At 42.2% G+C, this 144,179-nt stretch overlaps 2 protein-coding genes and 1 long non-coding RNA gene across 13 annotated transcripts; 1 reads left to right on the top strand and 2 right to left on the bottom strand.

Moving 5' to 3' along the window:
• Window positions 1–415: 415 nt before the first annotated feature.
• LOC148687337 (uncharacterized) lies at window positions 416–9,208 on the top strand. Of its 2 annotated transcripts, XR_015947719.1 has the most exons (3): window positions 416–502; window positions 5,910–6,014; window positions 8,811–9,208. It is a non-coding gene; the product is annotated as an uncharacterized LOC148687337 (long non-coding RNA). The 2 variants fall into 2 exon arrangements; XR_015947718.1 differs by lacking the exon at window positions 416–502 and having other exon boundaries at window positions 5,890–6,014.
• On the bottom strand, window positions 2,810–38,291 carry MND1 (meiotic nuclear divisions 1). Of its 2 annotated transcripts, XM_035113364.3 has the most exons (8): window positions 38,162–38,291; window positions 33,878–33,943; window positions 30,592–30,649; window positions 27,446–27,594; window positions 14,423–14,497; window positions 13,492–13,606; window positions 4,541–4,585; window positions 2,810–3,043 (listed from the first exon to the last, which is right to left on the bottom strand). In XM_035113364.3, the coding sequence occupies exons 1-8, from the start codon at window positions 38,162–38,164 to the stop codon at window positions 2,937–2,939; spliced, it is 618 nt and encodes a 205-aa protein (XP_034969255.1). In that variant the 5' UTR covers window positions 38,165–38,291; the 3' UTR covers window positions 2,810–2,936. The 2 variants fall into 2 exon arrangements, with proteins under 2 accessions (XP_034969255.1, XP_088516368.1); XM_088660242.1 differs by lacking the exons at window positions 27,446–27,594; window positions 30,592–30,649; window positions 33,878–33,943; window positions 38,162–38,291 and adding an exon at window positions 15,670–16,553.
• A 1,844-nt stretch (window positions 38,292–40,135) lies between these two features.
• On the bottom strand, window positions 40,136–115,613 carry TRIM2 (tripartite motif containing 2). Of its 9 annotated transcripts, XM_088660240.1 has the most exons (13): window positions 115,457–115,597; window positions 113,132–113,297; window positions 65,789–65,970; window positions 63,409–63,646; window positions 59,268–59,419; window positions 58,576–58,756; window positions 56,950–57,673; window positions 55,543–55,646; window positions 54,624–54,791; window positions 53,313–53,481; window positions 51,709–51,779; window positions 46,053–46,193; window positions 40,136–44,601 (listed from the first exon to the last, which is right to left on the bottom strand). In XM_088660240.1, exons 3-13 carry the CDS (start codon window positions 65,920–65,922, stop codon window positions 44,449–44,451), a joined length of 2,235 nt encoding a protein of 744 aa, XP_088516366.1. In that variant the 5' UTR covers window positions 65,923–65,970; window positions 113,132–113,297; window positions 115,457–115,597; the 3' UTR covers window positions 40,136–44,448. The 9 variants fall into 9 exon arrangements, with proteins under 9 accessions (XP_088516366.1, XP_088516365.1, XP_034968001.1 ...); XM_088660239.1 differs by lacking the exon at window positions 113,132–113,297 and having other exon boundaries at window positions 115,457–115,613; XM_035112110.3 differs by lacking the exons at window positions 113,132–113,297; window positions 115,457–115,597 and adding an exon at window positions 99,490–99,806.
• Window positions 115,614–144,179: the final 28,566 nt, after the last annotated feature.

Consider the following 144,179-nt stretch of genomic DNA (forward strand, 5'->3'; position numbering starts at 1 on the left):
AGACAGTGCATAACTGAAAGAAAGATAACTATGAAAAGAGTTAAATAAACCACTTGTATATAAAAAAAACCCTGAACAATTAACAGGACTTTGAAAACACAAGAAATCAAGTTATAGCTTTAGAAGTTGTCCAAGGGACTTGAGTAAGACATGTAGACTTTCATATTTAGGGCTGCTTTCACTTTTCTCTTTTCATTTTTTTTTTAATATAGTGAAATTTTAGCAGGAGGACTTATTATGGAGATACTCTAGTCCCCTCCCCCCCCCACATCTGTAGTTGCAAGAGTCAAACAGGAAAATGCCTATGAGTAAGATAAAAACTGAAGATACTGCAACCAAGCCACAACAGAGGAAATATATATTCTCTTTACCAGCCTTTCTACAGTTCTGTTGCACAGAATTTTATAGTACCTTTAGCTGCCTGGCTCCAACTGGAGGATTATGGTCTGTGTCTGTATCAAGCTTAAAAACTGTATTGTTCTACAGATTATTTCCGTAAGCGGTAAGGCTGCAGTATAGTTATGGTTTTGGTTAGATATGATTAATGTAATTAAAGACACATCTAGCTTTGACCTTTTGAGCATTTTGCTGGGTTTTGTAATTTTATGTTTTCAAGCAAGATATGAAATTGATAACAAGTTTCCTTGTAACTGCCAGGGTAGGGTTAGCATCTGCATCAAAATCAGGTGACTAGTTAAGATTTTTGGAAAAGCACAAAACATATTGTTAACATAAAGTTGTGGGAAAGAAGACAAAAAACAAATAGCTTCGGGGGGTGGCGGCTTTGTTTTTGTGGTCAGAACGCATATTTTGAATTACTGCATTATTAAGGTTTCAGTGGAGTTAATATTATACTATGTTTTGTTTACGCTTTGGATGTCTTTCATCTCCTTGCTCTTAAGGAAGCACATATATTACAGTACTAGTATTTATCATTTCACAAAGCACACTGCAAATCAAGAATCTGAATTGTTTATTTTTCACAATAACAGAGCCAGATAAGTTACAGTTGGGTGATTAAAGCTGAAAGACATTTGACTGGTCCAAGGCCACAGCAGATGGTCAATGGGAGAGGTGAGACTTGTTGAGGGTTTTCAGGATTAGATGCCATTTTCTCAATAACAGCTAAAATGTTGCATTTCAAGACATGCAAAGATGGGTGTATCAAGTGTGGTGTAGTGGTTAAGAGCAGTAGACTCGTAATCGCGTCTCCGCTCCTCCACATGCAGCTGCTGGGTGACCTTGGGCTAGTGACACTTCTCTGAAGTCTCTAAGCCCCACTCACCTCACAGAGTGTTGTTGTGGAGGAGGAAGGGAAAGGAGAATGTTAGCTGTTTTGAGACTCCTTCGGGTAGTGAGCGGGATATCAAATCTAAACTCTTCTTCTTAAGAACAAAGACTGTATTTATTTATTTTAACGAGAAAGATCCCTGATGGCTGATTGCCTTGTGGTGGCAGACTTCCCCCATTCATTCAGTCCTCTCTATATTTTGCCCTGTTGTTGTTGCCATCACAAAGTCCACTGGGTTCATATACTAGGGCTGCAAAGAGGGGATAATATTGGGAAATGTGCGTACACATCAACACTCTGTCCACATGCGGATGCCTGGGAGCTGTGTATGCACATGTCTAACCAGAACCTCTTTCCACAGATCTAGCATGTGAAACCCAGCCAGCTAAGTAGCATCAATGGAAGAAATGCAGGGGGGCTGACCCAGATGAGGTGCAGGTAAAGGCAGCTGCCAGGTAACCAGTGCAGGTGGTGCTGTTTGCCGTGGGATTGTGAATGAATGAATGAATGAATGAGAAGCAGGAACTTGAGGAAGATGCCACAGCTGTGTAGCAACTGTTTATTTCAAGTCTTGTAGAAAGGCCATCAACGAGTAACACAATATTACAATGACTGAAACTGCAGTCATGGTGGGTGAGAGGATAATTTCCAGCACTTGTGTTATTTCGCACTATTGTCAGTGAATTGTGATTGCTACATTTTACTAATTGACTGCCTCTTCTGCTTATCCCAGGAAAATATTGTTACTGGCCACCCCAAACTCTGCCAAGTGGTCTTAGCACTCAATCAGGGTTTGGGTTTCCTTTGGAGAAAATGAGGCACAGCAGTGTCTGCAGTGTCTTTAGGAAGTATGGTTTATTCGCACATACTGTATATATACCTGAAGTGTATGAAGAGTGAGTTCACAGCATTCACATCTAAAGGGGCTTGTCCTTCTCAGTTGTGCAGCCTTGGATTCAGAGGCATCCCAAGTGCCATCCCCATGTCTCTCTGTAAGAGCCAGCCAGCATGGCTCATGCCCTTCAGCCCCCATGGAGTTCTCCCCACTTCCTCCTTCTTTTCCCCAGCAGCACTGGGTTTTCAAAATTGCTCAGTGATCCTAGACCATAGCTTAGGAAAACTGACTAAACCATCAAGAGATTAACTGCATTGCCTGTTCTTTGTGCATATCTAGTGCACTGCATGAAATGAATATAGCTGTTCATTCATATCTTCCCCCAAAACTTTTAATTACAGATGTAATTTATTTCACCGCCTTATTTATTTCCAGGATAAAACATGGTTTCCAGTTTCTCTCTCTCACCCACGTTTTTGGCCTAGGCCACAACACTTTCTGACATAATGCAGCCAGCAAAATGGACATTATAGCATCTACCTTAATAATAGACTTCATTATAATTGGCTCTCATTTTGCATTGCAGGAGGTTGGACTAGTTGACATTTGGGGTCCCTTCCAAGTCTGCAATTCTATGATTCTATGAGATAAAATTACTGGGTCACAGAGTGAAAGCAAATATATATTTTCAATGTATTTTCAGATTTTATTAACCAAAATACTAATGATGGTAAAAGAAAAAGAAACTTCAGAATGAAAACAAAATCTCTTGAACAATTTTAAATTACTTGCCATTCTTACTAAACCTTTCTAATTGATGTAGTCAAAGTCTTCAGGAATGCCAAATGTTTTGTCAATTTTGCTCTCTTCAAATGCAAACTTCCGTTTGGCCCAAGATTTTGCTGCAAAGATATTATCTGTGGACAGAATAGGGGTGGGGGCAAAAACATTAAATAAAATGGTTTTTGTTTTCAAGAAATAAAGTTTTTAGAATGGAGAGTTCATTCCATAATTTCAATCATCAGGGATTTCTGTTTTATTTTTTAAAAGAAGGCCCACTGCCAGTTTGAAACAGCAGGGCCACTCTACACATTACCATTCCATGCCAAGGTCTTCCTCAAAGTGATTTTTCTGCTTTTCTGTTGCAACACCTAACACTGGTTACCATGAACTTGTCTGTATGTTACCCATAGAGATTCTTCACCAGTCTCAAACCTCCAACATGACATCTGATGGGAGGAAACTCTCCACAACAGGAGTTGTCAAGTGGTAACTTGTATCAGATCTTGCAACAGAACTGGGAAAATTATAAGGAAGGTGATCAGGGCACATTAGTAGTCAACACATATCCAGTTCTTAAAACAGCATTGCTTGCAAACACTCAAAGAGCAGCTCAACAAAAAACAAACAAAAAAAGGAGATTTGTTATTTTTATCCTGCCCTTCAGCATTGCTGCTCTGAAGGTGGTTTAAAAAGGTCTATGAAAATAAACAAAGAGTTGATGCCTGCCTAAGCTTTCCTGGCAAGGACATTCCAGAAAGTGGAATGGCCATTCTCCAAGAGCCACCTGCCTAACTTCTGATGGTGGGGGCAGCTGGAGAAGGGCTTTGGAAGATAATCATAAAAAGATAACTTTAAGGCAATCCATCATATTTAGTTATATTTTGCACCTTCTGTGATGCATGTTCAATAGATCAATTTAGTGAGTGGAATTTGCATGTTTTATTTTCTACTGGACTTTATCAGGGTAAAGAAGTGATGCAGCTGAATCCTAGACAAACATCAATTGCTTTAGACTTGATAACAAGCTGTCATGAGAAGCAGTTGTGAAGTGCAAAAATTCCATTTATATGGTACCGTTGATCCCCATAAACGTGGATATCTGGTGAAAATGAATAGGAAGAGCTTGCTGTAATCTAAGATTTGCTGTGGAATCAAATTTAAAAGGCACAATTGTGTCCTCCAGGCTCACCTGCATCAGTCTTTTACCGGCTGAAAGTCAAGCACTTTGCTAGTTTGCAGAGAAAGAAAGCCCCCCGTTATAGGCTGTGCAGAAATGAAATGCAAGGAACAAATTCTCCTACTGTGCACGTTATCTGCAGACTGGGTTTGCTTAACATATACAGTGGTTTGAAATGAACAAAAATGATGATGATATGTGGCTATGACTCCAGTTGTTAAGAACACATGAGATAAATTTATAATAATGCATTCATGAGGAGTAGCATTCATGTGCAGTATTTTCCTGAGCAATGGCAAACACAACCAGTAAAATAATATTTTATTAATTGTATAGCAACTCTGGTAAGAGCTAACAAATTGCAAGTTTTATGAATGATTGCTTCTTCTCTTGAGTTTATTTTTCCTCAAGAAAGGGACAGGGATGTTGCTAAGGAATGCAAATGCAGACACACCAGTCCATCTGTTGGCTGCTTCCTTAGCTACTTTATTTGCTTGACCTGGAAAAAAAGGAAACAACAGGAAATCAATACAAGCAATTCCTAGTCATGTAATGCTTTAAAGGGGTTAAAATGGCATTTTAAAGTAGTTTTGTGAACAATTCTTATTTTGCAACAGCTTGAAAATGTTTTACTTTTGAACTTATTATTCCACCAAACCCTTCAAATAAGATTAACACAATTATATCAAACCGAATCAGCATGCTAAATATGTGGTTTCTACAAGTACGCTAAAAAATGCCACATAGCAACTTTGGAACTGCAATCTGCTATCACGCACCAGAAATGGCTCCGCACACAGGTTGGGGAAAATTGGGCTCAATAAGATTGGGATCTAACTGTTCACATCCTCTTGCAATTCTGTTGACCACATCCCCACCTGCTTGCTCAATTTGCTTTTAGGACCACATATTTGTGGCCCTCAACACATCCTATTCCAGAATCTTGGCACCTGACTTTTGTGGTGCATCACTAGAAATGTCTGCATCATCTCTCTTGATACAGCCAAAGAAAATTATACGGTTTTAAAAAGGAAATAATCCATGTGGTTTCTCTCTCTCTCTCTCTCTCTCTCTCTCTCTCTCTCTCTCTCTCTCTCTCTCTCACACACACACACACACACACACACACACACCACACATTCACACAAAAAGAAAACATGGACAAATTAGAGATTCTTTCACCTCCTGGTGAAATTTCTCTTTCTTTCTTTTTAAGTGATTGGAGTGACCTTGCTCATGGGCCACTTCACATGTTCTTTTAAATCATCTTCCTTACTCATGAGGGCAATTTCTTCAAGTGACCATCATTATATGGGAACCAGTCGCTATCAACATCAAGCACTGCAACTTTCATAACTGAAGAACCTGCCTCCTAGACTGAGGTTTGTAAGTCTCATGCTGACACACTAGCCTACTTGTACAAACAGACAACTTGTGGAAGTAAGGCAAGCACTCCAAGGAATGTACAAGACAGTAGTTTAAATATGTACCCAAATAATCCTTTTAAAATAGTCTTAAGATCAGTCCACAAACACTGTGAAGCGGGATGGTGGTGGGGAACTGTATACAAAGCAAACAACTCTCTCTCAGATCTTTCAGCTTTTCCCCTTTGGAGTGTATACAGACGCAGACTCAGATTCCCATACTGAAAGCCTGAAAGAGCTGTCATGCTTCTCACACCCACACACACCCCTCTGTCTTGCCAGTGCTTGCCTCTATTATTTATTGGCACTGGTCAATGCACAGCCAACAGCTTGTCTCTAGGGACGCTGAGAAATTAAAGCAACATAAAATATTTCATTGTTATGATGTTTGCACTGTAGGCAAGACTTACTCAACTTGCAAAATGAGCTGCCGTCAAACACACGAGGAAGGCTAATAATGTACATTTTCTGAGTCTAAGTACTGTTCTCAGCCCGGTTCACAAGGTACGTGCATTTTTTATTTCTTAAAAAAACACAATGGAAATGGAAATGGAAATGGGCCTCTGCCCTTTTGTGTTTTCTGTGACATAGAAATAGGAAGTTTAGATTATCTTTCTACAATTTTTTAATTTTAATTTTTTAATAAATAAATAAGTAAATAAATAAAATAAGCCCAATATAAAGAGCATAAGAAAATACTGTTTTAGCAGGTTGAAAGCAACATAAGGTTGCACTCATCAAACTTTTTGTTTCAAAACATTGGTTTTGTTCCCAAACATTTTCTTTTGAATCAGCTCCCCCCCACACACTTGTTTTAAGTTTTCAGAGAGGGCATAAAATAAGCATACTTTCAAATGATGCTGCAAAACATTAAAAAGTCTCCCAGTAAGCCTTTATTTTCAATGTGATTATTAGATAACAAGGTGGTACAGTGTAGGTCCACAACTGAATTCGACAAAGAGTATAATTATGCACTGCAACTGTCTTTAGGGACATGCGGCATCTACAAAGACAATACTTTACCCCAAGTATTTCACACGGAGGTTTTTGGTGCACGCCAAACTGTGCTTTAATAGGAAAAAATATTGAATGATTTCATGACTCTCTGGTCTAAATAAGGTTCTAAGAGCCACTGGAGTTTTAACTATGTTTACCTAGTTGCCATCTTACAAGTGTGGAGACATGGAAAGTATCAAACCTTTTCACATACTGCTGCCAAAACAGTGACATCTCTTTGTAGTCTTCACTCCCTATATTTTACACAAGCTCTCTCCCCTCCTTACACACCATTGTCTTATATGCATCACTTTTCTCCCTATGCCTGGAAGAACATTTTTCATTCCCAACAGCCGCTTTTCATTGGGCTTAAGCTCCATCCTGGTCTTGTCTGTAAACCAGATGTGGCTAAGCCTTGGTCCTCCAAATGTTGCTAGACTAGAACTCCTATCACCCTCCTACTCAGGGGTGCCCAAACTTTTTTCAAAGAGGGCCAGATTTGATGAAGTGAGGGCCGACCAAAGTTGTTGAGCTTTCTTTTTACAATTTTACCCAGAGGTTGTTGAGCTTTTTGTAGGACCACAGGTCATATACTGCCATGGAAGCCGGATTAAATTGACCAGCAAGCTGGATTAGGCCCCCAAAACAGACTTTGGACATGCTTAAACTAACTAAAGGGACCCCTGACCATTAGGTCCAGTCGTGACCGACTCTGGGGTTGCGCGCTCATCTCGCATTATTGGCCGAGGGAGCCGGCGTATAGCTTCCAGGTCATGTGGCCAGCATGACAAAGCCACTTCTGGCGAACCAGAGCAGCACACGGAAACACCGTTTACCTTCCCACTGTAGCAGTTCCTATTTATCTACTTGCATTTTGACGTGCTTTCGAACTGCTAGGTTGGCAGGAGCTGGGACCGAGCAATGGGAGCTCACCCCGTCACAGGGATTCGAACCGCCGACCTTCTGATCAGCAAGCCCTAGGCTCAGTGGTTTAACCCACAGCGCCACCTGGAAATTCTGGGATTGGACTGGGATAATTGCTGTGAGCAAAGCAGTAAGCAATTTGCAATATCTAAGAATTTGGAGTAAGATAATGTTTCAAACGATTTGTAGAGTTGATGTAAAAGATCAGAAGAAAATATTGGGGAAAGTTCAATAATCAACAGTTATAAACAATGATAGAACTCTTAATCCTCAGTAACCTTATTACCCCGCGTTGAGGATTTGGCAGCCTGGGTTTTTGCATCGTCCTACTAAAACCAAGCATCATTTGAATTTTCAGCAAAAGTATCTGCAAACAATACTGGCCCTTTCATCTTTTAAGGCAACTTGACAAGATGTAAAATGAAACCTTTTAGAAAACAGGAACCTCAAGTTCTTGACCCTGAAAAAAGCATCAAGTATGTTCAGATAGAAAGAGTATCTAAATTTACAAAACAAGAAGTGGCTAGAGCCAGTGTAAGCTATCAGGTTTCAAATATCTACCAGCAAGCAGGATTTCTGGATTTCTTTTGGCCAGCAATGGTCCAATCTCCTAGGAGACTTTCAAATTAGTTACTGTTAAAATAGCACATATTAACTCACATTTTTACTCTGATATTCCTGAGCAATTACTTCAGCGACACTCGCAAAGGCTGGAATGACTGTATTCCAGCACCATTTGAAATCAGAGTAGAAGCTCTAAAATTGTAGCTGTACAGTTCTCCTACTGAATCATGCTTTGCACTTAAATAGCGAGATGATTACAGTAAAAAGCAAAGAATGTTCTGCAAATCATGAGAAACATAACCTACTCTACAGGCCATCACTAACTACTGAAACAGATAAATTACTACAGCAATTCTAGAGCAGAACATTTTTCACTTTCAGTTACTTATACATTTACTCAATATATGCCCACTTGACTGCTTCAATCTGAGGAACTGGCATTGTTACAAGTGCCACATAATACTTGTTCCACACTTGGAATATTTTCTCTTTTTTTAGCTTGGCAGCACCTACACTTTGGAAAACTTTGCCTATTGACATCAGACAGGCACCCTGGCTGCACAATTTTTGGTTTCTACTAAAAAAAAATATATTGTGCAGACAAACCTATCCAGACAAGTAGAAGTTAGCATGTGTTTTAATTGTTTTTAGCTTAAGAGCTAGTATTCAATTATATTCTGATTCTTTAAGGATACATTTGTCTTTTATTGACAATTTCAGGGTGTGCCTTTTTTTGTAAACTACTTTGATGTTCTATTTACAGTAATACATTTTGTTAAATAAAAAATAAAGATGTAAAATGTGTTTCCTTGACAGCGTTCTTCAGATCCACTGAAATTACTGAACCTAAGTTAGTCATATACATCAACTTTAACAGGTCCAACTTGGAGTAGAGCTAGCACAGGCTACCACTCCCAAATAAGGGAGAGCTCTTTCAAGACTCCACAGACGCTTGAGACATACTCTGCTTAAGAAGGAATCAACTTTCTATGCCAATCCGCAGTGAGGCCTGTTTGCACACATTCGGATAGTTACAACAGTACAGGATTTTGTAATCTGGGGTCTTAAGTGCCTGCAGTTTATTTCTGTTATATATTAGGCTACATACATCTTATATTACTCAAATGTGATGTTAACTCTATCCTTTTGGTAGCTGGGTGAAGCACAAAGTCTCTTAAATATCAAAGCTATGTTAAAATAAAGAAATGACTAAATTCTGCATCAGGGTCAAATTCTGTTACAGGAAAAAGAAATAGGCAGACCATGCCAATATATGCAAATATGTTTTGCATCATTCTACAATGGCATGAAAACAACAAACTGAAAAGACCTACTCTGACTACTAACACGTCACTAAACATGCACATAACTTTATCTTTACACAGGAAATAGGTAAAGGTAAAGGGACCTCTGACCGTTAGTTCCAGTCGCGGTCAACTCTGGGGTTGTGGCGCTCATCTTGCTTTACTGGCCGAGGGAGCTGGCGTACAGCTTCTGGGTCATGTGGCTAGCATGACTAAGCCGCTTCTGGCGAACCAGAGCAGTGCATGGAAAGGCCATTTACCTTCCCGCCGGAAGCTATTTATCTACTTGCACTTTGGCGTGCTTTCGAACTGCTAGGTTGGCAGGAGCAGGGACTGAGCAACGGGAGCTCACCCCATCACAGGGATTTAAACCGCCGACCTTCCGATCAGCAAGCCCTAGGCTCTGTGGTTTAGACCACAATGCCACCTGCGAAATAGGAACCTTTAAAAATAAAAAACCACTATTTTTGGATGCTAAATTCTTTGACAATGACAAGTGCAGTCATAAATCATGCAATGGCTAGATCAGGGATGTGGAACGTGTGGCCCTCCAGATGTTGTTGGACTACAACCCCCATCATTCCTGACAAGACCAGGAAAGACCTTTCTTCCTGCCCTCCTCCATTTTAGGGATGACCAAGAGGCAAAGCCAACTTATGCTCTCTGTCCAGTTGTTCTGCTCTCCATACAACAGAAAAATCTGAGAGGCGGCTACGTGAAGACGACTGGGAACTGCAGTGGTGGGGGAAGAGGCTCAAACTGCAAACAGCAGATTTTCAGCCCATCTTCTAGTGCTGACTGTGGAGCTGAGTTATGAGCAAAAAGCTCTTTTAATTCAAGAGAGAGAAAGAAACCCCAAATAGGTCAATGGTGTGTGGGCAGTACAACTAAGCCTAGCGTATGGTTGTAGACAATGTATTTGTGTGGAGTTGACAGAAGTCTTTTGTTACATAGTCCTGACAAACCCTATCAGACACTTTCGGGAGAGACAGTACTTCTGTACTGATGAGATTTGACAGTCTGACCTTTCCATAAGGGACATGGGAAGCCTGCATTGATGGGACTTGACAGATTTCTTTAATTTTTTTTAATAAAAAAAAAACAGTTCACAAAGATCTAATGCTTTAACAATGCAGCCCCACAAAGGCACAGCTAGCAGAGTAGTCTTTAATATGCCCTGTTCTTAAGTGTAAAGGCAGATGCGACATTGTTTTATACACTTCCTTAGCTTTACAGAAGGACTCTACATATGTTGGGTCAAAGGCAATGCATAATTAATGTGCACAATGACATTTGTTCAAGGATTTAACTAAGACACAGTCGCAACAGAGATCCTCCAAAATCTGCATTGCACAAAAAACTTTATCGCACTGCAGAAGCGGAAGCAGCCCTCACACAAAAGGGCAGCCCAATTTACTCACAAGCTGGATCAATGCAGGAGGTACATTTTAAATGGTCAACTCATGGGCTTTGTGTCTGTCCAGAAGATCACACCATGGATATTTTGTCTGTATCATACCATGCTGGCAGGAAGGATGTGTGTATCAGCATTCCCTCCATTTATGATGTTCATTTTCGAACCTCGATACTTATGTAGCCAAAACAGCAGCACCAACATGCAACAGGGTGGCATCAACATCCTCATGAGAATCGAGAGGTTTGCAGAAGTAATAATAATAATAATGTATTTTAAAAAACAGCTTTAATTTTTTTGAAAAAGCTAAGAGTGTGAAAGTGTACACGAGTAATCTCCAGCGTGGGGGCAGAAAGAGAATGCAGATAACTATCCCTCTTCAAATGATGAGGCTTTCCTGCTCCGAGCAACCGTACTACTTTGAAGATGCAGATTCTATCACCTGACAGCCAACCTGATCTTTATTTTCAAGGTCTTCCAAGTGTTCCTATTCAGGAACACCAGCTGCCTTTTTTCTGATAAGGGAGAATTTTGTAGCCCCTCACGCTGCAACAAGTTGTTCCTGGGCCCCACTTGTTTATCCAAATACAGAAGCATCTGTGTATAACCATTACCACCTTCCTGCTATGAGGAAATTTAAACCTCCAGACCAGGGTTTCCCAAACTGTGGGCCACAAGCTTCATTCAGGTGGTCCACAGCATGCCTGTGGATGTTGAAGATGGGAGACAGCATATGCATTGCCCTGAATATTCATATTGATTTCTAATTGTATTTCTATTGCTTCTTTTAGTTTTTTATATTGTATTACATTTCAATTCTGTGGAATTACAATTGCTACAGCAGGCAGAAAAATTGTTATATGGTTCGCTAAGACCCTCAGCAATTTTCATGTGGTCCACGGGGGGGGGGGAATGTTTGGGCCACTAATCTAAACAAGCAAAGGCAAAATAGGGATGGGCAGAAGTAAAGAAAGACAACAGTTGTGCAAAACAAAAACAAACAAACAAACAAACCTCTAACAAGATACAGTGATGCCTCACAAGACAAAATTAATTCGTTCTGCGAGTCGCTTCGTCTTGCGACAATTTCGTCTTACAAAGTGCCTTGGCAAAAAAAAAAAACCGCAAAAAAATCGTCTTGCGAAGCACGGCCATAGAAAACTTCGTCTTGCAAGTCACCAAAAACATCGCAAAACGCTTTCGTCTTGCGAGTTTTTCGTTGTGCGAGGCATTCGTCTTGCAAGGTACCACTGTATGGCAATTAGGGAATGTGCCAAAGAGAAAATTCTTCTCTGAGATAGATGAATCTTGTGCTTTCCTATTCAGTAACTATTATTTGTCTCCTCTCCTTCACCCAAAGAACCGAAAGCAATATTTTTATCTGTACCACTAGCCTGTAAGACAGGTTAGGCTGAAAGAAAAGTGACTTGCCTAGGACTACCCAACAAGTTTAAGATATGAAATATCTTGGTTTTTAATCCAAATCTACTCTTCTACTAACTGTACCATAGTGGTTCACACACATATTCAAGCAAAACGTTCAAAATATATGTACACACTCACAGAGTCTGAACTGGTTGTGACTGACTAAACAGGAAAGGATCAATTAAGTAGGTCTACCAGCAGATACTTTGGCTACACAACAGAACTTTTCTGTTTTCTCTTTCCCCCCAATCATAACTCTTATATCTGTTCAAGGGGTTCCTCCCAACCCTAAGGAGCAGATTTATTTATTTTTAAGTGACAACCCAGCAGAAATATATTATATAAGGTTATAAAATTATTCAAGGAATTAAGTGGCAAGAGAGAACTTTGTCACTCTCATTCATGATACTAACATTTGTGGACATCCAATAAAATTGATCAGCAACAGTCTCAGGAGAAAAAAAAGCAAAGTACTTCTTCACACAGCCCATAAGCAGTTCATGGCACTCACTGCCACAGGACGTGATGATGACCACTAGCTTAGATAGCTTTCAAGGGGATTAAACAAAACGTATGGAATCTGCCAACAGTTGTTAGGACAACATGCTGTGTGCCACTGAACATCAGCTGCTGGGGAGCAACAGTAGGTCTTCAAATCCTGATTGTGAGCTTCTTAGAAGAATCTGGCTGGTCAATGTGGGAAACAAGATGCTGAACCAAATGAACTTTTGGTTTGATCCAGCAGAACATAATCTCATTTTCATTTCTATAGCACTTTCCCTTCCCTTCCCATGCCACAGTCCACTCATACTATGTCTACAATATTTCTCACCCAGCTACGTGTAAGTTACTTATCTAGATTACTCGTGGTGAGCCATTTTTAATGGCCTGCCAACCTCTTTAAATAAGGCACCTCTTCTTACCCTTTGAAAATCACCACTTCTCACCCTGGTGTGGTGCCATTGTTAGAAGGTCTTAGAGGTACTTAGAAAACAGGAAGTAGTGCTGATAGGCAGCCAACAATATCACACTTATTTCCTAAACAAGCCCTCTGCTCTGCTGCGTGTGCATGTGCATCTGACTGACTGCCTGGTGAACATGTGTGCACATGTGCAAGTGAGCACGTGCTGGCAGTCGTGATCACCACTGGAGGGGTGGCCAACCCGCAATGCAGAACTTGGGCTAAGAAAGGTTACCCACCCCTTATCTAGACATTAGTTTCCCCTGCCATTGACAAGCTAACTGAGTTATTAAAAAGTTTTGCTAATGACTGAGGTTTCAGTCGACACACCTGATATGTTCCAAAATTTCAGTAACTATACAGTGTGGTAAAATAACTCTAGACACAACTTACGGATTTCTTCAACAATATCCGGATCACATTCTTTGTATTTATCTATTTCTGCCTTTAGTTGGTCTCTCTTCTGACGAAGGGCAGTAAGTTCCTTTATGAGTGCAGCACGTTCTGCCTGTGTTAAAAAATTAACCAGTATTCTTAAAAGGTGTCAATTACAAGGAAAGTGTTTCGTGCTACCCTCTTTTCTCTCTAAAGATGCAAGCACCAGATCTAGAGCTATGACACTGATTCAACGAAACAGACTTTATACTGATGCATATTTGGGCTAAGTGGCATTGCCTGTAAAAAGTTTGAGCAGTTTTCAGTACAGTAGGGTTGTATTTTATGTGTGATTAACTTGTGTGATTTCAACCTTGCATGGCTTAAATCCCTGAAATCCCAAAGGTGGAAAGCTTAAAAGCTCCTTTTGAGCTGGGTTTTCCCAGCACAGAAAGAGACTTCCAGATGGTCACACAGGGGTGGTTCAGGTATACTGTACATGATTTTGCATATATGTGCCAACCCCAACCTAACCCCACCCTAACCAACGCAAGGCATGATTGTACTGTATTATACTGCTGCATTTGCCAGCAACATTGAAATAGCATCTAAGAACATCATAGTTGTGAAAATGTTCTGGTGCAGAAGTAGGCATGTCCCACCCTGAATGTTTAACATTTATTTGGAAGTGCAGCAAGCCCTAAGAAAAGCATTTTTTTAAAAGAACAAGATCAATATAAGACCTTTTTTTTCTTTATTCCTATGCTTCTGCCCCCAATATAATACACAAATATCAGAGCTACTGCAAAGGTGCTTTTCAAGAGGGGTTTTGCCTACGCCACCTGCTGCCACAAATGCACCCCAATTTAAAGAATGGCTTCCACCTTTAACATCCCAAAGTTTTCAGATTATGATTTATTGTGGATATTTCAGATTCAGTAAAACTTACAGTGTCTTGGCGCCCCATTTTTGATTTCTCAATGGCTTCTTGTAAGCTTTTTTTCTTTTGGCTATATTCTGAGAACTGAAGGAAGAGAAGAAACAGAACTCAAAACAATTTATTTTTAGTAAAAACCTCTTCCATCTTTATATTTGACTGTACAGTTACAATTTTTCAGCTTAAGAAATAACAGAGTAAGTCTGCTACAGGCCTATCCTTCAGTGATAAATCAGGATTCTGACCAAGACGTGACTATTTCATAAACTCTCTTTAATCTTGAAGCATTTTAAATAGCAAAATAGGGTACAGGGAACATGACCAACTTCTTTTTACACCCTCCTAAGGGAAAAGGCAGGGGTATTAAATGGGCTAATTTGATCCACACCTAGTGTCAAGAAACAAGACTAGATAATCCCAAATTCCAAACACCCATCCTAGAGCTTGAGGAGCACTTCATTTCTTATAGATCAGTTTCCGTATTTTGGCCTAGTTTTCACAAACAGCAGACGAGGAAGGAAATCTAATTCTGGACTGTAGCACTTCAGACCGCAAGTGCCTCTCCCCGATGTGAAATTTGCACATATATCCATTTATGGATATGACGTATCTGCTACACTGAAGCAACTCATTTGTTCTGGATGAAACAAATACCTACATACCAAAGGGGTACAACAACTGAATAACCAAGCTGAATACAACCCACCAGCCATGTACTGGGGCCAGTGAGCTTTTAAACTTCTTGCTATTGTATCTTCAAAATTGCATCAAGGTGGTTTATGAAACCACTGAAAGGTCGCCATAAACAGCTGGTGGGTGTCAAGCTGTGCAGGCCTTCCAGATACCATGCAACAAAGACAGACAGGGTTTAATGAAATGAACAGCAACTATATTTATTATGAATTCAAGTAAAGTTCATGTGAATATACTTACTCTTTCCAACATTAAAAAAAAGACTAGAGGGGATTCCTTCCAATGCACGTTCATGGTTTATTAGCAGCTAGTCAAAAAAGCACCATTGGCTAAGCAGTAACCTTACATGCTCCTAAGTTGCCCAGCAATTCAATTATCAACAAAATATAGTGCTTATAATACTTATAATGCAGAGGCTATTGTGTTTCTAAGGTCTCCAGAAATCCTGCTTACATAGCACTTTTTCAGATTCATTCTTCCAGCACAAGACTAAGAACAGTTCACAACACATTATTCAAATGACATTGCTAAGGTTCTCTTTTGTTGACTCACTGACAAGTACTTACAGCTCCCACTCTATCCACATCGCCTTTTATGGTGAAGCTTTTTAAAAAAGGTGTCCTTCCACTGCAAAGATTTGCAGACCTCATCTCCTGTTTTTTTCCAGTCAAATGCAGAAACTCAGATCCCCACGTTCCAGATTCCAAAACTTTAAAGCAGACTAACATGAAATCTTCCCTTAAACTTGTTTTACAACTCTGTTTAGTAGTACAGTGATACCTTGGTTGTCGAACTTAATCCGTTCGACTCCTGGAACGGTTCGAAAACCAAGGCACGGCTTCCAATTGGCCTCAGAAGCCACGGAAACCGCATCAGAAGTTCGGCTTCCAAAAAACGTTCGCAAGCCAGAACACTTACTTCCAGGTTGGTGGCGTTCAGGTGCCGATTTGTTCAGGAGCCAAGCCGTTTGGCAACCAAGGTACCACTGTAGTAGAAAAGTTTCTACAAACCTCACTGCAGTGCTAAGAACACATATTAGAAGAAAAAAGTTGTGATGAAATCAATGACCCTTTCTCCCAGATAGCCATGTTTACGACCATGGTGTTGCTCACACAAATGCAAGCCCTAATCAGAAAATATGCACTGGCTAGAATTCAAACCAATGTCCTTTAAATGCAGCCACTGAAAAGTATTCCCTGCTATAATGACCTTTTAAAGCTGTAACACACTTAATATTTTATAGCCAGGAAAACAATGTAAATATGGCATAAGGACATAATTAAACACACACAAACTGCAATGCTAAAGTAATCACAGCTGAGTTCTGACCAGTGCTTTTTTCTCCAGGGGGTACTCAAGGGTACACAGTCCCAGCACTCCCCCCTAAAAGAAAATCTCTGGTTAAAAGTGTGGTATAAAACATGCAACACGTGGGCGACACACAATAATCTCCAAATTAATTATGCATTATTCATCATACATTATTTATCAAAACTTCTGAGAAAAATACAAAACTTTATGGGAAAGCCCCAGAGACTTACAAACTACCAAATCTGAAAGGAACTGTTGATATCTGATTCCAATGAATTTTTCAAATGTTTGACTCAGTCTAAATGTCTAATTCAAATAGGTTTTATAATATTTAACTCAGTCTTTTGATTTCCTTTGGACTGAGTTAAATATTATAAAACATATTTGAATTGGACATTTAGACTGAGTCAAACATTTGAAAAAATCATTGGAATCAGATATCAACAGTCCCTTTCAGATTTGGTAGTTTGTAAGTCTCTGGGGCTTAATTTGGAGATTATTGTGTGTCGCCCACATATTGCATGTTTTATACCACTATTTGTACTAGCAGCAGAGGTACATTTTTCCTGGTTAAAAGTGTGGCATTTATTGTAACAACTTCATGGTGAGTACTAGCACCTTTTTTCTAGAAGAAAAGGACTGGTTCTAACCACCATACAAATCCTATGTTCTTAACAATTTATAACGGTTTGCACACCTGCTATCTAGAAAGACATGCATACATCATAGAAATAAAATTTAAAAACTGACTGTTATGCCATGAATCTAGCCACATCCTCAGGAACGGGGAAATGTTAGTAGCCTGGTTTACACATTAAGTCTAAACCACAGATAAAGCAAACTGGTTTAAAGTGAACATCACAGGGAAACAAGCCAGAATCCGGTTTATCATGATGTCCAAACGTACTCCTAGTTTGTTTCTATCCAAATAAACCATGAACGTCGCCAAGGTTTGTTCTTGGCTTAATGTTTGTGGATTGTTTGGGGGAAACAAACCACAAGCCCAGGTTCCAATGTCACAACAAGCCAGACTCTGGCTTGCGTCCTGGAATTCCAGCAGCAGCAAGAAAGGACACATGCAACAAGTCTTGGTGCAACCCAAATAGCATCTAAAAGTTTCATTTTCATGTCCGCTGCTACTTTCTCTTTCCAGCAGACTCCATGACTTCAGTGTCAGTCAAAATCCCTCAACCATTTGCTTCTGTTTATGCCGCTGTGGGTTAAACCACTGAGCCCAGGGCTTGCCGATCAGAAGGTCGGTGGTTTGAATTCCTGCGATGGGGTGAGCTCCCGTTGCTCGGTCCCAGCTCCTGCCAACCTAGCAGTTCGAAAGCACGTCAAAGTGCAAGTAGATAAATAGGTACTGCTCTGGCAGGAAGGTAAATGGCATTTCCGTGCGCTGCTCTGGCCACATGACCCGGAAGCTGTATGCCGGCTCCCTCAGCCAGTAAAGCAAGATGAGCGCTGCAACCCCAGAGTCGTCCACGACTGGACCTAATGGTCAGGGGTCCCTTCACCTTTACCTATGTTCTATCTGGCCAGCTAATGCATTCTGGAGAACTCAAAAGCTTGCACACTATTTGTGACATTTCAGTTGCCCTAAAAATGGTAATGCATCACTATGTATTCCAAAAAAAGAACCTGGCTTCAGTATTTAAATGCTAGTTGGTAAATGTAATTTGGTTTACAAGGAACTGTGTGGATCTATTGGGAAGAATTCAGTGCATTCATTTCATCAGCACAAGAACTATGGGCTGCAGAACAGAACCTTCCCCCCTGTCTCCCCCCCCCCACCAAATCTGTTCTGTTTTGGGGGTTCTCAAGCCTCTGGAGCAGATTATGGGAGGCTGCACACGGAGAGAGGAAAATAAAGGAAGTTCCTGTTGCACAAACAGAAATCCTTGTGGCAATGGAGCAAGTACACTGGATACCACCCATAGTTCTGCAAGCAACTCTTAGACACCAGCTGCCCTCTAATTGTAGCAAGCAGATAATAACATCCAGATTAATACCCTGGATTTGATTAACGGTTCTATCATAACTGCAGTAAGACTTTTGATTAACTATATATTTAATATACAGATCATTTTATCAGTGCAGTGTATCTCTTCTTATTCAATTAATTCTGTTCATGGCAATATATATGCAATTGCAAAAAGTGTGTTTGTGTGTGTGTATTTTGCTTTGCCAGTTAGAAAACCTTACAGCTAGCAAAGAGAAACTAATTAATTCGGGCAAAGTATTTCTTTTTATAGTAAGACAAAATTGGAACGGGAACATTTTTGTATATTGAAAAGGCAGAGCAAAGCCTCAGTGCCTCATAAATGAGCTCTCTGGCTTGGCCTGAGGGACAGATGGTTGGCTGTGGAATTCTACATACACCAATTCAGTTTTAAAAGAGGCAGCGGAGAATAAAAAGGAGAGCTTTAACTGCATTTACCCAAAAACTGCAACCATGTGTGATTTTGCATGTCCATAATCCTACCACCTGCTTTTCTCTCCTGCCCCCCAACTTTATATATGCACACGAACACATGCTTTACATGGCACCAAATCCCATTTAGCATTTTGATGAGCTATTTTCTGTTCGCTAGAGTTCCATAGTCACCAGTCCATCTCCTTAGAAGTAAATCCAACTCAAGCTGTTACAGACTTACAACTGAAGACATTTTTGTTTCAACAACCTTTTTTCAGCTGGATCGGGGGGGGGGGGAATGTCGTTTTAAAACCTATTTCAGTTGTTTTTATTGAAAATCACCTTGAAATCTATATACGTAATGTGATTCATAAAATCATCACCATTACCTTGAGGATGGCAGGCTAGTTCTTGAAACTATGCATTAGAGCAGAGGTCTAAGTAACAAGAGGTCTTAATTTTAGCAGCAAAGTAAACAGTTGTAGAACCTCAGTTAATAGATATTATGCTAGAATTTTGTCAGGGGAAGTCACCCTTCTCTAGGATTCTCAGTCTCTCTAAAGTAGGTACCCAATCTACCAAGCAACCCGGAATGCACAGACATGGGCGTACCCATGATCAAAACTAGGGGGGGCAAGGGGAGGGGCCAAGGCACGGAAGGGGAGGGGCCACAAAGTGGGCGGGAACGGCGAACTCGCGCTCCGCCGGGCTGTGCCCCTCCCTAGAAGCAGGGCTGGTGGGCGGAGGCTGAGCCCAGCCCAGCGGAGCGCGAGTTCAGCGTTCCCGCCCGCCGCGCCGCGCTCTCTGGTTCCCCGCCGTGCTTGGCCTTGCCAGAGGGCGCGACAGGGAGCTGGAGGGAGGGCGCAGCGCGGCGGGCGGGAACGGCGAACTTGCGCTCCGCCAGGCTGTGCTCCGCCTCTGCCCACCAGCCCTGCTTCTAGAGTAGGGCAGCTGCCCTAACTTGCCCCGTGGTGGGTACGCCCTTGTGCACAGACTGTGAATGAATTAAGCAATGTCTTCTAGCTCATACTGACAGCTGCAAACATGATGGAATTCTGCAATCCTAACTCAAATTGCCTATTACAACTATTACAGACCAACTAAACAGAAAGGTTTCCTATACTCTTGGGTTTGCTACTTTCAAACGCAAATGTTAGCTGCCATGCTGTCAACTAGCTTGAGCTTGTGTCCCCATGCCCTCCTGTGCATCGTCTTCTCTGTTTCTTTAACTGTTTGGCTGCAGTGTTCCTGATCTCATCCCCGTTTATGGTTCATTTCCCCACTGGTATATCTGCTTCTACTGAAAACGTACTTGCTACCCTGCACCCCAAACCTACAGCTAATCAGTTCACCCAAGGCTGTTCATGCGCTGGCTAGCCTCGGCACAGTCCGCTGTTAACTCCAAATGCCCAGGGGCAGCCCTCCTTTTCCACTTACAAACCTTTTTTTTTTCCTGGCAAAGCTCCTGTGCTTTGAGAACTACAATGCAGGCAGAAATCCCACAATTAAACCTGTTCCCAGCATGGAGAAGCTATGACTGGATAAACTTGACCTGCAAAATGTATGCCTGCGATACGAGTGTTTTTAACACAGAAACAGTGCGAAATCAACGACTGACAATACATTTTGGCATCTGAGGTGAACCACAAAATGACCTTAGAATTCAACCCCAACGTATAATTCTAAGACCCAAACAGGGCATGGTCAGGTCTGTAGGGTTTTCTTTTTAAAAAAATAATAATTAAAAATTTAAAAAACTACTCTAATTTGGCTGTTGGCCATCTATCTACACTGATTACAGTTTGTCATCATTCAAAAGTAGCATAATCCTGGATTTTGTCTGGTCTTGGGTGGAATCTCATCTGCCACAGGCTCAGGAAAGATGATTTGAGCTTAGTCACTTTCAGTCTCAGTTTCCTGTAAATGAAAGTGTAATGTTTCTGAATACTCTTGAGAAGAGAGGCAAGATAAATGTTTGAAAAACACCTTTGTAACTAAAGTTCCATGTACTGTAAATCAATTAATATGGGTGCATAGGGTGCTATATTTCTGGAGTAAGGCTCACTGATTACCAGAAACATACAAATCAGGTGTTTTTGTTATTACCTTCCACATCACAGATGGCTTGGTATAGGACATAATGGTCCAAAAATTGTGATTCTCCAGGAATATAGGGGGCCATTTCACTAAATCAGAATGCACCCTGGTTTAGTCATATTGTTAAAAAATTCCAAGGAGGAGAGAGAGTCTTGTTTTCCTGGTTGGGTGCAGATGAGTCATACACCACTGCTGGTCCAAAATGTGCTGGGTGTGGTTCAGCAATTCCTCAAAGGCTAAAAAAACTGTAGGGTTTTATAACAGCAGTTGCTGAATGGGTGTATTTGAATACCGACAGAACTTTCTTTTGAGGGGAGTCAATCTTCCCAGTCTATGTATAAAGCATGAATCTGGTTGCATGTGGATAAAAACACATTTCAGCATATGTATCTTCTAAACCAAAGGCAACACAGAAATTTGTTGGTATGCCAAGCAGAATATTAAGGCCCAATTCAAATGTAGGAAAACCTTTTTGCATATTGTGCAGTCCTTTTTGGACTGCCACTTCTGATTGAAAACTGCAAGATCACATGTTTGAAAACATCCTTACGAAAATGATTCCGTTTGTTGAAAGCTTGCACATCAGGGCAAAATGAGGTAAGGGAATCTCTGACCAGAAACTTGGGAGTTTAAATATTTCAGCCCCACACCCCCAAACTCCTTGGAGCCAGTTTGAAACCTTCTCTGTAGTTTAGGCCCAGTTTGGTTTGCCAAGTCTGCAGCTCTCCCAGCTATTTAGCCCACTAAATAGCATTTCCATATTTTCCTACATCCCAAGGCCCTGTGCACAGCAGCAGCATCTCATGTGCCTGAACCTCTGCAAAATGTACCTCCAATGGCTCCTGGGTGTTTACTAGTGTTGTCAGGAATTCTGGTGCTTGAGATTTTGCACCAGTGTTATAGGACAGCATAGAGACAATGCTGCAAGACTCTTCCAAGCTCCTGTTTGGACTACTGCATTGCATTGCAGGTGGGACTACCTTTGAAGGCTGTTGACAAACTTCAATTATTTCAAAATAGAGCTGGAAAGTAAGAATATTTGTCAACTTCACTACTTCCACTCCACTTCCAGGCCCAATTTAACAAACTAGCTTTGACCTTTAATGCTTTGGGGAAGGGCCATAGGTCAGTGATAAAACATCGGCTTTCCATGCAAAGGTTCCTGGTTTATTCACCTGCAACTTCAAGTAGGGCTGGGAATGTCTTCTGGATGAAATTGCAACATCAATACAAGCAATATTGATCTAGAGCAGGCATGTCCAACCGGTCGATTGTGATTTATCGGTTGATCGTGGGGCAACCCTGGTTGATTGTGTGATCCAAATCAATTGCCCCCCCCCCAAAAGGTCAACAACTTTGTCTCCCTCCAAAAAAGCTCTACTACTTTGGGTCCTCCTCCCCCGAAAAACCTCAATAACTTTGGTCAATCCAATGGGTAGATCACTGCCAGTTTTTTTATAGTAGGAGTAGATCACAATCTCTTGGGAATTTGACATGCCTGATCTAGAGAGACTAATAGGTCTGATTCCGTATAAAGCAGCTGCCCATGTGACTAAGGTACCTGAAAGATCACCTGTCTCCACCTAATCTTCTGTTTAGCAAAGTTTTTAATGTTTGATGTTTTAGTGTATTTTTAATATTCTGTTGGGGGCCACCCAGAGTGGCTGGGGAAATGCAACCAGATGGGTGGGAAATAAATAAATAAATAAATAAATTATTATATTATTATTATTACTGATGTCCTTTTCCAGGTGCCACCAATGGATGACAATTGGTATAAGACCCTTTTTAGTGGTGGTACTTTGAGTTTATTTTGCTGTCATTTCAGCACCAGGTAATTTTATTCTAGCTCAGGTTCCTATTTCCTGATTTTTAAAAAAATAAATTGTTTTACCAGAGCCCATTCCAAATTAACCTGGGAGAAGGAGGGTAATTTAAGCATGCCTAATTATAGAAACTGGTTATCAACTGACATTTATTCTGATATCAATTTACTATGACAGCACACTTCAATAAAGACACAACCAGCATACTAGGTTCCTTGTTATGTCAACATGCATTGCTTTAAACCAGGCATCCCCAAACTGCGGCCCTTCAGATGTTTTGGCCTACAACTCCCATGATCCCTAGCTAACAGGACCAGTGGTCAGGGATGATGGGAATTGTAGTCCAAAACATCTGGAGGGCCGAGGTTTGGGGATGCCTGCTTTAAACTCTCACTCCAGCTGTCCCTACTCCTAAGAAGAGTTCCTTTTTCTGTCCTTTAAGCAGTGCCCTATGAGTAGAGACTAGATTGCTTTCTGTGTTCTGTACAGCATGTTGTTTATGGAAAGAAGTGGCAAATAATAAAAGCTGCAACAACGGAATCTTTGGGGACACCTGTGCCGTAAATCCAATAAGCATCAAATAGAAAATAACACAATCACTGACATCTCATTAGAATATTTTATGATCCTGTAACCCATACTCAAATGAGGCACACAATTAAGTTACTTTTCTGAAGAATTACATTGTGAGCCTGCAGGCAACACCAGTTGTAAAATTCTTTTTGTATAAGGCTTTGTTACAGCCCGCATATAAATATTATGACAATAACCTCCTACACACTAGTAACTAATAGGTATACCTTAAACCTTATGTAACCAGATAAAACCATGCTTAAGAAATGTTATAACAGTCCTGTCTTCTTGAACTCTGCAGGATAACGGAGGTAGGTGGGGGTGGCCAACTGTTCTAACACATCTCCACTATTCACAATGAACAAATCCTATATGCATGACTCTAATACAGGTTTTGCAGGAGCTTAAGGAAACCTTTAATCAAGAGAAACAGCAATATTAAAACAACAATGACACATTGGGTGGAACATTTACTCTTGAAGCTATAGCTGATCAGGCTGATCAACAACCTCCTGAAACTAATAGCTGAGTACCTAGTCCTGTTCTGTTAAATTAAATTAAATATTTTGAAGCATATACAAAGTAATGAATAAATGGATTTGCCACGTATTTAAAAAGCACCTGTCGCATTTATATTCTCCAACATTAAAGAATGTTTAGCCTTGACACCCCACGGTTGGTACCCTATCCCAGGCATAGGCAAACTCGGCCCTCCAGATGTTTTGGGACTACAACTCCCATCATCCCTAGCTAACAGGACCAGTGGTCAGGGATGATGGGAGTTGTAGTCCCAAAACATCTGGAGGGCCGAGTCTGCCTATGCCTGCCCTATCCCCACACATCTGAAAGCATGCAAGATCGTTAAGGGAACAGAAGAAGAGCCTTGCTGGATTAAACCAATGGCACCATCTAGTCCAGTATCCAGTTCTCACAGTGGCCAATCGTCTACAGCAGTGGTTCCCAACAGGTGGTCCGGGGACCCCCAGGGGTCCGCGAGCTATGCCAGAGGGGTCCGCAAGATGCTATTAGAATAAAAAAATATATTAAATATATTTCGTAAGATAACAGATTTTTTGTTTTGGCCGCTTCCTGCATGAGCAGAGTCTAGCGCAAAACTAGAATTAGATATAGGCAGTAGTTCTGCTGTATGCTGTTAGGTGGCGCTTTACAAACACTACTGTTTTGCAAAGAGGCAGCGTGCGCATTCTACTAACGCTCACCTCCCCAAGAGGCTTTGCGGCGTCGGCTTCATTTGTGCGCTACTGCGCAGGTACCCTGTCTTCTCCATTCCCCTCCCTCCTCCCTGGCGCGCGCTGCCTCTTTGCAAAACAGTAGTGTTTGTAAACAAAGCGTTGTTTTTCGCGGAAGCTACAGTTCGCGTAGTTAAAAATGGACCGTTGGTTAAAAAGTGGTTCGTTAAAACGACAAAGGCCTACAGATGAAGAGGAAGAACTGTAAAAAACGTATAAATATAAAATATAAAAAGACTCTTAATTTGGCTCTCACTTTTTAATTTTAGGATTAGGAACTAATGGGGGTCCTTGTCACAATAGCGGCTCGATGAGGGGTCCTCGAGAAAATTTTGTTGGGAACCCCTGGTCTACAGGAAGCCACAAACATGACACCAACACCATAGTACCCTCCTCATTTTTCTTCCCCGGTTCCTGGTATTCAGTCATACGGCTTCCAAAACTGGATGCAGTACACAGCGATCATGGCTTGCCTTATCTTCTCTGAACTTGTCCGATACATTTTTAAAGCCATCCAAGTTGGTGGCCATCGGTACATCAGACGGGATTGGATGCCATACGTTAACTTTGCACTGTCTGAAGAAGTGCTTTCTTTTGCCTGTCCCGAATCTTTCATTTGTCTGCCCTGTATATATTTCAACATTCGTGGAATTTTTTTTCTTTTGTTACAGTGGCTACACACTACATTGACATTTTCATTGAGCAGCCGCCATGATCCCAACATCTCTTTCTTGGTGCAGTCATGATCAGGGTAGGTTTTATGGGATGTAAAGCTCAAAGATTTGCAGCAAAAAACACCCTACAGCAAACATGGCAACACCTTCATCAAATTCAATCAGTTGAATTTAAATCTGCCACTTTTTAACAATTAGCCAACTAAAGCTTACCATTTAATCAAACAACCACCACCAAACTTTTCGTATCCAATAATCCTGTAAAAGAAGACTGGAGAGTGGAATAATTGTAGGCTACAGGATGGTGGTCTCTTCCTTCACTCACAGAGAACAAGAAGAAAGACCCTCCCCCAAGCATATTTTCCTCCAAATTCAGAGCACTAAACAGATCCTCGCCTTCCTGTGACCTTTCCTCATTTTGCCACAGACAGTACAATGAACAGCTGTTAACATATAGCAAAGAAAAAAATCAGATTCCCCCCCCCCCATTTCTGAAGTTACAAGAGATTTCTAAGTTGTTAGGAAGTAGTTTGAGCAAGCACTTAAAATGCCCCATTCTACAGGGCATTCATTCACTGAAAAATTAACTGCATGCATTCATTTCATATGAATCTTAGAATTTCATTTCCTTAAAGGAACCAATACATCCCTGTATATTTTTCACTAGATTCCTGTGGTAGTGGTGCGTTGTAATTACCAAAGTAATTTGGCTTAGGCTATCAGTGCTTGATTGGATGGCACACTATCCACGACAGGGGAAAATACGAGTCTGAGATCATTTCCCAGAGAGAGGAATATTTCAATTTAATAATTATTTTATTAAAGAATCAACTAATTCTGTAGAAGGGTCAGCATAGATGGAACACATTGTTGTTCCTTCACAGTAGTAAAGAAATCAAGAACAGACCATGGGGTTGTGTATTTCCTCCACCCTTCCCTAGGGCACAAACTCTGTTTCTTGAAAGGAGACCATACATTGGATTATTCCTCCACCCCATGCCCTGCTGCCCTGAACTATGTCTGCATCTAAGTTAATCATAGTTAAGGCTATGAATGCTGAGGTCATAATCTAGAATTTAAACATCTTGGATGCAAAACGATTATTATGCGCAGTAAATATTTTAAGTGCTATCTATTAAGCATACAGCTCGAAACAGATGCCTAGGGCCAAAGCACTAGGTTACATGCAGAGACATTCTGAAAGTCTTTGTGGCCTAAAGAACAGATTATAAATACAGTGGTGCCTCGCTAGACGAATTTAATTCGTTCCGACGGTCAATTCATCCAATGAAAAATTTGTCTTGTGAGGCACCGTTTCCCATAGGAACGCATTAAAAATTAATTAATGCGTTCCTATGGGCTCCGGGGGACTGGCGGCAGTGGCGGCGCTTGCTCGCTTGGCTCCCTGGAAGGCAGACAGACAGGCGGCAACAGCCCCGCAGCTCTCCTTGCTGTCGGTGGCAGGGGGAGAGGAATGAAGGAAGAGAAAGGGTTGCTTCCCCAAGCCAAGGGGAAGGCAGGCGGCAAAAAGCCCACGGCTGTGCGGGGGCTTTCACACTGCCTCACTTTGGCTCCGTCCCCTGGAAAGCGAAAAGCCCCCGCACCGCTGCACTTCGGCTCTGGGGGACGGAGGCAGTGCGGGGGCTGCTTTCCCCCAGCCGCCTGGCACACAGCTGCTTGCCTTTGCAGCCCCCGCACCGCTGCACTTCGGCTCTGAACCCCGGAGCCGAAGTGCAGCGGTGCGGGGGTGTTTTGCCGCCTGCCTTCCCCAAGCCAAGGGGAAGGCAGGCGGCAAAAAGCCCTGGCAATTTTTAGCTGCACGCTGGACTTTGCAGTCGGAGGTTTGTTTTTCTATGGCCACGCTTCACAAGACGAAGCAGCGGCCATAGAAAACCTCGTCGTCTTGCGAGGCAACCTCCGATCGCAAAATCCATTAGTCTAGCGAAAAATTCGTCTTACAGGGCATTCGTTAAGCAAGGCACCACTGTAGTTGTGATGAATAAATATTTGAGAAAAAAGGCCAGTGGCTTCAAATTATGTAACAGGCCAGGTTTACAACCACCACCATGTTGGTTTATTAACTTATGCGAGAATAGAAGAGGGGGGGAGGAATGTTACTTGAGAGTATGCTGGCCTTCTGGCATCCCTCCATCCATGTGTGGTGGATGGCAAGTAGGTTATAAACCTTGAATTACCTGATTCTGCAGTTCCTCCAGTTTACGCTTTCTTGCATGAAGAGCTTTACTTGGAAAAGCCCAAAAATAATTTGAAGTCCCAATCCTGTCCGTGTCCACCATACTATCATCGACTAAGCTCTGTAAGACCTCCTTCACCGACATAGCAGCTGTCAAGGACACAAACACTGCATTAGAATGTCCATTACTGGACATTGAGAATTCTGGCTAATTCTGAAATCATACAAAAAAATACTACAAGTATGGTACTTAGGCAAATTCTGCCAGTCACTGCAGAACAGTATGGATTAAATTAGGCTTGCTGAGCATGAGCAAGTACAGGCCCTACTCTTGAGCTTCCCATGGGCTGGGAACTGTGAGAACAGGATGCTGGGCTGACCCAGGAAGTTCATATTGCACTTCTAAGAGAATCTCTGCCACACGGCATGAAAGTTGTCATGTGATGGGAAGATGTGACATACTCCTCAGAGGATTGACACAAGACTCTACTCTAGTGGAATAATTGAGGGTGGTTCTGTAGGGTATGCTACTGTAAGTACCAAGAGGCCGCTTCTTTTTTTAAAATAAAAATAAATTTTTATTCAAGATTTCTTAGTCTACAAAAATATGTGCATTGTCCCTTTTTTCAAGTTGTGTTTTCTATAGATCACTAACATTTGTTGCGAGACATTGGTATTGCATGCAGTATTTAGGATGGGAAGGAAAGAGGTGGAAAGAGGGGGGTGGAGCATAGGGTGGGGTGGGGTGGCAATGCTTCTATTTTTCTACTTAGTGTATGTGTGGGGTTCTGTGTCAGCGTCACATGTGTGTGTTCTCTTTCTATTCACCTGTTATATTTGCTTGGTGGTAAGAAAGATTGGGGTGTGCTTGGTTGTGTGCTTGGTTGTCTTCGGTTGGCCGTAGTGAGATTTGTTTATGTGTGTGAGTGTATGGGTTTTTGGGTCAGGCTAGACCAGGGGTCCTCAAACTAAGGCCCGGGGGCCAGATGCGGCCCAATCTCCTTCTAAATCCGGCCCGCGGGTGGTCCGGGAATCAGCATGTTTTTACATGAGTAGAATGTGTCCTCTTATTTAAAATGCATCTCTGGGTTATTTGTGGGGCATAGGAATGTCTTCATATATATTTTTTCAAAATATAGTCCGGCCCCCCACAAGGTCTGAGGGACAGTGGACCGGACCCCTGCTAAAAAGGTTTGCTGACCCCTGGGCTAGACATATTGATTTGTATGCTGTCAGCAGATTATTGTTGTTGTCTTGTTGGGCTATGTATGTGATAAACGGGAACCCAACCAGGGTGAAGGTGTCTTCTTCTATTTGTCCCCATGTCAGTTTCAGTTTATTGGTTAATTTTTCTTCTACTAAGGCTGTTTCCTATACTATTTGATACCATTGGTCCATGTTTACTCCTGGCAGGTCTCTCGAGTCTGGCTATGATGCTTCTGGCTGCTGAGAGTAGATGGGTTATGAGCTCTTTATAATGTGAGTGGGGATTATTATCTTGGAAGATGTCAAGAGGCCACGTCTGTAAGGGTTTCCAAGGGACTTATTGAATTTATGCAACAGTCATCGTTGCGAGGTCATGATATTATTATTATTATTATTATTATTATTATTATTATTATTATTATTTATTAAATTAAACTGGAAGGGGTATTGTTTTTATATCCTACCTGTTCCAAGATAATTCTGAATAGTAGCATGATGCAAGTTTTATTTATTTGGGTATCTAGCCCTTGCCATCTTAAATCTCACAGCTCATTACAATTTCTAAAATAAGCTAGTCAAAAGGAAATGCACACAAAGTCTTGGGCACAGGAAACTTAGCTCTAGTCTCAAAAATCAGCCCAAATAAAAGTTATTTAGTGTAGCGAATCAAGTTGTACCCAGGGTAGCCCACTAAAATGAATGATTCTACGTTAGTAATTTCTAATAATGTCAATTGGATACAACTCATCATATCTAGAGCAGGTATAGGGAATCCCTGGCTCTTGAAATGTTGTTGGCATACAATTCCCATCATCTCTGACTACTGGCCATGCAACCCCTGATTTAGATGTTGTTCGGAGTACAGAAAATTTGTAAACAAATTTAAGACTTGTTTAAGCATTGCTGAAATTGCCTCTCTATGCCCCCCTGCTGCCCAAATCTGGCACACAGATGACATAACCACAGCTGACATATTGCAGAGGGACACAGGGAATAGAACTGGTCTCTTTGGCAGGTATGTCAGAAACAATTACAGTATATGCAACATACTTTGAATTCCTAAAATGGGCTACAGAACCCCCCAAAATTAAGCATTCACCTTTTATAAAAAAAAAACCATAATCACTTGTCTGGCCAAAGAAGAAAACAACTCTCTTCCCCCACAGCCCATTTTTAGCATTTCAATTATATATTAATTATGGAGCAAGAGGCTTCATTTTGATGGAATGAGCATTGTCAGCAGAGCGCCTAATAAGAAGTGTTATATGTGTGTAGAAATTCCACACCAACAACAAGGTCAGTATGTTTTGCTTCTCCCTTGTCCCTCCCTTATCAGCCTACAGCAACTATGGGGAATATCCAGCTTGCAGGCCTAATTCAGTCCACTGGGTCTCTCCATTTGGTCCATCAGGCTGCTCTAGCCAAGCCACACCCACATCAGGTGTGAGGCATGCAAATAAGTGGTTGGGCCAAATGGAGTCTGCAAGCACCACAGACTAGCCGATTGGCAACTCCTGCAAATACCTGTGCATAGCTTTCTGCAAGCACCGACCGACAACCAGGCAAGTGTCAAGGCTTGCGTAACTCCATATATGGTGCTGTGCAAATCCCAATAACCAGCTGATTGACACCAAGACAAAAATGGGTTCCCTGGTGTGATTGTGACAACAGGTGATTGATATGTGGGCACCCCCATCTACCTGCCAAACTTGGCCCATGGGGCAGGGGGTGGAAGGGAGAAGTAAGGATCTGCCTGGTGGTCAGATCCAGTTCCCTACCCCTCACCTACACCATGAAGAGCACAGCACTCATATAGTTCCTTACAATACTGCTATTTAGATCACGTTCTTAACATTTATGCATGAACAGGATGTGATACCCTTGCAAAACTGTTTGCTGTTATGAGTAAAAAGTTGGTGGGAAGTAAGTCTAGGTACTCACTGATTCCTTTCTCTTTTGGAGCAATTTTCTCAATGTCTTTTAGTTGGAATACATCTTTCTGTCACAAATAAAATAAAAATAACATACACATCATCCATAATCACACAGTGACTCTGAAATTCCTTCAATTAATCTAAGGGCTTGTGGTTTTAAGAGTAACATTTATGACTCAGTGGAGCTCTTTGCAGCTTACATAAGTTACTGCACCACATTACTGCTTTCACATATGGGAACTGGTTATCCTTCTGATTAATTTCCTACCTGTGCCTTTCTGGGAGCAACAGAAGCTCCTACGGTAGGAATTATCTAAGGTCATATTCTGTACCGTACCATACATTGAAAGCACTCTCATACCATTTTAGCAGTTATAGCTTTCCCCCAAAGAATCTTGAGAACTGTAGTTTGTCAAGGGTTATTGGAAATGTAGTTCTTTGAGGGTAAATTAAAGTTACCAGGCCTCCTAGAAGAAGACATGACTGTTAAAGCGGTATTAATGTACAGTAGTTTAAATGTATGGTGTGGATGTGATCTAAAACCACCTTACTTATTTGTGATCAAGACAAGTGCTAAACTCCCATCTACACTTGCTACTGGGCAAATTGGAAACAGTAAATTTTATACATACCGTGTTTCCCCTTTTTTAATACGTAGTCAGAAAGTAAGCCATGGCAGCGTTTTTTAGCATTAGTGAAACATAAGACACCCCCCGAAAATAAGGCATACCTCCATGCCGTGTAGAACGAGACCGTCGAGCGCCCCAGCCAGCCAGCGGGACCCAGCCAGCCAGAGGGGCCTGGAACCGGCTGCTGCTGCAGCAGGGAGCGCCTGGAGCGCCCGCGCCAGCAGCCTGGCCTCTCTTTTTTTTTTTGCCTGCCCGAGGCAGCCTGCCGCCCCGCCACCAGAACCGGCGGCTGCAGAGCAGAGCGATCCGCAGTGCCGGGCAGAGCGCAGTGGCTTGGCCTCTTTTTTTTTCTTTTTTGCCTGCCGCCCTGCCACCGAAACCGGCAGCTGCAGAGCGGAGCGCTCCGCAGCGCCGAGCGCTCGGAACGCCCTGCAGCGCCAGGCGGAGCACAGCGGCCTGGCCTCTTTAATTTTTTTTTTGCCGGCCGCCCCGCCACCGGAACCGGCGGCTGCAGAGCGGAGCGCTCCACAGCGCCGAGCGCTCAGAACGCCCTGCAGCGCCAGGCGGCCTGGCCTCTTTAATTTTTTTTTTGCCGGCCGCCCCGCCACCGGAACCGGCGGCTGCAGAGCGGAGCGCTCCGCAGCGCCGAGCGCTCAGAACGCCCTGCTGCGCCAGGCGGCCTGGCCTCTTTAATTTTTTTTTTGCCGGCCGCCCCGCCACCGGAACCGGCGGCTGCAGAGCGGAGTGCTCCGCAGCGCCGAGCGCTCAGAACGCCCTGCAGCGCCAGGCGGAGCGCAGCGGCCTGGCCTCTTTAATTTTTTTTTTTTGCCGGCCGCCCCGCCACCGGAACCGGCGGCTGCAGAGCGGAGCGCTCCGCAGCGCCGAGCGCTCGAAACGCCCTGCAGCGCCGGGCAGAGCGCAGCGGTCTGGCCTCTTTTTTTTCCTTTTTTGCCTGCCGCCCCGCCACCGGAAACGGCAGCTGCACAGCAGAGCGCTCCGCAGCACCAATCGCTCGGAGCACCCTGCAGCGCTGGAGGGAGCGGAGCGGCCTGGCCTCTTCTTCTTCCTTTTTTTTGCCTGCCACCTCGCCACCGGAACCGGCAGCTGCAGAGCGGAGCGCCCAGCAGCACCAGGCGGAGCACTGAGCCAGCAGCCTGCTGCCTTGGTGCTTGGAACCGGCTGCTGCAGCAGCACCGCACAGAGCGCCCAGCAGCACCCCGAGCCAGCTGCCTGGCCCCTCCGAGGAGGCCTTAAGGTACAAGACATCCCCTGAAAATAAGACACCGTGGGTTTTTTTGAGTAAAAAAAAGAATAAGACGGTGTCTTAAAAAGGGGGAAACACGGTACACACACACACACACACACACACACACACACACACACATAAAAGTCTCAAGCATGAAGACATCTCTGCATTTTGGATTTTTTGTTTTTACTTCTCTACAGGCTTGTAAACTATTCTTCCAATTACCTAAGCCCAGGGTTTCTGCAAATTTAACAAAATCTCATGGGTCCTATGATGGGTTACATTCAATCAAAATATATAGCACAGTACTTAAATTTAAAGGATGAGAATGTGAGTCAAACAACATCAGGGGAGTCACAGCCTTCCCTTTCTTGCAGTAAAGTGTAGAAACCACACTGAAACTGCAGCTGACCTATAGAAGCTACCTCTGCTCTCTCTCTTATGATTACATGCATTACAAGTGCTTCACCTCTGTCTGTCCTGTTTCCTCCCATAGGAGAACAGGGATTTATAATTTATACAACCTGTTCCAAGTATACTCTTAGCCCACTCACACCAATATTCCTAGCTACAGAAGTGGGAGAACACTGTTTTTTTTAACCCCTGTTCTTCATGTGGTACTAGCCAATGCTAGGTTCTGCCAACCTAGCAGTTCAAAGCATGCCAGTGCAAGTAGACAAATAGGTACTGCTGCAGCAGGAAGGTAAATGGCATTTCCGTGCCCTCTGGCTTCCGTTGTGGTGCTCTGTTATGCCAGAAGTGGTTTAATCATGCTGGCCACATTACCCAGACAGCTGTCTGTGGACAAACGCCGACTCCCTTGGTCTAAAAAGTAAGATTAGCGCCACACCCCATAGTTGCCTTTGACTGGACTTAAACGTCTAGGGGTCCTTTAGGTTTATGCAATTCAGAGCGCCATACACACTGATTTCTGAAAACATCTTGGAACATCTTACTTTAAAGAAAGAATGGAAAAGCTGCATCCCTTCAAAATGTTGCTGTACTCCAATTCCCACCAGCGTGTCAGCATGGCCAATGGCTGGGGATGATGGGAGCTGTAGTCCAAGAATGTGTGGGGTTTTAAACATCCCTGCTTGAATTAATGCAGTCCTGGTTGTCAACCACACAGGTAGCCAACTTCAATAGGTGCTCACCATACCAGAAGGAGAATGCAAGTCAAAGGCTCTTATGCTGGTTTTGGTACAGCCAGATCTCTGTGCAAGCTGAGAGTACACCCCATTGTAGTACACATCCTTTCTGACATTATGGGGGCTTCTGGCACAAGCATTCCGTTCGCAGCAATCAATTCTGGGCCAGTGCCACACACATTTGGCAACTGCATGTTTCAATTCTGGGTCAATACATGCTCACTGTGAAAACAGTCATAATGTTACCTACAACAACAAAGTATTACTTACTGTTTCAAAAAATATTTCCATCATCCGTGTTCTCTTCTCTTCAACACTCAGCCCCCTTTTCTTTGACTGAATAGGGAGAAAAAAATGTTATGTTGCTGTTTATTTACTCTGTTTATATAGCTTTGGCTCAAAGGCCCCCAAAGCAGTGAACAGAATATAAATACAAAAGAAAGATAAATAAAGAACAACAATCGAACTGCTCAGTACACACATTAACTTCCTATGCCTCCCATATGGACTGAAAGTAGTGTTTTAGTAGACCTCTTTGGGTTATAGTAGTTATAAGCCTGCTATGCAAGAACCTTCCATCTTGGCTTGAATCCAAATGAGTGAATTGGATAAATCTCTGCTGGAAGGATTAAGAAGCTCATAAATGGTGCGGCATTAAAAGATGGGAAAGAAGGGTGGCATGATACGTTATGAGGTCATGGTGTTACACCTAGTGTGGGTCTGACAACCTAAGTGCATTAAGACTTTAATTGGTATTAGATTATATTGATTTTGGCCTATGTAGTCTATGAACTATTAAGACAAGAACTATTAAGACAAGACAAGCATGATGACCCACATTCAGAATATTGGCAGGCAGCACATTTAGGATGAGTAACAACATTTAAAACAATGACTAACACTACTTGCAATATAAGCTTCTTCTTTTTAAGTAAACTACCATAGAAGTAATTGTTTGCTTACTCCAAGCCTCTCTTCCCTTGCCTCTCTCATCTATGCCATGCCAAGAGATGGCATACAATAGGAAAATCTGAGACTTCCCAGAATACTGTAATCAATACATTTTGATTACTTGATACTTTTGTATCTACACATGTCTCCTTAGAAGTCACACTTCCTTCAGTTGGATATATTCCAAATTAAGCATGCACAGGGTTGCTACCGTGTTTCTCCTAAAATAAGACACCGTCTTATACATGTATTTATTTTTCCTCAAAAAAAAAACCACTATGGCTTATTTTCAGGGAATGTCTTATATTCCCTGAATGCCTAAAAATCCTGCTACAGCTTATTTTATGACTACGTCTTAAAATAGGGGAAAGAGGGTATGCATGGCTCATTTCCAATAATGGGATGCATATTTTTAAGGAAGCAGCAACAGCAGTAACAGCCATTCACACAGCAAGAGGGCTGTCCCCGTCCCCGTCCCCCAAGCAGCAGCAGCAACATCCTCAGTAATATATAAATGTCTGTCACAGTGGCCTTGTAAATGAGACCACAATATACTTGCCTGCAAACAAAAGAAACCATAGCCCTGAAAGAGCTTGTATAGTCTGTTTCCATACTGGCTGCAGAGTAGGTGGAATCTCTTCTCTGTGACCAGCATGGAAACACAAAATAATGGCCTAGGCTTTTTTAAAATTTTATTTTAAGGGAGGGGGGAAGCTTTTTCTTAAACAGGCTTGGAGAAAACACATAGCTGAGTTTACTTAATTCACAGAAACCAAGTGGACTGGAGGAGAAGCTATGAAGAGAGATCTACCCCTCTTCCACCAGCCAATTCACTCACCTGCACAAAATTCCTAGTTGCCTGTGGCTACCAGGCAAATTATTATTAAAGGGCTGGGACACATTATTATTAAAGGGCTGGGACACATGCTCTGTTATATGTGTATATCCGGGGAGCATAACAAAAAAAATAAAATGCACTTGGGAGACATATTACATAAAAAAGGCTCAAGCCACAGTGTGGAAAAAAATCATTTCAATCTCTTGGGGAAGCAAGTTAGGTAAACATGCCAGGACGTGGGTTTTCAACCCAAAGCAGTGACAAGATGCCATATTAAGTTTCTGTCCTGCAGAGAGTTCTATTATACTTGCCTTGAAATGCTGACATCTACATGCTTTTTAACCCAGCGTGGTTCTACTTGTGGTTCTCAGAATGTGTGAGAAGCAACAGGTGTTATATGTGTTAAAAACTCAGCAGCATGAGAACTTCAGCAGAGCTGCCAGCAGCAGGACTGAAGAGAGATTGTGGTAACTGACCTGTTCAAGTCAAACAGAGGTTTTTAACCCCTCATTTCATTTACTGAGCGGTGCTAGTCTGCATGTTATTTCCTGCAGGTTCATGGCACTGCAATGTGGATAAGCAGCTGCATCTCTACTAGTTAAGTGCATGAAAGCCTACTACTTGCAAACCAGAATAAGAAATAAAGTTTATCATATAGGACGCTGATATTGTAAGTCAGCTTCCCACATGTTCCTGTGTGTCTTCCTTTTCATTGAAACTTACTTGTTGAGTATGTGACTTACAATCAAAGGCTATGGGGAAATGAACAACTGGTCATTCAAACTTATGCTATAGTCCATGCACAAAGACCAGGAGCTTGCTGCCTTTCACTAGTATGCAAGCAGATTGGGGGGGGGGTTAAATATTTAGCCCACTCCCAATCTCAAAAACTTAACGTGAATTATATTATCTTTAAATCACCCTGAATAACTCATCATCCAGGACACTTAAGAAGTAAAGATATACAAGTGTTCTTCATTTCACACCTTATGGGTTCCCATCTTTCCTTCTGGTACTGTTCCCCTGCACTCAACAACTGCACAACTGATAAAATTTAGACACTCTTCATCCTTTTCTATCACTGAACCTCTATGGGCTACAAACTGTTCTGCTTCTGAACTTTCATGCAGCTGTTAAAGCTGACATATAGAAAGGAAAATTGGTAGCCCAAGCATGGCATCATGATCAAAAGACAAGCATCTTAGCCATGCTAGGTTCATTAGAACTAACATAATTCATTATACTATGTTTTACCCCCACTGTCAGAGGCATTATGCCTCCGTATACAGGTGATGGGAACTGCAGGTGGGCAGAGTGCTGTTGCGCTCATGTTCAGTGCGCAGGCTTCCCACAAGCATCTGGCAGGCCAGTGTGAGAACAGGATGTTGGACTACATGGGCCATTGGCCTGATCTGGCAGTCATAAGAATGCAACTGTAGTGTAGCAAAATATAGGTCATGTATATGTAAGAGAGAGATAAGAGAAGAATGGTGTTACAGTTAGAGTATTGGACTTAAACTGTAGAATATACAGGTAGGTAGCCGTGTTGGTCTGAGTCGAAACAAAATAAAAAAATTCCTCCAGTAGCACCTTAATGACCAACTAAGTTTTTATTTTGGTATGAGCTTTCGTGTGCATGCACACTTCATACAACTTCAAATCTCAATGTGGCCTCCCAGAAACAACTGGCTGTCCACTGAGGAAAATAATGCTGCAATGTTAAATAACAGCTGGAGGGACCCAGGCTCAGAGACCTGAACAGCAATGAAGCTCACTGTGTGACCTTGAGCTGGGAATGAGTGCTATAACCAGGATGAGAAGGGACAAACTAGGTTAGGGTTTGAGTCATTTGTACTTCTCCTATGAAGTTCTACAAACTATAGTGGGACATAGTGCGGGTGGTTTAGTACAGTGATTCCCAAACTTCCCCACAGACCAGTTGAAAAACGTTGAGGGTCTTGGCAGACTACTTCATAATATTTCTGTCTGTTGCAACAACTGCAATGTGTTATGCTAGATGCTGTTCAGTTTTTAGTTTTTTTATACTTTATTCCATAGAACTCAAATTGCAACACACTAATATACAATAAATAAAAGAACCTGTGAAAATACCATTAGAAATCCATATAAACATTTCACGCCTTGGATGAGCAGTCTTCCAGCCACAAAGCCACATTCGGGTCCCTCCGAATGAAACTCACTGACTTCTGGTGGTCCCCAGACCCCTCTTTGGGGAACCCCCTTCTCTGGTATAAACCACTATGAATGCCTCAGTGGCACACTGCTGAATACAGCTACAGAAAGGACACCTGTTTTGCCCGTTTATTTAGCTAATGTTTGCTTATCTCCCATCAAAATCAATGCCTGTCTTCAGAGAGACGTCACCCCACCCTCATTCTGACCGCGGGCACGATGACGCAATTCACTGTCACTTTCGGCCCTAGCCTACCTCGCAGGGTTGTTGAGAGGACAACATGGAAGGTAGTTCGGGGGGCTGCCTCGGAAGAAGGGCGGGATATATATGGGAGAGAAGTCTATTAATGTGGAGGGCCTTTTTTTCTGAGGCAGCTGGGCTCTCATATAAAGAAAGGGAGCAGGAGAGCTACTTTAAAGGGTCGCCCCCTCCTTGCTGTGCCAACCCCGCGAGCAGCGCATTCCACCCGCTCCACGGCAACCTGAACCCGCCCTCAGCCCCTGCACCCCCGCCGCACAGGGAACCGGCAAGAGTGCGGAGAGCCCAAGAGGCGGCGGCGGCGATAGCTTACCATGTCTCTTCCTTCCCTCCCCGGATGGCGGGAATTTGAGTTTGAGGGGGAAGAGACGCCGACGCTGCTCCGCCCCCTCCCTCCCTGGTACGCTACCGCCACCTGGCGCCTTTAAGGTGGTACTGCAGCCCCGCCGAGCCGACCCTGCCCTTTGTAACTCCATAGAGCTAGGAGGGAGAAGAGTGGGAGAGGCGCCCGCCAGAGAGCACACTTCCGGGAACGTTTTCACCGGCTTCCCTTAATCCCCCGCCCTCCCAAAATGGACGTCGCTGAGGCCAAGCTCTTGGCATCTCAGTTGCTGGGTTGGGACTGCAGATACGTTTGCTTGCTTGTTTTCCGTGGAGGGTTTGGGGTTCCCCCCCATTGTTGATTTGCTCTTTATTTGTTACTACGTTTTTATGGCCGCCTTTGGAGCACAGTATCCATAGCTGCCAAGTTATCCCTTTTTTTAAGGGATTTTCCCTTATGCTGAATAGGCTTCCTCGCGAGAAAAGGGAAAACTTGGCAGCTATGACAGTATCTTCCAAGTCGCACAGTGAGTTAGGTAGCTGTCTAAATAAAGTTATCAATAATCCCACAATATAGACGTCTGAAACAAGGAACAAAATTGGAAAGAGGATATCTCTCTCTCTCTCGTTCATTTGTCATTGAACAAACGCGCAGCAAGATAAAACAGTAGTGCGTTTTCAGTCTGGAAAAGGACCACGCTCCAGCTGGCTTCCGGGTCTCTAATCTAACCTTTCCCTCCCCAAAGTCTATGTTCCGCAGCACTTTTTCGCACGGAGTTTCTCCCTGCTCCTTACTGTACATCTGACAAGAGCGAGAAAACCTATCTGCAGTATTCTGCTATGCCTCCAATGCAATCCCGCATAAGTAGTATGTCTACCTGCAAAGATTATGAAACACAGTTAATTCACACGAGAACCTCTTAAAGGATGTGGTGCTTCTTTTATTTAAAGACATTTGTATACCACTTCACTGTAAATAAAACCTCGAAACAGCAATCTTAAAAGCGCAAATGCAGTCAGTCCCTCGCTACCACAAATCATGCAGGTTTTTCTTTCTGCATTTGGAGAAATCGAAGCCTCTCCACCTCTATCGTTCTGCCCGGACACTGAGGTCCAGTACCGAGGGCCTTCTGGCGGTTCTCTCACTGCAAGAAGCCAAGTTGCAGGGAACCAGGCAGAGGGCCTTCTTGGTAGTGGCGCCCGCTCTGTGGAACGCCCTCCCATCAGATGTCAAAGAGAAAAACTACCACCAGACTTTTAGAAGACATCTGAAGGCAGCCCTGTTTAGGGAGGCTTTTAATGTTTAATAGATCACTGTGTTTTATTTTTCTGTTGGAAGCCGCCCAGAGTGGCTGGGGAAACCCAGCCAGATGGGCGGGGTATAAATAATAAATTATTATTATTATTATTATTATTATTATTATTATTATTATTATTATTAATTTTTGTCAGAATTAGCAATAGTGCTATGTACACAGCATAAAAGTCTGTTTCCACTACTGTACATTAGTAAACCAACAAAGTAATCCTTAAAAGTCTCAAGTGCTACTTTACTCCCTTATAAAGAAAACTGAGCTACTTACTTTAATTCCTATGTATATAAACCTCCAGTAGGTGCACTGGTAGCAGAATTTCTCAGCCAGTTCACAGCTCCTATTTCAGATTTCATGCTGAACATGTGGATATCAGAGGGCCTGAAGGCTGGGTCTTAGCACACCCTCTATGAGGCCTTGGGTGTATGTGTGGAGACAACCTAATGTTCATTAGAAAGCTTTTCCCTCTGCTTCTTTGTACAGTATATGTGTTATAAAATTTTATTCTTCAGTATATATTCTTCTTCTACCCTATTAACAAGAAGTGCTCAACAAAACATGTCATATATATATATATATATATATATATATATATATATATATATATATATATCAATACAACATTGTATAAAAGAAAGAAAGAAAGAAACACACATTATTCATTTATTTTTATTTCTGGGGTTTGTGCATGATAAAGGATACACATTTGACTGAATTTTCCTATTGTTCCAACACAAGGTATTTTCTTTTCAGCTTTCTCTGTAAGATAAAGCATAAAAATACCATGGCATACACAAAGCTAAACCTACACACAAACACTCTTCAATGAACACCTTTCATCCTCAGCCTTAACTAGGCATAGTTTATATTTCTTCTCAACAAGAGAGGGTGCATGGCTGTGGTGGGAAAGAAAGAAAAACTGACTTAAGATACTTCAACATCGTTTTCAGAGAGTGCAAGACTTTATAGCATTCTTTAAACAAAACATATGAAACTGGCTTACAAAGCTGGAATGTACAAAAAGAGTCGTTCACTCCAAGGACTGGAAAGGTACAACCTATTAAACAATTCCGTTTCTAGCGCAGGGAGATTACAATACACGATGCACATTATGGAACATTCCCATGTCATAAAGCAAGAAAGCAAACCACCAGGGTTAAGGCTGTGTTGCTCACAAACATCCACTTAAGCGTGGTACATTCATCGGAAACTACCACCATTTTGGAATCATCCTATGCTAAATACAAACATCTTCCATACATTCTCCAAACACAGACCTTGAAAATCATTGCTCACAGTTCATCTTCAACAGCATTTTCAATGGACATTAACATTTTGTTTCTTACTGTCATCCATTTAAAAAAAATTAAAAAAATTCATTTCCTCACACAACAAGCATAACTTAATGGGCACTTGTTTTCATTATGGCAACACTAGATCCTTAGTCATCAAAGAAAAAAAAATCAGCTGTAAAGTTGAAAGCCCTGTAATGTTTATGAAGGACAACAACAATAGACAACATTTTTCTTACTACTTTGCTGAAACTTTAAATCAGTGTAAAAACTTTACTAGTATTTATCAGTTTTCCTTTTTTTTTTTACAGTTTAAAAAAATCATTCAATGTACAGTTTGCGAGTTTATTGAAAAATGAACTGACATGTGTAGGCTTATTTTTAGCAAGTGTTTACCTTCATAAACACATGCACTTGCTCTGCTCGTGGTGCATTTACTACTTATTAATCTACCTTTGGGCACCACTTGACAGAAGATGGACACTGAAAACATAAACCAGAATAAAACAAACAAACAAACAGAAAAACCACCATGGGGCAACCTTTTACTACCAATCCATTTTAGGTCTGTAGTGCAGATGTGTCCTAGGCTGTGGGTTTGGCAGTGTAAGTGGGGGGGTGGGTCGAATATGCATGCCTTAGATCAGGGATTGGGAACATGTGGCCCTCCATATGTTGCAATACAGATCCCATCATCACTGGCCCATGGGGTGGATTGAAGTTAAGAGTCCAACAATATCAGCAGAGCCACAGGCCTTTGCAAACTCTGTAATTCTGGCAAATGTTTGCCCGGCCCCCCAAAAATGACTTTAAAAAAAAGAAGTTACATTTATACAATGGTTATTTTTTCATTTCCTCGATCAGCTAACCAGGTAAAGGGCAACAATTGCGAACAACTGGAAATTGGTGAGCAAGAAACATTTTTGATTATTGCTAGCTAATTTTCAAGCGCTCATTTTGCCCCTCGCTCAGCTAGCTGATGTTGCTAAGCGTTCAAAATATCATCTGGCAAAAATATGAAATTCAACAATGCTCCAGACTAGCACCAGTTTGTAAATAGTGTGCATCACCAACAGATTATAAATCTTAACAATTCATCAAGGAAGAACCAGGATCTTTAAAATAAAATTAAAAAGTTAGATATTGAGGGAAAGGCCACATTACCCTTAACACGTGTTAGCTATGTTGTAAAGGAAATAAGCAATAATTAAAATCTGAGTTGATAGTACATACAACGTTACTAGGGTATTATTTACTAGGATTAAGAAACAATTACTTTAGGAAAGCATTTGAAGGACAATGTCCGCATGCATGAAATGGTCTCCAAGTGTGAATTTATAACAATTTAAGTTTGGATGCTTCCCTAATACAATTCACTGGGAAGGGCTCCTACAAAAATTCCATTGAGATGCGAGCACAGATCTTCACTAGAAGTGAGACGGTAGCATGATGGACAGTTGTGCTCCTAATCCAGTTTAAGAAATTGCCGAACTAAGAACAGTAACATTCAAGTGAATATTTCCTTTTGTCACAAGAACATGTTTATAAAAGCATAAGCATCTAAAATTTTAAGCCAGATTGGTTTGAAAACATGTCGTGAACTACGTCTATAGTAATAACATACTTAACAGTTTGTGAGTTCCTTTATATTAAAAGTTCAATAACAATTATGAGATAGCTTAAGGTTTTTTTGTTTTATTTTTGCTTGCATGGCTTAATGAATACATATAAAATCGTAAATAGGATATCCCTTTTCACAAAGAATTTAAATAGATTTCAAGATGGTTCAGTGTCCGAGAATAACACCATGCAGTGTCTGTCTATTGCCTTTGCAGACACTCAAAAATATTAATCCAGGAACCATAAATTTAGATTCTTAACATTACTCATTTAAGATGTTTATTTTATAACAGTGAGAAGGAGTAAAAGCCTTTAAACAGTGCTTATCTATTCCTTAGTTTAAAACAACCAACTTTTTAGCTACTGTATTGTGGGCAAAGTAGGTAATAATCTTTGTTTTTGCAAGTCTTCTCATTGTACTGTACTCATTATTTAAATGTTTTAAGGCTCTACCCACCCCAAAAGTTCAGGCTGGCTGATATTAAGATTCCACCCTGACAGGTCAAACTAAAGATCAAGAAGAAAAATGCAAAATTTGGGATTCACGAACCACACCATCAGGAATCTTCTTTTGTAAGGCCGGAGGCAATTCGTGACCCCACACTGCTATCAAATGTATTTTTCTTCTCACTTGATGGAACAACGTAGGCAAAAGTGTATTTGATGGAAATAACTTAAGCAAAAGGAGGAAACACATTGCAAGCACTGAGGTGAATCTGATAATTATAAGTTGCAAGACTTGTATGTGGGAAGGGGAAGAGAGGGAAATAGACCCTTTCAGAACATTCTGTCATACCCAGGGTTATGCGCATTCCTGTTTGTTATCACCCTACATTTATGCTCCTTGTTCTTTTGTTCCCCACACTACAGGCGCATATGATGGAGGAAGTCATGAACAGTTTTTGAAATCCCTCTGTAAAACACTCTCGCACTCATAAGGATATTCCAAGACTTGTTCAATTAATTCTGATGCTCAGTCTTTCTGGAATTCAAACAAATGCACATCTGCTTTGGTAACCCTTGGTTTTACCCAAAATGAAACAAACAAACAAAAAAAACTGTCAACCACCAAACTTCCTTTGGTTGCACAAGGCAGGCCCTCAGATGTGGTACATGTGTGGCTTATTATCCTATGTGAAAATGGGCAATTGGAACAAAGCAGATCACTTTCATAAACCATAGCAAGAACATGTCTGAAACACGGGTGTCAGGTGCGAAGCTAAGCGAGGTTGACATAATGGCAATTAACTTCCTAATGTATCAGTACAGCGCTAATAGGAAACTGATTTTATGAAGTGCCAGAAATAAGCTATCCCTATTGGAATATATTTCCATAGCTTTTTAGAAGTTTCAGGTTTCCGGAAAAATCCCTACAACACACACTGAGCAGTAGGAAAATTGATAAACATGTACATCAATCCCACATGGGGCAAGAAGTTTGCATTGATTTTTGTAGTGCTAGAAGTTAAGCTGTGTTAGGTCTGACAGGAAGGGCTAACCATATCTCTTTACTAAAAGAAACTACTCATTACAGTTACTAAGACTGAAGAATGTTACAAGTGTAATACTTACTAGGGCTATGCGATCTAGAAGACTCCCAGACTTCCTGCTGGGTTAAATAATGCTCTACAGTAACAATTTTCAAATTTTGGAAGCTTTAAACAAGTGCTCCCATTCACATGTTAAATAAACGCTTTAGATCATGTTGCTTTTAAAATTCTTTCCCCTCCTTCAGAACCCCCCCCCCCAATCAATTACATGAACGCCTGATCTACAAGCCGCAGTTCACATGTCTAGTATCCCATTGTCTCTTAATTCGGTGGGGAGGGAAGAGGGTCTTTTTTATTAATCCTTATAATCAGTTCAGTGCGTAACGTATGAGGTGCAAGTCCTATGTAAACAAGGTAGGTTTGGAAATTAAAACAAAAACAAAAACTGGAGACTCCTTCAGTATTAAAATTGAAATATTTAAGAAGTAGACATCCTACACACAAAAAAGATCTACGTTGGCCCTCAGAGGCTAGTAACTTCTTGAGCATGAGCCGCCGCAGCTGTTACTGTAAGTACCGATAGACTTTGAAGCAGTGATTGCCAGAGTCTGCAACTACAACATGGCCATCTGAAGTAAGGGCCAAACCTTGGGGACCATAAAGTGGATCGGCGGATGTGTTAATATAGGATAAAAAGGATCCACTCCCATCAAAAACCTGTGAAAAAGTCAAAGAGAGCATGTGTCAGCCAAAGACTGTGAACTGTGGACACCTAGAAGCTAATATGCATAAATGCAGGCAGCCGCACAGATTCACATGAAGTAAATAGAATTATCTAAGGTGGCAAAGTCACCAGCTACGAACCTATCTGCTGAAAGCCTGCCACGGTCACACCCAGACTAGACTGACATAATTTAATGTGCAAGAGGCTGTATTGAAAGATAGTTCACAGGCACTCAGAGTGGCTGGGGAAACCCAGCCAGATGGATGGGAAATACTACTACTACTACTACTACTACTACTAATAATAATAATAATAATAATAATAATAATACGAATGCAGCTGCAAGGATGCTTGCTGGGACCTAGGCTCAGAGCATAGAAACACCAATACTTTCTAATCATTTTCAGGCTCAATTTAAAGCACTAGCATTGCTCTTCATAGCCCCAAACATTTTGGGAACAGGTTACCTGAACGGCTGTCAGCACCCATAGAAAACTCTCAGACCTGCCTTTAAGAGCCACCAGACTGGTGGGCATCAGAGACAGAGCCTGGAGCCTGGGCGCTCCGTTTAGGCTCCGTTTTGAAGTCGCAGGGGTGTGTGATCCCCTCTACATTGGTGCTAGGTAGAGGGGGATCTCCCCCCCCCGTGACTTCTAAACGGAGTGTCCAGGCTCAGGCGCCAATTGCGGGGCCGGCACACCTGCAGCTTTTTCTTCTTTTTTTCTAGAGGCTGCCATGCAGAGGCGAGGAGCGAAGGTGCGGCCCCGAGTGACACACCCTCCAGGGCAATAACCAGGGCGGACCACCGCCCCCCGCTTGCTCCGCCCCTGGTTTAGAGGCTTGGGGTTCTTAGAAATAAGAACCTGGACTCAGGTTATGCTTGTTAAGACTTAGAGGTTTATTTTAGAATTCTTTCCTAACATACAGGCTGGCATTCCCCTTATGTTTTCTGTTTTATTTTTCCATGTAGTAAATCACTCTTTAATTCAGATCTTGTGTGTGAATCCTTTTATTGGGTACAAGGGGAAATAAAGGGTAATATAATCATGCATTTGGACAATGCATTGGGGTTTGCCCCTCAAACAAAAGGTTTCCATTCCTCTCAGAAGGATGTGTTTAGATCCTAACATGGGCACACCTTTAATCCTGACATAGGCTTCTTACCTGCTGAAGAGACACAAGTTCCCCTTCCCTTAACTACACAGCTACTCCATTACTCATTGATATTTTCTCTCCCAAGCACAATAAGGCACAATGCTTATCTCAGAGTAAGACCAAGTTGGAAAGTCAATGGGACTCTTATTTCATTTTTAAATATGCAAGAGACTGTGTTGTAGTTGAACATTTTGGAGATGGGATGCTTGGACCCGAAGATGAGGAAACATCCCCATCCAAACAACATACATCATACTGAACCAACTGACTTAAAAAATCACTTGTTCACCTGTATTCGACTGTTCCCCCAGTCTGCTACAATAATATTTCCATTAGAATCTACAGCTACTCCTGTTGGAGCGTTGAACTGTCCATTCCCTTCTCCATTAGATCCAAATTTCAACATGAATTCACCTTCCTGGTTAAATACCTGAATAAATAAATAAATAAAAATCAAGACACAAATTATATAGTACTTGATGGTGAAGGTTAAGAGCCTAAAGCCAAAACTGAATAGTTATCATCCTCAGACGTATAAATCAAAACTTAATGGAAGACAAAAATTTCCTTTCTGAGGCAAGAGGAAGAAACTATGTCATAGACAAAAGTATAGTTAAACCAACCCAAAATGACAGTACTGTCTGCAGAAGAAAATTATAGCAATCTGTGCAAGAAGGTACCAGCAAGTTGATGTTTTTTAAAGCCTAAAATATTAAAGCCATCCTAAGTTGCTGACACACAATGGCTTAGCTGAACAAACAAGGGTCTTAAGTCTACTGTTGCTGTGCTAATGGGAGCTAAGCCATGGTGGCTTCGTGTTAAGTGTGAACCCAGACTCATTGCTTATCTCTCCCAAACAAAGCACGTGTGGTAAGCCAAAAACAAACCCTGGTTACAGTTCATGATTTGCTTGCAAGAAGAAATTATTCTCACACAAAAATAATAACCATTTCTTGTTCTTCTGCAACAGTATCCTATTGCAAACACATTTAGGATTGCACTGCACATCTCTGGACCAGGTCACATGTAGCAGTAAGCCATTGTTTGGTATTGCAGACACAAGCTGGAATAAGCCATAGTGACTCAAGCTCATGCATTCTCCCCTCCCCTCCTTTTGTGTGGCTGGGAGAGTGGGTTTCCATCAGAACTGACTTTCACTTTCTCCTAATCTTATCATTGCAAGCAAACCAAAGATGGTGATTCATCGAGGGTGAGGAGCACCCAGGTTAATTTAAGAAGCCAGCTTCAAAGGAGCAGAGTTTGTAACTGGCTTGTTTTGAAACAGGCCAGAATTAGTTATAAACCACTATTTTTGGTTTGCACACAATGGCAACCCAATTTTAATTTAATTTTAATTTATTTATTATTACGGTCGAGGACCAGCTCTTAGAAGTAAAATAAAAGAAAAAGAAAAAGAAAATGGATCCCTTTGAAAGAGCAGTTTCCGGGAGCGTAACGTATATGACGCTTTGAACAAGATTTAAAAGTAAATTATTAATTATATAACCATGCTAAAAGTTTAACCCTTAAAATAGTGGCTGCAGAAAGCTGAGCCTAGCTCGCTCGGGGTGCCATTGAGGAAAAATTCAGACGGGCTGGGAAGAAAGTCTGAGTCTGCATATTTGGGCACAGAATCTGGCGACCGCCCTGGTTATCTTCAGGTCTTTGCCTAGCAAGAGCAGGTTGTATAATTGCTTTTCCGGGAGGCTTGCTAAGCTCACCAGTATGGGGTCCAGGATCTCCCTTCGAGCTTCTTCATATAGGGGGCATCTGAAGAACAAGTGCTCAGGGCTTCCTATTTCCCCTAGTGGGAATACGCAGAGTCTTTGGGCATATGGGATTTTTTTGTAAAGCCCCTCCAGCACAGGCGTGGGCAATGCCGTGCTTCTGGCAAGTGTAAAAGCCCTTCTTGCGTTTTTTGACAGGAGAAAGGAGAGGTAAGGTGCCGGGGCAGTTATGTATCTCTCAATTTCTCCAGTTCTGTATCCAGGGCATCTTGAGCAGACCTGTTGTCTTTCGATATCAATGAATCATTGTCTGACCGTTGCTTTAGCTTGCTTTAGATCCATCCTTAGGAGGGCTTGGGGGTGGCAACCCAATTTAGGGAAAGTTGCACTAAATCAGGGGTCAGCAAACTTTTTCAGCAGGGGGCCTGTCCACTGTCCCTCAAACCTTGTGGGGGGCCGGACTATATTTTGAAAAAAATAATGAACAAATTCCTATGCCCCACAAAAAAAAACAGAGATGCATTTTAAGTAAAAGGACACATTCTACTCATGTAAAAACACGCTGATTCCCAGACCGTTAGCAGGCCAGATTTAGAAGGCGATTGGGCTGGATCTGGCCTCCGGGCCTTAGTTTGCCTACTCATGCACTAAATGCTGCCAAAGTCCTCCTTCCAGCTGCATATGAAGAGGGTGGGCATACAAGCCAAAGTCTCACTCATGCTCACTCCAACTCATGTCCATAGTGCTAAACCATGGTTAGCATTACACACCCATTTGCGCAGTTTCTCCTTATTCTCCTCTTTCCAACAGTCCTCTGTATGCTCCCAACATCTGTTCTGGGGGGTTTGGGTGTCCTACAGAACAGATTTGTTGGGGGGCCTGGAGGGTGGGAAGAGAAACTAGAAGTCCCATCATGCAAACATTTTTTTTCAATTCCAAAAATTGAAAGTGTGTGATGCCCAGTATTACAGAATTGATGTCATGAGAAATCTCTATGTGGGACAATAAGCTACAGTTAGAACTGGATATGGAACAACTGATTGGTTCAAAATTGGGAAAGGAGTACAACAAGGTTGTATATTGTCTCCCTGCTTATTCCTGCAGAATTCATCATGTGAAAGGCCGGACTAGATGAATCCCAAACCGGAATTAAGATTGCCGGAAGAAATATCAACAACCTCAGATATGCAGATGACACAACCTTGATGGCAGAAAGTGAGGAGGAATTAAAGAACCTTTTAATGAGGGTGAAAGAGGAGAACGCAAAATATGGTCTGAAGCTCAACATCAAAAAAACCAAGATCATGGCCACTGGTCCCATCACCTCCTGGCAAACAGAAGGGGAAGAAATGGAGGCAGTGAGAGATTTTACCTTCCTGGGCTCCTTGATCACTGCAGATGGTGACAGCAGTCACGAAATTAAAAGACGCCTGCTTCTTGGGAGCAAAGCAATGACAAACCTAGACAGCATCTTAAAAAGCAGAGACATCACCTTGCCGACAAAGGTCCGTATAGTTAAAGCTATGGTTTTCCCAGTAGTGATGTATGGAAGTGAGAGCTGGACCATCAAGAAGGCTGATTGCTGAAGAATTGGTGCTTTTGAATTATGGTGCTGGAGGAGACTCTTGAGAGTCCCATGGACTGCAAGAAGATCAAACCTATCCATTCTGAAGGAAGTTAGCCCTGAGCGCTCACTGGAAGGACAGATCGTGAAGCTGAGGCTCCAATACTTTGGCCACCTCGTGAGAGGAGAAGACTCCCTGGAAAAGACCCTGATGCTGGGAAAGATGGAGGGCAGAAGGAGAAGGGGACGACAGAGGATGAGATGGTTGGACAGTGTTCTCGAAGCTACGAACATGAGTTTGACCAAACTGTGGGAGGCAGTGGAAGACAGGAGTGCCTGGCGTGCTATGGTCCATGGGGTCACGAAGAGTCGGACACGACTAAATGACTAAACAACAACAATGCCCATTTTTAAACAAGAGCCCCGAATCCAATTTCCTAGTGCATTCTCCCTCCCATGTGGGGGAGGATTTGATTTCCTAGCAATTTAAAATTAAACTCTTTCTGTTAGCTAATTGTTTATATATATATAACAGAACAATAAGTATGCATGAAAGCTTGGCTTCATGACAACTTTATAATACAATCCATGCTTCTCAATATAATTATATTTGCATGCTTCTATTTCCCTGTATTTTGGGTATGATACACTGTAGACTGTCCTGCATAAATGAAAATGTGGCAACATTTACGTAGGAGTTAGCAGAAGGTCAAGGCCATGGTCTATTTATACTACAAATCATTGTGTCGAAAATATTCCCTGAGCTGCAAGGCCACAACAATTACAGAGAGAGGTTTGGAAAGTTGCCCTTGCCCATTCCAGTATTGCTGGGGAAGCCAGAAGGGAGGATGTTAGCTACAATCCTGGCCACAATGTATTTTGAAAACCATGTGCCGGCTGTACCTTTGAAACCAGGAGCTTAAACCAGATCGGCTTTGAGTTCCCTTCCATTTTATTAAGCAGGTTGGCAATGAAATCTTGTCTCCAACATATTTTATTTCCTTGTTTGCCAGAGTCTGGCCATAGAACTGAAAACCTCTGTTGTCATTAGGAAATCCTGCATTGCTGAACAATTGCTGCTTCTCAGGGTATATGTTTATCAAAAGAGGAGCGCCCCCCCCCCCCGCTAAACTATGCCAACAATCCATTTAGGGTCTCTCCTGTGGTCTTGCTTCCTTAATTGTAATCCAAACCACAGCAACAGTTATTTCCTGCCTAATTCCAGAAGCCTATGAAAAACAGTCTCAATTTAAAATTCAAAGTTACACTTCTCAGCTGTATGTAGATTGAAAGAAGCCCTACAATAGCCCATGTCACATTTCTCTTACCCACGTGGGACTGTGCCTTCCTGCTGCTCTTAGCTTTGTTCTACGCATTACTTTTATCACAGAACCCACTTGGAAAGGTCTCGCAGTGATGGGCAACCTTTTGAGCTTGGTGTGTCAAAATTCGCCAAAAAACCGAACATAATTCAGGTGGTGTTTCACTTCGAGAAAAAAACCATAATTTCGCGATATTTATAGTTTAAATAACAAAAATGTATAATTGTAATATATAACTGTATTTAATAAACCAAAAACTAATTATTTAACCAAATCAAACCAAAAAACCCTTATTTATCACAAAGTGCCCAGAGTTGTTGAGCTTTTTGGGGGGAGCTGCTGACCAAAGTTTTGGAGGTTTTTTGGTGCAAAAAGTTGCTTCGGGTGCAAAAGTTGCTTTGCTTTTTTTGGGGGGGGGGGAAGAGAACAGAAATAAATGATGAATAATACCTTCGCTGGAACTAACACGCAGCACCGACATAGTCTGCCAAAGTGCCAAAAAAACCCAGCACAGAATGGGTTAAAAATGAAAGCTGTTACACCCAATTATTGTCTGCCAAAGCGCCAGAAAAAAACCAATCTCTGGCTACCAGCAGCAACAACAACAAAAAGGATCCGGGTTTTAACAGCGGAGACAAGCTGTAGTGTGAGGAGGAGCGGGAGAACAAATGGGGGAACAACAACAACAACAGTGCAAATGAACTGATGGGGTGCGCGCCAGCAGTGAGGGCTCTGCGTGTCACATCTGACACACATGCCATAGGTTTGCCATCACTACTGTATGGCTTCTGTAGGGTGTAGCAATGGTCACTGAGTGCAGGATGGGCAGAAGGCAGACTGAGATCTATTGGTAGATCTCTGGTTGATTTGCAGTAGATGGACCAGGGCCCATCAAATTCCTCATTCCAGCTTTGTATAATGTTGCTTCCTATGCAGTCAATGGCACATATGGCTTACTACTATGTAGTAATTTTGCAATTATGTTAAGTGACCCAGAGTATCCTGAATACTTGGCGCAAGAGTACCGGTAACTTTCTCCAGGAGACAACTAGCATGTCAAAACGATGTAAAATGGTGTAAAATGACTCCAAGAGCTCCTTTCTAGACATCCAACTTCATACTTCTTGAATCAATTTAAAAGAACATACACAGCTTTATTTTAAAAGAGCAAAGCAAGAGACTTAATCCAAGTATTTCTCCACCTCTAACGTAAACAATTATTTCTTGATGGCTGATGCACGATACCTGTGAATTTAACTACATATTGGAGTAACAGCTTCAATGCATTGTCAATGGGATTTTACATTTTATGAAGAAGTAACAGCATCGTACCTTGACTGAGTGGTTGTGGAAATCGGTAATAATAATTTCATTATTGTGGTTGACAGCTGCAAAATGAGGCCCTGCAATAATGGAAGGAAGGAAGTTCAATGCAGGTCATGACAACAATATTTCAATCCATGTGAAGTAGCAGTTTGCATGCGGGTTCTGATCAAAATGGTTGATGTTGACCAATGCGCTAGCAGCCTGCCTGATTGGAAGTGACTCTGGAAAGGGCAGCACGAGGTGGTGCTCCAAGGTTCCATTTTGAACTCTACATGTTGCTGCGTTCACTGTCACACGTTAATGGCTGAAGAAGAACATAATCAGCTACGAACTCAAGAAAAATATGAACTTGGGCAAGAGTACAAGTGCTCTAGAGAACAATAAATAAAAAGGTTTCTACCTGGCCAACTTCAAAACCAGTTTGACTGGTTTCCAACCACTAAATGTTTAGTACAACTTCCAAGTTGAACAATAGATTACTTAAAATTTGTTTAACATCTGCAAGTGAGCATGCTTCTTGTTCTTGGTCACGCTGACTGGGGCTGATGGGAATTGGGGTCCAGCCAGATGTGGAGATCACATTGTCTCCCTCTGTCTTAAAACATGACTTGATCAGCAAACCACAGGAGTCAGACCAGAGGAGTTTTGTTGCTCCTGAAAGCAACTTCCCCTCACCCCAAAGGCCTAAGGAACAACTAGAGTGAAAATTACACCCACATTTCAGGGTTTTCACTGATTTTATATCTACTACTTTTTGAATTTTTACTGTTGCTATTATAATTGTTTTAGTTACTGATGTTTTTGATCTGTTTTATATTTGTTTTATGGTTCTCCTTTGCAGGCTATCTTGAAAATCCAGATTAATAAAATGGGGGGGGGGGTGAGAATTACAGTTCCCAAGACTGGGGAAAGCAGTTTACCCCTCATATAGTTACAATTCCCAGCATCCTTAATAAACTGCAGTTCCCATGATTATTTAAGCAAAATAATGTCCTTTAACTGTATGGTATGCATTCAACCCATGTGTTTACTGAGCCCCTGTAGTACCTTTTTTAAAAAAGAAAAAACAATTGTATGTCTCCTATTTAGAAAAGCAAATACAACAGAGTCTCATGACAAACAAATTTATGTACTATTTTTGCACTGTGTGTTTGGGGTCTATGGACCACAATAAAGCTGTGTGTGTTTATTATGACATACAGTAATTGTTCATGGACTAGAGCAGGCATCCCCAAACTTCGGCCTTCCAGATGTTTTGTACTACGATCCCCATCATCCCTGACCACTGGTCCGTTAGCTAGGGATCATGGGAGTTGTAGGCCAAAACATCTGGAGGGCCGCAGTTTGGGGATGCCTGGACTATAGGGTTACCATATTTCAAAAAGTTGTTGAGCGTTTTTTGGCAAAGCTGTCAAAGTTTTGGCGATGTCCAGGAAATTATGGACGTGTGACAGTACTAATGGACTACAGTCTACTTACTCTGTCTTGCTTACTGTGGTGAAGTTAGAGTGATGCTTTTTCAGCATGTTCAAATACACACACACACACACACACACACACACACACACGATCTGAATAAAAGAAAATGCATATTGGACAACAACTGATACCTGCAAACTGCTTATCTCCATTGCCTCGGCTTCCAAATCTGGTTACTATTTTCCCATTTGGCTGGAAGATAAACACACAACATGCTTTGTTGTCCACCACAATGATGTGCCCATTGCGATCCACAGAAACGCCTTTTGGTCCCATAAGCTTTCCAGATCCAATTTTTGTCTACAGGAGAAAGAGAGAGATTAAAGTTGCTTCAAACATACACGCATTTGGACTGCTGTAATGTTCTCTGGGTTCTTAGCGTTGCCACTATTCATACTTGGGAGAAGATTCTGTAGTAAATTAGTGCAAGAGATTGGAAGTAACAACTTTCATTGTGATCTATATGGGGAGCATAGCTGCCAAGTCTCCCGTATTCCTCGGGAAACCCCTGTTTTTCCAGCCGTTTCCCGCTGGCAGTCCGGATTTTTAAAAACCCCGTAAATCTCCCGGAGTCTTACCGGCCCGGGGAGGCTCCTTCTGCACATGTCTGGAGTCTCTGGACATGCACAGAAGCGATTTCTGGCGCAGCAACCATTTTGGAAATGGCAAGAGCATGCATAGAAGCGACCTCCAGTGCCTCTCTACCCAGTTCCAAAATGGCCGCAGCGCGACTTCTGGCACTGCGGCCATTTTGGAAATGGGCAGAGCATGCGTAGAAGCAATTTCCAGTGCCACTCTGCCCAGTTCCAAAATGGCCGCAGTGCGACTTCCGGTGCTGCGCCGCGCCGATCCCGGATTTTTCAATCCAGGAGTTGGCACTTATGATGGGGAGTGGGGATCCTCATGCCTCTCTGTTTGGCCCTCTGAAATCCCCTTAGGCCACAACACTCACTATCCCTGCTTTTGAACCCTGTTTTTTGCCTGGCTAAAACGCAACCATGAACTCCATTAATGACTCTTGTGGGCCTGGATGGAAGCAGAGAGGGCGTGTGAGAGTGTTGTAGAAAGTGGCCTAGTGTACAAAGGTAAAAATGTCTATTCGTTACATTATCCACTTTTGTTTCTGGCACTCAGGTTGCCCAGAATGGAATGAGACCATCAGGTTGAAAAAAGGATTCCCACCCTGTATGATTTTAAGTCAATACCAGGGCAAATGTTTAGAGTCTTTCCCCCACCCCCCACCCCACCCTTCCCTCCATCAAACAAAGTAATTTCATCTGCATGAATTTGGCCATCCTTTCCCTCATCACCAACAGTTAGTTCTTTAATCAAGAAATACAGAATCAATTCCCCAAGCCTTCAGAAAAATTGTTGGTTTACTATTAATTTAAAAATGGCAATGAGTTTCCTTGTATTTTTTTATTTGTACTTCATAAACTTACCTTAAATTTTCCATCAGAGGAGAATATGCTAACCCATTTATTGTCATAGTCGGCAATAATGATGTCGCCGCAAGGATGCATAGCCACTCCCGTAGGCCGCTGCAACTGTCCAGGGGACCTTCCCCGGATACCAAAGCGACTCTTGAACTGACCATCAGTGGAAAATATCTGTAATTTTCAAAAATAGTTTTTTTCACATAAAATGTATCCATGTATACACATCCATGAGATTAATGGTGGGGTGCAGATTTAAATAAATGAATGAATTTTTAACTGGAAAATGGCATTTGAGTCATTACGTGAACTTATTGCAGAAGTAATTATGAATCCTTCGCTATCAAGATCTTATAATCTTGACACTTCCAATAACATGTTTCTTTTCCACATTTGATCAGTACTGTGTCTTTCCAAAACAATCCATTATGGGTAAAGAGAATGTCAGGGCGGTTGCTGGCTACCCTCGAACAACGACACTCCAAACCATCTTGTCTTTAATGCTTTTATTGCGAAAGCTATTTACAATGCAAGAGTTTCATGAAAACATGTCTACTCAGTGCTATCAGATTCTTCCAATGGCGCTTTTCGGCTCCTGCCCCAGCAGAGTAGTTTGAGGACCCCAAATCTCCTCCCCCTGCGTTTGCGAGCCGTTGATCGCCTCAGTTCCGGGGTGAATTTGAAAGGACGCCCCTCTGCTGTTTCCCCGCTGTAACTCTCTGCTGGCCCCTCCTTCCTCGCTGATATCACAGGCTGCAGGAAGGGCTCTTGTATGCTGTCTGAGCCCTACCCCGCTCCTCTCACTTCCTCCTTCCTTTCTCTTTTCCTTCCGCTGCTGTCCGAACCGTCTGAGTAGCTGGATTTGATGGGGGGTGGCTGCTCCCTGTAAGCCCACCCCCTTACAGAGAAGAAAAAACGAGCATACCTGCACACACTGATTATTGCTGTCCGCTATTAATATTTTTCCATTTGTAGATGCAGCTACTCCCTGAAGATTTGTAAATTCCCCTTTGTTTCTCCCTTTGGTACCTAAAAGGAGATGTACATATAAAAACAATTAGGAAAGAAGTCAAGTACATGGCTGCAAAAACTCATTTCAGCCCTCCAGGTCCAATCAGCAGCTTCATCATTAGGAGTAGAGACGTAGAGTTGTATTGCACGGAAAGGGGCTTCACAATGGTTGGGGTAGAGAAAATAAACCACCCCAATATCATCATGAATATACAATGTGAAGATCAATAGGGGGAGGTCCACAGTCTCCAGAACAGGGGTGTCTGGGACTCTGGGGGAGCTGAGTGTGTTGCTCTCCCCTTTCTCCCCCACTATGGGCAGGGACTTCCGTGTGCATGAATGTCCAAGAGGGAATTCCGGCTGCCCTCAAGATAATAAGGTTTTGGAATACGCCTGAGGGATGAGATAAACGAGCAGTCCTGCGACAGACATACTGTCTTTGAATTATGAAATCCATAAGCAATATAGATGGGGTGATTCCCCCACCCATTCTCAGAAGTGCATACAACATTTACTAAATACAATACTTTTGGCACAGAAAATTAGAGGGAGAATCATCTAGTTAGAAAAGTCCAACTACAGTATGGCTAAGGCTCAGTTACAACAAACTTAACAATATTATGTGTATTTTAACAAATTAAATAGAGTGAAAGATTACGATTTTGTGGGAATGTGAAGAGTGTGTGTATGAACTTAACAATGCTTAGCTAACTTTTTGTTGCTATTTTTTAACGTTGTTAGTATTGTTCTACAGATTACAAAAGCCATACTGATTTGTTAATTATATGACATTTGCTGTAATATTGATGTTCAGCTCCTTTTTTTAGTTGATGTTTCGTTAGTAGTGTTTTGTAGATTGAAATTCTTTCATAGATGATTTGTTAATTATTTGATATGGTTCACGCTGTATCTGTGATGTGCTATTCTGTTTTATTGTGTTGTTGTTATTTATTGTTTGTAGGCCACTCTGTATGTCTATGCCACTTTTCATTCAAATGAATATCCATCGATCAACCAACACCTCTGAACTAGATAATGTCCTAGGGCGGGGATGGGAAACCATGGCCCTACAAAGGTTGCTGGACTACAGCTTCCATCTTCTCCGACCACTGGTCATGCTGGTTGCAGCTGATGGGAACCAGAACCCAACAATTGCTTGATGGGCGGGGTATAAATAATAAATTATTATTATTATTGAGCACCACAGGTTCTTCTCTCCTGCTTAGTGTTGACACTTATCCTAAAACAATACAGTTCCACGCACAGTGTTTGCAGCTGGACATTGCAATCCAAATAATTTAGAAGGCAAAGCACTCCATACCTACTCTGAAGATCAGGTCATCTTCGATGGGGTTCTCTTTCCTTTTGCCAGTGCTGTACATACTAGCTGGTCTTTTCACAGCTTTCTGCTTCACGTGGCCACTGCCAGGAGACTTCACACGCCTCTTAACTCCTTCGGTGGTGGGGGACACATCGGCCGACCTGATTACCTTGAGTTTAAACGGGCTGCCCCTGATATGCTGATCATAGAGTCTCAAGGAAAGGGTAAAGTCCCCTTCTTTCTGGACAGTGTACAAAAATTCGTAAGTGCCATTTTTATTGTCAAGTATTTCTCCGTCCGCCACACTCCCATCAGGCGTGCTGAGCTCAGCCGTGAGGTAAGCATTCCCAGATTTACAGAGCTCACCATCCTTGTCCTTGGTAGTGATGGTGACCGACATAGGCTGTCCTATCACTGTCTGCTTCAGTCCTTCACCTGTGGCCACTGTTTCAGAAGCGACAGCATTTGTGGTTAAAATAGTTCCAAGGTTATGAATGGACTTCTTCAGCCCATCGGTTTCCACTATGAAGTCCAGTTGATCATTCTCACGAGGCTGCAGTGGGAAGTCACGGACAGCCAACTCATTTAGCTTATCGCTCATCTGCTTCTTAACAAGCAAGACTTCTGTCTCAGTTCCATGGTTGAGTGCTTGGGCTGTAAAGTTGCTGCAACTCTTTATGTTTTCCTGTCCTTCCAATAGGCTATCAAGCTGAGTCTGCAGGACCTGGATAGACAGAATGCTGTGGTTATATAGATTTAAACCAAGTAGCCCCAAAAATAAATGAATGAATTCCCATCCATCGTGGGAAATGTAGAGGTATGGCCTTGAATGGAATAATGTTGCAGAAAATTTGTTGGGCTCTAGCAAAGCAAAGCAAAGCAAAGCAAAGCAAAGCAAAGCAAAGCAAAACAAAACAAAACAAAACAAAACAAAAACAAAACAAAACCACCTGAATAGCATTGATCAAATATGTGCTAAGTTCTCTTGGATGATTTTTTTTAAGCTTCCAGTTTGGAGAGCTTTTGTTCATGGCATTATTTTGACATAAAACTAAACTGTTATTGCTGGGTTTTTTTTGTATTACATGAACAAGCCTTGGGCCAAACTGAAGACAGATAAACTTTTTCATATGAGGATATATGGAAAACACCCAGAACAATGTATGTTAAAAGTTATTTCCTCCACTCCCCAAGATAGCGACACTTAGCTTTTGTAAGGTTTTTACAACTATTTGACTAATAATATCCAGAAAAGTAAAAAAATGAAAATACAACCAATAACTATGATACAATGATGCAATATAAAGTTTTTGTTGCCATTGTTTTGTTTTTTAATAAAGAAACACCGGAACAATTTAAAATATATCTCTGACTCAAGTGTTACATATCACTTCTGCATTTTTGTAGGGGAATTTTGTTGGATAAAATGAATTTGTGCAAGGATGTGCTGTATTAATTGTGTTCCCTTTTAACCTTACATGGTTCCCAATTAACCTTACATGGCAAACATGCCATTTCCTAGCCTCTCTCTCAGCTAAAGATTAGATTTCAGACATTGTTTCTCCCAGTAACATAACACACCCCAGAAATGAAATAAAATATGACTGAAAAGAACAAGGGTCTTACTTTATGTTTAAGGCCATAATTGACTTCCAGTTCCATGAGCAACACACTCTTGCGGACATTTAAAGTCTTTTGGAGTTCATCAAAAGTGGAATGAATTTCATCTACAATGCTGGTCTTTTGGTTGGTCAGCTGATGTATAATTTCAGATAGGAAATGAAGTGCTGTATCAATCTCTGGAAGCCTGTTGGAAACGTAAATCACAAATGCTGTTTGAAATAGAATTGCCATAGTTTTTCCTTGTGACATCATGCAACAAGATTTTTATTCTTGGTGATCACAATGGGATAAAGATACAAATCAGATTTCAAGTGTTTCTTAGAGAAATTCTGTTACAGAGACTTTATAACACAAGGAAAAGGATGGGGAAAGAGGCAAGAGAAAGCAAGCTCAGGTCCCCCTTTTGAAAGTTATAGTTCTTTATGTAACACAGTTATATAGTTCTCTCTACAGTGGTACCTCAGTTTTCGAATGTAATCTGTTCCGGAAGACTGTTTGACTTCCAAAACATTCGAAAACCGAGGGCAGCCTGCAAATTTAATTGAGAAAATTGAGAAACACTCAGCAGAAGCCATTCAACTTCTGAGGCGGATTTGGAAACAGATGCATTTACTTCTGGGTTTTTGGCAATCAAAACCAAAACGTTTTGCCACACTGTGTGCTAAAACATGCACATTGCAGAGGTGGTTCCATACCTTTTGTTGACAGCATCTAGCTGTGCTTGAAGCGAAGCCTTGTGTTGTTCTACTACATCTTTGAGAGGTACTGTGGGGTGCTCTGCATGCTCTCCTTCTGTACATTCCCGGCACATGGCTGTTTCACAAGACTGGCAGTAAAATTCCATCAGCTGTTACAGAGAGGGAGAGTGTGACTATCAGTAGAATACCAGTTTCTCCAAATAGAGGCACACCATTTTGAATACTGAGTATGTCTACTCAAATTCAAGCCCTACTGAATTCCCAGGTAAGCAGGGCAAGGATTGCAGCCTTACTCCCAAAGACTTCCATGTGCTTGCTTTTGAATAAATGTGCATTGGATTGTTCTGCTAATGCCCTGTTTACAAATCCTGCAAGCAAAAGAAGTCAACAGAATGGGATTTGTGTAATAAGTAGCCATGTGAGCCGATGACTGGAGTTGCACCATCAAACAAAATGTTTGCTTGTGATTAAAATGTTAAAAAGCAGTGATTATGTTTAATGCCATGGATTTATAGCTGTGGTTTGTATGAACCATTATGTTGAATTTTTCCCTACTTTTAAGAATCACAAATAAATACGTACACAATTTAGGGTACTTGAAATGCCAAAAGGTACACTCACGGCTGTCATGTTCTTTCTCATGGCTGTCATTTTCTCATTATTTGGTTTCAGATAAGCCTTGTCAAGCCTTGTGCTTTAGGAGTACAGTATTAAGTTACTTCACAAATGCCTAAGGCATTAGTGATGCACTCTGAATTACAAAGCAGAATGGCATCAGGTTTGCAGATAATGAGGGCCATATTTTTGGCAGCCAAAAGCTTAACGGGGAGTGATCATTGCTGCTTAGGGCTGGCATTTAAAAGTTTGCCAGAGGGAGAGAGCACCAGTTATTTTTCAAACTAAGCAAGAGAACATTAAAAGGAATTATATAAAAAGGACTCAGTGAGGCCAAGAAGCTCTTGCAGATCCACAGAAATATAAACTTTTTCATTTTACAAAGGATAAAACATTTTCACTTTCTTATTTCTAGTCTTCAACCTACAAAAGAAAAAGGACTGAAGAAGTTTCCACAATCTCTGTTTAAGGTCACTTTGAATGGCAATACTCTTACTTAGTGGAGTCTGGACACTTCAGAAAGATAAAGATATTTTGTACTCCCAAGATGGTTTGGATACCTCTTCAAGAAAGAAAGAAAGAAAGAAAGAAAGAAAGAAAGAAAGAAAGAAATAAATAAATAAATAAATAAATAAATGAAGAACTGTCTCATTGAAGGAAAGCCTGGAACTTATTGCCTAAAACTAAGATGTCATGGCCACAACAAGAAGATATAGTTTGTAAGGAGTGGACCTTACTGATCATAAATCTCCTGATTTGCAGATGAAAACCAGGTACATATGCTACCAGCCTACCTACAAAAAGGTGCATTTTTGTCTTGTAATACTGGATCTGTTTTTTTAAGTCATATTACCGGTAATTTATTTCATCAATTCATAAATTTCATACACCATTTGATTGTAAAAAGTGGTTTACAGAAAGATTTTAAAAAAATCAAGAAAAAAAATCACAATCTTGTTTTGATTGATATATTAACAGAAGGGGATTTTAGGAACAAAGGAGGACAATGATCATAATTGGAGGAGGGGAAGAGGAGAGAGCAGGGGAACATGGTGTTCTCCAGATTTCTGGTGTACAGTTCCCACCTTCCTTGACTGTAGGCCATGTTGGCTGAGGCTGATGGAAGCTGGAGTCTAATGAGTGCATAGCACTGTGTGTTACATCCAGGAGCCATAAGTGTATAGCACTGTGTGTTACATCCAGGAGTCGTGTTGCCAAGCACTTAATTGCATTTCAATTTTACGAAAAGCTTCCTAATCATGTGCAGCAATGCTCGCAATGCCGCTCACATTATATTGGCACACTTTGAATGCAAGGTAGTGCTTAGTGATGCAACAACAAGGATGCCAACCCACCAGTTCAAGTGGAATAATGACATAATTCTGCCCATATGCTCCATTTATTCCCAAGGACCCATTTTAGCATATGTGCCTGATGCAGATTTTTCATCTTTCAGTGCCACTGATTACCATAACCGGAAAACAATTGTGCCAGGTGGTGTAAAGCTGAATCTAATAATATTTCTCTTGAATGGTTTTTGTCCACATGCAGGCTATGACCTGCTATCAGAAAGGAATACCCCCAAACCTTCTACCTAGGCCAGATTAGCTAAGAACTTGCTGGGAAAGGTATTGCTTTCCCTTCTGTTCAAGGGCAGACTTGGGTAATCTTTTACAATATGAGCCCAGAATTGGCACCCCCTCTTCTCAGTTATGGAGCTTATCAAGTTTGTATGCCCTGTACAGCCCACACCGCCCTAAATCTGACGTAGTTCTGTTTTGTTTGCTTTGTTGCTCTGGAAATATTTGCTCTGCAGACACCTCCTGCAGTTCATTTGCTCCCCAATTTACCTATTATGATCTGGATTGCATAGGTCAGCCTCCCACAGCAAGGTGTTTTCCAGATGCTTCTTAGGGTCCCACCTCCACCCACCCTGATCCTTGGCAATGCTGGCTGGGGCTGATGGGGGGTTGTGGTTCAACAACATCCAGGGTGGATTTGATTTAAATCAAACTGATTTAAATCACGATTTAAATCACTAGTCAGTAAGGCTTGATTTAAATCATAGTTTTCTACATAAAGACTAATTCTTGCTGGTATAACTTTAATATGCAAATAGATGAAGATTTTTAGAATAACAACTTTTCATATTAGTTTTTTATCCCCAGTTTAATAGGTTAATCATTCATATTTGGACAACTTTACTGTTGTACTTAGGAAGGAGAAAAATAATCATTACCTTAATAATAACAATTTAAATAGATTTATTCAACTGAAACAGTAACATTACAGCATATGTTATTTGCTTAAACAAACATCCATGTTTGTTAACTAATTTGGCTAAACAAAAACAAAATATATATATTTTAAGAAACTTAGACTGTCAGCCCAGCCTACATATGAAAAACTTAAATACTGTCCACTCCAAACAATCAGAAAAATATTGTTTCTATTCTATTCACTGAACTTCTTGAAACTTAGCACTGAAGGGGTTGTTTCTGTATTCATAGGTTTGTAGAACAATAGGATTAAGGTCTTTTTCTCAACTCTGTTCATGTTATAACATTTTTGCTGTGAAGAAGAGGCATGTGATCTCTGTTGAGTCAAATTCAGTTTTGAGAACTGCAAAAGTAAACCAAGCATCTGTGATAATATCTTGTAGGCAGAGAAACTGCCCAATAATCTTACAAAAACCTCTGGAAGAGCGTGAAATTGTGAATGGATTAATGGAATTTATTTACCCAAAAAATTAAACATATACAACCTTATTCTACATTTAAAAACTAATCTTTATTTCATGATGGAATAACCTTTGGATGGTAATATATTTTCCTCAAAAAGCATTTTATTTAAAAAAAAAATCAGATTTAAATAAAAAAAATTGATTTAAATCAAAAAAATCTGTTTTTTTTAAATCATTGGTTTTTATCCACCCTGACAACATCTGAAGTGGACCAGGTTGGTAAAGATTGAAAATAGACTGATGATAGGAAAGGTCTCATAACAGTGGTGGTAACGGAGAAAGAAATGGACTTTCAACTCAATGAATACTTTATTTCATTTATGGATGAAAAGAGGAGCAAAAGTAACAAGACACCTTCTGAATTATAGACAGCTGCTTTCACTTAAAACTAAAACTGATGTACAAAATACAGCTTAAATGAATTATAGAACATTAGCATCTGATCTTGATAGCCAGAAAGCACATTTACTAACCACCATGATCAATATCATGACATGTCAATGCAATGCCCTACAAAACAAAAACATAACCAAAACTATCAATATTGGGCTGACTAAGAGTTAATTTGATGTCACACACAAATTCATCCCAATTCACTCTCGAAAGCATTCAATCGATTGAATAAAATTTATCAAGCAAAGATTTATGTTGCAGAAATTAATGAATCATTTGCAAGTCCAATACTCCCCAACTATCATTTCAGGGGGAGCCATTGAAAACAGCCATTTCTCTGCCAAATAAATTGATGAAGCCTTATTTATAGGAGCCTAATCCACTTACATTTCCTTCATGATTGGGGCAGGAGAGTGGCTTCCCTGCAGCAACAGCTGTGACAGTCTCCAAGATGGAAGACTCCTCAATGCTATTGTCTGGAGTTCGCTGCAGGACATCCATCAGGTTGGTGATGAAGAAGTTGTTTTGAAGAGCAGAAACCCCTTTCTCTGGCAAGATGGACGTCTGGCGGCACACTGGGCAAGAAAGGGTTAAGCTGTGGGCTGGAATGTAGTTCTGTAGGCACCTAATGAGGATGGTAAAAAGATAAGCCAGTATCAAAGCAAAAAGTAAACTGTGCTGTCTGCGATTTCCTACTGGTAGTAGTAGAACAGAAGAGTAATCATGAACACAGCTTTACTTTTTCACATTTTGCAACTCATATCAAGAGGGAGGAACAAAACACTCTGACAGCCTTCCCAACATGTTGCCCTCCAGAAGTTATTGGATCCCAACCGCCATCAGCCCCAGCTTGACCAATGGGTGGGAGTTGTAATACAGCAACATATGGACAGCCACAGGTGGGGGTGAGGGATAGGGGGTTCTACCTAAATAAAATGGCAGTGATGTAGTGAGATGACTGGAGACAGACTAAACCGGAGAAAAGGAGGGAAGGCATTAGCGCAAGAAGAAGAGACTGCCTCCAGGCTGTACTATCAAAAATGCAACTTTTTCCAGAGAGCAGATTGTGGTATGACAGAAGCTTTGTTTCTTGCAGTGTACCCACTAATTTTTATTAGGACACTGTCATCTGTGGCACACACACACACACCACCTAAATCTGCACAATCTGAGAACAGACAATAGTGCAGAAAACAAGCAATGCATTTTAAATGCTCCTTTAAAAAACAGGAATGATTATGACTCCTGTGGACAGCCTTAGCTTCTGCTCACAGGAATTACTTCCTGACCCTACAGGACTGTCTTGCGCTGTGAAGGGTCCTCTTCTCCACAACCATTATAGGTTACAAGAGCATCTTTTCATCTGCTTGTTCTCACTCTCTGCTCCAAAGCTCGGGGGGGAAACACTGCCAAGTATCACTTGCCATTTTCATCTTACATTAATAAAAGCAACAACAGCATTATGGCTATTCGAATTGTTTTCCAGGCTCCACATCACAGGATGATGAACCATTCCGGAGGGTTATTCTTACAGCCACCTTAGCTTTTGTGAGGGAAAAGCCCAGCCTTTACTGACTTCTAACTGCTGCAGCCTGTGGTGAGGCAATTATGTGCATCTGTCACCACAGGCTGTTTTAAGCCCAGATTTGGCTTTGAGCCCATCACTCTGAGCATTTGAATCCAGACAAAAATCAGCCCATGGCGGCAAATGCATATGACTACCTTTCAGGCTGAAGCAGATTCTAATAAAAAAAAAAATCCTTCCAGTAGCACCTTAGAGACCAACTAAGTTTGTCATAGGTATGAGCTTTCGTGTGCATGCACACTTCTAATGTAATACACCAAGAAAACCTGAGCTCTTTCTAAAATGTATAGAAAGATAAGGGTCATTAGCAGCGCTGCGTTTGAAATATTAAAAAAAAAAAAGAACAAAGCAAATGCTTATGGAACATGGTAGACTAGGCAGTTTAACAAAATGAAAACAGACAAACCATGAAAAGCCAAAAGCAGAAATGGTGGAAATGTCGTTTCCACTTTCAGACAGCGCTGCAGCATTTTTTTAAAATGATAAGGCTTCTCTGCTTCTTTTCCTGGAAAGGAAACACAACGTAGGGAAAAATGCCACCGGTTCAAGTTCTGCATATCTTCTAGCTGCAACCTGGTGCCCTCCATATGTTGTTGGATTACATTTTCCATCAGCCCCAGACAGCAAGGTCATGCTAGCGGGGACTGATAGGAGTTGTAGGCCAAAGTGCTGAATCATCTTTATGTTCAGATATAGCATCCTTCAGTTCTGAACTTGTTCCACTTGGAACCAAGCTCTACTCATGCTGAAGAAATCTACTTTTAAGCTAAATGGGCTAAGTTTCATTGCCTAGATTCAGATCAAATAGCCCAGTAAGAAATTATTGCTACCACCCCTTCTATCTGTAATTGTATTGCTGACATGGAAGGCCATACCTTAAAAATAAAAACAGGCTGAATATTCACAATAAAGACAGAATGGTTTACCAAAAGAGCACAGATTACTTTTGCAATGGTATCTGAATCCTGTCTTTCTTCTTATAAATCTAAACGAGCCCAGGGGCATTTTACCTTCCTACTCATTAAAAGTTTTATATTTCAGGAGAACTTGTTGACTGGATTGAGGGGTTCATTGAATTAACAGTGTAACTCTAGGCATCTGGGAACAGATCACTGTGGCAATCCAGACAGACAAGCCAGCTGCAATGCACTTTGGGTTGGGGGAAACAGAAATCATCCTTACCTCTCACAGAAAGTGTGCAGACAGGGGAGTACTTTGGGATTCTTGTAACGGTCCAGGCATATGCTGCAGATCAGAAATTGTTTGTCAATCTGACGCACCACAGGACTTGGGATGTTGGCGGCTTCACTGGCCATCCTAGACCACTGACATGTGGGTCCTGTTCTCTTTTGCCCTGCACACTGCTGAAAGGTTCAAGCAAACAACAGCCTTTTAGAAGCCGTGGGGAATTGACTTCCTGTTTTTTGTTAATACTTTTTATTAGATTTTCCAATTAAACAAAACAAAATACATTCCCACATATATTTGCCCATCTCCTTTCCATTCACTCTGCCGAGTTTGTGACTCCCCTCCCTCCCACCATTCGGTTTTCTTTCCCCTGTTAACTTCTTATTAACAATGGATCCCAGTGGGCTTCATCCTGATTCAAGATTTATAAGAAGGCAGTGTGTAGTGCTTGGAAATGCTACACTAGAAATGCTTGCTTTAAAAGCATCTGGGAAGATTGCCAAGGCAAAAAAAAACCCAACTACTACAATGCATTAGCTTCTAAAATTCATTCTTTATATTTATATCCTGTTCCCGCTATCTTCCCATCCAAGAACTGACAAGGCTAAAACCTGACCATACTTTTGTGATATCGAGTATTAGAAAAAGGGTGCCTTAACCAACTGAACAAGCTTTCAGATCAGATGAGTGTACATTTCTAATGCTATAGAATGAGCATAACTCACTGGTGGAGCACATGAGTTGCATAGAGTAGGTTGGATTTCTGCCATCACCACTTGAAAGAATCAGGTAACATGCGATGCAAAATACACCTCTCTGTTTTTGACCTTCCCATATTTATTTCTAAGACACTCTCACCAATAGAATATTGCATATATCATCAGCTACAGCTGTACACCAGTGATTGGCCATGCTGGTAGACCTCATAGCCTGCAGTCAATAGGAAGACCATCTATATCAGTCTAAATCTGAAGTAAGGAACCATTTTCATGCTGAAAGCCACATTACTGCTGCTACAGAATGTATTTTAGGGCCACATTCCATTAGCAGGAAGGTAAGACTCAGTCGCACAGAGTTAAAACACAGATCTCTTTCTCACACAGCTTTTGCCCATGGAAACAGAGGCATATATTTGACTAAGTAACTCCACTCAAATGTTATCTTTCATTTCCCCCATAAACCCTTCTTTTAGACAAAGCTAGTTAAAAATACAGTGGTGCCTCGCTAGACGAAATTAATTCGTTCCACGGGTCTTTTCTTATAGTGAAAAATTCGTCTAACGAATCCCATAGGAATGCACTGAATTGTTTTTGCCCATAGGAACGCATTAATTGAATTTCAATGCATTCCTATGGGAAACCGCGTCTAGACGCATTCGTCTAGCGAGGCAAGCTCCGCTCGAAAAATCCTTTCATTAAGCAGAAATTTCGTTAAGCAGGGCGTTCGTTAAGCGAGACACCACTGTAAGGACAAAAGCTTTCCAACAGCCTTTACTGCAGAGAAGCCAAACAGGACTTAGTAATACCAGCAGAAGAAGGCAAACATCATCTTTGCACATATGGATTGTAAGTTGTTCCTTGGATTTATGGAAAGCCTCAAACTTCAAAATGCAATTGCATCTCAAAAATTGCATGCCTGCAAAAATTGCAAACAACATAAATATTTCATTTCCATTCTACAGCAAGTGCAATTAAGCAAAATAGGCATAATACATTCAGAACCTAACAAGACACATAATGCTTATCAATAAAGACAACATAAATTCCCTATACCAGCTAGTGGTTAGCATGTTGAACTAGGAATGGAGAGAGAGACGGTTCAAACCTGTACTCAGCCATCAAGCTGACTGGACAGCTGTTACCTCGGCTCTTAGCCCCAGGGGTGGCTAACCTCTTGATGTATTTGGATTCTCAAGTCCCATCAAACCCAGCCAGCATGGCCAAAAATCAGGGATGGTGGGAGCTGTAGTCCAAGAGCAGCTGGAGGGTCACAAGTTAGCAAGGGGAAACCACATATGCCACTTTGAGCTATTGGAAGAGCAATACTATAGAAATGGAATAAATATTTTTTTGCCTGTGCACAGAAACCAACACCATTTACTATTTCCTTCTTCCTAAGTCACATTCAGGTTTTGTTTTAGCTGCAGTTGAAAAACTCGAGTAGGGGGATGAATGGATGCACATGCAGCTGCCACACCCCCAAAGTCCTCATTGACTCAACTTTTGACCTTTCCACAATCAGCTTCACCATACAGCGTAGGTTTTCACACACATTCAACTGAATTACTTACCGGTAGGAGCCTCCCTGCAGGGAACCCTGAGAACATACGGTAGAGCTACCATAAGGATGCTTTTAAGCACAGGCACCCAAACATGCCCAGAATCCTCTTTCAGGCTTGACTGGATTTGACTGGGTGGAGACGTTGGGGTGGGGCCCACTATGCAAACTGTTCAAGCCTAGTGACTAGGGTGTTTGTTAATGTTCTTATTACACAAAGAGGATATTACGGTATATTAGGCCTCCTACTATGCTGCTTTTGGGGTCTGCGAATGTTCTGATACACAAGGTCCCAGTCCAGATAAGATTTATACATACTTAGTCATGTATGTAAAAAAAGAAGACAGACAAAAGAGTTACAAGTATTGCTTTGTTCTCTGAGCAAGAAACTCTAAAAGGTTCCCACATCCCCACTTAAATTTCTACTGGATAGCCCTCTCCTAAGCATGTTTAACAAATAATAATAATAATAGGTTCAGTCTGGTTAATGGGTTTTACTCCCAAGTAAATATGTGTAAGAATACAGAAGGTGAGTTCCTAATAGCTACACAATGGCTGCATCCTCCAAACAGGGTGTGAGAGAGAAGCCATGAGCTCAAACACTCCTTTCTGCCCTGACACATGTGGCTTAATAGGCAACTTCCAGGTCTAAACAAACCATAGTTGTGCATCTTATCAACACTACAAAAATATGGTTTGAGCAAGCTCTGGCTTGGAGGATCATATGAATGCAGTGAGACCATGGATTGCATAAACTAGAACCCATGTCTCCTTGTCCAAGAAGTCTTTCTACTGTCTATAACAGATTGGTTCTTTGTTGAAACTCATATTAATGAACTTCATATGAGAAAGCATGTAACTTTTATGTTCAGAACACAATTTCTTTTTCCGGATGTTGCACAGATTCACCTGAAAAGCACATATATGATGTAGTATGTCGCAGAGGTGGAAAAGATTTGGTTTGAAAGGTCTCTGTAACAAGGAAGGTTTATAAACTGTGCTAATAATTCAGTGCAAAGCTATAAAAAGACAAGCTGTTATCTTTAAGTTGGGAAGCAAGTTCTTTTCATCAATTTTTTAGACAGGCGGAAGGGGTGACACGTGCACTCTCTGGATGAACAATCCTACACAAATTCTCACCACCGACTAAATAAATGCCTCCAGAGAAAACCAAAAACCAAATCCAGAGTTCAAGCTTTAAATACCTAGCAGCCTTTGATGAGAGATCAATGCTTGCATCAAGCAGCCTCCCAGAAAATGACATCATCATCATCATCATTCCTTCTTGCAGGTTTCTAATTATAAAAGATGTACAAAGCAGTGCCCAATTTCTAATAAAAACGGTCTTTAAGAAACACAGCGTATGTGTGTGCACGTACTGCAAGAACACTAATAGTAAGTGTATCTCAAGAGAGAAAGGAGGGAAGAAAGAAATCAGTAGTGTGGGCAGCCACACCCATCTGAAACAGAACTCCTAATAAAATAAACCATTTTGAGCTTTAAAAATAACTATCTTGTGGAGTTTTAATAAACATACTTATCTCAGAATTATGGCTTTACACAATGAAAGTATAAAGAAGATTGAGGGCAGCCTGTTCAATAGGTATAGGATTTTCAAATAAAGGCAGTGCTCCACCCAACCAGAGCTGTGATTAGACTCTGAAAGATCAGACTGAATCGCCTACCACTTATCAATGGTGAGCACAACCCAGAGGGTCTAAGCCATGCATTATGAATGAATAGGTTTCCAGGAGCAACGTTTGCAATGGAACTTGCAAGCTCCAGAACTGCAGGCAAGGGTGGGACTCCTGCTATATAAACCCTGCTTCAAAGACAGGATAAGCTATAGGTAGAATTACTCAAGCACAGCACTTCAGATGGCAAACGCAAACCAGAGAGACAAGGCTATAAAAACAGTCTATTTCATATATATATATATATATATATATATATATATATATATATATATATATATACATACACACACACACACACACACACACATATATATATATATATTATGATTAATAATAATCATCAGGAAGTAAGACTATCTTGTACATATGCACACACCCCTCCACATTTTTGCTTTCTCATTGTTTTTAAAATCATCTTGCTCACATATGGCTTAAATAACTTTTCTAGCCTTAAAGCATGCATCATCATCATCATCATCATCATCATCATTATGTAAAGCAAGGAGCTACAATGGGGGATGGGTTCAAAAAGGCATAACATTACTAGCCACCAGGCACAATACTGAACAAACAAATGTTCGAGACGTACCCATCTTCACGAAAAGGAGCTTAAATCAATGCACTGCCAAGGGAAAAAAGGGAAAAGCCTTTCCAGGATGGAGTTGTGTCCTGCAGTCGTCCAAATGAGCCAACCATAATTACAGTGATGTATCACAGCTGAAAGCCTCACGTGTGAAACTGTTAGAGAATTCCTGTTAGCCGTTACTAGAGACGCAGCACTATTTTCTTGCTTAAGCTAACAATGCTCCACCACTCCATGGAGAGAATCCTGGAAGTAATAAAAGGAGGCCCAGCCAAGCAGTCATTCATTTCCCTCCCCCCACTCTCCGGGTCACTGACAAAGTGGGAGACCCCCCCACGCCACCCCACCCCGAAAGAATTCCAGCCAATCAATCTTTATTTAGTACATCTTTCTCACTCAACCCTTAGCTGAAAGACTGCAGCAAACCGTGCAAGGGATTGTGGGATAGGGATGCAGCATAGAGCTGCAATGAGATTTGCCGGGTGGATTTTTCCCTTCTTCCTCTTTTCTAGCCAGCAATCAGCTGTTTCAGGGCTCAGATGCTGGTCTGCTGAATATGGTCTATGGAATGTTATTACAGGATTAGCAGGCAGAGAAAGCTACCATTCTAGTTCGGCTGCAAAAGACACACGTAAGTATTTTTCTCTCGACACTGAAGTATAGATCCAGTACTGATGCTCTGATTCAACAGACATTTATTTGGAAAGAAGTATTATTGGTTTTAATGGGATGTAATCAATGAAAATGAGAGAGGGAGAAATCTCTAATCGGCTTCTCCCTGCTGCTCATATTTTTACGTCATGTCCCCCATGTTTAATGTGATAATCCTTTTGTATCTGCTTAATGTGCAATGTGCAGAATAAGATGAGGTCACCAATTTGCCCCAAAGTGTACTAAGTTTCTAAGTACCAGAACCACCAACCCCTGATATCACCAAATATTTCTCAACTTAGAGGAAGCAAATAAGACTATTCAACTTCATCATGAAGTTATGCACATGTTGCCTCGTCTCAGGAGGACCCCAAATTTAAGCAGCCTAATTTGAACACAAAGTATTTGCCAACATTTTTTAAAGTTCCTTTTGGAAAGTACTCAACAAAATTGAGCAAGGGAAACAGAAACAGTGAGTTGTATCCAAGGCTATGCGAAATTTCAAGAATGCAGTGGGACTTTCATTTCCTCCCCTGCTTTTGTGCATCTCAGATTTGCTCCCCCAATTTCTAGCCTGTGGGTCTAATGAGGCATGGCACAGGTCTTAATATGTCCCATGAGGCAGTTTTCCTGAAACCTGTGGCATCAGGTGTGAGGGTGGTTAGGAGATGGCTGCAAAGTTGGGAGATTAAAATGAGCTCCCAATTGTTCTCTTTCAAGCTGCACTGACAGCAAGTTCCAATGGGAACTCCCTAACACATGGGTAGGCAAACTAAGGGGCCGGATCTGGCCCAATGACCTTCTAAATCCAGCCCACAGATGGTCCGTGAATCAGCGTGTTTTTACATGAGTAGATTGTGTGCTTTGATTTAAAACGCATCGCTGGGTTATTTGTGGGGCATGGGAATTTGTTCATTCATTATTATTTTCCAAAATAGAGACCGGCCCCCCACAAGGTCTGAGGGACAGTGGACTGGCCCCCTGCTGAAAAGGTTTGCTGACCCCTGCCCTAATGCAACCAAGGTGGTTGGATTCAAACTATGCCCACAAGCAAACTTCAAAGGTGCTCCATGTCTAGTTTCCTACTCCTGCTATAGACAATATGACAGCTTCCTGTGTTCCTGAATCTGCTCTTCAATTAATGTGGAAGTACGGTAGATGTTCCAAATATAAAAAGGGACCTCCATGCTTTTCTCCAAATATTCCTTGGAGATCGGTACAAAAAACCAGAATCAAAAATAGAAGTCCAGTTTTCAGACAAACCCAAATTATTTATAGGAGTCAAAACCAAGAGAGACTGCAAAGGGGTTCCAAAAAGGTCTCTCCAAAATGGATGAACGGGCAACAAAATGATGACCAATGTTCAAAATTAGCATAAAGGGATGCACGATTTGTAAAAGAAAAGAGGGTAAAAGAACCAACAACAACTAAACTATATACTTATAGTCTGAACTAGTGTTAACTAATCAGAAAAATAGACATTGGAGTTGTGGTGGGTAATTCTCATTGTTTTTCATTTTAAAGTAAAAGCTACGGGATCCAGTCCTGCATGTTGGTAAAGTAACTGTGCGTGAACGATAGAGAAACTAAAGAGAGAGAAAAGGAAAGAAGGAGAAGAGAGAAGAGAAGATGCAAAAGGGGTGGAGATTGGCAGGCGGAAAGGGGTAGTAGGAGAGGAACAAAGAGATTGAAGAGGGGCAGGAAGAGGGCAGTTAGATAAGGTAGAAGTTGGAAGAGACATTATATCAAGGTAGTGATGACAGGGAATAGGCATAATAGAGGATCAGGTGCTCTCCAATGCATTTCCAGGAAATGCTTTAACAAGGGGAACGTTTAAGGATCATCAAAGCTGCTTGGAACATGTTTTCTGCTGCTGCTCTTCTATGGAGATGGATTGCACCAGTGAGTCACTGTACAATAACTAATAGTTCTCATTTTAAGATTTTTGAAATTAATTCACAATTGAAAGAAACAACATTTGGTGTATTTTAGCACAGAGTACATTTTCTTCAAAGTTAGCAACACTTTAGAGAACTTGGTTTCTTCTAGGCCTTTTGAAACCAGTCACTATATTTGCCTTTCAAGTATAAGCATTTTGTTACTAAATAATTAAAATCTGGTCCTTAAAGACATAGCATCTCTCTCTCTCTCTCTCTCTCTCTCTCTCTCTCTCTCTCTCTCTCTCTCTCTCTCACACACACACACACACACACACACACACACACACACACACTTAATCTTGGCTGGCCCACACATTCTTTCATTTATTTAGCAGGCACAATTATAATTATTCACACTATATTAGTGACTATGGTCTAGCTCAAAAGAAAAAAAGAAATGAAACCATACACCCCACAACCACCAATACATATACACTGGTTGTTTAGGCATGCTTTTTCTCAAGCTTAGGGTTTTTCCTTCCTGCAGGAGGACTCTGTTGGAATACTGAACATGCTTTGCATCCCACACAACTAGAAGGGATTCCAGAAGCATATGGCTAGTGAGAGCTAATCCCAGTAAGGGTTACACCATCAACTTGGGTGATGAGCTGGGTGCACAGATCAGGAAAGAAAGTTGCTATGTAAGGATTGAAGAGACCATTCACAATAAGTGCTTCTATTCCTAAAGCTGGGGGGAAAGGAAGAGGGATATTCAAAAACCTTCCTACTGCCCTATTCCTTCCACCAATATTCAGCAATCTTCCTAGCTCTGTGAATTATTTGAGGACATACCAAATAGCGAAGCATCCTGCAAGGCAGAAAATCATTGCATAAAGTTTGAAACACCAAATTTTGGCATGGTAGCAAGACTCGCATGGCCTTCTGAAAATCCTTGTTTTGTAAAGCATTTTGAGTTGCCTAATGACATATGCTATGACCCAAAATACCCAGGATGCTAGGCAATGCAGTCACTTGATAGTACTGAGAGTTCATAGAACAGTTGCTTGAGTAGCATACTAAAAGTAAAGGGTATTTAAGTCCAGTCTTATGACTCTGGGGTTGTGGCGCCCATCTCGCTTTACAGGCTGAGGGAGCTGGCATTTGTCCTCAGACAGCTTTCCAGGTCATGTGGCCAGCATGACTAAGCCGCTTCTGGCAAAACCAGAGCAGTGCACATAAACGCTGTTTACCTTTCCGCCAGAGTGGTACCTATTTATCTACTTGCACTGTGTGCTTTCGAACTGCTAGGTTGACAGGAGCTGCGACCGAACAACGGGAGCTCACCCTGTTGCAGGGATTTGAACAACCAACCTTTCGATCGGCAAGCCCAAGCGGCACAGTGGTTTAACCTACAGCACCACCCGCGTCCCTAAGGGTTGGGAAAATAACACAATCTAAATTTGGACCCATGTCACAGACCAAAGAATTTTCAGTACATGTTACATTAGTGCTTTGGAACTTTCAAAAACAACAAGGCACAATGAACTACAGTGGCACCTCGCAAGACGAATGCCCTGCAATACGAATTTTTCGCAAGACAAATGCGTCTTGCGATCTGATGGTGACTCGCAAGACGAATTCGTTTTGCGAAAAATTCATCTTGTGAATTGTGGTTTCCCATAGGAATGCATTGAAATTTAATTAATGCGTTCCTATAGGCAAAAAAAGAAATTTCAATGCATTCCTATGGGAAACCGTGATTTACAAGACAAATTTTCCGCAAAACGAATTGACTCACGGAATGAATTAAATTTGTCTCGCGAGGCACCACTGTAGTTAAGGCAACCCAGATTCCAACGTGACAGCAAAAGGCCAACAGCAGTCATTAAACATAGGACTCTTCCACTCCACTCCACATGAATGAGAGCCAACCCACCTCGCAGATGAAAACTGATACTATTAACAAACAAGCAGCCTGAAGTTACACTACATGTCACAAGTCTAAAGTTAGGCACACACTTTCTGTTTTTGTTTACTGGGTCTGTAAACTACTCTGAAGTAGGCTAGGTCAGCAAGCAAGGTAACAGCATCAACTGTTTAGTTTATTATCAGTAAAGCAAAATCTAATTAGTTCTCTCTATACATATCTTATGTATGGATATAAAATAAGCAGAATAGGTACCGGTAGTTATGCCAATTATATAGGCTCCAATTCAGAGTCCAAAGTGAGATGATGAAGAAGAAATAAACCAGAACGTACCGGCAACTACCGGTATATATATTTTATGCTCTGTCATTGTGATACATGATAGTATAACATGGACAAACACTGGTATTAATTCTTGGAACAGGAGACTAATTTAATAGCAGAAAGGATGAATGGGATAATTTGTCTACAACTGGTATATTGCTCACAAACCATCACCACTACAAAGCTGACAGGCAGGGTGATGCAGCAGGAAATTAAAGGTGAATCCCAAGATGCAGGTTGGAATTAAAAGGTGACTCCTGAAAAGGCAGAGGATTACTTGACATTCAGGTAGCTTCCGACTCGACAATTCTCAATTTGTTTTTCCTGTCATGGAAAACCAGGGCAGACTATGAGCCTTTTGTCATCTGATGCCTCCCATGACATTAGAGCATCAAAGAAAGCATCATGCCTGCTTGTTTATAAACTCACCCAAGTAATAAAACCAGCAGCTGGGACAGGAAGTTCTAGAAACATCCTGCATATTTTGCATGTCCTGAGATTAGCCCTCGTCTTAATTTAGCTATGCTTAAAGACAACACACTGCAATACACACACAAAAATACAGGGCTCACTCATCCAGGGTACAATTCCTAACGCAATTCAGAAGGCTTTGGCAGTTTTCTTCGCTTTAGATGCCTTAGCATTAGAGTCTGAGGATGCCAGGCTTAAATTAAGACATTTGCTTTTTATTTGCTTTCACATCCATTAGGTTATAACCACCTAGGACTCTGAATCTAACAGGTTTTGTTTACTTATCCCAGAAATCTCTGTGTGCTTGGGACTGACAGTGTGAATGCTGGGGATTCCTCTTCCTCTGTGTCCAAGTGTGTGCAAATGTCAACGACAAGATACAATTTCTGCACTACGTTAAGTTCTTGAAAGATGAAGATGAAAGATGAAATTGGTGCATTTATGTCACCAAATTGGTTGGTTTTTTCATTAAGTTTGTTGTTGCAAAAATGTAAGCCTGGCTGTCACAGGCGCGGTTGCGGCTACTCTAGAGTAATGACTCCTCCAAGCGTTGTCTTTTCATGCTTTTATTTAGTGCTGATTATTTACAGTGCAGAACAGTGCTATGTACATGTTGTCAGTTAGGGGTCAGAACCTCCGAATGGAGGTTCGCGTGTTTTCTTCCAGCAAAGTAGTCTAGGGATACTGAATCTCCGCCCCCGTCATTTCCTGCGCAATTCCGGGGTCGGCGGGATCGGCCTTCTTCCCTTGCCTCCCACTTCCCTTCCCACACTAGGCATGGGCTCCGCTACCTTGCCTGAGCCTCAGTCACTACTTCCTGAGTCGCCGCTGGAGATATCTCCCTCCCCACTAGCCCTGCCTGTAGCTTCTGTCCCTCACACTGGCCAATAATTTTGTGAATGGTGTATTGTTCTTGTATCAGTTATTATGCCAGCTCTTCCAATCACATTTTAAAACATTTCACTAGTAAATGAAATGGAGATGAATTGGGCTAAAAAGGAGATAATGTGGGAAAATCTCAGTTTTAATAGCGGAACACTAACCTAGTATACTGAAAAGGACTAGTGCGGTAAGTTTAATGCAACTTGCAGCAATTGGGAATAGTGTGACTCACTTCTGAGCAAGCATGCAAAGTATAGCAGTCAGGCCCAGTTCACACACATTACTTGGTGTGGAGACTGCTGCAATGTCACTACTGTATTCCCAACCAGTTGCCAACAGAGATCATACACACAAAGTGGCTGAACATGATTAGAATTTTTGTCTCTACTAATGCAAAGTAATCCCAGAGTGGCAGGGGAAACCCAGCCAGATGGGCGGGGTATAAATAAATAAATAAATAAATAAATAAATAAATAAATAATACTCCCCACTTGCCTTTCCCAGCCAGGCAAGGAGAGGAGTGTACCAGCATGGATGCAGTGCCATAGCTGCCAGGGGGATGGGGACTAGTGGAGTTCTTTTTTTTTTAATTAATTTTTATTGATTTTGCATAATAAGATTTTACATAATAACAAAGACCATACACATACATAACATATTTTTCACATTCTCCTACCCCCCTCCCAGAGCTCTCTCCTCCCACAAGAGAACCCCCCGAGAGGAAGGCAATCAAATGTGGTTCATTTTATAGTTGGGTCTCTATCCACCTCCCCCCTTCCCCCCTGAACCTCCCTCTGCCACCAAGAGGTCCCAGGATGGCAAGGATAGGAACAGGCGAATATCCACCCAGCTGTTGTCTAACTTTAACATTCAAAAACGATAAGAAAAAATAAAAAATAAAATAAAAATAATGACAAAAAAAACAGAAGAAAAAAATCCACAGCGTATGATAAAAATAAAAACAAAACACATAACATCAAAAATTCAAATCTTATCTAATTTCCTAAACATTGTCTATTGGGCTTCCCCAGACCCCCCCCCTTTGTTGATTTTCATTTGCCAACTCCATCTTTACAGTTTTCACTATTTACCAACCATTCTAATGTCATTTAATTTAAAATTGTCCATTTAGCCAATTAATCAAATTATCAATAATTTTTTTATTTGTTTACTTATATATCTCCTTCCATTCCCCTCCTTCTCCCCACACCCCAGAACTCTCCCTGCCACTGAGAGCCTCCAAGGTACGGAAGATAGGAAGAGATGGCTCTTTTTCCAGCTGGTTCTCCCCCTCCCCCCTCCCCCCCACTCCGGGAGTCCCCCTCTGCCACCAGGGAACCCCAGAACGGAGACGACCACGGGAGGAGGATTAGAGAACCCCGCTATCCCATTATTCATTCCCAGCTATACTAATAATCTCCTTTCAAATCTAAAAAGAAAAACACACACATCTCTATTCTACTTTCCCTCCCTTGCCTAAATTTTCCTGCAAGAACTTTCATACTTTCATACTTTTATAAAATCTATATATCATTTTCTTATTCCATTTTAAATCTTATATTCTAATTTTAGCTTCTTCCCCCCCTGTTCACGGCACCTCCCTTCTCGGATCAGCAAATTCCATGGTCCATAAACCAGTTTCAAACCATTTTAGCCAGCCTTTAAACAAGAAACCTTTTTCCATTTACCCCACTCCCTTTCTGCGAAATTTTACATGTCCAAATTTTCCATTCCCTCGCTGTTGCCCCTTTATTGTTTGTATCATCCACTCAATGTAGGTAATCCTCTCCCACGGTCTTTGTTCCCTATGGGTATTCTGAAGTCCAGACATAATTTCTGCTCCCCCTTCCATGGGAGCGTCATTCCCCTGATTCACGTGCTCAAAAACTTTTTCCTCTTTCTTCTCATTGCAGACTTCCTCTTGATCCAAAAGCTGACATGTTTCTCGCTTTCCTTCTGTTTCTTGTTTATTCTCTTGTTCCAACGTTTTTTGTCCCTTGTCCCCTTGAAGAAGTCGATTTGTTTCCTCTAATTGAGCAATCTGTTTATGTGTTCCAATAGTAAGTTCCCATAAGAGTTTCAGAGTTTTTTCTTTAAATCCAACTGTGTAATCGTATGTTGACATTTTTGTACTCCTCTCAAGGACAAAGTGCAATCCCAGAGCACAGGAAGTGTTAGCATTTTTCATTCGATCGCCATTTTTCCAAACTGGTTACAATGTATTCAGAAATTAAAATCCATTACTTGTTTCTAAATTGTAATCCAAGGGAGTTTTCGTAAGCAACTTTTACAGCTCAGTTTATCAACATTGTTTCAGAACTCCCTATTACACAAATCTTGCTGAATCCGTCAGGACCGCCGATTCCAGCGGTAGTAAGAGACTCTTCTCTCTTATTAAATCTCACACTCTCCCCTCTACCTTGTCACCAAGGGGAATTTCAGCACAGTTCTTGCAGATGCATAGATATAACAAATCCACAAATGACTTGGCAATGGGTATTTTCTTAACTGTTTCCACTTTCAATCAATATGGGGGAGATCGGCTTCCGTTTTTTAAATCTCCTCCCGCTCCAAATTTAAGTGTCCCCCCCCAAATTTTTTTAGCCTTCTTACTCACGGTAATCTATTTTTTGAATCCTTTTTCTTTGGAAGTATTCAGCGCTCTCCGCCTCCGGAACGGAGCTTCTCTTTGCGAAGGCAACAATGGTGCTCAAAATGGCCCCGCGACTACAACCCTCCTCGCTCTGGAGCTCTTATTAGAGCCTACCAGAGAGTTGGGGAGTCCGAATTGGGGCTCCGCTGAGGCTTTTCGTCCCTATAACGCTCGATATAGGGCTCTATGGGGTGCAGCGTCGCCCCCACTGCTCCCCCCCCTCGCAAAGATGGGCTGCCTCGGAGATCGAGACAGACCCCACTGGACGGCGCTGGCGCTAAACCGGAAGCCGGGACTAGTGGAGTTCTTTGTCCCGAGTGAATCCTCCAGGGGGCGTCATTGAGGCTCCCAGCCAGTGTGTGTGTGTATGCAAATGCATAATGGGGTTGCAAAACTGGGTGAAATAAAGCCTAGTATTGCCCCTGATGGACGCCACTGCTTGAAGGCATGCTAATCCCATGGCCAGTGCACTTTGCCTTGTCTCCCAGTTTTTCTTCAATCTTTGGGGATGGGAAGGTTGTGGGGATCACCACACAACTGCCAGTGCAGCTTCCACCTACTTCTGCACCTTCAAAGTTGGGGTGGTGGGGGAAAGCTGCAGATTTACTGAAGCCTGACCATTAGACTTGACCATTAAGTTAACCCCATTCATGTGACACATGGTCTTCAGTATGAGGGGAGAAGCAGTCATGATACAGCAGCTGCCATGCAGCTGAAAACAGTATCTGGACTAGGCCTCACTCCCTATTAAATGTGCATAAATAGACCTTCCTGGAACCATCCAACCCCACCCCATGTTTCATTCTCTTCTAGTAACTTGGGCTTTCAGTGTGCACTGAAAGTCAGAAACCAAAAGTGATTTCCGAAGTTGTGTAAACAGGAGAAGCAGACTGTGATAAAATAGAATAGGGCAGACTGTGATAAGCATATCCACCTCCTAGCTTGGTTCCCAAGGATGGGTAATTATTTGGCATGATAAAAGGAAGCATTCCTGTGATAAGTGATTGCATAGCAATGCATCATAGTAGTTTCACACATTATTTATAGCAAGCAGTAATGACACTCTCATCATAACAATCACTTAACCTTTACATCTGACTGGATTTGACAGCTCCCCCCACCCACTGCAATCTCAAATGAGCCTAGTTTTCTAAAGGCCTAGTCATTGTATGTTGCTTATAAGGTTACATTCTGGCTAAACAAAAAAATTGCAGGTTTTTTTTTTTAAAAACTCACCTAGTACAGGCACCCCCAACCTTCGGCCCTCCAGATGTTTTGGACTACAGTTCCCATCATCCCTGACCACTGGTCCTGTTAGCTAGGGATGATGGGAGTTGTAGGCCAAAACATCTGGAGGGCCGCAGGTTGGGGGTGCCTGCTAGTATGTTACAAATTATATTAATTGTTAACTGTGGATATCAGAAACTTGGGGATTCTCACTCACTGACTTCCCCTGATTCAAGTATTGTCAACATTCAATGAATGCCAACAGTTTCCAGTTGCTATCTGCAATAATATTACTGCTTGTATAATAAGTTTAACGCAAGCAGTTAATTTACAAATGTTATTAAGACTATGTAATGTGCTCACAGAACCTCTGATCCAAACTCATTAGAACACCAAAACCTCCTTTCCTCACCTTTCTCTGTTATTTCCATCATGTATGCCTATAATCCTATTATGTGCTTATCATTTGAGATCCAAACACCTAGCCTAAGTAATAAGGTCGAAACAAAATAAAAAAATTCCTTCCAGCAGCACCTTAAAGATCAACTAAGTTTTTATTTTGGTATGAGCTTTTATGTGCATGCAGATGAAAGCTGATACCAAAACAAAAACTTAGTTTACCTTTACCTAAGGTGCTGCTGGAAGGATTTTTTTTATTTTGTTTCGACTACGTCAGACCAACACGGCTACCTACCTGTAACTAAGTAATAAGGTGTTATTGAATAACTGTACAAAGACAAAAGTAGATGAAATGCCTTTAAATAAAATCACCACTTCCAGACTCAGCAGACATGGAATCATTTCCTTACATTTAAATGCAATAAACTTAAAAAATCAAATAAAAGATCTTGCACTTCCAGTCTGCTAACTTACTTTATCTGTTGAACATCTTCTTTCCACCAAAAGAAATAGAAGGCGGTTACCACGCTTGGGTTTGGTTTAAAAATGCACACAACAGGAAACAAATGATGAACCAACTTAAAAAGAGTTGTTTGAAAGCAACAATGTTTTTTTCTCCTGGAAAATTTGACTACATTCCTCTTCTAATATAGACACTTTTCCACATTTCACAAGCAAGAAGCCTGGCATTGAGCCAGGATTTAAAATATATATATATATATAAATCAGGAAATATTTGTTTTCTTTCTCATGGCTCTTCCAGCTTACAGAGCATCCCACAATCTCTTCCGACAGCCAGACAACTCCTGACATACAGAACTGGGCAAAAGTCCTTTCCCCCCTTTTTGTAACTGTCAAGATGGTATTCTGTACTCTCAAGCTCCAATGACTGAAATTCTAAAATAGATATTCTGCAGGCAGAAAGCTATCAAAATGCCAGCTGTTGACTTCACGCGGGGGGCCAACACCCTCTCCTCCCAAAACAAACTTGGGGGGAGGGGCACTGTGCTCCTTCCCCCCTCCCTCCCTCCCCCTCCCTCTCTCATCTTTCACGCTCCTGCATCAACACAGCAGAATTGCTGTTAAGAACACACTTTTGCTGAGATTTCTAACACTTCAACAGAAGCTTTGTAATGAAAATTAATGCAAGGCGTTGTAGTAAAACTTAACCAGTAAAAAAAACAAAACCCAGCAATAACTTCCTTCCAAATCCATTGCTCCACTATTCCATGGTGGGATATACAGAATGTTACAATTCTACAAATTAAAAGGCTGTCACCACTTTCGACCTGCACCAGCGATGTAGTGAAAATGGAAAAGGAGAAAAAGCAAACAATATAGTGAAAACCTATTTACTCGGAGTTCTTCTAGGGGTAAAATTTATTGTGTTAAACATCCAGACCATTCACACACCAGATCTATCATGAACACAAAGGCACATTCTATCCGGTTGTCAGTAGAATTTCACAAGTTGAAGTAATCTGAATCTCAGAGTCTTAAAATACCCAATAGCTGTCCATTTCAAACCTGCATTTCTTTAAAAATTGTTTCAAAAGACTGCATGTTTAGCTGACTGCCAGGGAAATATATCTTAGAATTTCAGCAGTGTACCTTGAAAGCAGCATTAGATCTTACCAGTGCCAATGAAAATATTCCTACAACCAGACCCAGTACGGATCTACAGCCTGTCTCCAGTTTTGTATCAGTATGCAAGTCTCTATGCCTGACAAACCATGCTTGGGGCGGGGCGGGAGGGAATTGAAAGAACAAATGAAATTCATGCTGAGAGGGATCAAGTGCATTGCCTACACACCACGGTTCAAACTGGTCAAAATGCCAGGATGACAGAAGCTTGCTCAGAAAGCTAAATCCTGCACACCCTCCAGCCCGGCTCCAGCTGACCTGATTCATAGTCTGATGTAATCACAGAGGAGAGAGTGAAGCTTGCAAACACCACACCCCCCTAGCTGCAGATCATACAATTCACTGCAATGACACCAGCTGACCCAGGTGGGGCGTTAGGACTGTCACAGGCAGCCCTGTCACAATATTATTCCTTCCAGCTGGCCTGGCACATAATTGTGCAGAATTTTGACACAGTTCAGTCAGTTTCTAAGTGGAGATTTGCATACAGATATGCAGAAAGCGACCGAAAAACGCACACACACACACACACACACACACAGAGAGAGAGAAAGTGAAGCATGCCCACTTTCAAGCCAGACAGGGGCTTTGTGCAGATCTTTGTGCTGCCATCTGCTAGTCCAAACCGCAAATCACGGACTGGCAGAATAAACACAGGTGGCCCGGCTCAAATCAGCAACTGTAGCTCAAAGCCCATCAGATTACTTTGCATTCCAACCCCTCCCAATTTAACTCAACAGCACCAAATTAGCGCATTATCTGTCATCTGAGTGCAGTAGTGAAACTGGAAGCAAACAATGGCTTTGCAATCTCAGTGCAGTTCTGAGTGAGCCCAGGATTAGCTTTTCCTAACTTTATATACTCATACCAGGAGTCACAAGAGTTATCCTTGTTATTTGCCATTCTTTCCTATTTTTCATCTGAAGAGCCCAATTCACACACACACATAAATAGCACGCCATCACACCCTTACTCTTACAGCACAATGCACTAGACATTTACTCAAAAGTAAGCCATTTAGTTCTGTGGGTCTTCTGCCTAAGAACCTGGGTACCGAATTGCAGCTTCATTGATTCTCAGAGTTTGAACACAGGAAGTTCTTTCATTGAAAAGTACTATATTCAAGGTATTATGAGGCAATATGGGTGCCCTCTGAGATGATGTCTGATTTATGAGAGTCTTATAACACATCATCAGTTGATAGTCAATGAAGACTTAACAGTGAAAGCAAAATTAAGGAGCAAATAAACTTGGCTGACTTACTCCTGACAGACACCGCAGAGAACATGTTTAAAAGGATGCTCCTTTTGACTAAGGAAAGTACTTTCCACCCAGCACACCCTCACACTGACACTGGGAACCCATAAAAGTAGACAACATTTTGGTGCCAGTGCTGCAGAGGTGACACAGAGAATTGCAGGAGACGGAAAAGTTGACATTTTCCTCCAAAGCTTCAGGACAGGGTGCCCAGATGCCCTTCAGATACTTTGGACCCAAACTCACATCAGCCAAAAGTCAGCAAAGGTGGGAACTGTTGTCCAAAACATCTAGAAGGCATCACATTGCCTATCCCTGCTTTTGGGCCTTCAATCAGATTAGCAGAGAGGTGTGTGCTTTAGGCAAATTTCCCAGGTGATACGTAGACCCATTTTTACATTTCCCACATGTATTAAATTGTGATAGCCACTTTCTGTTAACAATGTTGACATTCCAGGCTAAAATATACTTTAAAAGTTGTTCATTTACTGAAGAACAGAACTCTGTACAGGTTTATTTGTTGGTGAGCTAACAAATAGGATTGGTGCCAATGAATTTTGAAACGATCCTTATCAGATTCTCTTTCCCTGGGTCTGTCTCCATTCTTGTCAGTATAAATGTTTAAATACATGTTGTAGTAGCTGCCGCAGTTACAGATGGCAGAGACACAGAAAACTCCGGTTCAACTGGCAAAGATAGCAGGACTAGATTAGGGTCAGAAACATGTGGCTCTCCAGCTGTTGTTGGACCCAGCTCCCTTCAGCCTACAGTGGTCAAGCATAATGGGAATTGAGTCCAGCAACATCTGGAGGGCTGCAGAATCCCCATTTCTGTTCCAGGGGGAAAGCAACCTGGGAAATATATGTAACTTACGGTAATGTGTTTTTTTGGAGGAAAAATATTGTAACATGTATTAAATATTCTAACAGCTATTCCAAAATATTCCAACAATTATTGGACTAATATTACCATATGCAAATAAGTTACACCCAGAGCCTTCTTTCAGGAGACATCTCAAAACATAAAGTTATTAGTATGTTTTCCAAAAGGACTTTCTCTTTCTAAGTAGCATCTGACATATTAGATACCACATAAAATATTATGAAACTGAAATGCAAGTATGCTTAAGAAGATTTTTCTGGAGAGCTATTCCATTTCTTTTCCTAGCAAGACTACTGTTATTCTAACACAGGCGTCGGCAACGTTTTTGGCCGGAGGATTCCCACGGACTACCGTCCACGGGCCGGACATGGGCTGCACAGGCGCAGAAGCGATTTCCGGTGCCGCGCTGCGCATGTCCGGAACACCGGAAATGGCTTCTGTTCATGTCCACAGCTGTGCATGAAGCGATTTCTGGTGCTGCGGACATTTTGGAAATGGGCAGCGCAGCACCAGAAATGGCTTCTGCGCATGTCCGTGGCTGCGTAGACGTGATTTCCGGGGCCACTCGGCGAGTCCCCGTGCTGTGTTGCGCCGGTTTACCGCAGCGTGTGGGGGACTTGCCGAGCTGGTTCATGGGCAGCCCTTGGGCCGGAGGTTGCCGATGCCTGTTCAAACACCTTCAGTGGCTGATGGAAATTCAACAGGTGATCAACTCATCACCTGGAAAGCTGCAGCTATTAAATGTGTTGCAGGAATTTATGTATAGGTTGGGGGGGGGTTGCCCCTCCAGCAGACATCATGCACATGCAGCCCACTACCAAAATCAGCACATTCACTTTTGTGACTTTTGTGATTTGTCCCCACAAAACATTTCATCACAGTTTCTTCGTATCTATTCAAAGGGCCTCTGCAACACAATACCAAATGTAACAATTCACTGATAAATGTATCTATGTACTGGTTTACTGGGGAAACTTCAGAAATTCATATAGACATGTAAGCTCAGCTACTCAACAGCCCCTCTGCCCGAGTGATAATCCCTGGCATCCTGATACGGTACCTGAGTGCCAGACAGGTAGCCATTCCACAAATAACAAGCCCAGATGAAGACAAAAGGGTGTGGTTAACTTGGCTGGGAAACAAAGAAACGTAAATATCTCTTATGTTACACCTGACTGATGTTTGGTGGAGGGCAAGGGGAGGCAGGGGGCAGGGTCCACGATGCTCAGATTACTGCCACCAGACCTCCCCTTTCATGATGTAACCATGATGTATTCGTGATGTAGTTTGGGGGGGTGTAACATGGGATTAGCAGCTAACAAAAGTTAAGGGCCCTCTTTGTTCGGGGCTTTCATCTTGTTCCACCTGGTGGCAGGTGGGAGTCCTGTCGCTACAGTCTTCAATAAAGACCAAGCCTAATGGCTGCTGTTTTGCTTTGATATTCCTGGCTGGTGTCCTTGTCCAAGGGAGCTCTCAGATTTCTCCGTTAACAAATGTTAGCCTGTAAAGCAGCTGTGAAAAGCACAGGAAACTGCCAGAACAAGAAGAGTCTGCTTTCTTGGTGGCTTCACCTAATATTTTGTGTGTCTGATCGCTTTATGAAGTTTGGGTAGTTCTTTTAACCAAAGCAAACTCCCTCAGGAAATTTACTCCTTATTAGAAGAGACTGTTGGGAGGAATTTTGCAATTAAATGAAAGGCAAGGCAAGATATCAGTTGTTGAAGTTCTAAAAGTTAATTACATCCCTTGCAGCTTAGGAGACGTAGTTTACCTGCTATCTCTTTATCTTCTCTATTTAGAAAATGGGGTCTTTATGATTCAGGAATTGAGTGACACTGTGCTAAAATCAGCTCCCACAACTGATACTGGTGGTAATATAGTGAAGTTTACCATTCCAGCACTGGGTTTTGAGAATCCTCTTTAGAAGCACTTCATGCCTATACAATAACTTAAAAGTTTTTGATTAATTTTACCATTTTATCTAAAGGCTAAGATTGGTTCCGTAACTTGCCCATGGAGGCTGGGGTGTTTAATTCATTCTTCCATTCTGTGAGCCTAAAAATGCTTCAGCTGATTAGGCAGACCAGTTTATTCAGACCCTGCAGAGCACAACCTATTTATTCCTATAAATACATCTTGGAGAACCAACAGCACTTGCCCAGCACTTTTCTGAAGCATTGTGTTCTACAGCATGCCTATTTCTAAAAACATTCAGTTTTCTAAAGAACGGTGTTCAATATCCACACACACACACACACACCTCACATCTTGTCTACTTTCGGATGAATTTCTGCACCTTAATATATGTTTTAAGAAGAAGCACTTAGGGAAGAATCAAGTCACAGTTATGCTTCTTAAAAAAAAGTTTTAAAAGATCTTCTTCAACAAGTTTGTCTGGTTAACCTTATCCCGCAAGTTGTTCCATCTGTTTCTGTTCCTCTCCAGGATGATCTCACTCTCATTTGAGGTATGAATAGAGGAGTCCTCAGAAGCATGTTGCTGAATACAAAGTAGCTGCTGTTCGTTCAAAAGATTCAACCTTCCTTCCCAAACACACACACACACACACACACACACACACACACACACACACACACACACTTCTTTTTTGAATCATAAGCACAAGAACTGTACTAAATAAGGATTTCCTGTAATCCTAGGATATATATTTTTTTCCCCTAAAAGGTGGGACAGTTAGGAGCTTACTTACAGGCGTTCCATTATGTCCTTCCAGGCACTGAAATGCAGCCTCTTTCCAAGAGAGGATCCTGCTCCCTGCAGCATTCAGACAATTGGTCCCATTATAACCACCAGGAGGCTGAGTTAAAGGGTGGCCTTGCAATAACATAAACAGCTTGTCAGCACAACCAAAGAGGCGGGACCCGTGCTATCAGGGGACAATGCCAGCCAATGATGTGCCTCTTCAGTATCTGTTTGGTTAAGATATTGTGTTTCATTCTTAAAGAGGAGAGTGGGGCAGTGAGAAAAGCTGACAAGGAAAAACTAACTGTGCTGGGAGTGCTCACAGCTGAACAGGGCAGGGGGGGGAGGAATGCTTAGACAAGGGGAAAATATGTATCAATAAGGCACTCCAAGAAAAAATACACATTTGCTGTGTGTGCTGAAAGCTCACAAGCCACCACATATCATTTGGTTTGGACCTGCTTTTATGTTAAATAAAACACACACACACATACACGTGGAGCAAAATTTTGGAGAAATTTATCTTGCACTAAAAGCAGCATGATATAGGGCCACCAAGACTATCTGGGTTCATTTCCCTACAAAGGTCATAACCTTTCGGCTTGTCATTATTTCTCAGCCTGTTGTTGTTGTTTAGTTGTTTAGTTGTATCTGGCTCTTCGCGACCCCATGGACCAGAGCATGCCAGGCACGCCAGCCTAGCCTACCTCAAAGGGCTGTTGTGAGAATAAAAAGGGGGTGAAAATGGACCCTTAATCTCAGGGTTGTGGGTTTGAGCTCCATTTTGGATGACCTATTCCTGCACTAGATGGCCATTGTGCCCCTTCTGACTCTACAGCTCTGTGATTCTATAAAAAGGTAAAGATAAAGGACCCCAGGACGGTTAAGTCCAATCAAAGATGACTATGAGGTTGCGGCACTCATCTCACTTTCAGGCCAAGAGAGATGGCATTCATCCACAGACAGCTTTCCAAGTCATGTGGCCACCTTGACTAAACCACTTCTGGCGCAATGGAACACTGTGACAGAAACCAGAGAGCACGTAAACGCCGTTTACCCTCCCATTGCAGCAGTACCTATTTATCTACTTGCACTGGCATGCTTTCAAACTGCTAGGTTGGCAGGAGCTGGGGCAGAGCAATGGGAGCTCACCCCTGTTGTGAGGATTCAAACCGCCAAGCTTCCAATCGGCAAGCCCCAGAGGTTCAGTGGTTTAGACCACAGCGCCACCCGCGTCTGTGATTCTATACCAGGCTGAGGTCCTTGTGAAAAGGGGTGAAAATAAGTGCCTTAAATATATGGTGAGGGGGGGGGAACAAGGAGAAAACTAGCCTTGAAATTTGTATAGGAGCCTTCTACACAGCTGCTTTCAGTGAAGTGGATAAGAATGAACCGTGATCCAGGGCTGCAGGTTCAGATTTCATGTCATATCACAAATTCACAAGGTGGCCTTAAGCCATATGGAGGTCATATTCCTGACCTGCCTCTCAGGACTGTTGTAGTATGCATGTGAAGCAATTTGAACACTGAAGTGATGCATATTATTTCAATGGACATGATCCTAATAACATTTTCCTGGTCAGAATGCCTTAAGGAAGCAAGTATGCCATCTTGAATTCTGGCAGGGATCCCAACACCACAAGGCAAGCAGAAACTGTAGCAGCTACTGTTTTCCTTGGCATGTGGTTCCTGTATTTTTGCAGAGCATTTTAGATAAGGCTAATACTAATTTCTATACCATTTACAAAGGACACAGCATACATTTCATCATAAAAAGCCACGAGAATCCATGAGGTTGTCCATGCATGTGACTTCAAGGGCCATTAAGAGCCAATATTTTTGCTGTAGACACTGTTTATGCTTACCATGAAGAGAGAGTGTCATATTTTTTTGTGATAAAACTGCTAATAATATAAGAGTTGCTGTTATGCTGAAATATTTTGTCCCTTCAATCAAGTTTTTAGAATTTAGATCATCGAAATGAGGAGCATTCTTTAATTTCCAGATTCTTCACATGCTGTCCTCTAGTCTTTCTGTTCATACAGAACTAACGGTGTGCATCTTCAATACTAGTCTGCTACAGAACAGCAGCAGCAGCAGCAGGAGGATTATAGGAATCTGGACCCCTTGCCAGGATTGAGTGGATACTTGGTCAGTTGCCCAGTTGCTAGCATCAGGTCTACTACTACATTAATACTGTACTGCATACCATGGTTTAACCTGGAACTTTACTGCAATGCAAACAAGTAAACTATTGCCTTTGACTTATAAGGTATTAAGAAGATGATGGCATTAGTCCAGGGGGTCCCCAAACTAAGGCCCGGGGGCTGGATGCGGCCCAATCGCCTTCTAAACCTGGCTCGCGGACAGTCCGGGAATCAGCATATTTTTACATGAGTAGAATGTGTCATTTTCTTTAAAATGCCTCTCTGGGTTATTTGTGGGGCATAGGAATTCTTTCTTATTTTTTTTCAAAATATAGTCCGGCCCCCCACAAGGTCTGAGGGACACTGAACCGGCCCCCTGCTGAAAAAGTTTGCTGACCCCTGCATTAGTCTAAGTGAAAGTATTGTTCAATGGTAGAAACAGGGGTGTGGGAATATCTATGGCTAGGCTGGGGCGGGGGTGAGGAGACCATATGGTCCCCGGTTGGGAAACACTGCTTTAGACTACACACTTACTCATGTAAGTACTGTAAGTCACATTGAACACCTACTTCCAAGAAAGCACAGTGTCACTATGCAGGAAATGCAACAATCATTCTTAAGCTACCATGTAAAGGTAAAGGGACCCCTGACCATTAGGTCCAGTCATGACTGACTCTGGGGTTGCGGTGCTCATCTCGCGTTATTGGCCGAGGGAGCCGGCGTACAGCTTCCAGGTCATGTGGCCAGCATGACAAATCCGCTTCTGGCGAACCAGAGCAGCACACGGAAACGCCGTTTACCTTCCCGCTGTAGTGGTACCTATTTATCTACTTGCACTTTGACGTGCTTTCGAACTGCTAGGTTGGCAGGAGCTGGGACCGAGCAATGGGAGCTCACCCCGTCATGGGGATTCGAACCGCCGACCTTCTTATCAGCAATCCCTAGGCTCTGTGGTTTAACCCACAGCGCCACCAGCATCCCTAAGCTACCATGTAGCACCACAGAAATCCAGGACTGATGATGAAAATATGGACTATGAAAATACAACACTGCTATATGGAACAACTATTTGGAAAAGGTGGCCTTCAGATCTAACAAACAATAATTGGGTCAAGATCCTATGAAAGATCTTGTTCTGAATGTTAATGGGTTTTGCTTCCAGCCCTGGTGCTGTCATGTTATTAACAGAGATCACCAGTAACACAAGCTCTGGGGGACTGACAAACAAGATCCATTTCTTATCCAGAATATCAATACTGTACTAAAATTTAAAAGAAACCCTTCCATTTCCTAGGTTAACTTTCTCATACTTACATGCACTTCTCATGATCTTGAAACATGCTTATCAAATTATAAATGAAAACTTGTAATCAATGGTCAGCCAAACACCACCAATTATTAGGGGAGAAGGGAAGAGATATTTCATATGTTTAATTTAGAAATGTCTTCCTTTGAAGTGTTTATAATTAAAGCAGTGAGCCTACCAGTATATATGCAGAGCTTAACTGGGAAAGTAGAGGTGCACGGATATTTGCATTTGGCAAATATTTGCCAAATATTTGCCATTATTATAAAATTGCGTCAGTAATGTGGGTTTTCTGGGAAATTCTCCAGTGCAAATTGGAGTAATTTGCAGAGAGTAATTTGCATTAGAAAAAATAGAGTTTTTTATGCCCTAGAGAGTGATCTTATCTTGCATGCTTATTTTACTTGTAGTTAATAAAGATAAAAACTTTGGGACTGTCAAGCTTGCCTAACATTGTACTGTACTTATAACATGCATCTATTCACTGTTACCAATAAAGATATGAAGTGGGATATTTTCTGTGGAAAATACATAGCAGCGGTGGGTGGGGCCAGAGACAAAAGGCGGTGGAGCAACAAACATAAAATCTACCTTTGTACAGCAAGTGAGTTTCTACATCTGCCCCTTTCAGTTTTTATCCTTCATCCAGACAATCAGGAGAAACTATCAGATTTCAAGGTTGCATTCCAGTCATGCAAAAATGGGGTGTGGACCCATTAAAGGGTGTTTGGCCTGGTGAGGGTCTTGGGGACCTGGCAGAGAATTCTGGAGGGCCACATTTGGTCCCTGGGTCTGAGGTTCTACATCTCTGAGCTAGCAAGGTAAAAAACCAGAGTTTCTGAAAGTGATTTGGTGCAAACAGTTGGTGGCACTCAAACATTTCAGTTGCTGCTCTATAGCTGGGCTGTATGGTTTGTGCACATCAGATGTGCTTTCATCACTCAACTCAATTCCCGTAAATTCCCAGTGCTGATAGGAGCCTGATGCTCCAGGCAGGCTTCTAATTCAACAGGTTTAACTACATAAGCAACTTGAGTTCCCCTGTACACTATACGGCAAATGTGCTACATCTTATCTCCAAGACTCAAACTTTTGTCAGATTATATGTCTCCCCGCTGCTCCCTACAGAAAGGCTGTTATGCCCAACACAGAGGCAGGGCTATTATTCTGCATTTCATTCTGTCTGCTGGTGGGTGTTCTGCTTGATTATAATTGCTAAATTGATTGAAAACAAACAGTGCCCATGGAAAAGACTGGACACACCAAGTGTGGGAAAAGAGAGACTCCACTGTGTATCATTGCTTGGCGTGTCTAAGGACCAGCAATTGTTAACCACAACAATAAAATCTTTCAGCAAATATTTTGCAAAATGTCATCTGGAGTTTCTGGTACCATCCACGTGCCGTTTGTGCTCTTTATCAATTTCTCCTCAGTTGAGATTTTATTACTGCAGTGTTTGTTTGGTGGAAGCAGGCAAGCCAACAACACCAGAATGTGTTTGCATATATGCTTTGCAGACACGGTAACGAAAATGGAAAACACGCTTCATAAAATGCTCCCTTGAAAACGCAAATAAACTGAAATAACTAAGGGCTGTTTGAAAAATTATGCTTGGGTTTTTTTTTCTTTTACATCCCACCTTTCTTTCGAATAGATAAAGAAGATGGTGTACATAGCTCTCCCTCCATCTCCATATTATCCTCACAAAAACACTGTGAGGTAGGTCAGTCTGAAAGATGGTGACCCATTGAGCTTCATGGTTGAGTGGGGATCTTCCCATGTCATTTCCTTCTCCTAAAGCAGCTGGTGGTGGGTAAGAGAGAAGAAAGGGATTGGCCTCTCACCTCTGGCCTCTCCTCCTCCTCCTCCATCATCCATAAACAGCTGATGTTAGCTGTGGGCAGGAAAGCACATAAGGAAAGAGACTCAAACTTTAGAAGTTGCAAAGAGTTAAACTCTTCTTCCTATCCAAATCAGGCCCCTCTCCATGGCTTTAGGAGAACCAAGATGATCTAAGCAGGAATGTCCCACATAAAAATCGAGTCTGAAGACTTGCACAGCTGAATTACAGAGGTTTTTGGAGGCAAACAGAAGGGATATCTGCTGGCCAAGCCAAGAACAAATCATGACTTGCTGAACTTCAGAAGGAAAAACCCACAATTTCAGATTCAGACAAAAACCAAACCAAGTCTTCAAGGTTTGTGCTGGGTCGGGGTTGAGGAGAGAAGGGATCAAAGCAGAAATGATCAGACAGTATGCAGTAACATGCTACTCAAACCCAAAGAGCTATTAAACATGGCTTGTTGCTATGTTAGAACTGGGCCATGGCCTCCTTTTCTAGATAAGCTCTCTCCCATCATGAGCTTATGATCAGGTAGCGGAAGCTGCTCTAGAAATGAAACCTGGGAGGAGGAATGAAGATCCACATTAGAACATAACTTGCCAGGCCAATTTCCCCAGGGGCAGAGAATTAGAAAACTTTTACTCAGTTGAGCAAGTCACCAAAACTACATTATATGGGACACCCATGGCTGGCTCACCCCACATCATTTCTTCTCATAATGCAGCCAATTGGAATTGGGGCTGTGGGAGAGGAAGGACTAACCTCAGCCTTTCCCAACCAGGGGCCCTCAATACATTTTGGAGTACTAGTATGCTGAATGATCAACAATGATGGGGACCGAGATCCAAAACATCTGGGGTTTTCTCCCAGCCCTACCTGGAGAGTGAACGTGGGACCTACCGCCATGCACAATAGATACCCTACTACTGAGTTATGATTTTTTCTCTAGACCCTATTCCACAGGCTTAAACAGTGTGAGAGTTTTTGAAAACAGGTTTAGGCCCTTTGGGGGTGGTTATGAAGTAAACAAAGGGAAAAACAAAGAAAAACTGTGCATTCCTGTTGGCCTCAAGGGTGCTCTCGCCTAGGGTGCATTCAGACATGGGCCTTATTGCATTTTTCTTCCCGGTTATAATGCAGATGGGTCTATGCACCTTTTACACTGCATTATCTGTTGTATTATGGAACTGTGGCCTTCTGATCAACCTGCCACCAGGTTGCACTAAATTTTAAAATGGCAGGAAAGACATGTATTCCATGTGCGCCCAAAATTTTGATAGGTGAAATTACAATGCAAAACACTTGCAATTTTCCGCAAGCAAATAACACAGAAATTAGTGCTAAACTTCAGATAGATTCTGCCAGTTTCCCAGAAGTGGAGTTTGTGTTATGAGAAAGAGCATGTTAAATGTGGAAATTATCACGTAAGGAAACATTGTGAAAAAGGAATAAAGTGCTGTTTGAATGCAGCCATCATCAACCCCAATAGCAGACTTGAATGGCTGTGCAATTTGCACAATATACAGAGTGAAAAAAAGATACTGTACTTAGGTCAAACACCACAAGAGGGGGGGGGTGTTAATTTTTTTTTGAAACATTGCCTCAATGCAATTTCTTTCTGTTCACATTTTCAGGGAGAACAGAGTTGACATAATGAATTAGAGGCAATTATTTATTTTCCTCCACGCCCAAAGTGTCAAGGTCAGCACTAAACTGAACTACCACCAGCATCTCTGTAATTACGCTGTAAATAATTGCTTTTTTTCTCATCAATACTTATTGATTCCTAAGTACTGTGTTTCATGGCTGATAAAGCCCATGTAGTGGTGTTCACAGCTGGCCTTACACAAGGAAGCTATGTGACATGCCTTACCCTGCTGCTTTAAAATGGCCTTTTGATCATCTTGACTTTTATTAATAAGACTTTAAAGCATATTTTTAAAAATCTATCTTCAAACTGCAACAGCGGTTATTTACTAAATGACATTGCCCATCTGAGCAAAGAAATAGGATGAGCTGGAAAGTATAAGACAGCAAATGCTGATTTAGAAGAAACCATTTTCTGTACCCAAAGGCAGAAATTTGCTTGCAGTTCAAGAAAATGTTACAGAAGGAATCTGTCCATGTGAATCCATATTGGGCATGGTTTCATTTAAGTCCTTAACCAGTTTTAAGCATCATTGGTTAGCTTTTGCTTACTAATTACCTAGTGCCTGGACAATAACTGATTACTAATTTAAATTTTATCTGTAGGCTAAAGAATTGTCTGAAATCCATGGCCACCTAGGGCTTTCCGGTTTTCACAAATCATTCTGACATAGCATTTTTCATTCCTACTTCTCAGTATAATCTTCTGTGAAATACCCTGTTTCTCCAAAAAAATAAGACGTAGCCATAAAATAAGCCATAGCAGGATTTTTAAGTATTCAAGGAATATAAGCCATACCCTGAAAATAAGACATAGTGATAGGCGCAGCAGCAATGCCGGCCGTGGCAGGAGGAGGAGGAGGAGGGAAAAAATAATACATCCCCTGAAAATAAGCCATAGTGTGGTGTGTTTTTTTTGAGGAAAAATAAATATAAGACAGTGTCTTATTTTCGGAGAAACATGGTGTAACTGTTTGGTTTTTGTTTGTTTGTTTGTTTCAAGCTGGTTCAATTGCAGAGGAACAGCTACTCCTAGCCCGTTTGCATTGGTCAACAGACCACCGTTACTGTCTGTGATATTAAAAAAACAACAACCAGAACATAGCTCAGTCAGTACAGCATCTTTGGATCATGAGTTCGAGTGGGTGAAATATTCCTGAATTGCAGGGGGTGGACTAGATGACCCTCATGGTCCCTTCCAAGTCAACAATTCTATGGATCTATGTGCATTATGTAACAGATGCCAAGGAGTACATATAGTGAAAGCGCAGCAAATAATCAGATTTTGGGTATCATGAAAGTGCAACAAATTACGGTATTATTTAATTTATTACTATACTGCCTGCCAGGGTGGGACAGGGAGGTGTTTGTGAGATTTGCTGTCTCAGGTAAACCTAGGATGAACATTGGTTTCAACTAGCACAGTATTCTCAAAACTGACTGGTAGCAGCAGGTCACAGAGAGGGTTTTATCCCCTGCAAAATGTCCCCAGTTCAATCTCTGGTGTCTCCAGGTAGAGATGGAAAAGACTCACACTTGAAACCCTGGAGAATCACTGCCAGTCAGTGTTGACAATCAGGGCCGTCTCAAGCCGGTCGGGCGCCCTGGCCCTGTGGCGCGGAGATCGCTCCGGCGCCCCCGCCCTGGTGGGCGGGCGCAGCTCGCAGCACGGCTTCCACACGGCTTTGCCACGCAGCGCCCTCCTGCCAGCCCGGCGCCCCGGCGCCCCGCACCACTGAGACTACCCCTAGAGCCGGGCCTGTTGACAATACTAACCTAGCTGTACACCAAATGTCCAGCTCAGTAGATGATCACTTCCTGTGTTCCCAACACTGTGTTGTTGCATACCTTGACTGGAGGGGGCCTGTTTCCTCTTCCCCCTCATGCTTTTGGCCAACCCTGAGCTTAACTGATAACATTTGGACAATGATGTCTGAATCAAACAGCTCAATACATGAGACAAAAAGCAAAGCCCCGTCTCAGAGAAGCATTTTAAAAACGGGACATCATTTCATGCATTCAGCAAAAAATAAATAAAATAGAAACTCAGTCCAGATTTTTTAGCACTTTTCACTAAGCTTTTGCCAGGGATGGGCAACCTTTTGAACCCAAGGACCATATCCAGCAGTGAATGGGTGTCTGGATGCCACATACTTGTGGATATCACCAATACTGGTGATGAGTGCTGCCATCACACACACCCTCTCTCTCTCTCTCTCTCTCTCTCTCTCTCTCTCTCTCTCTCTCACACACACACACACACACACACACACACACACACACAACCTTCCCACCCACACAAACTTTCCCCATTGCCCACTGATTTTGGCAGGATTGGAAGCAAACGCCACCCACAACGTTTCTGGTGTTCAAAAGATGGCTGATTAGCAGCATGAGAACAGCTATCCTGTCCCCCTGATGATGGCTGATCACAGCTGGGCAAAGGTGGGATGTGGGTGGGGCTCCCCAGGCTACAAAGAGCAAGTGAGCAGCCAAGGACCCTATTAGGGTCAATTTGCAGCCAGGACTCTGAGCCTGACATTTGCTTAAATGGAACTAGTGAACTAACAACAGATTGCATCTGGACATGCACAAAGTGCCATTTTTGCACAATTAAGTAACCAGTGAGCTATGCAAATTATGGACCAGATTTTCTTAAGAGAGAGCATTGCTTCCAGGCAGATAGCCTTTCTTTTTGGCTCTTAACCACTAGATGTTAGATACAATATGAAGCATAGTTGAAAAGGCAGCACAAGCCATCAGGTATTTGGAATCTCAAACTTTTAGCCATTTTTCAAAACCACCCCATGCAAGAACATTAAAGTCAAATTCATTATAGCTTAATGATAATCCTTTTGATTTAAAAAATGCCATCATAATTCTAAATGAGAGACTTTAATCCAGCTTGATCCTGGATTAGACATTTTCCACCAGGCACCTTTCCCAGCTGGAAAATCTCCTTCCTTCACCATACACACGGTGCCCAATGGCATCATATTCCAATTTATTTTATTTTTTGCGATGGACATTACCCTTGAAACCACTTGTCTCAGCAGTTGGTTTGTTAATGAAGCACCCTGGGGGAAGCTGAAACCCATCAGTTGTCACCAAATATGATCATTTTCACAGATAGTGAAACAGGGTGTGGCTCTTTCAGGAAAAAGGAGAAAGCAGAGCATTTCCAAACTGCATTTAGCTTGTTGGGATGCCAAGCTATAGTTTTATACACAGCTTTCCAGGTTACACAGAAACAAATGCACATCATTCCAATTTCACTGCAGTAAAACAGGGAATACATGTGTGCCTTTGCCTAGAATAGCAGAACAGGCTAAATTTCAGTGATACAGTACATTGAATCCATCCCCTCCTTTTCCATGCAGTTTCTCTTCTCCATTTCTGGACTTGAAATAAACCAGGATGCTAAGACATTTGGATTCAGTAAACTATAGTTAGTGCTAAGTAGTCCAACCCATGGTTTTAAGTGTGTTCACAAACCATGGTTTGTAAGTTAACAGTAACCACAGTTGCCTATACAGTAGTTGTCTATTTCTGAGATTACATAAAACTATGATTATCACAACTTGGGAAAAGGAGATGGGAAGGAAGCATGCAAACCATTTCCCAAGCTTCCAAGCCACTTAAAGGAACACTCAAATTGAGACATAACATAAGCAGCCTTTTAGTCTCTTCACACTTCCCTCCTATAATAAGCGTGTGAAAGAATTGCAGTAATAAAATCGCTACATAGATAGAAATGGGATACCGTGACTGAATCTCTAGTAAATAACACATCCTGGAAATAAACAAACGAGACATGACAACTCAGGCAGACTGGAAACGGCAGGCATTTCTCATGCAATTATCTGATTTGAGTTTGCACCTTTTTTTCTTATGCAAGTTTTATTTATAACAGAATGAGAGTTGGCAGGTTGTATTCCAAAAGCCCACATTTCTGTAGTCTTATATATTAAAATGAAAAAGTGAAATAACTTGATTAGGTATGAAATGCATATTTTAAAGAATGGGAAAAAATGTTTGTCATAAAAAATCTAAACCCTCAGCATTGAGAAAACCCTGCATCTTAAAAATTTCCAGCATTTCATGCTTCAAAGGCAACAACAGACCAAGGCTATTTTTTAAAAAAGGTGTTGCTCAGCATTTTGTTAGTATTGCTGTTTTCTTCTCCAATGCAGGTTTAACACACCCTACTTCAGCTATTCCAAACAGATGCCTGCAAAATTTCTCAGCTACAGGTTTGGATTTATTTCTAAAATTTTAACCAGGGATGCCAGATTAACAAAAAAACAAACCCTAGTTTCAAGGAATAAGTAGTTCCTTACATCTCTCTAAATGTAACACTTTAAAGCAAGAATGGTAAAAAATAAATAAATGCTTGAGATCCTGATTTTACCTCTCACAGAAAACGTTCAGTCACTAGCAACTGCAAAACAGGACTTCCTTCCCTAGCCACCAATCTTTCTCTCCCCACCTCCTTTAACCATTCAATGTAAAGTCACTTCATTCCTACAAAGAAACATTCCTGCCCGATTTGGTCTTTGGCTTTCATCTTGTTGCTCTTTCAACTACTAGAACACTGCAGTAAAAACAAAAGCAAAAACCCGAAACCCCTACCCTTAATTGGCAACCTGAAAGCAGCAAACAAGCCAAGCCAAGAATACTTACATTTTGCAATTGTTTGCGAATACTTGTGCAGCGATCCACCGATTAGTAATTACAAAGAAGAGAAAGAGCCTTTTGAACCGTCTCTCAAGCCCAGGAGCAGCGAAAAAAGGAGGCTGCTATCTGAAAGCCACTCATTCTCTTACATGCTCTGCGTGCACAACCCAGCTGCCAGATTTAATAACCATGTCAGGCTGCTGTTTTCCCCCATAAAGAGGAAAAGAGGTGACAGCAGAAGATGAAACAGGCTGCATGTTAATCTGCAGTTATGCCAGCACTGAGACTTCCATGAATGCCACAGTATAACCCCCCCCCCCCGCGCGCGCCTCCTTCTTAACTATAGCTATAAAACGGTGCTATACTTTTTTTTTTATAGTCGTATCTCTTGGAATCGTTATTTCACACCCTGTTATTTAAAGACACATTAACTCCCTGGATTCACCAGGGCCAAAAATCACACATAAGTGCAACTCGTATTTCTTAGCCCATTAATTTAAAAGGAACTACGATCGCTGAGCAAATGAATAATCCGGAGAATGGGCTTCCTCCACCCCCTTCCTTTGTTTTCCAGCTCTTTAAGGAAAAGTAAAGAAATAAAGAAGAGTTTTCATTTACCAGTGAAATGTTCCCATGCAAAGTGACTCTGCAAAGGCTGGACCTGAAAGGCTGAAGTTCCCGGATTCAGTGTCCTCGGGATGAGTGGCATTTCCAAATCAGGACCAACTCCATATAGGCCCAAGATCTTGTGATCAAGAGATGTGCATTACAGGATGCAGGGAGCGGGAGAGGTGAGGATGGAGGAGGAGGAGGGAGGAAGCGCACCGTTGCATCTGCTACAGCGCCTGTACGCTGCAGAGGTCACGTGATCCTTCTCATTCCTATTCCCTTCCCTTCCCTCCGAGGCACCTGTCTCAGCAGGGAGCAGTTTCTGTGGAAACTGCAGACAGCTAGAGGTTTGCCCTCAGAGAAACTGTTGCCATGGAAACCTTACATAATGTATATGGCCCAGATTATGAGTGGCCTCCCAAATGGATGTGACATTTACATCCTAATAGTATTTTAAAAACGCACACACATACAGAGGGGGGGGGGGAACTGGCCTTGCTCTGGCAGGCAGGCTGAATAAATTCAATCTCGGTCTTTAAACACTGGCAGAAATCCACATTCGAAGAGATTTTCAAAATGACACTAGCAGTATAAGGATATTTTGCTCAGACTGAGGGTTTAGGAGCAATACTTGCCAGTCTGATTTTATTAATGAAGGGAAAAACATTTCGTATCCCCCCCCACAATGCTTCTATAAAGGAAATCAATTTCATTCTCTGGTTAAATATTCCGTTGCGAAACCATTCATAAACACTGGGAGCTTTACACCGAAGTGTTGTATTACTGTTCGCACAGCCACTTTGCGAGATGCCTTCTGCCCTTAATAAATTCTGAAAGTTAAGAACAACTCCACCCCACTGGCTGATGGGAGCTGTAGTTCAAAACATCCAAAAGGCATCAGGTTGGCCGGGGGGGGGGGGGTTGAATACCTTGAAAAGCGTATTGTTGAGAAATGGTTCAGAAAACAACAAGCGTAACGATCAAGGGGATGAAGCAATTCCCGTATGAGTAAAGGTTACATTTGGGGCTTTGTATATTTTTTGGAGAACCACTGCCTTAGCTCAGGGGTAGAGCACCTGACTTGGATACAGAAGGTGCCAGGTTCAATCGTCAGCATCCCCAAATAGCACTTGGAGAGACCCCTGCCTTGAAACCTTGGAAAGCTGCTGCCAGTCAGTATGGACAATATTGCGCTAGATCAGGCATCCCCAAACTGCGGTCCTCCAGATGTTTTGGCCTACAACTCCCATGATCCCTAGCTAACAGGACCAGTGGTCAGGGAAGATGGGAATTGTAGTCCAAAACATCTGGAGGGCCGAAGTTTGGGGATGCCTCCACTAGATGGACCCAATGATCTGATTCAGTAAGCTCACCTGTCCATGGGGCCTGGCTGGGCTTATGCGATTGCAATGGCAGCACTCTCTAAGCAGTGATGGGTGTCTTTGTCTAGGCACCCTTTGAATTTCCCACAATGCCCCTGAACAATGTTATTTTGCAGATACGTACAAGATTACAGGTGAAGACAGGCCTCTGACAGAAAATAATATGCAAAATATAGAGCACATCAGTAGATTTGAAAATGACAAAAATCAATAATTTAGCAAACAATGACAATCACACCATAATCTAGGCTTAAGTACATAGATGCACACTCCAAGGCACCTGGCTTAAATCCAATTCAGAGGGGAGGTGTCTTCTTACCAGGCTAGATGAGATCCAGCAGGTTCCCATATCCTTTACTCCAGAAGCAAAAGGCAAATGTTGAGGAGAGCAATGATGGTCATTCTCTTCCCCCAGCCTATTGGAAGTACCAGCTCCTGGTGCTGGTCTTATTGCACATTTTTTTCTTTTAAAAAAAATCCCCCACATGAGCAAAAACCATTGGGAAAGTGGGTTTGACTGTGGGCAGAGGACCCTGAGAAAGGGTTAAGCAGCCCCTCCCCTGCTGCTCTTCCAGTGTGATCACTGTCTTCCATGGCTGCTTTTTTTGGCGGGGGTGGGGAGGAAATCCACATGAAACTCTTCTGCCTATCTACAGTACATGTAAAATTCAATTTGACCCTCCAGGTAGATTATAGAGCTGCTCCATATCTGCTCTTTTCTGTAACTTGACACTGTGAGAAGTGAAACTCATAGCTTCATTGAACATTCACAGCCTCTGGGTCATGTACACATTAGATTTCATGCAACACTCCGAATGGGGGGAAAAAGTAGCTAAGCTTTGACTGCCCAAGATCCTGAAGTTAAAAATATTGGCTGTGTTCATATTCCAGTTTCCAGTGGTGGGATTTTAATCCATGTTCACATGATATATCCTGTACTTTTTGTTATGTATCCTGTACTTCATACAGACTGAATAGACAAATTAGGAATGAAGGAATGATTTAAGCACTCCAGAGTGAACATTTTTCTACACAGGATGAAGACTTCCCTGCCCTGATAAGAACAGCTGAGGAGAAAGGGAAGAGCTGCGAAATGAAACAACAGCTTCACTGCACTCTAAGGTGGTAATGTGAACACATCCTAAAATAGTTGCTGGGTCCAATTCTCAGGATGCTGGCCTAGAAAAACTATTATGAGGTGAGCAGCTCTCAGCTGTGGGCCCTGTTTGCTGTTGTAGACGGTGTGTGTGTTAATGTGTTAAATTTATGTAACACCCTTCACTGCAAGATCACAGGACAGTTTGCAGCCTATACGACCATTCTGTGCTGGGGTTTCCGTTCCGGCCCCCCCCCATGCATTCTAGGGGCACGTCTAAGCGCACCATGCCCCGCCCTTACCCAATCTGGTACAATGAGAAAACTGTACTTTAAAAAAAAGTAAGTGTGCATACACTTCATCAAATTCCAGTAGACATCCACACAACAGACTGCAGGTTTCCCGGCTTGGAACAATAAAGAGATTTGTTGTTGTTGTTGTTGACTGCTCTTTTGTGCAAATCTAGTATATTTTAAAACTTGTACTTCAAAAGAAATAAACAGGTAAACAAAAATTGCCCACAGGTTTTTAGCTTCAGGTTTCCAGAACTTATGGTGGGTGAGGAAATATTAATTGATGGGAGGAAACAACACCACACAGTGCTAATACATCCCATCAAGGGCTTCCCACTGGTGTAGAGAGGAAATGTTAAGATAGATTTCACTGGCATAAGATGGAAAGTGCTCATGTGTGCACCCACATACAAATTAACACCTTCAGCCACGTTATTTTATTTTATATTGCAGTCATTGTTCACGTTCGTTGTGTACAGTGGTACCTCTACTTACGAATAACTCTACTTACAAATGTTTCCACTTACTAACAGAGCTCCGTCCGCCATCTTGGATGTGGTTTAGATAGGATTTTTTCTACTTACGAATTTTTAGATAGGGTTGCTTCTACTTACGAATTTTTTCTCCCAATGCATTCCTATGGGATTCGACTTACAATTATTTTCGACTTACAAATGAGCGTTCGGAACGCATTAAATTCGTAAGTAGAGGTACCACTGTATATGGCTTTGAGGATTGCATTTGAGAAGCAGGCTATACGTTAGTTTGCTTAGAAATAATTTTGTGTCCAACTTCAGAGCACCACTAACTCAAATGTCAATATAGCCAAGCTTGTCTGGTTTCCACAAGGTCAGTTTTACTATAAAATAATCTCGAAAATATGCTGAAGACATTGTGCAAGCAAGTGAGCTATGCAATGCAGTGGGCGTAAACCATCCAAATAACATTACACTACTATTTCCCCCAATTCCAACCTCTCATCAAATTAAGAAACATTTCATCTTGCCTAAATACAGGGAAGGAGCAAGGAGATGGTGAGATTTTTAAACAATCAAGTATCCACATTTTCCATGTTTGTGCATTTTAAAGGTGGGAACTGATAATGAATTCGGTTCATTGACCAAGATCATTCATCTTCGAAGCAACACAAGTAGGTCATATTCTAGCCCAAGGTGGTTGAAGCATAAAGTAACACTAGCAACCATCTGACAGATGTTCAGTGACCTATGTATACAATGCCTATATAAGCCGTCTTTTCCTTGGAGACAGGAATGCACTACATGAAAAGAACATATAACCATAATTATGTCTTATTTTCATTTTCTTTGTTGAAACTAAGCAAAGGATAGAAAAAGACACTTTCCTATAGAAATGGGAACATTTTATATAAATATAAATATTTATATAAATAAAACTACCCAAAACAGGGTAATTTCTTATAGGAAATGGGCCTTTCCCCTCTCTCCCTCAACCTTGGTACCAAGAGTATGCATGTGGTCATTAATTTGGATCATACTGTGGTATGATTTCTGCCCTGTTCTGTAGCAGCCACCTTTTAGTGGGCTGAGGTACCATTCATCCTTAGTGTTGGATGAGCACTTTTAAGAATTTTGTTTTAATGTATTTAGTTTTTCAATTTTTCATTGTGTTGTTTTGCAGATTTGCAAATCATGTTGAGACATCTTGTAGAAAGTGGTTAAAAATGTAATTAATAATATATGCCACCTTTTTATTCTGGTCCCATAGTTATCAGTGAAATGAAATGAAATTTATTACGGTCAGAGACCAGCTTGTAGTTATCAATGTATATTTGAATCCTTGGTCCATGTATAAAATTGATTTGAAAGATTGGGAGTGTGAGAAAGACTGTCAATGTGTACCTTTTCTTCATCTCTCTCCCCACCCCCCACCCCCGGTCCCGATTGTGATTTAATTATGTTAAGGCATAAATAACCTGTTTTAGAAAAAGACTAGGAATTTTTCCAGGGAGATAATAATAACCTACTACGTCTCATTGCTGCCAATGTCATTTTAGCTACTTCCCCTAGATATGAGCAAGCTGTATCAAATTAGCCCATAAAATTTTTGCTTGGTTTTGGACCTGAAAACCTAGATATTTTCAAAGGCAAAATGGGGGAGGGGGGAGATGAGAGATAAGAGAGATCCCCTGAGAGGGTTAGGAAGAGTTGAACTGCCACTTCATTCCTGAAGCTTTGGCAGATTTACAGCGTAACGCCTTGAACTTCAAAGGCACATTGCTCAAAGGGAGCAAGGAGAACAAATTGAAAAATGAATATTGTATCTAATACAAGGCTTTCTTAAGAAGGAAGGAACACTGTTGCCTAGTGTGTGTGATGTTTCAGTGCTTTTAAACATCAACTGCAGCTCCCCCAAAATGTTTAGATAGTACATCAAAATGAAGCGTAATATCCATTGTAAAAGCCCAATCTCTGGCTTTTCCAATTAGGATACAGTGGTACCTTGGTTTGCAACCGTTTTAGATTACAACTACATCAAACCTGGAAGTGTGTGTCCTTTTTTGGATTCCAATCTTTTTTTGGGGGGGGGGAGGCCCCATTGGCAAAACCTGTTTTGGTTTACAACCAGACCTCCATAACGGATTATGGGTGTAAACCAAGGTACCACTGTAAAGTTAAACTGATGGCAATAGATCGCTATCTTGGAAGATGGTATCCATGTACTGTGATATGAAAGAACATAATGAGCTTTTTTCTCTAGTGCAAAAATTAACTGAGGCTGGTGGATGGATCGGCAGCGAGTGGTACATGTGCGGTTGAATTGTGTTAGCCATTTAATAATTTACTAAGCAGTTTCTTGTGAAAGCTGCACATGCGTAGCAACTCAGAGGAGAGGAAGCAGAGGAGATTAGCTGAAGGAGATAACAGAAGTGAAAAGCATGCTTGCCAGCAGTATCCCCCTTCCTTTTTAATTCAGCTTTTGAGCAAGGCCCTGCACCTTTCCCCACCTAGTGGGAAGGAAACCTCAAGACTTGGGGCAGTCAAAGGCCATGCAGCACTCACCATGTAAAAGGTAGCTGAAATCCAATGTGTACATAACCCAGAGGCTGTGAATGTTGAACCAATTGATGAGCTTCATTTCCCACAATGACAAATGACAGAAAAGAGCACATATTGAGCAGGTCTGCAGTCTTTACAGAGGGCAAAACTGGATTTTTGTGTGTGTGCAGATAGATAGGTGGAAGAGGCTCCTGTTATGGGGTTTTTTTTGGTGGGTGGAGTCCAATGAAAAACAGGCATAGAGAACTGATCAGAATGGAAGAGCAGCAGGGAAGGGGCACCATTTTACCACTCAAACCCACCTTCTCAGTTGCGTTTCCTCATGGCAGGTGGAAATTATAAAGAAGGAAATTTTGTGAGGGTGTTAAGCAGAAAACAGAAATAGTTCTCTCCTGCTGCCCTTCTCTTCCAGACCTCCGTCTACTGTACAGTATGTATCTACATAATTACATCTAGTTGGCCCTGTCCGTCTTACAGTCCCCTGTGCATCCTCTGATCTCTTCACTCATTCAGTCTCCACCTAGCTCGTCACCATTTACATGCCCTGCCCTTCTTAATGACAGCTAGCCTAGCAGCTTTGTCCTGCCCAGAGCGCCACCTCTGGGTGCTCTTTGCAGTGGCAGTCATTTGTGCCACCAATGGAAGTGGTGGATCCAGGAGCAGCCGTAAACGACGCAGCCACTCCTTTAGAGGGAATGCAACCCCGTCCAAAATGGACAGGCAGGTCCAATTCCTGGCCCCAAGAATTACTTATCCACAGTGCTTCAATCAGGATTCAGCTTCGGTTTTGTCTGTCTCCAGTTCCCCAGGGCACTCATACATTTTTCTCTGGAATCTGCACAACCTCTTCCACTCAGATGATAAGGAAAAAAGAGCTGGGTGTCATCAGCATACCGGTGACACTTCGCTCCTAATCTCCTAAGGACCACTTCCAGTGGTTGTTAAACAGCACTTTGGGTGAGATGAAGCTCTGCGGAACCCTACAGCTCAGCTTCCATGGGGTCATGGAGGAGTCTACTTCATGGAGAGGAGACTGAAGGCAGGAGTGGAAGCATCATAACATATTACCTCCAGCTCCCAGCCCACAGAGCTGATCTAGCTGGAGACCATGGTCAAAAAAGTCAAATGCCACTGAAACATCAAGAATGAGCAGAGACATGCTCATCATGCCCCTCATCTGATAACAGGTCATCCATCAAGACAACCAATCCTGATTTTGTTCTGAAACCAGGCCTGAACCTGGAATGGAATGAGCCCAGATGTATATGGTGCTGAGCTGCCACTATCTTCTTGGGCACCTTTTCATAGCCTGCACATAGCACTTCCTGGTCTAATATGGGTTTCTTGAGGAATGGGCACCCTGCCACCTTCTTAAGAGCTGTAGGTACCTATCTCTCAAGGATGCATTTACCATATACTGGACCAACTTGGTAAATCTCCCCCACCATTCCAGCAACTTCTAAGCAACCATGATAGACAAGGGTTGAGAGATCACATGTCCTTAGAGGGGGGAGGAGCAGGGCTCAGTAGCGCAGAGGGTAATGGTAAAGGGACCCCTGACGACTCTGGGGTTGCGGAGTTCATCTCGCTTTACTGGCTGAGGGAGCCAGCATACAGCTTCCAGGTCATGTGGCCAGCATGACTAAGCCGCTTCTGGCGAACCAGAGCAGCACACGGAAACGCCTTTTACCTTCCCGCTGGAGCGGTACCTATTTATCTACTTGCATTTTGACATGCTTTTGATCTGCTAGGTTGGCAGGAGCTGGGACCAAGCAACGGGAGCTCACCCCGTCGTGGGGATTCAAACTGCCAGCCTTCTGATCATCAAGCCCTAGGCTCTATGCTTTAGACCACAGTGCCACCCATGTCCCTCACAGTCTGTAATGTTACCTAATTGAATCACTTTTATTTTTTTTAAATGAAAGCAAACACCATGATGTTCAGATTTATATATGTAATAATAGAAATGCCCCACTAGTTTTGTGATCCTATAGACCACAGGATCAAACTTCAGAGCTCAGTTTCAATTTCCTTGCAACCTCTTCCGCACAAGGAGTTAAAGAAAATGAACAAAGCAATTGAGAGTCCAAAATGACTCTAATTCAGCATTTGGTTAGACTCCATTGTGATTTAACCTTCTTAGAATAAGTAAACCACTGTTCTGAAAGGCCAAGAGTGATTGGAAAAGATGAAAAACCTTATTTAAAAAGCCCACTATTACCACTATTTTCCAGTTCAAACTAGCTATTTTAGCTAGTCTAATCACAGGCTCTTTCCAAGGAGGGCATTAAACTAGCACAAATACGTCTCTGAAGCAGAGTAGTCCATTTTTCATTTCTCCTGGAATCCTTCTCTATATATTTTAGCTGGGGGGGGGGGAGAGAGAGAGAGAGAAATGGCAAGCCATATCAGTCTTTTGAAAAGCATATATAAATTAGCTTTAGCTCAAATGCTTAGCTAAGCACATTATATATAAGCTCTAGGTGATAATAGAGACAGAAATGAGGTGGCAGAGAGAGAGAGAGAGAGAGAGAGAGAGAGAGAGAGAGAGAGAGAGAGAGGGTGGCAAGCAAACACGCAAACACACACACACACCAGCAAATACCAGCCCACTTTCGGCTCTGGACCTGCATACCGGTAGCTGTCAACTTTCGGATTTGAAAATAAGGGATCAGCAGCCTCACCTGTCCCGGGGACAGTCTACGGTATATCTAACAATCCAGGATAGCAGCGGGAAACAGCGCTGGAATAAGGGAATTTCCAGCAAAAAAAGGGAAGGTTGACAGCTATGCTGGTCCTGTCCACCACCAAATTTACCCCAGGGAAATGCCACGCTCAACAGAAAAACAAAAGGTGTTAGAGAAACCTTCAGGGGCTGAACCCACCCCTTTCTCATTCCTTCACCAAAAATGTTATCTTTTGGATTTTGGGGTTATGGCTCAAGACGTTTTTCTACCTGAAGCAAAGGGCAAGATGGAACACACCTACAGAAGCCAACTGCACTGGAAGAGAATCCTCCATCACACCTGAGGGCAGCAGGCTAGCTTGGAGAAGGCAAGACAGCACTGCTTATGGGGCAGAGGGCAGCCTGTGTGGCACAACAGAGGAAAATAGCTGCAGAGGACCAATCTCCTAGCATCTGCTTTCTGAGGTGGCTGCCTCATTCTGCCTAATGGTAGGACCAGCCCTGCTTGGTCACCATTGACAGCTCAAACTATGAGTCTGCTGAATATGGTAGGACTTTCTAACTTCCTTTGTTACAAGGATTACTATTCAGATGAGAAAATTGTGGGTGGTGCAAATTGTGGCACATACTAGGAATGCTGGTCAAATCTGCTTCAACCAGATACTGACCTACATTTTGATGTTCCATATTTTCAAGCTCGATTCCAAATGGGAAATGAGCCGGGCAGGCTCTAATTTCAATTCAGAAACTCCAGGCATGTTTTAGGATTGATTTATTTTTTATTTGTGAAATTGAAGTACCTCAGCTTTTTAAGTTTTAATACCAAATTGACAGTGTACCTTTTTCCAGGCTGTAGCCACTTCTGACACGGAACAACTGGGGGGAAATCCCAGCAGATTTCGCCAGGCTTCAGTTTGGAAATGGACCAGAGCCAAAGGAGAGACAGATTAACCAGAACCCAAATTTACCTTGGGCATGGATAAAATCTAACCCAGGCATCCCCAAACTTCGGCCCTCCAGATGTTTTGGACTACAATTCCCATCATCCCTGACCACTGGTCCTGTTAGCTAGGGATCATGGGAGTTGTAGGCCAAAACATCTGGAGGGCCGCAGTTTGGGGATGCCTGATCTAACCCCTAAGAGAATGCCTGGATTGTTATTTCCTACCCACCCTTTCAAGAAGATGCCATTGCCAATGTTTCAGTGCACATGTGATTATGCCCCAGGAGTACATACTCTCTAGCCATCTAAAGAGTTATGCAAACTGAGTGACTGCAGTTATCAACAATCAAATGGGTTGGCTATGCCTGCCAAGGACACAAACCTTTCTTTGTTGGAAATTGTGACTCTTTCGCCTGCACCAATAACACTGCTGTAATACTGAAGTTATAAGGTATTTAAAAAGAACATAACTGATAGAAGTGCTCTCAGTACGTGCTGCCTTTTTGCATTTCAAGGTCAGGTCAGTTTGTCATGTAACCCTTGTAAAGACTGCAAACGTACAACATCAGAGTCAGTAATTAGACTTACATTCACAGAAATTCTGAAGAGCACACAGGAATTCTAAACGCTTAACATTTATCTGAAATTTTAACGTTAGCATTAATTTGGATCGGTACCAGTAGCTGAAATACATCTCAAGCCTCTTCATTTCTGCATTGGTTCCTCTACATTTTCCACTCTGACTCAAGTCTTTGTTGGCACTTCACCACACTTTTAAACTGAGCAACATACAGTTGTTGTGGAACTGCTTTAAATGCCAGAAGCATGTGCCAGAATATTGCAGACACAGAGAGCAATTATGGAGAAAAGTCTCTTTTTCAGCACTGCCTGTCACCTGTTAACCCTTCCTTGGCTGGGCATCAGTACTTCTTTGTCAAGGACTGCTTTGTCACAACTCTCCTACTTGACCATTACCATATTCAAGTGCACCCAGGGTCCTTCTCACTGATTTCCATAGAACTTGCTTCAAGATAGGCAGCCCCTTGAGGCAGGAGCCATTTAAATTCTACACACAATGCTTAGTTTTGGCTTCTAGTAACCCAGGGGTCAGCAAACTTTTTCAGCAGGGGGCTGGTCCACTGTCCCTCAGACCTTGTGGGAGGCCGGGCGATATTTTGGGAGGGGGGGGGATGAACGAATTCCTATGCCCCACAAATAACCCAGAGATGCATTTTAAACAAAAGCACACATTCTACTTATGTAAAAACACACTGATTCCCAGACCGTCCTTGGGCCAGATTTAGAAGGCAAATGGGCCGGATCCAGCCCCCAGGCCTTAGTTTGCCTACCCATGTAGTAGCCATTTAATTGTTGCAATAAAAATAATATTCATGGGAAAGAGCCAGTCATTAGCCTACTTGTATTATCCTTTTTGTACACCTCACAGCCATGTTGTTATTACCCCATGAAAAAAAATAGTAACCTTTAGATATTTTCATATGATGCAAAAGTGGGCTGGAGAAGGGAGGTTGTTCATGCCGGAATAAAAACTCATTCTAAGTTATTATAACTGGGGTGTGCAGTGTGGAGCATTCATGTTCAGTATTCCATACCACAAATACTATACTATACATACACCATTCCACCTTCCCAACCAACTTTCTGTTTCTTATTCCCCACCAACACACATTCAGCATTCTGTGGTTACTAAGCAGCCTCACTTCTCATTGAGTTGTTCCCGCTCCTTCTAAAGATCTTTTGTAGCTCTGCAAACCTTGGGATACCCTCAGTCTTGCTGATGCCACCTATTTTTGCAATGTAAGGTTACAGTGTGTGTATTATAGCCAACTAGCCCATAACATGCATAATACGAAGCCCCAGTCCCAGTAACACTGATTATACTGGAACTTTTTGTGCTTTTAAAATATTCTTCTGCTGCTTCATTAAAGCAATTCTTAAGAAGAGATGATGATTTTTGGTTTTTGTAAAAGCAAGAGTTTGTTTTACAAAACCTGACAAGAAAGAGAAAAAATAAATAAATTTCTGTCTCATATATCACTGGAAGTCTGTCAGTTTTGATAAGGTTCTTCTCTAACCAAAACAAATTGCCTTTGCTGCAGTTTTGTAAGCAGTTTCCTGTCAAGCAATCCTACAATCCATCTAAGAAGCATTCAGCTATGTGAATTTTACCAAGCCTGCATTGCCCCACAAGACAAATGAGAGGAATAAATGTGCATAGAGATTCCTGCTGCTTTAACAATTGTGTGTGTGTGTGCGCACAAACACACACATGCACACAATTGATTGGAAGTTGTTTCTTCCTTCCCAGAATAAGGAAGATTCTGCCAGCTTTCCCCTCCTCCACATTCCACACAATTTGCAAAGGTGCTTCCAAACCCAGGAATACGAATTCAGGGGTGCAGAGGCTAAGGGAAGGCAGAAAAGCCCCATTCCAAACTTTATGAAGGCTAAAAGAATCAAGACGAGGATCCCAAACCCTCTCTGTACGCCAGGGTTCATCAGTGGTTCACCCCAAATGTTGTTGGAATAACAACATACAGCCAAAACTTGTTGTTGGGCCATATAACACCAGTCCCAAAAAATCTACATTGGCTTCTGCTATCTGAGCACAATTCAAAAGTGCTGACCTTTAAAGCCCTAAATGGCCTCGATCCTGGATACATGAAGGGAACCTTTAAAACATCAAAATGCAGAGCATGTCAGCAAATTAAAAAAAAGAGTCAAACCAGCAATTTAACAAACACAGAATAAATTCAATATTTAAGTACACAAAAAAGCAAGAGTTAACTGACAATAAAATTTCTGGTTCTGGCCATCCTGCACTCAAAGAAGCTTTGCTTAGATACATTTCAGAGGGGAGGGTCATCTCACCAGCCTAGGTGACATACAGCCGGCTCCCACTTCCTTACTCCAGAGAAGCCTGGCAGCAGCAAAAGGCAAAGGTCAGGGAGGGCAATAAGGGCCAGCCTCTTTCCTAGCCTCCTGGCAGTACCAACTGGGCAGGTATACTTATTGGAGATACTGTATGTGCTACAACTCTTGCAGAACCAAGAGGAGAATCAAGACAATCAAACAAAAACATGATGTAAAAATAATAGCTGAATGGAGAATGTTCTGAGCAAAGCATTAACTACTGCAAAATTTTTATGTACTTACTGTAATGCTACAGAAGTGAGATTCGGGTCAGATGTGCACATAAGGCCCCTGTGATTCTAGAATGGTAAACCTGGGGTCTGTAGAAGAAGCAGGGCTGCAAAACAAAGCTTCTGGTTCTAGTCTTCCTGCACTCCAAGGAGTATGGCTTAAATACAGTTCATATGGGAGGGTCCTTTCACTTGCCTAGATGACATACAGCTGGCTCCCAGATCCTTACTCCAGAGGAGGCTGGCAGCAGCAAAGGGCCGATGTTGGGGAGGGCAATGAGGGCCAGTCTCTTCCCCAGCCTCTTGGAATTATCAACTGCTGGTGCAGGTCTTATTGCACTTCCCCTGCCTTTGGAATTCCCTCCCTGCTGAAGTACAACAGATGGCCACCAACTTTAGTTGTGTTTGGTATCTGTTGTAGATTTGTTTATTCAACCAAGCATTTGCTGATCCTAATTCCTAGCATTTTAGTGATATGTAGTTACGTAGTTTCCTGTGGATTTGTGTGTTTTTCTGGGTGGGTGGGTGAGAGAGAAAGAAAGAAAGAAAGAAAGAAAGAAAGAAAGTGTGTGTGTGTGTGTGTGTGTGTGTGTGTGTGAGAGAGAGAGAGAGAGAGAGAGAGAGTTTCTAATATGGTCTTATTTTCATGTATTTTGTAAACCACACTGGCATTTGATAGTGAAGGGCAGAGGTGTATCTTATGTATCTAAGTAAGGAAGTAAATAAAGCATTAACCCTGTTCTCAGCTCACCAACCTAGAGAAGGACAGTGCAATACAAGAAGTCATTCCCCACTCTGAATTTGTTTTGCTCGCCCGTAGAGACTTGTCACAATGACAGGTCTGATTGGCTGTTTAGCTGGGTGACATTATCATGTGTGACCCCTAGGATGGTGGTGGGGAATGGTTTTGATGCAAAGGGTGGTGAACTATGTTGCTGTTGGTGTTTTAAAGTGTCTTTCAGGGAACATGCTGGGTGGATTTTCATGCTGAAAATTCTCTCCAAAAACATCCAGCAGACAATAGAGATTTAGGTCTGATTTAAGATTACCTTGGCTGTTAGGCTCAAAAGCCGACTTCTTCAAGGTCTGAAATCTCAAAGGAATTGGAAGGCAAGTGGCAAGAAGCCCTTCAGCATGTTGCTCGCTCCTCCATATGCAGTTGCTGGGTGACCTTGGGCTAGTCATACTTCTCTGAAGTCTCTCAGCCTCACTCACCTCACAGAGTGTTTGTTGTGGGGGAGGAAGGGAAAGGAGAATGTTAGCTGCTTTGAGACTCCTTAGGGTAGTGATAAAGCGGGACATCAAATCCATACTCCTCTGCTGCTGCTGCTGCTGCTTCAGTGTGAGTGAATGCATGGAGGTGTGGCTTACTAAAGCATGGGTTTGTTGGCAGATGTGGAATTTGTGTGATTAAAGCGGGATATCAAATACAAACTCCTCCTCCTCCACCACCTCCTCTTCTTCTTCTTCTTCTTCTTCTTCTTCTTCTTCTTCTTCTTCTTCTTCTTCTTCTTCTTCTTCTTCTTCTTCTTCTTCTTCTTATTTTGAGTCATCAGAATTGTCCCCCCATCTTCTTTTCCTAGTTAATAAGCTAATAGAAAGTTTTACAGCAATACTCTAGATCCATCTAAAAATCCACTCTACTTTCTATGAATCTACTGTAGTTGATGTACATATCCGCCCTATGTTTCCAAAACTTTAGCCCTGATTCAATCTATTGGAATCCCATTCAGACCACACCAGGCCCTGCAACTCCAAAGACTACCGTATATCAACCTGAAGCATCACCGCTGGCATCAAATGAGTCAGAAATGTTTATTTTGATTTTTGTCATGTACAGGCTGAATATATCCACTTCTCTGCACATCCATGCTTCACCAAGCTAATGTTTTTGAGTTTCTTGAAGAAGTTTACCTGTAGATTTCTATGCTTTCAAGGTCTTTTAGGATACATCTTGTTATCTTTGTCAGTGTACTAAGAGGATTATAAGTCTCCAAGTGATCCTTTAAGCCTCTAATAATAGATTACTAAGGCATTTTCTGCATATCAAAAGATAATACATATAATGTGTAAAGTAATATATAATGGGCATTTCAATAATATATTAAGATTGCTAATGACTTTAATTTCTGGGATCTGTATCAGATAAATGTTTATTTCCCCTGGCCCTTACATACTTAACATGTTTGCTCTGGAAGATGAGCACAGGGCCCTGCTTACATGCAATTTTTAAACAAATAAATTAACACACCCACAACAAAAATATGCCAGATAAGTCAAAGGCTTGGGTTATATATACGTCCCTCCCTATGCATAGAATTCAGAGCAAAATAAACAAGCAATTCTTACCAGCATCCTGGCTTTTAAAATAAAATCTATAATAGGAAACCATGGTTAACCCTGAAAGGATGCCATCACGATGACTTAAAGAGTGACAACGTTTTGATAATTTAGCCAAAAGAATAAAGGTATACCATGACATACACTGACTTGCATTATGTATACATTAGTGGCTTAAAAGGCAGTAAGGTCATTTTCTCCTAAAAGATTTGAAAGGTCATTTAATGTCACAATTTTACATGGCTGCACACACCAAAGAGAGGGTGGGGATTTCTTCACCCCATGTGTATTACCTGATGTGTTTCACCATGCCTGCACCAACCTATTCAACAAAGCTTTTGTCTGCACATGCAGACACACACCTCAGGTTAGCCACTGCTTGCATTTTTACATAGGATGGAAGCTAGTTTGAGGGGAAACACATCGATCCACAGTATTTCTCAAGAAACTACAAGGATACATATGGATTGTGGCCTGCATCATGTCAACTCAGCTTCGAACACCAACAGCGGGAGCACACCGGAGTTGCAGTAAACAGCAGTGTGCACACAGCCATGGTGCTTTCATACACGGATGACTCCATCTTGGAAATATCATCACTCCAACTCCACCAGGCCAGCAACTGCATGTGTCACAAGTGTGGCCAACATAATATTTTTTTCCTCCACCAGTCAAAAGATTCAGGAAAAGGCTACAGACCTATATGCATCAAACCATTGAATCAATCCTATGCTTACAACACAGGAAGCTGCCTTGCCCCAAGTGAAACCATTGGGCCATCTAGCTTAGCACTGTAAACAGGCAACAGCTCTCCAGGGTTTTAGGCAGGCATTTCTGCCTGGAGACACCAAGGATTGAACCTGGGACCTTCTGCATACAAAGCATGAACTCAGCCACTAAGCTATGGCCCTTTCCCTACTTAAAATACCTGTTTAGTAGTCCTAGGCTACTGCTTTCTGACTGCTGCTGAAGCCCACACAGTTCTTACAGACCATGTCCCACCCTTTGACAATATTTCAGACCCAGTATCCTACCTTGTTCTCATATTCTTTGGGCTTGTGTTCTTGAGCCTATCTTTCAGCTCTGCAGCATTTCCATACCGCCAGCAGCCATGCGGCACAAACTCAAGGGATAATACATTGTGACATAGCGTCGGCTCGCCCCGTCTGCTTAGTCCTGATTTATATCTGTAGACTTTCTAGCTGTTTTCTACAGACAGCAACAAAGAAACAAAAGCTATTGGGGAAAGCCGGGCTGCGGATGAAGGCACACCGTGTTCCTCCAGCATGTCGGAGGTGGTTTTGTCTCTTGCTCTACTAGTTGGTAGGGCATGAAGGAGGCTGAGGCCAAGTGAGGCCAAGGGCTTGATAGGATTTAGAAGTAATCCTAGGAAAAAGTAGTGAGAGCCCGTGTCACTTTTGCATGAGGGAAAAACAGCAGAGAGCTCATCCAAGATTAGGAAGTAGGCAAGGAGTGGGCAACCTTTTCTGATCAGGATGCAGTTTCAATGCTTTGAATACTTCATGGGAGCCATTGCTCCTTTTTTAATTATTATATACTTTTGGGTTTCTTCTGATCTCTCTCTGCTGCCACCAACTTCTCTACACTCTCCATGACCAGCCCCAGTGGAGGTGAATGGGGCACTGCCCCACCAACCTCAGCCGACCCACCACCCCTTGTGGTCCAAGGGGTGGCACTGGTTGTCAGCTTCCGTCTCCTTTAGTGTTGCCCTTGCACAACTCAGCAGGGAGGAGGATGGGGGCAAAACTGTAATTTGTTGGCTCAGCCTATCATTGACCTCTGCTAAATGTTGGTCTCCTTGCCTTCCGCCTTGCCACTCTGATTCAGCATGAGCCATCACAGCCCAAACTAATCTTTCCTCTCTCTTTTTCCTCCCTTAAAGGCTATGCTGCTACTTACCAGAGAGAGAGAGAGAGTGCACCTTTTCTGGGGTGGCACTGAGCATTCAAACTCCATCTCTACACCAGTTTGCCGAGCCCCATCCTTATTGTCCTTGAGCCATGGCCCAGCAAAGATGGTCCTGTTTTCCTGATCTTTCCATTAACAATCATGGTGTTTGTCACTTAACACGGTTTGCTAGTTTTAGGCCCCATCTACACTATGCATTTAAGGCAGTATAATACCACTTTAAACAGTAATGGACACTCCCCCCCAAAAAAAGAATCCTGGTAACAGTGATTTATGAAGGGATATAAGATTTGTTAGGAGACCCCTATTCCCAGAATTCCCAGGTAAAACGAATCAACTGTTAAACTACTCTGACAATTGTAGCTCTGTGCAGGGATTAGAGATCCCCTCTTATAACCCCCAATAAACTACAGTTCCCATGCCTACTCATGTAGTTTCTCTTGCTCAAAAAAGTTGGAAATATTCCTTTTATTTACCTTCAGAGGCTGAAGGTGGCACACATGGGGATATCTCATTTTATCATCAAAAAATTCTATGCAGCAAGTTAGGCGGAACGACACTGACTTGTCCAATGCAATGCAATTGGGGGGGTGGTCTCCTTCCACACACATAGCTGTTTGTAGTTATAAAGAAATGGACCTTTGGGGTGATATGGTCCTATAATCACTCATAAGCTATAAATGTTGTTATAAATTACCTCCGTGGGAAATTCAGCTGCTGAAAATCAATATTACATTTCATGTGTTTTTGTCTTTATTGCATCTTGCGGATTGCATATATAGGAAAACACATAACCACAGAAAAATAATAGGGAAAAATTAGCTTGTGATGTTCTCCCATGAAAAATGAATAGATAGGCTCACACATGGAAAAATACATACCCACAAATGATCAATGAGTGAAGTTTTGGTTTTTTTAAATGTTAAAAACTTGCTGCTGGTCTGCAATTATTATCTCATTTCAAGTGTTGCTGATCTGCAATTAAAGTCTCATTTTAAAAATAAACCATCATTAATCTTGGTCTCTAGGGTGTAGAGATAAAATCACCTGACTGATGTAATAGAATCAATCTTTAAGTTCTATCATGTGGACAGGCACAAGAAGCGGGGTCTTCTCTGTGGTGGAGCCTCCTTATGGAAGGATGTACCCTTCCCAGACTACATTTAAATTAGCCTGTTGTTTCAGTTCTGTCCTTGCTGGCTCACAGAGTAACAGAGCTATCAGGGCACAAGCAGCACAGACATCCAAGGCCGGCCCAAGGAACAATCGCAGGTAAGCAGTAGTTCAAGCAACGGGATGGGCACACAGAGGGACAATCTGTGGCCTAATTCCAGCCAATGAGAGGCTCCAGAATAGACCACAGGTTTGGTAGAAAGGCATTGCCCCAATAGCTCTTCCTGCCTGGTTCTGAGGTATCTGAATTGGAACCACTGGAACCACACCAAAGGGCCTGCTGAATTCTGTCATTCTGTCGGTGGTTGTCAGTGATAGGTCTCCTTAAGAGGAGGGACTTGCTCACAAGGAGACTTTAACTCCTGAGGATTCTTTCCCTGAACTCTGCCACTTTTCCTTATGGTGTGGGATTCAGCCTGCTGCTTAAAGTCCAATCATTCCCATAGGCTCAAGGCCCATTTAGCCTCAGCTTCTGAGAGTCCTGATTTAAAAATAAGAGTAATTTATTATTGATACCCCACCCATCTGACTGGATTTCTCCAGCCACTCTGGGTGACTCCCAACAGAATAATAATAATAATAATAATAATAATAATAATAATAATGTGATAAAACATCAAACATTAAAAACTTCCCTAAACAGGGCTGCCTTCAGGTGTCTTCTAAAAGTCAAATAGTTGTTTATTTCCTTGGCATCTGGTGGGAGGGCATTCCACAGGGCAGGTGCCACTACCGAGAAGGCCCTCTGCCTGGTTCCCTGTAACTTCACTTCTCGCAGTGAGGGAACCACCAAAAGGCGCCTGACGCTGGACCTCAGTGTCCGGGTAGGACGATGGGGGTGGAGACACTCCTTCAGGTATACTGGACCGAGGCCATTTAGGGCTTTGAAGGTCAGCACCAACACTTTGAATTGTGCTCGGAAACTTATTCTTGTCCCTGGATCTAGTTGGGTCCTGGGGTTTGCTAAGTACTGTGGGGTCTAGGTCACCTCTGCTAAGAAATCCTCTAGCTGAGGCATAACACAGGGCTACATTTTATCAACTCATCGTCACTTATTTATTATTATTACATTTTTGGCCTGTATTGAAAATAGCATTTTGATGGTGTTGCTTTAATTAATTGTATGTTATATAGATTGATTATATATTTGTGTGTGTGTGTGTGTGTGTTTGTGTGTGTGTGTGTGTGTGAGAGAGAGAGAGATGACAGACAGACTGATTGACTTAATGATTGATTATTGTCTTCCCATTTTATTTTGTAAGCTACCTTGAGATGGCTTTCTGCTTGAAAGCAGCCCTAAAAATATTCTCAATAAAAATGTTAAATAAGAATGACAGGAAGGCTGGTTAGGTGCCCAAGCACAGTTTCTGCAGATAACATACATTACTACCAGATTGAGAGGGTTTTTGCTTAAGAATCTTTCCTGCCCTGTCAATGCAAAATCTGAGCGTTGGGATACTCTGCTGTGGCTGACATTGAGCCAACAATCTCCTATCACTGATGTCATGGATGTTCTAAATAAGGACAGAACTGTGGGCTTAATCCTAGGAAATCTCTACTGAATTACAAGCTACGTCTCTAGTTTGCAATCCAAATGCTCTAAATGAAAATGAAAGAGGATGACTTGTTTACTAAAGACACAATAGGCTCTGCTAAACCAAAGTGGGCCTTCTCCGTTGACCCAAGAGGGTTACCAGCTTGCAATTTCTAGCAACCACAACCCCTTGAGCCGGGAAGATGGCTGGAGTGGTGAAAGAAGAAACCCAAACTGGGGTGAGACAGCTATTGGGCCCTGCTTTAGTACTGCCTTGAAACTCTTCACTCCTGAAATGCTTGCTTGTTAATATGGGCAGATTTACATGGGTGCCAAACCATGGCTTGGCGTTTCATGAGTAAGCAAAAATAGTAACAGGCAGATCAAATGGCGTATCTCCAGATGCAAAACTGTGAAAAAGGAGACATCCGTTTTTATTAATATTTGGCTAACGTTGACTAATGATTAATAATCATTATAGCTGCCACAGCCCTAAATGGGAAAGAATGTTAAAATAAACGAATGAAAACGATCATTTCCATGAGCTGTCTATAGTCTGAAGTAGGAGCTGTCCTGATTTAGAAGCATTTGATGCCACCTAGTGGGAAACAGAGGTATGTCCTGATTATTTTTTTTCACCAGGAACAGAATGGATACATATTTCCTGACTTGTGACCCTGAGCAGAGGTCCCAGATCTTTTAAGAGAGAAAACTGATACTTCAGTCTCTCTCCAGACAGCATCTGCAGACGCCAATGCAAAAGCAGTCAAATATGGCAATATTTGTTCATGCAAGACCACGCTTGCTGCTTTGCAAAGCAGTTCCCATTAGCCAAAAGCAGTGGAGCATGTTTTCACCATTCAGTTTCATCAACAGAAGAAGCAGCGAAACAGAAAACGAGGGCTGGTTCACATTTTGCGCAAGAGTGAGCCCATATATGGCACTGCAAGCGCTTGGATTGAGGAACTTTAGCCAATCCTTGAAAGGGAGACTCTATATAACCCACACTTTCTACTAGATTAATCTGAAATTTGAAACTGCCCTGCCTGTCAAAAACCAGGAAGAACAAAATAGAGTAATCGGTACTCTTGGAGGGTTTAGTTGAGCAAAGATTGTTTTCTGGTGAGGCTGAAATTGGCTGGAAACAAAGCAGTTTAACTCAGTGAGTTTGTCACAGAGTCCTATCAATTTCTCAAGCCATAATTCCATTTTATAGCATGTAATGCTCCACAGTTATAAAACTATTAAAAACCCTGTATGTAATATGGGAACAAGCCTCTTGCACAGATAGTTTTTGGCTTCTCTATATCACCTTGTAAAATGTACCCCAATTCCTCCCATCCCTTTGCTCAAACCTCCCACAAATTACTTAAGAACAACTGTCTGAGGCATGCAGACTTGGCCGGGAGAATAATTGTGTTGATGTGTGTCCTTTAAAAAAAAAGTGTTTTGGGAAAGGGAAGAATGAGATTTTCCTCCAGCATTTAAGATGGGAAAGGTGTCTTTTATTTATTCATTTTGAGATCAGGTGACAATACTGTGACTGAGTGTTTAATTTATTTACCTTCTGCTTTCAAAATCAGCAAAGTGTCATTGACAAGTCTCTTTCACAGTGCAAAGTGAAAACTCCATGTGCGGAGCTAAAATGAGGCAGTTACTTTTACTAGGCCAAGATATAAAGCTAATTCTCTGAATGCAATTAAAGTGTATTTATAAATGTATGTATGTATGTATGTGGGTTTTTGAGGGAATAGTATGAGGAGAGGATAGTTTAACCCATGCGCCCCACTCCCACAAACCTCCCCTTTTCATTTTCATCAGGCTGAAGTCCCTGTTCGCACCAGTGTAGGTTTCCCTCTGATCCAAAAGCAACTGGGGTGATTTTCATCAGAATTACAGAGAATTGGTTCTGATGTTGCTTATTCCCCCACCCCACCCCACCCCATGGCTTTAAAATTTTTAAACATTCATATTAGGTTCATTTCATTTTGTCAATTTATATGCTGCTTAAATACAGTCATCTCTAAGGGGTGTATAGAAAACCCAATACAACCGTACAAAAAAGAGAGTCAAAATGATAAAATCATGATTCAATGAAAATGCCTGCTGAAACAAAGTAGTAGTATTTAGTAGGCACCTGAAGTTCAAAAGGGAGAGGGCCTATCTAACCTCAACTGGAAGAGGGTTCCATAAAATTGGTCCTTGGTACTGAATGGACAGCTCCTTGTGGATGTGAGCCATATGTCCAAGCCATGCGGGGCCACTCACAGTGACTCCCCCAATGAGTTCTCCCTTGCTATTTGCATTGTGCTTCTTTTGCACTGAAATGAATGGTGTGAAATAATGTAGTAATAATGTGATTAATTACATTATTCCATAATGTTTTCCCTTTTTTTTTTACTTTTTATTACATTAACAAGCAACATGTTTCACACACAAAAGTACAAGAAAATGATCCGAACATAAATACAAATGATCAAATAATAAAAACATTCTAAAGGACCTTAAATAATCATTTACAATAATATCCCTTATCAACAGTCACATACCTATGTAATTAGTTGCATAAAATTCAGCCACAGAGACAAATAACATAACTTTTGTCAGAAGCCGAACTGCAGCAAAATAGAAACAGCGACGCGACGAATACAGGTAGGAACAAAAATTGGTGTCTTCTTGCATCCCTGGCCACTGGTTCCTCTCCTTTGCCTTAGACTCAAATAAGCTGGGAAAAAGGCGAGGGGAGAGACCATAGGGAATTCAACAATTACACTTGCTAGCTCTCTTCAGTGAAGACATCTGGAACCCTTGCCATATGAAAAGGAATTCAAATTATGTGTTTATGGTGTGGAAAGGCTTTTAGTGTACAGTAATTGTTTAAGTACCCCTGTACAGCAGCAACATATTTTCCCTTCCAGCCGTAAAATCCAATTACACATTATCAGGTAGATCTAAGTCCTTTCCATGGAAACATGTCCATGTGCTTATATGGGACAGACAATAAGCAAATGCTTCTTTTAACCATGAAATGCAGTTGTAAGAGAAATAGTTGACATGAAAATAATTGTGAAAATTGCATGTGAAGAGTTAAAATAGGAAGCAGTTGTTTTGACTAGGCCACAGGCAGTTCCTGTCTTTTCATAAAGCCATGCAAATGATTGAGTCAAGCAGTGCTAGGTGGGGTACGAAGTGCGATATTTGTTTGCTTTGAAAATGCCTGTTTAGTTTTCCATAATGAAGACTGATCACTTTTTCATTTTCATTTTTTAAAACTCTGCACTCCCAGCATCTGCCACTGGAGGCAAGACATACACTGTGTTATTCCTGCTTTATTTTCAAGTGGAAAACAGGGTGAATATTAATTTACTCTCTGTATTTATAGAGCACCACTCCTCCCTTCCCTGACAACATCCCTCGCTCCCTAGCCTCAAGCAGCAGGGTCTAGACCTGAAACTGTGCCAGTTATACCTTTTGATTTTATTTATTTTTTAAAGAAAAAGAAACAGTTTTATTCTGAGCGTGGCTGCCAAAACTGAACTCAAGGACCACACCAGAAGTGGGTGTAACCCCAAATCCTAGGAGAGTCTCATACCTCAAGCTACATGTGTTAGATGACAAGAGGTTAGGCTAAGCAAGGTCTATGCATGTGAATGGGATAGTCCTTTAAGCAGGGTTTCAATGCACTGTGTGACAAGCGAAAGAGAAAACAAATCCTTACGATGAACATTGTGCTTTGTTGCATTCTCTTCTAAGGACCAGGCCCTAGGAGTGAACTCTTACCTGGCAACCTCAGCTGTTAGTTTGACACCGATATACCCCCAGCCTTGTCTCTAAGCAAGAGGAAGGGAGGTCCAAAGGGCAAAAACCTACCAGGGACCTCATCTTCATTGCCTACGACAGGAACAAAGGAGCACAATGCAAAGTTCTGATCCTTGCACAGCTCCTATTCATTTCAATGGGGCTTACTCAACATCCTGATGGATTGTGCCCCCCAAAATATGCCCACAAGAAAAGCAATCCAAAGGATGCTATTTTCTCGGGACCATGCTCTCATGTGTGCCCTAAAACGTGTTTTGGGGCAATGTGTGAGATAGCAGTGCCCAAAATTGCCAATGTGCTCTCATGAAAAAACGGGACCAGGAAGCTTGCAGGGTATGCTTACCTATGTATGTGTGCAGAGCACGATAAGGGGTGTTCCAAAATGTGCCCTTTGGTATGACCCAACCCTCAAGTGTCCCAATTCTATCGGGACATCCCAAATTTACAGAACCTACCCTGGCTTCTGAACCCAATTCGGGGTGCCCTGATTTTCCCAGAGGCCGCGCGACATCTCTGGATGTGGCAAGGCCTAGGGTGACCTTCCCAAAGCCACTCTAGGCTGTTGAGAAGGAGGTTGGAGGCTGAGAAGGTAGGAGAGGGGAAGGAAGGGTGTGAGTGGGCAGGCAAGGAAGTGGTCAGCAGTAGGGAGGGGGGTGAGCGATGGAGATGGTTGCCCTGTTTTTTTCTTACAAAATGTTGGAGGCTATGGGATTCCCTTTGCAGGAAGTCACTGTATGCACATTTATTGGTATATACTGCACACTCTCACTGCTCCTTGTATGGCAGGAGTGTGCATTGTTAATTAGCAGCATCTTTGGGGATGGAGTGCATTGGCTAACATTAACTATGTGAAGGGCTTCATCCGAACCTCCCTAAAGCCTGCCTCATTCATTTTATGGGAGTACAATACCACTGAAGTGAATGAGGAAGCTTGAATTCTGTTTTCTTCTAAATAACCACCACGCAGGTGCAAAACATGATGATTTCACAGCCTGGGCTCAAACCTTATGATCAGATACTAGCAATCTGTTTCCACTCATGTGCTACACTAATAAGGGGATGTGGAATCCATTTGAATCATGCCAAGCTGGATTTTTTTTTATCAGACTCATATTTGCAGAACAGTTTCATTTAAGCATGTTCACAGTCACATGCTCAGAGATTGGCTTCCTGGCGGCACCTCAGAAACTCTGCTTGTTCAAGGTCAGGGAATTGCCTTCACATTCCATGTAAATTGCTCAAGCTGGGCATTTATCATATCTGGGAATAAGCATCAACAAATTGTTGGGAGCCTCACATGCATCAGAAAGGAAGTGAGAAACTGTGTCAGGGGTAGGGACAAGCACATTTTATCAGATGTCACTCAAGATCACATGGCATAAAGCTGTGCCTGTAGTTCTAGGGTAGACAAAAATAATGATGTTCAAATAATGTGGGTCAGCTGGGGTTTTTTTTGGGGGGGGAGGAATTAATCAATTTGTTGTGAAATTAGCTTTCAAAACATAAGGCAAATACATCGAACTTTTGTGAGCATAAGAAAGATAAGAGAGATTGCTGAGTGCAAATAACACATTGCATGGAGTCCATTCAAAGTCACAATGTCACAAACATTTATACCAGAATGTTTGCCTGGAACAGCCTTTGAAAATGTTGTGGTCTAGGAATGCAGGGATCAACATTTACATGAGCCTACATAGCTCAGTTGGTTAGAGTGCCGTGCTGATAATGCCATTTGATCCTCGTATGGGATAGTTGCATATTCCCGCATTGCAGGAGGTGAGACTAGATAGATGATCCTCCCTTCCGGGATGCCAACTTGAATAAAATATTGGGAGGGCAGGTAAGCCCAGTCTTACATAATTGATCACATGATGTGGTGTGCACACACCATTTGAATGGCAATGCCCATCAACTTGGGGGACCCAGCCCCCTCAAATATTTTATTGGGGTTTCTGAAGGGACCTTGGCTCCTATGCTCACTCCAACACTGCAATTCGATGATTCTATGGGCAATAAAGAGATAGAAGTTCTATCTGGATTTTTTTAAAATGGTCACTTATAATAAGCATTATTTTTTCCAAAACAGCTTGCTTTAAAATGAAATCTGGGTTTGTTACAGCCAATTGTGTTGCACACATCTCTTTAAAAAGATTTCATTGGAAACTATGGCCACTTCCAGATGGGGTGTATGCAGAAATACTGTAAGCTTGGTACATTTTCAGCGTGGATTTGTATTGGACCATCTGCTCTTCCACTCTCTACATAAAGGTTCTTCAATACTCCCAAGTTTATTATCGACTCCACCCAAGTCTCCTTTGACTCTCCCCCAGGTCATTATTTCCATCCTGCCACCCCAGAGGGACTTGCAGGCTACTGGTCCATCTAGCTGAGTATTGTCGTAAGCCAGGGAAGGTAAAAAATTTCACCCTGAGAGCCACATTCTCATGCCAGTGGTGGCCAGGACAATGAACATGAATGCAAACACAATCAATCCAGCAACAGTCGGCAGGCAATTGTTCCAAGATGAAGTAAACAATATAGTGAGCCTCTGCTTGCCTTAAAGCTATAATAACACTGTGTGTGTGTGTGTGTGTGTGTGTGTGTGTGTGTGTGTTTGCGTGCCACCCTATCTTTCTATATATACAGTATAAACATTGCTGTAATACTGGGGCCTGGAGGCAGTGGGAAATTGCTCTGTATACCTGAGCCATTCTTCTTATAATTTATCTGATTTTTGCCACCCAGCTCATGTTCTGATGTGGTGAGGGAGTTTTTCTCTCTCAAAAAACACACAACATCCCAACGTTTTTCAGCCTACAGGAGGAGGGTGTTTTTTTTAAAAAAAGTTTCCAGTGACTGAGGTCAAACATTTTTAACTACAACACAGAAGCCATCTATTTATACTTATTATTGTGTGAAATGATCAATACTGGAGCCTGGTCCATTTGGACAAAAATAGGGCACTGCCCCACCAGCCACAGTCTGCCCTTAGCCAATCCCCAGCTGCCTGCCTTCTTATTTGTAACCAGCCAGGGCATGGCTCTGCCTAGCATTGGTGCTTGCGCCACCTACTGTTGGCCTCCCTGCATTCTGCCCTACCAGTTGCAAAATCACCATACCAACACTGTATATGACTAATAGCATGGAGTTTCCGTATCACAGAGCACCATGGCTCTGCCCAGTAATTACCAACACTTGCTTCTGAAAAAGTTTTGGCATTCCTGGCTGCAATCCAGGAAGCCCAACCGTGTCCTCAGGTGGAGCCCTTGTCTTCAAGGCAGGCAGGGATGACTTATAGTCAGGGATGACGGGAGTTTTTAGTGACAACAGCATTTGGGGTGCCACAGATCCCCACCCTGAAATAAGGGATCTTGCTCCCTTTCATGTGTTCAAAGAGAGCCGCACAATTAATTTCTGCCTGGTAACTATGCAGATATACCGGTAATTTTGTTTTATAAAAGGAAAGGAGGAAGAAGTTTTGTATTCTGCTTCTAGAAAGTATAAAGCATTGCAGACCAATATAGTATGTTGTAAGTGTTTTAGCAACTAATTAGCAGACACTCTTGTTCAGGGAACATATGCATGAAAAATGGGAAATCTGATTTAAACCAGAGATTAAATTTAGTCCACCCTGTCAGTGGACAGCCATGAAAAAGCCAAAGCAAGATTAAGTTGGAGTCCATCTGTCCCAAACGGAAGCTTCACATCTTTTCTCACATGTACAAGGCTGTACTGTACTAAAAGCAATAACACTGAGAGCTTTTTCACATCGCCAGGAGAAAGAGCTGTTATCAAATGGCAAGCTTATCAGGTGATAAGCTTGTCTCCGCTGCATGTATTGTGATAGTCATTTCACGCAAACAAGCTGCCACACGTCAGTTGCGTTGCCCTGCGAAGGGCAGGAGGAAAGGGTTATGTGAGAGCCTGAAAACAAGAATAATCTGAACTGCAGACGATTCCTTCCAACGTACAACACAGCCCTATGGCTGCTCACTTAGAAGTGAATTCAGTAAAGTTCAACGAGATTTAGGACCAAACTGCATGTTAGATTGCAGCCATTGGTGAATGGCTTGATGGCCTCTTCTCAGCTATAAAGTGTTCTCTCAGCTACTTTCATTTCTGTCAGAGCTGACATTTACTTAGCCAATGAATGCGCTAAACCCTCATCAAGGAGGAGGAAGCAGCTGGGGAACGTTGCCATGCTCGGAGGCAGTGTGCTTCTGAACCCTAGTTTCTGGAGAGCACAGGAGAGGAGAGCACTCTTCTACGTACGTCCTGCTTCCCGGCTGCCTACAGGTATCTGGTTGGCCACTGTGAGAACAGGATGTTGAACTACATGGGCCATTGGCCTGATCCAGCAAACTCTTTGTATGGTCTTAGGTAGGGGAGAAATTGGCCATCAGGAAAAGGGTTTTGCCAACCTTCCTTCCCCCCAGTGTTTCTTGACCACAAAGAGAGACAGTGTGGTGAGTGTCCTGGGGTTTAAATCCCAACTCAGCCAAGAAACGCATGGGGTGGCCTTGGACCAGTCACATGCAATCATGGTAGCTCAGTTGGTTAGTGATGAAAATGCCAAGGTTGCAAGTTCAATCCCCGTAGGGGTTGGACTAGATGATCCTCAGGGTCCCTTCCAACTCTACAATTCTATGTCCACTCACTCTCAGCCTAACATACCTCACAGGGTTGACGGTGAGGATAAAATGGGGAGCGGGAGAACCACGTATGATGCCTTGAGCACCTTGGAGGGAAGAAGATTTGGTATAAACACAACAAACAAATGTGGGCCAAGTTCCAAGGTGGAGAAACTGGAGCAAAACAAGGATTTTATTTTTTTGGGGGGGGGATTAAGGTTGCATATGTAGCATACATTTAAAGAACATTTCCTTCCCTCAAAAACAATCCTGGGGACTATAGTTTGTTAAGGGTGCTTGGAAATGTAGCACCTGGGGGGGGACGACGACGACTCCAGTTTCCAGGATTATTTGGTGGAGGAAAATGTGCTTTAAATGTATGATGTGCATGCAGTATGATGTGCCTCAGTACATCCTTTCACGTCACCATGTCCTCTCCCCAGACTGCTTTCTGTGGGGGGGGGGAGAGAAGGGGCTATTGGTGGCCTGTTTCATACTCAGGTGTTTTGCCGAACTCAGCCCTTAAAACTAGTTGACTTTGCCTACATTGTGCCTCATCTACAAAACACCCCTCTGCGTAAAGCCACAGGGCAAACATGCACCTCTTAAGGTACGCCCCTCCTGCCACTCAACAGAGTATTTAGGAGCTGGGGATACAAGGCGGACACGTGGACCGGCTGTGTGAGTCGACTCCCCAGCCGAGCGCAGCACAGCTATCGTTAACCTGAAACCTTGACAGCAGGCCAAAGGGAACAGTTATATAACCAACTCAGAAAGTTAAAAATGAATGGGACAAAAACAAACAAGTAAGAGCCACTTTTGATGGAAAGAACACTCACCCTGACTTACTACACATTTTATTATTACATCGTTGGGCAATCAGGGCCCTCACATAACTGACTTTAGAAAAAAAAAACATACGTACACACAAATGATAGAGGGGTAACGCTAATTAAAAAGTACGGGCAAGATGTTGAAAGGCAATAAATTGTTTTAACAGCCACTGTAACATCAATGCTTGCAAACATGTTGCTTATTTGCTACACCTGGGCTTTCAAAATGAGAAGATTATAATCTTGCTGCTTCGTTTTTTGGCAAAACAGCACGGAGCTGTTTTTACCAGTCAGAAGTGCAACCAAGATGGCGGATCAGCTGCTAAAACCCAAGTTGCTCAGTGGCAGCTGTTCCTCTTCCCAAAAGTCATCTTGCATCTCTTTTAAAAGCTACTCATCCATCTTCCTCCATTTGCTCCATGAATTCCATTCATTTGTTTCTCTCAGTTTCCTGTTTATTTCCTTCAGTTCCCAAATACATTTCAGGAAGAGTGTTTTTAAGGGGTTCCTAACAAAGGCGGACAGCTGAGGTGTGTTCAGTTATTATTTTAAAGTCTATATATAGAGAGGGGGGGGCCTGATAGATATTTCATATCACACCCATATCATGGCTTAGCATAAACATAAGAGATCATGCTACTCCTCAGTCATTTTGCTGAGTCGTTTTGCTGCTGTGCCTGTGTTGAACTAAGCAATAGATTGACTTAGCATGTTATCTGAACCCAGGAGTCATGGTTTAGCTCTTCTGTACAAACCATGAGTGAAAACCATAGGACAGACCTTGGTTACAAGCTCATGGTTAATTTGAAGAGGGCAAACAGCAAACCCAGCTTTGGACAACACTCTAAGCCAAATCAGAGTCTGGCTGAGAGGGGGGCAGGCAATCAGCCAGACCAGAAGAGGAGCAAAGCAAAGTGGTCATTATCTGCTCTCTGGAAGCCCACACATTCACACTTTGCCACATATGCTTATTCTTGTCAGCATGCACAAATTAGACTGAAGTAAGTTATGCGGAAAAAAAGATTACCACTTTCCACTGGCCAATCATTAATTAATTTCTATGCCGCACTTCTATACTGCAAACTCATAGGGTGTTTACCCCTTCTAATTAGCTGTCTCCACGTGTTCAATAATCTATTTGCTTCCTGTATTCAGATTGATTGGCATCTTTCCCATCTAGCTACTCTATACTGGAAGGCAATTAACATAAAGGGTTGCACAACCCCAATTGTCTCTGGTTAAAATGTAATGTCTATACCAGGCACCCCCAAACTGTGGCCCTCCAGATGTTTTGGCCTACAACTCCCATGAGCCCTAGCTAACAGGACCAGTGGTTGGGGAAGATGGGAATTGTAGTCCAAAACATCTGGAGGGCCGAAGTCTGGGGATGCCTGGTCTATACAGAGCAAACATAGATGAAGGCCTAGTTCTCAAGTACTGCTGGTGAATGTTCATGAGGATTTTAAAAAAACCAAAAACAAATTGCAAATTGCTGCAGAAATGTAGAGGACTGAATTTAGGATTTGAAAAATGAGAAAGTGAGTGATCCAAAACAGGTCCTTCCACCTCTGCCCGTGACTCTGTCCATGATCACTTGTCGCACCTATTATCCAGAATCCAATGAACTTTGCAATTGTTGCATGCATCCAATGGTCCCTGGACTTATGGTTCTTCAACAGCAGCCACCATGTTCTGTGTTTCAAGGACAGCGTGGATATGTCATATGGAGGAGGGTCTGCTGTACAATTAAAAGGTAATAATTCAACTCAGCCTGCTAAATCTTTGGGTGTGCCTAAGGCAGTTAACTGGATCCCAGCCATCGTGCTGATCCCTGTGAGTGTGAATCTGGGGACAGTCCGGACTGCTCACGTGGACTAAAAATGCACTGCATGAACTGGCTGACAGTTTCATTGGCAGCTGGGCAACAGTGCTTGTGCATTTACCAGATGGTACAAACCTGTCTAGCAATGAACCATTACAGAGTAATGTCATTTCTCCAGAAGTCTAGGGGGGACATCCAAACTGCTTGGATAATCATACATTTTGGATAAGAACTTTTTTTGTTTGACATAAAGTTTCATTGCATGAAGCTAGACTGGACACAAACATGGGGTTTAGTAGCCCTAGAGCAAGAGTCAGCAGGTATGAGTCTATATGTGATGGGCCTCTAAAATTCCACACTTGCTTTCTGCTTTGGGGGTGTGGTGGCATTTACTCTAAATGGATAAGGACCCCAATTACAGATTTCAAATGCAGTCTAGACTCAGAACTCTGCAATACCTGTGTATTTTGGAAACACAGACAAGACAAGAAGGACAAAGGAATGAAGCCAGTTTTAAATGCCAGATTAACACGGGAGATTAACTGTTGTGATCTAGTTCAGTGTTTCTCAACCAGTGTGCCTCCAGATGTTTTGGGACTACAACTCCCATCATCCCTAGCTAGCAAGACCAGTAGTCAGGAATGATGGGAGTTGTAGTCCCAAAACATCTGGAGGCACACTGGTTGAGAAACACTGATCTAGTTGAGTAGCTGCTGGCTGGCTGTGTTTTATTCTCTCCCTGCTAACCTTGCTTCACACTATTCAAATTGCACACTGTGTACAAAGGAGTTCATTGGCAATTGCTATGCCCATCACCATACATCCATTCATATGTTGTAGTGTGTACAGACTGTATCCTGGGCTGAATCTTGGGCTGGGTTGACATTTGATATTTTAAGACAGGATTTTAAGGACTTGCGGCCCACATCCCCGCAAAGCATTCTGAGAACCCCCTTGATCAAAGTGGTACAAAAGATTGCCAAAACATTGCTTCGCCTGCAAACTCCTCTTCTTTTGAGCCCTTTCAGCACTAAAAGATACTTGCAAACGGAGCTCTCAACTTCATGACCTTTCTCCCTTCCAATTAAAAAACACTCACACACCTTCAGCTGCAATGGGAGTGAGCAGTACTGCTGGCTGCCAGGGGCAAGTTCTTTATGCCAAGTACAGTTAATAATATGTAACATTTGTATAGCTCTATGTATCTGCAAACATTGTATAAACATTTAGCTAGTTAATCTCTTTGAGCTGCCTTACCTCTGCCTTACCTAAATAGCTCTAAAAGGTCATAAATAAACACTTGAGCTCTTACTCCTATACCACAGGGCCTATCAGAGAAGAGCAGCTGGAGAAGACTTCTCCAGATACTACCTTGCCCATTGTTGTTGTTTAGTCGTTTAGTTGTGTCCGACTCTTCGTGACCCTATGGACCATAGCACGCCAGTCTTCCACTGCCTCCCGCAGTTTGGTCAGACTCATGTTCGTAGCTTCGAGAACACTGTCCAACCATCTCATCCTCTGTCGTCCCCTTCTCCTAGTGCCCTCAATCTTTCCCAACATCAGGATCTTTTCCAGGGAGTCTTCTCTTCTCATGAGGTGGCCAAAGTATTGGAGCCTCAGCTTCAGGATCTGTCCTTCCAGTGAGCACTCAGGGCTGATTTCCTTCAGAATGGAAAAGTTTGATCTTCTTGCAGTCCATGGGACTCTCAAGAGTCTCCTCCAGCACCATAATTCAAAAGCATTACTCTCTACTTTGACGGTCAACAGTTTTCGAAGGCCAGACAGAGAGAGGCCATTAACCAGTGGAAAACCTCATGCTTAGCATACAGAAGGTCTCAGGTTCAATACCATCTCCAGCTAAGGTCTCATGTAACAGGACTAAGAAGCAGCTCTCCCTGGACCTTGGAAAGCCATGGCAAGCTGGAGTCCAACCCAACTTCATACGTTAATATAAGTGTTAGCAAAGTCACTTCAGTAACCCAGAAGGAGCCTTGAAAGAAAAGTGCTGGTAACACTTGATTGAGCAACACTGAACAGAAACAGTGAATAATTTTAGGAGAAATAAACAGCTACATTTTGTCTCTCTCAGTCCAGGCTTTGTACATAGCAGGAAGACTTTCAACCGACTATACAGGGGAAAACGCCCTCAGAACTATACAGCCAATCACAGCTACCTCCGTGAAGATCATGTTGCTCTGCTAAGCAACATCTCCATCCATCCCCTCTTGGCCAGTTAACTTTAATACTAACAGAATTAACCGTTAAGTCACACAGTGAATGAACTCTGCTGTTGCACTTCCAACAGTGTGGTTCTTTCAGACAAGAGATTACAGGTTAATGTTGATAACTCATTGCCCAGAAAGAAAAAACATTGCCTGCATGGTTGTGTTTATTTGTTTGTTTGCTTGTTTATGTTTGTTTGTTTGTTGCAAAGGTCTGATGCTTTCTAAAGGTAAAGGTAAAGGAACCCCTGACCGTTAAATCCAGTCGCGGACGACTCTGGGGTTGTGGCGCTCATCTCACTTTACTGGCTGAGGGAGCCGGTGTACAGCTTCCGGGTCATGTGGCCAGCATGACTAAGCCGCTTCTGGCGAACCAGAGCAGCGCACGGAAACGCCATTTACCTTCCCGCCAGAGCAGTACCTATTTACGGTATCTACTTGCACTTTGTGCTTTCGAACTGCTAGGTTGGCAGGAGCTGGGACCGAGCAACGGGAGCTCACCCCGTCGCGGAACCGCCGACCTTCAGATCGGCAAGCCCTAGGCTCTGTGGTTTAATCCATAGCGCCACCCATGTCCCTGGTGGGTCCCTAGTGGTGCTTCCTAGTGGGACCTTATTGGAACATATTTATGGCTTCAGTGATTTTTTTTCTTTAGGGAGGAATATTTAGTTTCTCTGAACATAACTTTCAAAGGAACAACCATATTACCGGTAGTCTGTAGCAACAAAAAAAGTCTTTAAGCACTTTATGTACATGTAGCATGGCATAAACATTTGGGGACTGAAGTGTACTTCATCACATGCAAGATCCATCAAGCATTATGCCATCATAAATGTGTTATTAGTAGTCTGTTAATTCCCCCAGCAAATCACATTAGCCTGTTGATTATGCATGGTCTAAAACAGGCATAGGCAAACTCGGCCCTCCAGATGTTTTGGGACTACAACTCCCATCATTCCTAGCTAACAGGACCAGTGGTCAGGGATGATGGGAATTGTAGTCTCAAAACATCTGGAGGGCCGAGTTTGCCTATGCCTGGTCTAAAACCCTACTTCCAAAGCTGCCAAGGATGTTCCAGTCTCACATATTAGCATTTGTGAACTCTAGAGACATAAACATTTCTCCTTCACCTGCTACACCAGAAGCCTTCCAACAAAAGGGGTGAATCTGTCAAATCACACACACAAATACTGAAAGCCCTGCATCTGATATGCAACGTCTACTCTTAACTGATCCTTAAGGAGTGAAGTACATAAACTGTCTCGTGTTACACATTAGTTGGAGATGCAGCCTTTAAAGTACTTTTGTAACTGAGGATCCAGGGTAATTATGGGGTCGGTATGAAAGTGTCCTGCCACAACAGGAAGGCGGTTTCATCACAACTGATGTCATATTTGTCAAGCATTTTAGCATTCTATGGCATTCTATGATTTGTTATTTGTTGCAAATTAAGGAGCCCTCAAAAACAAAAAGTACTCAGTCAGAACATGCTGTTCTCAAGTAAATCACAACCTGTGAAGTGCTATTCTATGAGAGTAGTATTTACACCAGAAAAAGAATAGGATACAAAAACAATTTTTAATAAGCACACCATGACTGACACATTACAGACGAGACTCAGACAAGGTCTCCTCCCTTGCTTGGGAAACCAGTTCACAGCTAGAGCTCTTGAAACTCTGAAGAGCTTCCCATTAGCGATTGGGGCATCCCAACAGCTGTTTGTGAAAAGAGCTCAGGAAAGGGGTGTTGTCAGGACCCTGGGAGGGAGAGAAGCCTTCATGGAACTGAATAAAAACAAGGGGGGGAAACAATAGGTGGCCTTCAGAGAGTCAGTTTTGAAATGACAACCCCAAAAAGTGAGTCCCTTGCGTCTTTTATAAAAATTACTGGTACTAAAATGGAGGTCTTCTCTGCCTTTAGGCTACTCCTTCATTTTAAATAAATAGTATTGCCTTTGCTTTTGTACTTTTGAGATCACTAACAGCATGATTCTGCAAATATTTGCAACAAGCTGTTAGCACCATTTCTGTACTGGCAAAGCTTCTTGGAATCCTGTTCCTGTTCAGCATCCTTTGGACTGCATGCTCTAGGGACCTTGTTGTTTGGTGCTTTAAAACAAAACAACAGCAGCAGCAGCAGCAGCAGCAACAACAACAACAGCAACAACAACACCATGATTGACATGTTGCATTAAAGCCACTTCTTTGCTCACATCTGATTCAGCCAAGACCTTGCACAATTCACCTATACGATTTGTGGGTGCAACATTGTGAGTTTTTCTGCATAGGTGCAACACTGCCACAGGAGACACAGGCAGAAAGGCTCTTCCTCCTATTGCTGCCCATTTTTCTCTTGCAAAACAAGACTGTGGGATTAGGCTGCAAGGCTCAGCCAAACCAAGATCCTTTTCCTTCTCTATTAAACACTACATTCCCCCCACTAGCTACCTTGCTCTATGAAAAGCATGAAGCCACTACAGCTGATTAGATACAGAAATTAAATCCAATACATTATTCTTTCTTGGTGCAATCCTAGACGTAAGCCTCCTTGTGTTCAAAGAGTTTGCCATCAGGCAAGTATGCACAGGATTCCATCGTGTGTCTTTCTCAATGAACAACAGGTAGGATCCCAACCCCATTGAAGATCAGAACCAATTGCACTTTAACAAATTGTCTATCTAGGGTCAGGCATTTTTCCCTTGCCTGGACTGCTTTGATCTTTGGTTGCCAGGTTTTAACTTGAGATTGCAATTACAACTTTGCAATGCTTTGAGGTAGTGGCACCTGCTGAATCCCCTCCACCCACCTATTACTGGGTAGAACCAGGATCCTAGCTGCTACACCAGGCAGGCAAAGGAAATGGCAGGCCACACATGCAAGAAACACAGTGACTATGTTTTCATTTGCTGCCTTGCGGTATTTAAAGCAGGGGTGAGGAACCTCAGGCCCGTGAGCTGAATGCAGTCCTTGAAGCATCTCTACCTGGCCCTTGGGATTTCCACAATCTCCAATTGGTTATGCTTTGCATTTTCCTTGACTCATTTTTGCTTGGCTGGAGCGAGTCCTTCAACATAATGCTTCTTGCTTGCCTGGATGGAGGAGAGGTGGGCTGTTTATACAAACCAGCCTACCAAACAGAGGTAGAATTTACTCGCAATACTCCACCCACTTTAGTTACTGGCCCCGTCCACCACTGACATGTGGCCATCTGGATTTTTTCCAGAAGGGAATGTAGCCTCTGAGGTGAAAAAGGTTGCCCTCTCTTGATTTAAAGGTGTAGGAATGGTCTCTGTGTTAAAACATCTGGCAATCATCTTTGAACTGGAAAGCCAAACATGCAAGCCAGCTGTGGTGCAGATTCAGGACAGAGGCCTTGTCACTTGATTTCATGTTATTGCGGCTTCTCCCCACCCCCTACCGTTCTTAAACTGTCCTTAACCAAATTCCATTAACAACTTGCTCTTGTCATGAGAGGACAATGCCACTTGGTGGAGCCAAGAACCACTTTTCATTAAACATGTCTGAACTTGAAACTAAATTTAAAAATAATAATGTTTAAACATGCAGTTAGTGTACAATGAGTTCTCCATGAGGTAGTAACTAACAACCAAGGCCCCAACTAGACAACACAGTGTAATTTAATGCGTCTTTGCATTCAATGTGTGGATTTTTTAAAAAATGCAAATTGAATTAGAGAAGGGCTTATACTTATGGGATCAGAGAAGGCAAGGAGGATTTTTAATTTTTTTAAAGAAAGCCCTCTCCTACTTTTGAAAATCCATCTTCTGAAGCTAGTATTTGCATGGGGGGAGGAATCCCCTGTGGAATCAAAGGAAAAAACACATTTAACATTCTGTCTAGTTTGGCACTGCAGAGCTAGCAGACGGTCTCAAGTGAAGGACAAATCTGGGGATGCTTGGGAAAAGAGAGAGAGAGAGAGAGAGAGAGGACTCTACTGCTTTAGCATACTGCAATAGAAAGAAAGAAAGAAAGAAAGAAAGAAAGAAAGAAAGAAAGAAAGAAAGAAAGAAAGAAAGAAAGAAAGAAAGAAAGAGAAAGAAAGAGAAAGAAAGAGAAAGAAAGAAAGATTTGGTCATGGTGAGAATAACAGTATTCAATGTTCATTGTTAGCATAAAACAACAAAAATAGCTTTTAAAAAAATTTTTAAAAAATCTTTTGGCCCTGATGTTCTTCATTTAGCATATAGGGATTGCCATTCCATGCGTACAGCCTGTCCTGCATCTGTTTATAGGCACAGAGCCTCTACCTGTTAAAAGGGTTCCCTATATTCTGCCTCAATATTTACTAGAACAGGTATCTTCAACCTTTTCAGATCCAGAACCCACTTTTAACCCAAACATGCATTTGGGGACCTATTTCTTAATCTTTTACCATACATTTGCATGGTGGTGGTGCTCTCGTTGCAACCCACCTTGGATCAAGGCACAACCTGCCAGTGGGTCCTGATCCACCAGCTGAAGACCAGTGGTGTAGAGCGACTGCACTGCTTTGCATGAACTTGCTCAAAGGCTTGTGGTGACATGGTGAAAATAAATACAGCTTATCTGAAACAACAACAACATAATGCGATTTAAACAATGTTTATATAAGGAGCTGTTTACTGCATAGGTGCACCCAGCCCTGAGTTATACCTTGGCCTCATTTCAAAAGTGATCTGTTTGCAAGGGTGATCTGTCTCTCTACAGCCCACTGGGGGGCAGGGAGAAGGGCGACGTGGGTGGAAGAAAGCAAGGGAAAATATAGCACAACCCACTTAGCCCACAGGTCAAATTGGGCCCACTGAGAGGCCATTTTAGCCAAGCCACATCTGCAAAGCAACCATTGGAAGCCTTGGAGTGCCCATCTCATTGTTCCTCAAAAAGCATGGGATGCATGGGCACTTTTTAATTTGGCATCAAAAGCAAAGCCCAGTGACACTGGAGCTGATTCTCACTGAACATGGGCCTTGCAGCAAGGCTCATGTACTGCAAGAATCTTAGCAGTTACTGCTTCCTTTACAGTTCAAGGTTTAGAGTAAAGCAAAGGAACAAACTGCTGGAGAGGTATCTATTTATCTACTTGCATTTTGACGTGCTTTCGAACTGCTAGGTTGGCAGGAGCAGGGACCGAGCAACGGGAGCTCACCCCGTCACGGGGATTCGAACCGCCGACCTTCTGATCAGCAAGCCCGAGGCTCTGTGGTTTAATCCACAGTGCCACCCGCATCCCTAAGGTAGAATTAGAATGGCAATAACTGTGCATTCCCAAATTGTCATTAGGAATTAAGCACCGGATGACATACAGCGTTTAGGTGAGTGGTCTTGCCTGCCCACCAAAAGTGACCTGCAAAGATTAGGCCAGGTCCCCACCCGTGCTCATCATTACAACAACAACAACAGCAGCAACAACAACAACAACATTCCACACCCCTGGTTTAGATAAAAGGGCACCATAAATTGCTATTTGGAAGACTACAATCCTGGATCAGTCTGAAGTCCTTCATTCTTATGCTGGATCAGGCCAGTGGCCCATCTAGTCTAGTATCCTGTTCTCCAAGTCAGTGTTTCTCAACCTTTTTTGGGCCACGGCACACTTGTTCCGTGAAAAAAATCACGAGGCACACCATCATTAAAAAAGTTTAAAAAATTAACTCTGTGCCGCCCTATATTATAATTATGACTGTAAAAAACACTTGCCAAATATTGCTTTCCAGCGGGTTAGCGTTGTATATTGGCGGCCGCCAGGCTCGTTTGCACTGAGCTTTGGGAAAGAGGAGGAGAAATATTGCTTTCCGGTGGGTCAGTGCCTGTCATTGGCGGCCGCCAGGCACGTGACAATGCAAATCGCCCTTCTCGTCGCCGCACGTCGCGGCACACCAGCCAGTGTCTCGCTGCTCCAAGTGGACAACTAAATGCCTATGGGAAGCCCACAAGCAAGACCTGAGAACAAAACCACTCTCCTCTCCTGTGGTTCCCAGAAACTGGCATTCAAAGCTACAGCCTCCAACAGCAGAGGAAAAAGATACCGGTATCTATTGGAGTTAGTAGACACTGATGGCCTTATCCTTTGTGAATTTTCTATCCAACCAAGTTGTTGGCCATTGCTGCCTTTGAGTATATGCTGTGCGAAGAAGTGCTTTTTTTCTGTCTGTCCTGAATCTTCCAACATTCAGCGTCATCAGATATCCATGAGTTATGAGAGAGGGAGAAAAACATTTCTCTGTGCACTTGCTTCACACCTTGTATAATTGTGTACAGTTCTATCCTGGTGCCTCTCACCTGCCTTTTCTCTAAACTAAAAAAAGAGGCCCAAATGTTACAACCTTTTCTCACCAGAAAGGGAAGGAAGCTTCACTGTGCCAGAGGAGTTGACCTCATAGACAGGGCTGGTTTTTACCTCATAATTAATGTTTGCCACTGGTTGAATTTACATTTGCATTCATTAACATGAATTAATATGCATAAACAAGCAGTGGTTAACCATTCCCTACTCCCAATAGTCAGCAAATGTAGCAGGCAAACACTTCTATCTGAGCTCTGCTGTAATAGTAACTAATGCATTCTATAATCAAATCATTCTCAAATGTTTCTGTTTATAGCTGACTGGTGCTGGTCTTACTGTATAAAAGATTTTGTTTTTTTGTACCTGCCATTTGTCCCTGAGGAAATCCAAGCATTGCCTGGGTCCCGCCCTCCATACAGAATAGTATCTGGAAAAGATCTAGAAGCCACTTCTTTTGCCGCATCTGTGCTTGGTTATTATGGTTCAGTGAGTGACAGGGGAGATAAGAGGATTTCACCAGAGCTGGGTATGACAGTCAGAGGCACAGTGCTCTGCTCTAAGTATATAAGATAACTTTATGGCATGATTTTAAAATAATGCATCTTTAAACTAAAATGGGAGAAAGTTCGCCAAACAATATTTGGAGAGCTGCGGTACATCCTTGCTGCAAGAGATATGAATTTGTTTGCTACCCACTTTAGAGAAAACTACTATAAATCTGTAGATCATTGGCAGCTTAAATTAAAAGAACTTGGGCAGATACATGGGGTAGACCAGGCATCCCCAAACTTCGGCCCTCCAGATGTTTTGGACTACAACTCCCATCATCCCTGACCATTGGTCCTGTTAGCTAGGGATCATGGGAGTTGTAGGCCAAAACATCTGGAGAGCCGCAGTTTGGGGATGCCTGGGGTAGACTACTGAGCTTTGTTTGAGATGTATTCAAATGGATACAATTTATATTTGAATTTTATTGAATTATTCTTATGTTCAGGTATTTTGGAAAGTCATTTCCTAGACTAAAATAAATTATTGGACACTGGATCCCCTTTTCAATGTTTGCTATATTCAGGCTATATATTCCACATCAATATAGGCATCTAATTGGAGTTCTGTGGATGACAACATTAATGTTAATTACAAAATACTGGAAATAAGACCTGAGCCATACCCGTGAGAAGAGCTGCATGAGGTTTGGCATATCATACTCTTTTATAAATTACAGTGCAACCCTATACCTGTCTGATCAGAAGCCCCAGTGGGTTCAATAGGACTTCCTTCCAAGTAAGTGGTTATAGGATTGCAGTTTCAATGGCCTATAAAAGTTTGTAAATTGAGAATTCTGAGGCAGCTTTGGAATCAGCTCTGGAATCAAAATAAGTCAAATGAAAATGTAAGGGAAGAGTTTTGAAAGTGGTCACACTCTCCCCCCCCCCCTTCATCTCTAAAGCTGCTTTGAGTTAATGTTTTGTAGCTGATTTTCCTTCTTTTGAAGTTTATAAATGAGTTTGGCTTTCTTAGGGAATATTTATATATATTTTCCAATAAAGGGATTAAGAAAAGTGTGTTCCTTTTCCTCTTTTCTCTCACAGATTCATTTAACTCATTTCAAACCCAACTAGTGTCTCATATTGAGAGATAATGCTGTGCAGTTGTTAAACTTGAGCTATGAATTGCAAGAGTCTCCAGCTCAAATGTCACCTCAGCCACACAAATACTTTGGCCTTTTCCCTCATCTGCAGTACAGGGATAACAATACTGACCTACGCTACAGAGTTGTTGTAAGGTCCGTGAAATAACGAATATGTGACAGATGCTGAATATTCTACCATGATATATCACATTCTAAGGAACGCCATTATCCAAATAATCATAAGGTGGGAACCGCTCTACAACTCTAACCTGCATTTAGGCATGTAGCAGCAGTAATACAGGCTCTCCTCTTCCTATTCTTTCAGAAGTGGCCTCCAAATCTACACTTGTCGCTCCATCCACCTTGTGAAGGCGAGGAGCTAAAAACTCTGGCAGGAAATCATTTATGGCTGCCTGTCTCTCTGAACAGTTCTACAGGAGCTGTCAAGACACCATGCAGCAACTGATGACCCCAAAAAACAAATAGTCATATCCTCTCCCCCACCATCTCATATGCATACATATAATTAACATGGTTGTCTTGAACAAAGTAGATTCCTCAGGGAAAGCTAAGAATGAAGGTTTTGAATCTTCCTCTCCAAACACTAACAAAAAGGGGAAAACGTTTGTTGCTGGTTTTAAATGTGCTTCGATTTTGCAGAGGGTCTTCAGCTGCTGCTTTCTGCTGCATTTTTAAAAATGTATATTATCACTGCATTTTACAGAGAAATTCTACTCAGAAGTAAGTCTCATTGAGTTCCATGGGACTTACTTCAAGGTGAGTCGGCAGAAGATTGCTGTCTCAGGAGTGAAATTTACACATGTACCAGGGAATAAGTCCCATTGAACTTAGTGGGCTGACATCTGAGTAAACATGCCCAAGATCTTTTGTAGTTAATATTGGCTGCGAGTCCTGGGAGACCTGCTCCCTGCCTTGCCGGACTTTCTCCACCTGGCCTGGGAGGGTGGGGTCTTGACTGACTCCAGCTACAAAAGCTGAGGTTGCTGAACAGACTCTTGAGCTGGGCTTTTATTTAGGGAGTTTTGTCAACAGTGGGGTTGTTGCTGTTATTGATATATTTTTTTTGTAACTTTACTTTAGATCTTATTACGATTTATGTGGAAATGTTCAGTTGGGTTGTGTACTTGTTGATGTTTTATTTATTGTTTATGGCATAGCTGCCAAGTTTTCCCTTTTCTCGCGAGGAAGCCTATTCAGCATAAGGGAATTTCCCTTAAAAAAAGGGAGAACTTGGCAGCTATGGTTTATGGCTACTTTTGTTCAGTGTGCAATTATGTACCTTTTCCATGTTTTAAGCTGCCTTGAGTGTGGCTTGAAGTATGGAAAGTCGACATACCAATTGTTGTGTATTGACTCAAAGGATATTATATCTGTATAACTATTGTCTGTATTTGCATTAGGGTAAAGTAATTGCTTTCGGTTCCAGAAGGAACAGCTACTATTGGTTCATTTAAACAGCTGTACTGTATTTGGATCCTCAGTCCTATTGGTTTCCACCAAAAGGCAGCACTGTGATTGCTTGATATTGTTCCCTCCAAAATGTATCCCTTTTAAGCAAGTTCCCTGTCCCTATAAATGTAGCTTCCCTCTCCTCAGAGTCAGTCTTGTTTGCCTTAATAAAGAAGAGTTACTAGAGAAACTGTCTCCAGCATACTATGTCAGAGCGCAGTAATGCTTACTGAAATCACGAACCCCACGTCACTACACCAATAGAATTATGTAGGTATGATCAGGCTTCCTCAAACTCGGCCCTCCAGATATTTTTGGCCTACAATTCCCATGATCCCTAGCTAGCAGGACCAGTGGTCAGGGATGATGGGAATTGTAGTCTCAAAACATCTGGAGGGCCAAGTTTGAGGAAGCATGTAAATATTTTAAAACCACTGAATAAAAGTTAGATTTTCCTCCCAACAAAGTATTAGCTTTCACATCCTGAATTGTATATTACCTTTCTGTTCATAACTATTTTTGCTTTAAACAACAACACCTAAATCAAAGTTTTGCTAAGATGCAAGTTTATTTAAATGTAATTGGACAATGAATTAAAATCCAGGTGGTTCAATCCTCTAAAGCTTTTAACTGATGACCTGGTGATAGGATAGCGAAGCTTCTTCCATTGTGGGAAACAGATCAAGAGTCCTGTGACCTTTTCAGATCCCAAAACGAGAAGGACCAGGTTTAAAATCTCTTTTTGTTTGTTCTTGGATTTCTTTTGCCACTTTAAAGAATAGCCCAGCTCACTCACAAAGGCAGCTTTTTGCCTCTCCAGAGTCTGAAACAAATTGTCCAGGGGACCCCAAAGCAAACTGTTAAGGACTTCCTTCAGAGTCTGCTGTTTATTGTTTATGTTGAATGGTTCAGCTCTGGCACAAGATCAATGCAGTTGCTTTATAGCCAAAGAAAGTTGTTAGCTATCACAAATCTTTGTGCCTTGTGTTCATATAACTCTGCTCCGAGCGTAGCCCCCAACGTCACAATCTGCTGTGAAACCTCCAGACAGATTCCAATTACAAAGGCAAAATGCACACCCGCCATTTCTGCTGGAACTAAAGCTGACTGAAGCAGTATGAAAAGACCCTCTGGCCGCTTGGAACATATATTTTTAGAGCTGTTCAATTTTTTTCTGTACCAAGGACACAGACTCTATCCTTATTTTCCACCCTTTTTTTTTAAAGAGCCTTTTGGCTCTTCCAAGCTGTAACTATTTGGGGGTGGAATTCAATCACATACAGTACTGACAAATTGAGATTGTACAATTAAAGTTGCTGCGGTGCTCTTGTGCAACATACCCGCTCCCCAGACTTTTTGCAATAAGGAAAGTCATGAGAAAATGCACTGGAAAGTGTGGGATAATGAATGCTTGATGCCACATTGCATAACCTCCCCACAAATCGGAACAAATGCTCAATAAATAGCTGGTGTCATCTAACCACCTTGCAATTTTTTTCCAAGCAATCAGGATGCATGTTCAATAATTAGGTCATCCGGAAGCGACCTCTGTGGGGACAGCATGGAAGCACAGCCGTAGCCAGAACGAGGTTCTCTATCTAGGTGTTTGATTCATGTGTATCGCTCCTCAATCGTTTGCAAAAGGGGAGAAGTTGAGAGTGGTGGTGGCCAGCTCCCCTTCCCACCAGCCTAAAGTATAGCAAGCATCTAAGCACACTTTGTGTGGGAGGCATTGTGGAGCTTGCCATTTAAGTCAACCACTGCCAATCACGCCTTGGCCTGCTTCAGCCCTAAACAGGTCCGGGAAGGGATGAGAGAGAGAGGGTGAGAAATTAAGGAACCACCTCATTGGAGGTGAGACCCCTCCATTAGCCAGGGTGAGGCAGCTGTTCAGATGGGTGAGCAGGTAGGAGGTGGCCAAGACTTGCATGCAGAAGGTCCAAATCTCAAGCCTCCATATTTCCTGGTAAAGCTGGGAGACACTCCTGCCCTACCTGCCAGCCAGGGCAGACATTACTGAGTTGGATGGACTGGTAGTTTGATGCAGGGAAAGGCAGCGTCTCTTGTTTCTATGGTACCCTGTCAGCAAAATGCCTCCATCGGATCCTGCTGAGAATGGCCTGGTGCCCCTTCAATACTATGGCCAGGAAAGTTGCTTTGCTGTGCTCAGCCAATGAGGGACTGTTGCCAGAGCCAACCAAAGTCCACACCAGCATTGCTCAGCTTATTCCAGCTCAAGACGATGCAAACCCTGAGCTAGACCAGCTTTGCAACTTCATATTTTACCTTCATGACATAATCTTTTGTCACCTGTTAAAGAAGAACGGGGCAGGTCACTGCCACTCCCTGGCGGAGAGACAGGGAGTCATTAAAAAGTAGCTCTTGAGAAACAGGCTCACAGATACGCAA

This window comes from Zootoca vivipara, chromosome Z1 (genome assembly GCF_965207765.1).
Source record: "Zootoca vivipara chromosome Z1, rZooViv2.hap1.1, whole genome shotgun sequence".
In the NCBI taxonomy this organism is placed as follows: Eukaryota; Metazoa; Chordata; class Lepidosauria; order Squamata; family Lacertidae; genus Zootoca; species Zootoca vivipara.

Bases quoted from the DNA above. Each gene is read 5' to 3' on its own strand.
- MND1 (XM_035113364.3), bottom strand. The intron at 27,595-30,591 runs GTGAGTACCTAG...TGTCCTTGACAG, and splicing joins TCCAAAAGAGAAAGGAATCA to CTGCTATGTCGGTGAAGGAG. The intron at 14,498-27,445 runs GTAATTCAAGGT...CTCTTCCTTCAG, and splicing joins TGGAGGAACTGCAGAATCAG to TTCTCAGAATATAGCCAAAA.
- TRIM2 (XM_035112111.3), bottom strand. From the start codon at position 87,396: ATGTTATTGCAAGGCCACCCTTTAACTCAGCCTCCTGGTGGTTATAAT. The intron at 59,420-63,408 runs GTAAGTGGATTA...TCTCTGTAACAG, and splicing joins GCCCCAATCATGAAGGAAAT to CTGATGGAATTTTACTGCCA. The intron at 44,602-46,052 runs GTGAACAAGTGA...ACTTTTTCACAG, and splicing joins GGGGGAACAGTCGAATACAG to GTTTTTGATGGGAGTGGATC.